At 40.2% G+C, this 139,827-nt stretch overlaps 8 protein-coding genes and 1 long non-coding RNA gene across 22 annotated transcripts; 6 read left to right on the top strand and 3 right to left on the bottom strand.

Annotated features, from left to right (window-relative positions):
• The first annotated feature begins 8,730 nt into the window (after positions 1-8,730).
• Positions 8,731-13,794, top strand: LOC146557688 (uncharacterized). The gene is made up of 4 exons (XR_014888703.1): positions 8,731-8,922; positions 10,307-10,359; positions 10,920-11,000; positions 13,333-13,794. It is a non-coding gene; the product is annotated as an uncharacterized LOC146557688 (long non-coding RNA).
• Positions 13,795-16,951: 3,157 nt separating this feature from the next.
• Positions 16,952-21,298, bottom strand: mtfr2 (mitochondrial fission regulator 2). Its single transcript, XM_085246272.1, has 8 exons — positions 21,132-21,298; positions 20,272-20,454; positions 20,020-20,124; positions 18,796-18,920; positions 18,350-18,558; positions 17,960-18,239; positions 17,595-17,775; positions 16,952-17,482 (listed from the first exon to the last, which is right to left on the bottom strand). The coding sequence occupies exons 2-8, from the start codon at positions 20,341-20,343 to the stop codon at positions 17,429-17,431; spliced, it is 1,026 nt and encodes a 341-aa protein (XP_085102398.1). The 5' UTR covers positions 20,344-20,454; positions 21,132-21,298; the 3' UTR covers positions 16,952-17,428.
• Positions 21,299-21,545: 247 nt separating this feature from the next.
• armc1l (armadillo repeat containing 1, like) lies at positions 21,546-24,753 on the top strand. Its single transcript, XM_085246273.1, is given in 8 exon segments — positions 21,546-21,563; positions 21,864-22,035; positions 23,134-23,225; positions 23,446-23,614; positions 23,703-23,816; positions 24,019-24,093; positions 24,201-24,348; positions 24,351-24,753. Coding segments are annotated over 8 exon segments (825 nt in total). The 5' UTR covers positions 21,546-21,552; the 3' UTR covers positions 24,395-24,753.
• A 65-nt stretch (positions 24,754-24,818) lies between these two features.
• map7b (microtubule-associated protein 7b) lies at positions 24,819-48,717 on the bottom strand. Of its 10 annotated transcripts, none has more exons than XM_085246267.1 (20): positions 48,599-48,717; positions 37,702-37,872; positions 37,427-37,504; positions 36,687-36,850; positions 35,576-35,693; positions 35,078-35,179; positions 34,501-34,611; positions 33,299-33,394; positions 32,061-32,180; positions 30,816-30,988; positions 29,873-30,015; positions 29,505-29,728; positions 29,276-29,426; positions 29,010-29,181; positions 28,263-28,367; positions 28,127-28,177; positions 28,005-28,029; positions 27,758-27,884; positions 27,493-27,671; positions 24,819-26,475 (listed from the first exon to the last, which is right to left on the bottom strand). In XM_085246267.1, the coding sequence occupies exons 1-20, from the start codon at positions 48,642-48,644 to the stop codon at positions 26,465-26,467; spliced, it is 2,367 nt and encodes a 788-aa protein (XP_085102393.1). In that variant the 5' UTR covers positions 48,645-48,717; the 3' UTR covers positions 24,819-26,464. The 10 variants fall into 10 exon arrangements, with proteins under 10 accessions (XP_085102393.1, XP_085102388.1, XP_085102389.1 ...); XM_085246262.1 differs by lacking the exon at positions 48,599-48,717 and adding an exon at positions 44,453-45,200 and having other exon boundaries at positions 28,005-28,026; XM_085246263.1 differs by lacking the exon at positions 48,599-48,717 and adding an exon at positions 44,453-45,195 and having other exon boundaries at positions 30,816-30,964.
• A 10,803-nt stretch (positions 48,718-59,520) lies between these two features.
• ppp1r14c (protein phosphatase 1, regulatory (inhibitor) subunit 14C) lies at positions 59,521-84,608 on the bottom strand. The gene is made up of 4 exons (XM_085247275.1): positions 84,266-84,608; positions 64,663-64,746; positions 63,700-63,732; positions 59,521-61,990 (listed from the first exon to the last, which is right to left on the bottom strand). Exons 1-4 carry the CDS (start codon positions 84,497-84,499, stop codon positions 61,916-61,918), a joined length of 426 nt encoding a protein of 141 aa, XP_085103401.1. The 5' UTR covers positions 84,500-84,608; the 3' UTR covers positions 59,521-61,915.
• A 5,842-nt stretch (positions 84,609-90,450) lies between these two features.
• On the top strand, positions 90,451-95,076 carry iyd (iodotyrosine deiodinase). The gene is made up of 5 exons (XM_085247833.1): positions 90,451-90,721; positions 92,167-92,373; positions 92,484-92,643; positions 92,759-92,915; positions 93,026-95,076. The coding sequence occupies exons 1-5, from the start codon at positions 90,523-90,525 to the stop codon at positions 93,206-93,208; spliced, it is 906 nt and encodes a 301-aa protein (XP_085103959.1). The 5' UTR covers positions 90,451-90,522; the 3' UTR covers positions 93,209-95,076.
• A 1,165-nt stretch (positions 95,077-96,241) lies between these two features.
• On the top strand, positions 96,242-110,882 carry sec63 (SEC63 homolog, protein translocation regulator). The gene is made up of 20 exons (XM_085247148.1): positions 96,242-96,515; positions 97,199-97,298; positions 98,756-98,870; positions 99,069-99,181; positions 99,292-99,353; positions 100,317-100,375; positions 100,568-100,618; positions 100,714-100,822; positions 100,965-101,059; positions 101,303-101,435; positions 101,729-101,818; positions 101,950-102,095; positions 102,219-102,366; positions 104,534-104,616; positions 104,797-104,865; positions 104,999-105,154; positions 105,284-105,472; positions 105,627-105,827; positions 107,104-107,208; positions 108,714-110,882. Exons 1-20 carry the CDS (start codon positions 96,392-96,394, stop codon positions 108,849-108,851), a joined length of 2,286 nt encoding a protein of 761 aa, XP_085103274.1. The 5' UTR covers positions 96,242-96,391; the 3' UTR covers positions 108,852-110,882.
• An 841-nt stretch (positions 110,883-111,723) lies between these two features.
• scml4 (Scm polycomb group protein like 4) lies at positions 111,724-130,588 on the top strand. Of its 5 annotated transcripts, XM_085247634.1 has the most exons (7): positions 111,724-112,150; positions 117,180-117,375; positions 121,281-121,483; positions 124,743-124,872; positions 127,040-127,252; positions 128,326-128,471; positions 128,840-130,588. In XM_085247634.1, the coding sequence occupies exons 2-7, from the start codon at positions 117,219-117,221 to the stop codon at positions 128,963-128,965; spliced, it is 975 nt and encodes a 324-aa protein (XP_085103760.1). In that variant the 5' UTR covers positions 111,724-112,150; positions 117,180-117,218; the 3' UTR covers positions 128,966-130,588. The 5 variants fall into 5 exon arrangements, with proteins under 5 accessions (XP_085103760.1, XP_085103763.1, XP_085103764.1 ...); XM_085247637.1 differs by lacking the exons at positions 111,724-112,150; positions 117,180-117,375 and adding an exon at positions 120,271-120,406; XM_085247638.1 differs by lacking the exons at positions 111,724-112,150; positions 117,180-117,375 and adding an exon at positions 120,291-120,359.
• Positions 130,589-133,165: 2,577 nt separating this feature from the next.
• On the top strand, positions 133,166-133,909 carry lnc.lemp (lncRNA encoded micropeptide). Its single transcript, XM_085247259.1, has 2 exons — positions 133,166-133,419; positions 133,613-133,909. Exon 1 carries the CDS (start codon positions 133,246-133,248, stop codon positions 133,414-133,416), a length of 171 nt encoding a protein of 56 aa, XP_085103385.1. The 5' UTR covers positions 133,166-133,245; the 3' UTR covers positions 133,417-133,419; positions 133,613-133,909.
• The last annotated feature ends 5,918 nt before the right edge of the window (positions 133,910-139,827 follow it).

Below are 139,827 nucleotides of genomic sequence, written 5' to 3'. Positions count from 1 at the left end.
GTTATTAGAGGAGGAAAAACAAAAGGAAAAGATTCAGCTTTTAGAAGAAAGGCAAAGAAAGGAGCTCGAATCTCAAAGGCGTGAGCTAGAGAAACTGAAGGCTGAAAAGGAGTTAAAGGCTGCACGAGCTAGACTAAGGACCTATGACACTGAGATAAAGAGTGAAATCAGTGCCTCTGATGTTGACTATAGTAACACTGCTCAGAAAGCCCCCACAGTTTCTAATCTCAGTAAAGTCCCTGACAACAATGTAGTGTCTACCTCACTTCCACAAACAGATGTCCTCTACTTAGCACAAGCAGTACTGGATAGTGTTGCATTGAACAGACTGCCAGTGCCAGAGCCCTCCACGTTCACAGGTGACCCAATACAATTCATAGAGTGGAAAGCTTCCTTTACTGCTCTCATTGATAAAAGGAACATCTCACCTGCTGACAAACTGCACTACTTAAAGAAATACATAGGAGGTCCAGTTCGACAAACGCTTGATGGCATCTTCTATAGAAACGACAGCGAAGCATACAGAGATGCATGGGAGCGTCTCAACCACAGGTATGGACATCCATTTGTGGTACAGAGGGCTTTCAGAGAAAGACTGGCAAAATGGCCAAAGATCCAAACAAATGACTCCACAGGATTCAGGGCATTTGCTGATTTCATTCAAACATGTCACGAGGCCATGCCCCACATTGAAGGCTTAAGCATTCTCAACGATTGTGAGGAGAACCAAAAACTCGTTCAAAAGTTACCAAACTGGGCGGCTGCAAGTTGGAATCGTCAGGCCACTCAGTTTATGAAAGAAAGTGGGAAGTTTCCAGGTTTAAAGGACTTTGCCAAGTTCATGTCTTCTGAAGCAGAGATCATGTGCAACCCGATTACATCATTTCAGGCTCTCCACTCTGTAAACTTCACCACAGACACTGGTAAGGGCTGCCAAAAGGACAAAAGGCCCACCTCTAGTGTTCTCCATACCCAGGCGATAACTGAGACTGAAAATAAAGGTCCAAATGTTAAGGCCCCATGCATGTTCTGTCAAAACAACGGACATAAACTTCACAGTTGTCCACAGTTCAATGGAATATTGCTTGAGGAACGAAGGAAATATATAAAGGAGAAAAAACTCTGTTATGGTTGTCTTAAACCCGGACACAGCGCAAAGAACTGTAATTACAGACTTGTATGTGAAGTGTGTAAGAAAAAACATCCTACCTGTCTGCACGACTTCAACTATAACAATGATAAATCAGCCTCAAACCAGCCACAAACTCAGATCAGCACAGAACAGGCTGCAACCACCCTGTCTCTGAATGCAGAAGCCAGTGAACAGTGCGTGAGCACCTCCATGATTCTACCAGTATGGGTTTCTTCAGAGCAACATCCAGGTACAGAAAGGCTTGTTTATGCCCTCCTAGACACGCAAAGTGACACCGTGTTCATTGACCAAGATGTGTCTAATAACCTCCAAGCTAAGGCTACCCCAATAAGGTTGAAGCTCACTACACTGCTTGGTAAGGATGTTGTTGTGCCAAGCGAACGCATCTCAGGTCTCAAGGTAAGAGGCTATAACTCCTCAGAAATGATTGAACTCCCTCCTGCTTACACTAAAGAATGTATACCAGTTAACCGCTCTTACATTCCTACCTGTGAAACGGCAAGGCGGTGGAATCATCTCAAGGAAATAAGGAACGAGATTCCTCCACAGCTAGAATGTGAAGTCGGCCTTTTAATTGGCTACAGTTGCTCTAAGGCACTAGCTCCAAAGCAGGTAATCTTAGGAGGCGAGAACGAACCCTATGCAGTTCGCACAGCATTGGGCTGGAGTATTGTAGGCCCGACATCATCTTATGGTGACTCTTCTAGCATGTCTACTGTGTGTCACAGAGTTGCAGTTAAAGAGCTTCCCCTAGTGACTCCAGCTGATGTAATCAAGGTCCTTGACTCTGACTTTAAGGATAACGACAAGGATAACAAGTCAGTGTCTCAAGATGACATTCTCTTTCTGAACATGTTAAAGGAAGGAATTTACAAAAACACTGAAGGCCATTATGAAATGCCACTTCCATTTAAGGAAATACCTCCACCTGCTGACATCGACATGAACATACCACTTGGAGACCCAGAGGTTAAGAAGGTGCAGGCACTGAACACGCTCAAAACAGAGAAAAAAGGTTTATCAGACAAGTTAACAAAGTTTTCCTCATGGTACAAAGCCACCCAAGCCATAGCTCGACTCATTCGCTGTGCCAAGGGAGACAAAACAACAGGCCACAGTACAGTACAAGAAAGACAAAATGCACAATGTGTTATTCTAAGAGACACACAAGCAAGTGAATATGCAGAGGAGATAAGGTTGCTAAAGAACGGGAAACCACTTCCACACAAAAGTAAACTGTTTCAAATGGACACTTTTCTTGATACTGATGGACTCCTTAAGGTGGGAGGAAGACTTAAAGATGCTTCATTCTCCTCAATACTGAAACACCCAGTGATAGTTCCAAAAGGTCACCATGTCACTCAACTAATAATAGATCATTTCCACAGTAAGGTGCAGCACCAAGGGAAAGGTTTTACAATCAATGAGATCAGAGTGAATGGATTTTGGATTCCAGGCATCAACAAGGCCGTAGCAAATTTTATACACCACTGTGTGAAGTGTCGCAAACTCAGAAGAGGCACAGAGGAACAAAAGATGTCTGATCTCCCAACGCAGCGCTTAGATCCATCTCCACCCTTTACATTCTGTGGAATGGACTGTTTTGGTCCTTTTCTAACCAAACAAGCTCGCAAAGAGCACAAGCGTTATGGACTTCTTTTTACATGCCTTTGCTGCAGAGCAGTGCACATAGAAATGTTGGACAACATGACTACAGACGCCTTTATCAATGCGCTCCGCTGTTTTATAGCCATAAGAGGAGCAGTCAGTGAGATTAGATGCGATCAAGGAAGCAACTTTGTCGGAGCCAAAAATGAGCTACAAGAAGCTTTAAAACAAGTGGACTCCAATCGCATTACCACATTTCTTGCAGAGAAGCAGTGTGACTTCAAAATGCACACTCCTCATTCAAGCCATACAGGAGGTGTATGGGAAAGACAAATCAGGACAGTTCGAAACATTCTGCGCTGCACAATTTCACTTTCATCTGGCAGAATGGATGACGCATCGTTAAGGACATTCTTTTATGAGGCAATGGCGATTGTCAACAGCAGGCCTCTAACGGTGGACAACCTAAGTGACCCAAGCAGCCCAGAGCCCTTGACGCCAAATCACCTGCTTACTATGAAATCAAAGATATCCCTGCCCCCTCCAGGCACATTCATCAAAGAGGATATTTACGCACGTAAAAGGTGGCGGCAGGTGCAGTACTTATCAGAACAGTTTTGGTCACGTTGGAAAAGGGAGTATCTATCCAACATCGCAACAAGACAGAAATGGCACACTCCAAGGAGAAACTTGAAAGTTGGAGATGTTGTCATGGAGAAGATGGATGATCTACCCCGCAATGAATGGAGATTAGCACGTGTAATGGACACAGTAACTGACAAAGACGGACTTGTAAGAAAAGTAAGGATTTGCTTCGGAGAAAGGAAGACTGAGAAGGGACAATGTTCAAGTAAACGTTCTATAGTGGAACGCCCAGTGCAGAAACTGGTTTTGCTATTAGAGACTGTTTAACTGTATTCTAAAGTTTAAGGTTCAATGGAACTATGTGTTATCATACAGTTTAATGGTTACGGGTCATTTCTTCATTAGGAAATCATTATCGCTTCAGTTAATTCCCAGTTAAGCTCTTAATGATTTGGTGGGAGTGTAAATGACCTCATTAATATTTGGTAAAGTGTTTTGTAAACTTATGAGTGGCTATTATATTGTTGGAGTGAATGCTTTTATTTTGAAAGTCACAGAGCGACAAGGTGCCGTAAATCAAGTGGCGTAAACCATATGGCAGAAGCGCGAGTTTTAATGCACAGAGAGAAGGTGTGCTCTATGGTTAATGGACGGGAATGGGAAAAAGAACGGCTATTAAGGTGCAACACTGAGTCGAAAGCAGTTTCTTAGCACCTGGTTGATGAGGGAACAAGGTTTGTAACAAAGTTTGTCCTGTAGATATGTATTTTGTTGTTTTACGGAGCATATAGCTGCTGACCGCTACTAAGCATAAAGGCTAAGTTTTCACCCACTAGAGGGCGCTAACGTACCTCGTCATGTTTAGGCAGCGATGCAACGATTTCCCTGTTATATGCAATAATTTACAAGTTTTAGTGTTATTTGTTATGTAAGGTAAGGAGAATTAATTTGTGATTAATGAATAAGTCAAAAGGTTAAAGGTAACACACTGTTTGATTTACTAATAGTCTTTTATTCTGTATGTTGTAGCTCTTACGGTGTGTTCACATACACGGCTGTTTAATAAAAGGATTGTGAACCATCAGTTTGAGAGACCATCTTTTCAACCGGGGATGCTACAAACAGAGATTCAATAATTACTACACTACAACTACCACATTATTTCACTTTTATAAGTAAATGGATGTCATTTCTGTGTTAACTCTATAAAACAATCGTCCCCGAGTAGTTCGCACATGTTGGTGATCTTAGAGAACAAACAATCTGGTTGTTGCCATTCAGGCCGCGTTTAAACACATTAGTCAAAGTATATTTCAGCATGCTGAATGCTGACATCTAGTGGAATAGAAATATACAGAAACGAAATAAACTGCACTAAAAGTTTGTTGAAATACTTATTTGCAATAAATCTCATACGACTGTAAAACTTGTTTATTTCCCCTTAAGTGGTGCAAAAATTGTAGGAAAAATACATTTGTGGGTTGAGCGGCAGATTTGAGTATGTGAGTTGCACCCATTAAAAATTTGCCAAAATTTTCTCTGCCATTGCCCAACAGCTTATTCTGCTATTGAGTCTTGTTTTAAGTTTCTTTTTGAGCTTCAGCTGCCTGACTGGCAACACCTGTGAGCATGGACCCTGTTATAGCGTCACTTGTTGTCTGCTCCAAGTATGCCATATTTGACTGATCTGGATAGGTCTTGTGCCATAGGACAACTTCAAGCTGGTGTTCTGTGAACACAAGTTGCAGCATTACTTGGAGTGAGCCCAAGTATCATCTCGAAATTGAAGACCGAGTTTCAGATAATGGGAGATGTCACAGGCAGGCCGCAAAGTGGGTGTTCTAAAAAGATGACACCACAGGATGACTGGTTCCTCACCCTGTCGGCACTTAGGAGCAGTAGGCAGTCTTTTACAGATTTTTCAGAATGAGATACTGAGACAATCTGGAACAGACTGCACACAGCCAATGTCCCAACTCACAGGGCTGCAAGGAGGCCTACTATGACTACTCTTCACCATCAGGCCTGTTTGCGCTGCTGTCAGAAACAGAGATGGGCAGTAATGCATTACTGTAATCTGATTACTTTTTTCAATTAACAAGTAATGTAAGGGATTACTATTGCAAAAAAGTAATGAGATTACTGTTATTTTCCTATAAGCACGCTGCGTTACTGCATAAACTGTCATGATTTTGTTTGTGAGAGTGTCTCATGACAATGATGTAAGCACGTGCAATGCCTGTGGCAGCAACAGACGTGAGAACGACCATGCAGCGTTTAAAGCATGGAAGTACTTACTTCCATGTAGTTATGGAACTACTTGATTTGATTTATATTTTGCTGTGTTTTACTTGCATCTATTTAAAAGAGTGAGTGTAAACACAAAACATTATTTTATTTTATATGCTGGAATATGCAGAAAATAGGTTTAAATGTTAAACAATTTCTTCAAGTCAAAAACAGCTGCATATAATTAAATTTTTTGCTTAATGCAATGTGCATAAAATTAAAAGATTAAAACAAATAAAACAATTGTTAGAAAGAGGCTTTCCATTTGATTCAATGTTATATGATGGATTATGCAGAGAAAATAGAATTGGGCTGAAAGGTCTATTGCTTTATTGTGTATTATGGTTATGTATCATGTTTTTGAAAAGTAACGAAGTAACGAAGTAACTAATTACTTTTGAAAATAAGTAATCAGTAAAGTAATGGGATTCCTTTTTTGGAGAAGTAATCAGTAATTAGTAACTAATTACTTTTTTCAAGTAGCTTGACCTACACTGAGTCAGGAAACATGTGGAGGAACATTGAATCTGGATTCTGCCTACAGCAGCTAGATCGTACGTTCAGACTGTCATAGCTTTTGGTGGAGACAGTGTGATCATGTTTGGCAGCATCTCCCTCACTGAAGAAACAAGACTTGTCATAATTGGAGGCAATCTCAGTGCAGTTACATATCAAGATGAGAGTTTGCAACCAGCGATAATCCCATGTCTCTAAGTTCTGGGACCAAAACCTATCCTCCAAGATGACAAAGCTCAGTTTATCAGAGACTACCTCCAGAATTTAGAGTGGAGAGGATGGAATAGCCTGCCTGCCGTCCTGACCTCAAACCCATTGAACATTTGTGGGATGCTGTGCTGTTTGTGCCAGAGTGACAAACAGAAACAATTGGCTGACTTGTGACAAATTCTAGTTGAAGAACCAGAAGCCATCCCACAGCAGTGTGGAACCAAGCTGGTGACTAGCATGAGAAAGAAGTGTCAAGTTGTTGTGGCTTTGTATGGTTCTTCCATATGCTATTGAAACGCCTGTTTGTTAAATGAATAAGTTCTTGAATTGTCTTGTTTCTGCAGACTTCAATCATCCAATCCAGTAAACAGGACCAAACCAGAGTCAATAGCAGATTAAGCTGTTTGGCATTGGCAGGGAAGATTTGGCAAGTTTTTCTATGGGCACAATCCGCATACTCAGTTCTGCTGCTCAACCTACACACTCATTTTCCTTAAAATGTGGCACCATTTAAGGGGAAATAAACATGCTTTCCAAATATATAAGATTTACTGCTAAGAGGCATTGTTATAACAACATAATAATCAACCAAACATAAATTTCCTTTTTGTGCCAAGTTAATTTGCATAACAGTGGATTTAAAAAAAAAAAAAGTAACAAACATTTCATTATAGCTTCTGAAAGTTTATTGGCACTTTCAAACATTAAATCTGTAAAATCATAATTTAGATGGTAGTATGGAGGAAGCAAAACTGAATACACTGACATAAGACACGGACCTTCAAAGTAAAACAGGAAACACACTGACTGAACTTAAGATAAGTAAACTTAGAACAGAGACAGGGGAGACAGAACATTAGGACCTGAGACATGGGACAGGAAGGCACAGAGTACACAACACAGAACACAGGGAAGCCAAATAACATAACCTAAGAACTAGAACTCAGGATATACAATTGAACTAGGGAGCTAGAAATACTAGCACAGAAACAAAACTGAAACCTAACAACCAGGAACTATAAAATTGGACAAGGTGGGATTACACACTATGGCACAGCACACAAGAGAAACGGGAGATAATAGTTAATAATAGTTACTAATAATAGTTAATAGTTATGAGTGCCTCAAAGAGTTACCCATTTTGTGAGCTGTGTTGTGGGATTTCTCTTTAGCGTATTGTCCTTTAATGTATTGTCTTGATGAAATGCTTTCACGTTATTTAGTTTAGTATGTCTGGTTCACACCTCATTCACGCTGGGAAACAGACGGTGAGAAACTGGTGAATGTCTCCCAGGAGACGGAAGCTCACACAGGAAGACTTGACCCCAGAGTGGGGGAGATTCACACAGGTGATAGAGAGTTTTCTGTTTAGAGCCAAGGTGTGAACTGCAACTGTAAAAGCCTTTTGTTCCGTGACAGTGTTTAAAAGGGACCTGAACTGTTCATTGTCAGAGACGACTTTCAGTGCCCCGTGACTGACGTCTCTCCTCATGCATGGGAAATAAAGTGTTGGGTTTTAACTGCTCATTGTGTCTGCAGGCTTTGTTAATAAATTTCCACAACAGCTGTCAGCTGTCTGTTGTTTACAGCAGCAACAGAAGTTACTAAAGAATGCAAAAAGGGGTAATGTGTGACAAAGGACCCATTGTTTAAACCAACAGCACAATCATTGATAACATTAACAACAATATTCATGTGTTGTTGAAATATAACAGCTGAGTTGAATAAACCAAAAGGTATGATTTAACACTTAGAGCCCCCGAGATCAGCCAGTTGGCCAGAAGGAGCGATAAAGGCTGACAGACCAATAACTTTGTCTATCAGGCAGACAGGCCACCTACTCCCTTTTCCTTGTCACTCTTCCTTGAACTTAGTAGAAAACGTCATGAGTTTAAGGAAGACTGTGTAGGAGAATTAACTATCGTTTATAGTTAACTTGTTGTTGAAAATTCAACATGTATCAGCAGGATATGGAAATATACTTCTAAAGAACATTTCATGATCTGCAATACTTTGGCATATTTATTGATTGTCTTCGCGAACAGTGTGAGGGTGCATGGCTATGAATTGTGGAACAGAATTATCTTCTTTCCTGTCATAAAGAATGGTTTCATGTGTCCTCTGGTAAATAAGTTATTAAAGAAAGCATTTAAGCACTTTTCCTAAAAATTTAGGGAATTTTACCCAGCTCTTTTTATGGACTACCATGCAGATAATACTGGGTCACTTTACTTAGAAATAGAAACTTTCATGATATCCTTTTGTGTCGAGCTGACATTTTCTCCTGCGCCTCCCATAACCATCTGTAACACTCCTAGTTTGCTTCAAAGGCAGGGTTCTTCCTGTTTACCTGCATTCCTGTCTGACACACCTAGAAGCTGGTGGTAATCAGCTCACCTCTGTGCAACTGATTCCTTTACAGCTGACGAAATCCCTCACTTCTGGGAAAAGGAGTATAACCTGGAACATTAAGGGAGACATGGAGCAAACATGAGGAGCAAACATGAGGAGACAGGCTGAGGAGACAAGGATGAAACACAAGGAGAGGAACAAAGGAACAGGTAAGTGAGACAGAGACAGAGAGAGGGAGTGAGACACATAGGGAGATCACAAACAGGAAAAAAAATCAGACAGAGAGAGAATAAATAAAGACATGACTGGGGAAACATAAACTCAGAGAACACGACAAACTCTCACAGGAAACACAGGGATGAGACAAAGACACAAAAGGAACCTGACTGTAATAGAAATACAAATAAGCTCAAAGACATAGACTCAAAGAACCAAACTCAAGATTAAACTATATAAAGCTTGAACTTAAATCATCTTCATAATGTAAAGGAAAGAATCATGAATTCAAAACTAAAAACCCAGCACCCTGACACTTCCTAAAAAATTTGACTATTCATCCACAACCTACTTGTGAGACCAAAAAACCCCCCCCAAAAAACATGCTAGAGATGCAAAAATACATGCAAATACATACTGAAGTCAGCTGGCCTCTTCCTGAACTTTGAAGTTGCTATTGATAATTACAAAATGACTCTCTGAAGCATCTAATATATGCATCTAATCCTGCCAGTGAGGAAGGCTATCTTCTTTTTCTCTTATTTGAGATACTGGGGAAGTGTGGACCGTAAACCACATTCATCGTACTGTACACTGTTTAGACAAAAAGAAGAAGTGCGTTTTGAGCTAAACCAAAGTGAGAGTGAGAGACTGTGTACACTTCATTTGAGAGCACATGTTAAATAGTGCATCTTCAGCATAGAGGGAATACCTAGTTAAAAATCTTGTTAAAAGTTAATAATTTTCATAAAAAGAAAATTAGTGCTTTTATATTTTTCATTATTTAAACATAAATTGTGTTTACTTTGTAAAATACAAATATATGCTTTCAACAGAAACAGAAAACTAAAACATAAATTAAAAAATATTAGGAATTAAATGGTTTTAAAAATACTAAAATACAATAACTAATAGTTTTGCATGACGAGCATTTATGTACATATATATCTGTGAATAGCATTCATTTGTGTCATGAATAGTTAGACATGATAGCACGCCAAGTTTGTACGTGTTGACGTACTTCCGGAAAAACGTGTATCTTGCCATTCCACATCGCTCCTATGTAAGGTTGAATTTTAGCTTTAAAAAGTATTTGGTATTATAATATAACCATTATATAATATATTTAACTCCATAAAGCTTTTTTGTTTAATTGCAGGTTGAGTTTAACCTTGTGATCAAGGGCAAACCATCACCCATTACGCCAAATACGTTTACTAGCGCTGCCCACGAAGTAAGGTTTTCATAGGGTTTAGCAACAAACAGACCATATCCAGGACAACATGCTTTTCATAGCAGTATAATAGCACTACAATGCGACACAATGTGATATGAATCATGTGTTTTTTGTTTGTTTTTCTTTTTTTTGCATTCCAGGAACCAGAACCGATGGACTGGACTGCTTACGGTGAACAACCAGTTCCTGGCCGGTAACTTACACACTTTTCTACTTACATTGTCAGTTTGTGTTTATTACATTAAACACACAGTTTGTATTTATTACATTAAACACAAACTGACAAACTTCATTATATTATTGTTGATCTATATTCAGTACCTGTTTGTATACATGCTAGATGTATAACCCTCTCAAGGCAGGCATTGCAGATTTGAAACAACCTGATTACCCCACATACATATTTTATGAGGTTTTTTTTTACTCAGAAGTACCACTGCAGGTATTCTTTTGTGCATTAGCAACAAAAACTTAATTTGAGCCTGAGAGGGATAACCTTTTTGTTGAACTAGTATAAACTAGTAGAAAAGTAGAAAACTAGTAAGCTTAAAATACTCTGCAGAATTAAGCAGATTTAACAGCTTACAATAAGCTTTGAATTCTGCTTTGTAGAATAGACTAGACATTTAATTTTTAATTTTAAGCAAGTTCCATTATGTACTGTTTAAAAATTAATTTACAACATACTGTTATTGCCACTGCTTAAATAAACAGGTGTTGTGGTTTATGCATTTGCCTTTATTTTCCATTCAGTGCCGCTGGACCATTTGTCTCCTCCATGGATGACGACGTCACCCCAATGGAGATAGACTAAAAGGTTCAGCATACCAAAAGGTAAAACATTTTTTTTAGATCAAGCAAAACTTCAGTTGTTTTTCTTGCAATGCCCTTTTTAAAATTCAGACTCAAAACAAATTCACCCGTAAACATACTTAAAGAACTTCATTATGACAGTTGTGGAATGTCGGATCCATGTTTTTGCATAAATATAACGGACAGTAACACCTTTTGCTTAGTTTCAACTTTGTAAACTAATGGATATGAAGTTAAGTCATAAAGATGTGACTTGGATTTGGATTTGGAAGCTGTTAATGAGAATTCTTGACCAGAGTAGAAACTTTCAGGAGTGTCTAAATCAAAAATGTAATAACAAAGAAAAATCCTTTATCAACATTCACAACATGTGGAATATTTTTGTTGAGTCTATAATCACTAGACAACTTAGTGAATGTGATGCTGTATGAGGGTTTACCCCAAGATATTTTTCCTAACCTCATGAACAAAAGGACCAGATTAGACTTTGCTGAAAAACATTTCAAGAAAGACTGCCCAGTTTTGAAATAACACTGTTTAGACAGATGAAACCAACATTTGTAAAAGCTTGTAAAAGAAAGATTAGATTGCAAAATTATAAATCCAGCTAGGTAAAGTACGTATTTGTACAATGACACAATCTCCACCAAAAAGTAATTGGTAATACATATCAGTCTAAATAAATTATTTTAGAATTATTTCAAGAAATCCTATAGCTACTTTTGGCCACTCCCTGATTCAACAGAGGGTACTCCATTTTTTATTTCACAGATTTTTATGCTGGATAGCCTTCCTGATGCAACCCCAAAGGAATTTCTGTCACGGGTTGCCGGGGCAAGCCGTGTGAATTTATCAAAGGACCCAAGATACGGATATGCAGTGAAATGAGAGGGCTTTATTGACACAAAACTCGAGTGATACCAAACAAAAGGAGAGTGTGGCGAGAAACCGAACTTAGACAAACTACACTGAGAAAACTAAAACCTAAACACCAAACCTGAACACGAGAGAAAGCAACTTGTAGGGAGAATTCACAGGATGACGGCAGGAGATTCACAGACACGAAAACGCCAAATAACACAGACGAACCAGCAACAAGGACGAGGTAACACACACTATAAATACACGCGCCAGGAATCAGGGGATGGGAAACAGGAGGGGAACACACCTGAAAGATATAACAGCTGACGAGGCAGGGGAAACGTAAATAGAACACACTGACATAAGACAGAGACCTTCTCAATAAAACAGGAACTTACACATGCAAGGACACGGACTAAGAAACATGGACTTAACACAGGAATACATGGGCAGAACCGAATAAACACTAAACAGAGGAAGAACAGAACCAAAATCACAATAACAGAAAACACAAAACGCTGGGTCAAAAGGACCCAGGATCATGACAATTTGTGTCTCATATTATCTAGCCATCTTTAGTTGCTGCTTGTTTGTGGGTCTCTCTACCTTCAGTTTTGTATTCAGTAACTGAAAAGCTACTCTGTTAGGTTGAGATCAGGTTCGCTTGACCATTAAAGAATTTCTCATTTCTTTGCCTTTAGAAAATCTTTGGCAGCTGTTGCATTTGCTTTGGATCACTATCCAATGGCACCATTAAGCACTGCTCCATCAGTTTTGCTGCATTTGGCTTAATAAATCAATATAAATTAGTGGCTGGGTTCCACTGAGAACCATGCATACCATAACACTGCTTCAACCATGTTTCATAGGCAAACATCCTTTGGATGCTTCTTAGTAATTCCGGTACAGATCATTATTGGTTTCATCTGCCCGAACACATGTTTTTTTTTCCTTTTCTTTTTTTCAGAACTGTGGAGGCCCATATAAATGTTTTCTGGCAAAGTCTAATCTGGTCTACCTGTTCTTTATTGTAATAAGAGATTCCTTCCTTGTTATAAACTGTCTCTATTTTACTTCGTGAAGGTGTCGCATGATTGTAGATTTTGACAGTTATACATGTAACTCCTAAAGAGTGTTCTTCACTTAGTTCAATGTTGTGACATTGTTTTTCTTAACCACAGAAAATTCTGTGATCACCCACTTGTATTCTGTGGTCTTCCAGGCCTTTGGGTGTTACTGACTGGGTCAGTGCACATCTTTTTTTAAGAATGAACCAGACTGATTTGGAAACTCCTTTGGGTTGTGTATAAATGGCTTTAATTTCTACAAAAGTTAATGCAATATTTTTGCTGTGAATTAAAGCTATGGATGAATGGATGTATGGAATAAGGGATACTCCTGATTGTATTTGGTGGCTTTTCAATTATTTATGTATCTGACTATATATAAACAATGTATGATGTTTCTTTTTTCTGTTTTGTATTTCTCACAGTGAAAGAAGAGGATGACAATCATAACATTTCTGCTTGGGCAATTACAGTTGATCCTGCAACAATTTGGTTTTTGTTTTTTGTTTTTTAGATAATTTTGTAAATTTCATTTCTCAAACCCTAAGCTGCTGTAATCAAGTGTTACTATAAAAGCAAGTAGAAGTCAATTTTTTTTAATGCAGCAGCTAATTTCTTCCTGTTGGCTTTCACTGCATGTCTGCCTGTCTACTCTTCAAACATTTCTCTAATTTGCATATAAATGTTATGTTCCAAAGTTTGAGTATAGAGTAAATAACATTTGGTGATAATTTTAGCTATATATATCAAATAGTTTGCAAGATAGTTTATTAAAAAGGCAGTCAACCCACTTTAATGCCATTTTTCCTGCAGATAATGAAATGTGAGGCAATGTTTGAACATGACTATCTCAAAAACTATTACAGATAAATGCCTGATGAACAACTTTTTACTGTTTCATTGTCTTTTTTTTTTTTTTTTCTTTTTTTTTTTGCCTGTCCCATTTGGCTCTTTTGCCATCAGAATTGTTGTCTAAAGGCAAAGAAAGATGCCCAACGGATTTACTTTACCAAACTGACCATCCCAGCCTTGCCGTAATGGTCCATTTGATTCACCTTTTATTGTTTATTTTATTTTCACTTACTGAATACGGGACAGACTTGACTGGGGGAAAGAAGGGGAGAAAGAAAGAGGGAAAGAGAAACAGCTGAGAAGAGGGACAGGGGAGAAGGGCAAAAGACAAAAACCAACAGAACGGGCAGAGAAAAAAAAATGCATATATCAATCACCTGGATCACCTGCTGAGAAAGAAAAAAGAAAGCAAGCAGAAGAGAACAAGAGTAATAGAATAAACAACATCACAATGATATATGGGAATATGACAGTAAATACTAAATGTTAAACATTATTGTGCAGCACATAAGATCAACAGAACACAGTGTGCTTTGAGGTAGGAGCCAAAAAGGGTGTAGTTTGTGGGTGTGATCATCAGTGTGTACACCTGTGAGCATGGACGCGCTTGTTTTTTGTTTTTTTAAAAGGTTCCTTCATGTAATGATCTGCTAGAGGGTGTGGGGGGGCCACAGCCCCGTCCTCCAGGGCGTGAAGCAGGTGTGGAGGAGATCAAAACTCCAGACATCCAGATGCCCCCAGAACACAAGAGACCAAGGAAGACCAACAGAGGGGCAGCTGCGCCACTGTCCCAGAAAGAGCTGAGGAGAGTCCCAGATGAGGGCTCACTCAGCAGCCGCGGAGCAGAAGCCAGGGGGAGTTGCAGTGACGCGCCCGTGAGCTCCGCCGGCAGCCAGCTGCGCCTGAGTGACCGAGCCCCAGGCCGAGAGGCCGGGGGCACCCCACCTCCGAAGTGGCCCGAGCGAGCCCCAGGCTCCAGGCCCCGATAAGCGGCCGCCAAGGAGTGAGCTGGTGTGTACCTGGACGCCCATCCCCGGACACAAAGAACCACCAACGCACCGATGTCTGAGGGGGTCTTTTTTTGTGACAAGTATTCTATATGGTTTATTTTTTGGTATTGTAAAATTCAACTACATATCATTCAGAAATTAAATTGCTGTGAACAAACATTGGACTTTTTTTTCATATTTTAACTAGCCAAAACTTGATGGTAAAAAACAACAAGAGAAAATACAGACTTTTATCTTTAATGGAGTTTGAAATATTTATGTTCAAATACTGAACATTGATGTGTTCTTAAAGAAGACCTGAAAGTGGGTCAGTGGAAAGTTTTTCCAAAAAAATAAAACTGATATGATATTATTGATGCGAACCTAAAATTTCACAGTACTGATTATGTTCAAACACGACAAAATCTTTATGCAAATTAGAAAAGGTCAAGCAGGAAATTTTCTTAACATTGGCTGATTTGAGATTGAATGACCACCTTAAAAAATATGTATTGGTCTATAGGCAAGATGACTTCTGTCAATGATAAAGGGATTTTGTAAATCCTTGTACTTTAAACAAAAATATCTAAAATATTGAAACATTTTAAAAGCGGTACAATAACAAAACCATACTTCTTTAAATCAATTTTTTTAAGCATTGCACAATTACAAACGTGCACTTCCACTTAACACAGAAAGTTTGTGACACACTTGTTTGAACTGTAATTTAAGGCAAAACTCAAAAACATAATTCTGTAATTCTAGTGTAACACCACAAGCATGTTAAGTTGTAACAGAAAAATTACTAAAATGTTCCATAGCAAAGTAGTAAAGCTCAATGACCAGACAGCAGTCCTTCAAAAGTATTCTTCAACTCAGGAGAGTATCCAGAGGAGCACAGTTAGCAGTTGTTCCAGTGTTTACTGACTTGTGTAAGACCAAAGAATAGTCCTGATGCCCTCTACTCATTGGCATCTATGTTTTGTGTGTTCACCATTCTCAATATGGTCTCCCTAGTGGACTTGGGTTAGTGTAATGAACCTGTGTTTCACAATGTTCTCCTTTGCATCAACTGAAAACTGAGGAACATATAAGATTGTGGGCCAAAATGTCATTTAGCTGGCTGAGCTGAATGTCTCAGATTCTAGGGAAGTCACAATACCACTACAAATATCAGATTATATGAAAAGTATCAAAATTATGCATTTTTACCACAGAGAGAAATATCATTCAGCACATTTCTTTCTTATCTCCAAAAATAAACAGACATCCAACCTGCTGGTGAAATATGAAATATGTTTGTGTAATCCAGTTTTTTGTTTTTTTGAACAGGTGTAATTTATTTCAGGTGTCCATAATATCTAAGGCGTCAAAATGTCAAGAATTAGATTGACATAAATTCAGTGAGAAGAATGAAGTCTTTTGGGATCCTACGTAATCAGTCAGAGCAAATACTTCATAATACTGACAAGTATGAAATGTTGATTAAGAAAGTGAGAAAAGAGAAGAAGATAACAAGGCATCCTAAATAAATGACAGTAAAATTGACTATAAGCTGACAATTACTAGCAGGATTTCTATTGTAATGAACATTTTTTTGTGTTACACTGTCATTATTGGTCAATCAGTGTCACTGTGTGTAACCTGTGGAAGATGCAGTGCCAGGAAAAAGTAAGCAGCTTCCTCTTATGAGTGTGTGAGAGGTTTCCCTTTCCAAAATATTGCTACTGCCCCTGTCAAATGCATGCCAGTAGAAACCTAAAGAGGCCGAAATTGTAGTGTACAGTTGTCCCTCGCTATAACGTGGTTCACCTTTCGCGGCCTCGCTGTTTTGCGGATTTTAATTTTGTGCAATATTACATTTTTTTTTTTTTTTTTTACTGTGCATTGTGTTCTGCGTCCTAATTGGCTGTTGACCATTTCAATCAATGTCAAGTTACATAAATCTTCGATCGCTAGCAGTGTGACTCTGAAGTGCTGTACTGTATGTTTGTAAGTTTTCTCCGCAACAAACAGACAATGTCGACTAAATGTTGTCACCTGCGGGTGCCTTCGATTTCATTCTATAATACTGCACTGATTTTTCAACAAGGTTTGAACTTTGAGATGGCTTAAACAAGAGAGAAAAGTGCGAAAATGTTCATGCCTGTCTGAGAAAACTGTATAAAGTCTGTTATAAATTGAAAAATTAAGATAACAACACTTTCATCAGTGCACTTTAACTCTTTAATAAAATAGAAATATCCTGCTAACAGTTGCATAGAATAGAGCTCTATGAATCTCAGAATCCACTCTTACAGATTTCACTTGGTTGAGGTAAGAAGGTAGGGCTCACAAAGTGAAACATTAATGCAGGCAAGCTGCACCGCTTACCTGAAATTCATTATATTATTTGCTTTAAAAGGTGGTTTGCACAAACATATTGCTAAGAACAGTTAAAACAGTTAAGAATCCAATGACAAAAAAAACCTTTGTGTACAAACCCCTTTGTTTACAGCAGCTTAGAAACATACACATTTTAACATAGTTAGCACATTTAAAATCCCAACAGACACAGAGACAAGCACATTGTAGTCCATAATAAGACAAAGTAAGGACAAGCAAAAACACAAGTCAGTAGCTGCAGTAGTAATCCGCTGTGAGGCACATCTGTAGGAGCTGTTGATGCTGATGTCACTCTTTAATGATGTAACAGGTGGCGGTGTCCCCGACTTCGCCGAGGGGGGTGAGGAACCTGCAACAGAAGAGGTGTCAGGTTAGGAACTCTCCTTCAAGCACATCATCATAGGGGATGGATAACATTTTTTAACTTCTCAAAGATCTCAGCGCATCTATGGAAAACAAACCTTAGGTGACTCAGGACTGCCGAAAGGTGAGAGCTCAAGGGAGTTCTCTTTGTCAGAGGAAGTGTTGTGGCGGAGATGGGTGAACTTTTTCTTCAGTGCTTCAGCAATCAGAGCTGCCGGGTCATTAAGCAATGCCGTACCTCCTTTACTGCGCCTCCTAACTGGTTTGCCCCCTGGAGATCTGCAAAACAGAATGAATATGCTTTGTTAGGTGGGGGGGGGAAAGATCTACTTCAAATTACAGGAAAACAAGCAGGAAACGCCAGGATGCTGAACTACTGGTGCAATGAAGAAAGCATTCTGCAGCTTCAGATATAAAGAGTTACATTTTTAATGATTAGTTTTCTTTAAATCTGCATATTTACCTCTTCACTGAGCGCAGTTTAACATGATTTAAGTCCTTTAGAACATCCAGCATGGAGGGCATCCCTTTATTTTCAGACCCCTTGGTCCTCTGGTGACCCTTATCGAGATCTTTCTCATCCTTCCTTTCCTTTGACCCAGTGAAAATGCTAGGGCAGGGAGGAGGAGGGGGTGGTGGTGGAGGAGGAGGAGCCACATGGCGAGGTGTGGAGGTGAGCGCTGGAAGTGGATGGGAAAGGGAAATCCCAGGTGAGGCAGGCTCATTTGGGGATTCAACCAGACCTAAAACACGATGAAAAATAAAACAAGAAAAAAGAAAGAAACACTCGGTTGGTGTTCTGAGAAGATGAAAGCATCTTGAAAAATGGGACAAAGACAAACACATTGTGTACCTGAGGCTGGAGCAGCAGTAACTATCAAAGCAATCTGAGCTCGCAGTTTCAGCAGCTCACTCTCCAGCGCTGTGATCTTCTTCAGAGCTTCTGAATCAGGCGTCTGTCTTACAGGTGGCCCTCCTCTCTGAGCTCGTATGAATGCTGGTTCTGGACATCTCATCACATCTTGATTTACAGTACTTCGCCTTACTGGAGGTAGGTGGTTCCTACGGAGACCCCACATCATTCGTATATTAATTTAATGTCTTACAGTTGTCTGGACAGAATGATCAATGCTGTCCTTTCATCTCACAAACATAAAAAGGTAAGATTCTGTGTAAATGCAGTGACATTAATCACATCCAACAAGACTGCCTAATGAGTGAATTTGTATGTTTACTTTTATGGAATTCAGGGTTGCAGGGAGGGTGATTTTATCTGTGCTGTGTCATTTTTGTTTTTACCTCGTTTTAGCACAGCTGTCACCCTCATCCTCAAACACCCACATGACATCAGCAAAGGAAGGGATGGCTGGTGTGTCCACAATGGGCTCGATATATTCATGGTGCCTATGGCCGAGCAAAGCGACCTGAGGAGACAAGGATAAGGAGGGATTACACGCTGTAAACGAGTACACAAGAGAAATAAGAGTCAAGAGATTCTAAAAACAGTTATGATAACATTAACTTCTTTTCATAGTGAAGCTTTGATTATATTCTATTGCAGACAAGGACAATTAGAGACAGTATGGGTGGTCATTCCTCTTATATTTCCTTAAAGCCCACCAAGTCCACCAGCAAAGCAAGAGGAAAGCTCCAGGGCTGGAAAATGAAGTCAATGCACAAGTGCCAAAAGCTGCAGCTCCTCTTTAAGATAGAAAAGAAGTCTGTAGTGTGGGGACACAGACTGCTATTATTGTTATTATCAACAACAACATGGACAACAGTAGAATGAATGAATTAAATAGTTTTTAATTAAAAAGCTGTCAACATGCCAAATGTTACATTGATCAACTGTAGGGTGACCAACTGTCCTCTTTTCCCCGGACATGTCCACTTTTCACGTTCTGTCCGGGGGGATTTTCGAGATTGATAAAAATGTCCAGGCTTTCCTATATTCCGACAGAGGACCCATGTGTGCTGCTGCTTTGTGAGTTGTTCTACGCTTACACACGGGACAGACAGCGCACAGCAACGCGTGTAATAATGTTTAAAAGATCCCAAAGCACAAATGGATCTTTTCAAATGAATTGCAAAAGAAATTTCCCTCGTATCGACCAAGTACTGGTAATTTTTCTTATGCAGATGAGGCATTATTTCTGTACCATTATTTAATTCAAGTTTTTTTTGCACTTGTTGACTTGTAAAAGCCTATATGACATAGTTTACAATTCATTAACCGCACAGAGAAGGCATCGTTTAAATATGTTAAATATGTTTCTTTAAGCAAGTTCTTCATGACTGAGCCAAGTGTCCTCTTTTTTGGAAATCAAAATGTGGTCACCCTTATCAACTGCAGCTCTTGATTGTTTTATGCATGTACAAGAGAAATGTATTGTTTTCATTGCAAATAGCCATTTGTGTTGTATATTATATGCAACCGTGCATGCAAGTGTATGGACTCATTTAGCCAGCAGTGCTGACTGGGTAAAGTCAAACATGTTTTGTAAAACACAGATTGTACAATACCTGAAACTGGACACGTGGTGTCGGTGTCAGTGGGAGATTTGATCCAATCATCCGCACAATGCTGCGATACTGACCGCACAGCGGACTATTCCACACTGGAACCAGCTAAAATGCACGATGACACAGACAAGACAGAAACATAATGTCGCAACGTCAGATTTAACAGTTCACTGATTCAAGCAACCCACGGATGCCTCAGGAGTTTGAGTATTGCAAAACAAAAGAATGACACAAGTGCGTCTGTGCACATACCACGTCTGGAGGAACACCAAAGTACTCCAGGACGATGCGCAGCACATAAAGAACATCCTCTGCTAGGGACATTGGAAGGATGTTTTCTTGCACCAGCTGATGACTGCAAAGCTCTGCTTTCTGCTGAGTGTCTTGGTGGGAGGCCAACACAGAAAGGATGGGTCTAAGTCACATGCTTGAAACCTGAAACAAAACAACAAGAACAAAAAACCCAAAAATAACACATACGTAAAGTAAGATAATGCCTCACAGTAAAAATCACATATGAAACCAACAAACAAATAATGGTTCAAATATTGATACTAGGAAAATAATAACAATAATGATGATAATGACTATAGTAATCTGATAATCTGTGACCACCGATTCCTTCATCTGCCACTTCTCTGCAGAGGAAACACCACGACTCTCAAACCTATAGACTTACAGAGTTTAAAATATAACGAATGCATAGGTTTGTATTGATAACAAAGTAGCTTCAGACAGTTAGAGTTAAACATTGGAATTGTCAAGGTCAGAAAAACGTTAAACCCATACGAGAATGACCAGGACACAACCTACAACAGCAAAATGAAAGTAAGTGCAGCCAACGGTCGGTTGCTGCCATCACTGATGCTCAGAGACAAATGTCGGTCTCTACTACTGGATGTTGATTCGGCAGCAATCTCTCAGTGTACCAGCACACTGGAGAGAGCATGGCTGACTTTAGGTGTAAGTTACACAGTGTCCTGCCGTTCTGAGCAGTGGGGGCAGAGAGGCACCGCAGTGGAAAAGCTGCGTGGATCATCAAAATTAACGTGCATGACACCTCCGGGATTTTACACGATAAAAAGAAAAAAAAAACATATAGTCGCACTTACCGTCAAAACGTGAATTAGCAGCTACATTTCTCCCAAGCCATGTTCCCAGACGATACTGTAAACTAAATGATATTCACCGAGAATCTGCAGCTTCCCTTTTTTCGCTCACGCGTTCAGATTAAAAGGAGTCTGTAAAGTCAAATAACGCTGCAGCAGCGAGGCGTCTTCTGGTTGGCTGTGGATACAGAAGTAGTAAGAGCAGCCAATAGGGGTGGGCGACTTTGCGGCGTAAGCGGAGGCTAGTCGACCAATCGGGTGATTGCACCAAATTTGTATTTGTGCACGAGCTGCTTCTGCCCTGGGTAAGAAACATTTAGCTACAAAACTACAGTTTAATTATAACTGTGATATATTTTAATAGAATAGCAGTTAAAGTGATTCCCCAATATCTGGTTATGAAGATGGAGCGAAAAAAGAGGAAATGTATTTTTTGTTAAGTTTATTTAGCCTTTTCTCCTAAAGTAGTTAGCTAGCTTCTTTGGCTAGCCACATTCTCAACGGCAGCGTAGCTGCTTGACTTGTTAACATTAATCCGGCCTGTATGTTTGACAATGTTGGTAGTTTTGAAACATTCATTAGGAATTGTAGTATGACCTCACACCGGACAGTTTTGGGATAGGAAAAGCTATTCAACAGCCGCACGTCTTTTACCTAACACTCTTAAGTAGATATTTTGTCCACCACATGCCAAACGTTGAGAATGACTAACTCCTTTGTAAATGTTTTTCACAGTCCGATAAAGTTGTTAAAGATGATGGATGCACTGTCGGTGGTGAGTCAGCTCCGGGACTTGGCTTCTGAGCCCCAGAACCGCGACGTGATAGTCCAGGATCAGGGCTGTCTCCCTGGGTTGGTTCTCTTCCTGGACCACCAGAACCCAGATGTCCTTTTTGCAACTCTACAGGTATGTTATTGGACGGGATTCAGATTATTTCTGAATTTCAATTAGTTACATAGTTTTAATAACATTAGGTTGCTTTCTGTTTTTAAGAGAGAGACCAGTGAAGGTGAAAGCTTTCATCATTGGGTCAAGGCTGGGCTGGAGCCTATCCAGCTGTCATAAGACTAAAGGCAGGGTACACCGTGGACATATCTATTGTGTGGCAGGACTAAACATAGTGACAAATGTTCATGCTCACATTCACAGCCAATTTAGAATTGCCTATTAATTAGATGTAGGATTTGTAAGACAGAATATTTGGAGATTTAGAAGTCTGATATTTCAATATAGCAAGCACTTTTCTTTCTTTCAAACACACACAATGTTATGGGCAGCTGTTTGTTAACTTCTTTACGCTCTACTTCAGCTCTGCTCAGATCCGACTGGCTCCTGTTTGTGATATTCCAAAGATTATATTCCCTGTTAACATATTGCTAAAAGGCAACTTTCCTTTTAGCAGAGTGCCATCTAATGGACAAACTGCTGTTTTACATTTTCATTTTTAAATGGCAGTGCATCAGCAAATAGCTAATGCAAACTCTACACAGAACGTGACAGATGGATTTGAACCTAGGACCTTCTAGCTGTGAGATGTGGCGCTAATCACTACACCACTGTGCATCATTTAAAAGACATATTTTCCATGTTTTCCAGTCTTATTACCAATTAAAGAAGGTTTTTAAAGCTCATAATGTGATTTTTACAGTGGTTGATCTTCCTAATTCAGCCCTCTCAGGGATTTGTCTCCTCATGGTCCTAAAGAAGGAATCTTTGATGTGTTATGTGAAGGTTTAAACCCCCACACTGTGAGCCTTTCTGAAAGCAAAACATAAATGTGATTACTTAGAGGTGACCCATCCATGCCTATTAAGTATACTTGCTTAATTCCTTGGGGGAGAAAAGTCTCCTGTAATCTATATTATGTGCAGGTTATATGAAGCATGTGAAATGGGTGATATGATACTTAATCTAAAGTTGATGTGCACTGATAATACCACTGTTGTGTCGCTGAACTGTAAGCATGGCTGTATATAAATCCCTTCTGTGCTATTTTGTCCTCAGACCCTACGTTACTTGGCTGAGTTATCTACCAACATCCCCACCATGAAGAATGAACTGGGTATGATGGTGAGCTTGGAGAATCTTTTGGCAAGGTGACACACCCATGGTTACTTTTACCTGTGAATAAACAAATTATTTCATTTGCATTTTAATGTGGCTATGTAAAATTTACAGTGATACTTGGCTGCTTTTTCAATGCATAAATTCTGTGCCGTTTTTTTTTTGGCATAATAACATAGTTATAAGTTTGTAATGAAGGTGAGTGTTCACACCTCCAAAGCACATGATTAAATATAACCTTTCTCCATACAGAGATGGTCTCTCTGTTGATATCACCTCTTTGGCCAAGGAAGTTTACGATATTCTCAATGCACCTGCTAATCCTCCGCCTGAGAGAAGAAAGAAACCCCAGTTCTTTCTCAATTCTTCCAACAAGAAGGCCAAGTCCATCACTCTGCACATACAGGGCTTGGACAGCTCTGTAAGTCGACTGCTTTTTACATACAGTTCATTTATGTAGCTATTATAATCACCAGTAAGTTTAATTATGTAATCTCTCTGTCATTAAGCATCGAGGTTTGTGCGAGGAAGCTCTTCTGAAGGTCAAAGGAGTGATAAGCTTCACTTTCCAAATGGCATCCAAGAGATGTACTGTTCGCATCCGTTCAGACCTGCCCACTGAGGTAACAAGCAAAGACAAACATTTACAACCCAACATTTTACCAACAAAGTTGGGATGCTGTGTAAAATGAAAATAAAGTCAAGTAAAACCACATTTTATTCACAATAGAACATATCAAATGTTTAAAATTAGAAATTGTACCATTTTTAAGAAAAGGTAATTTTTCATTAACCTCACACTCTTCCCTGATGTCCCATTTGCAGAGTCTGGCAACAGCCATCGCTGGCACTAAGGTGTTGTCGGCCCAACAAGTGATAAAGAATGAGGCAGGAGAAGAGGTGCTTGGATACTTGAATATACTTTCAGTAAAGAATATTAGGATATGGAAGTGTAAGTTAAAGTTTAACTATGAATTTGTTTGTTTTTTAAATAACATTGTCTTCAGGTTTATATTCCTTTGAAATCATCTGGAGTGGATGTGCCTCAAAACTCAGCCCTGCCGGATTACCTCCCAGAAGAAGAGGAGAGCCCTGTGAGGGAGGTCGATCGAGCAATTTCCCGCACCACAGCCAAGGAAGATTCCAGCGGTAGCTGGTCAACGCTGCTGCCAGTTTCCTCACAAAAACATTTTACTGGTGAATCAGTCACAGGGAGGTGCTTTTAAGACTCATTCCGGTGTATTTAACTTGGATGGACATTACTTGTTGTGAGAAACCACAGCTGAGTCCTGGCTTCTACTGTAAAGTCAGCATTTCAGTTCTTGTGAGATGATCAGATTTTGGGCTAGATCTCTTTTATTGTTTGAGTTGACTGGAAACTAAAATGCTTGAATCATCTGTCCTCATTCGGTGTAAATATTTCTTTCAAATCTGTTTTTAAAATTTCATTTCCTCCTAAAATGTACAGAAACTGTTTACAATCCTGACTGCTTCTTTCTGTCCTGTTTTTAATTGTTGCTGGTTTATGCTACAGAATACAAATGTTGTGTTGTCACTGTACTCTGTTCTGTTTTCTTTCTTGGCTAAAGAGTTTGAAAAACAAAATAAGGTAAAATTACTGAATAGGTAACCAGTTCAAAAAGTTTTATTCATTTGAAGCAGTACAGCTGCAGCAGTTGTAGAGATTTTACTTTTACAATGATTCAGAGAGCTCACCTCATGCTTCCTCTGAAGTAAAGGGCTATATTCAAATCTTTGTGGTAGTAATAAAATATACATTTTTACATTTATAGCATCAAATATATAACAGCATGCCATGTGTACTGCTGGTAATGTCCTGCAGTACATAATCAAGACAAGTTTATTCTTTAGTGGTACTGTTAGACAGTGCTCAAGTCTGAGGACCCTAATGCAGATCATTTGTAGGAGCTGAGTGAAAATGAAGTGTAATGGCCTGCTTCTAGAAATTTAGTAATTTCCACCTTTTGTCTTGCTATAGTGAGAAGTGGTATGAATTATGAGTTGCATTATTTATAACTGCGTGACACAAATATTTGATTCATACTGAATTCAAAAAAAGCCACTGGGGAGTTTGGGCAAAGGGCCAAAACGATTGAGCTCATGAAGCAAAGTCACATCATTCCTTCTACACTATGTTAAGGCCAAGGAATGTCATAATTAGCAGCATCTGTCAAATCCTTGGAAACAAATCTGATTATTTTAACAATAACATCAGTAAATTCATTCAATCCAGTTTGGATTTACTTGGCCAAAAAAGTGGCTTACAGGCAGTGACAGGATGTAGAATAGGTGCAACTGTGACAGGGTTAAAATGTGAATGAATGAAAGGGCATAACTTAATAATGAAGCACGTTTTTGTAAATTTGAACATAAAGACAATGACGACAAATCATTTTATCTGTACAGCAATTTGAAGAAAAATCTGACGTTTATACCCTACATTTTCAGTTTTCAGATGACAGTATGTTCATTTTTGTCATTATTAAACCTAAAGTCATAATACTCCAGCACCTGTTCCACCCCAGTAATAACCTAGTTTAAACACTGTAGAAACAGTAAAGTATATTACATGACATACCTTTTTTTGCATTAGTCTTAATACAACTTCATGCACTGATATTATTCCTGTAGCACACTTTATTTCTCACATTTCTGCAGAAATATTACCTTGTGAGAACCATAAGGTTCCAGTTAGAGACAAAAATTCATAAACGAAGCTAGATTGGGGCCTGAGCTAAAGTCCCATCGCTGATCACAATCTGTCTACAGAAAAATAGTTCAAAAATGTTCAAGTATCACAGCTGCTGACTGACAGCTGATCTTAGTTTTTACATCTTTGTCAGTTTCTCATTCGCGCTCTCAATCACGCACATCACAAGACTATACACACTCAATGCCTCAATGCCCTGCTGTGATTTCAGGACATTCATTTAAGAATCAGGGAAACCTGTGGCTATACACAGAACATACATGATGACCAAGTGTAATCATGTTCAGATACAGAAAAACAAGCTTTGCCCCACAGAGTGCAGGATGAGGGAAGAGTAATCTCTCTCAGTGATGCCCTTGCAAGATGTTTGGAGACACCATCTTTGGGAACAGTGCTCTTCTGTCACAGGAGAGGAAGAAAGGAAGAATCTAGTGCTGAGAGTTGTCCTACTGATTCAGTCCAACAGCTCTGTACTTCACCTCTCTGTTTGACCTCTCCTTCATGTCTGTGGGTGTGGAATCGTCATGTTGCATCAGGGCATCAGGCAACATCTGCAAATCAAAGGTACAAAGAATTTAAAGCACAGGACATATAATATATTTTCTTTATTCACTTCCTTGTAAATAAAATATGATCTTTCAACTTGCAATGCTTGAGCTACTATATTGAAAGTGCAATACTAAGTCTTCATAATCTGAATGAGCTTCTTGGTATGAAACAAAAATGAATAAAACAAAAACAAACAAAAACAGAGCAGCCTGTAGCAGCGATGAAGCCATGTGAGAAACTTGTGGAGGACTGCACCAATAAGCTGTACTCAGGTCTGCTCAATCAATTCTGTGCCAATAGCTTATTGGTGTCCTGGTTTCTCTTAAGCCTAATGGGAAAATTAATTGGTCAGTGATGCTCGAAACAGTTCTTCTTCTTGTTAACTTTTTTTTAAAATTTAAAAAAAAAAAGACATCTTCAGAAGCTTATTGGTGCTCTCCACAAATGTCCCAGTTTCTCATTTGACCCCATGGGAAAATTACACCTCTACTTCAACATAACTGCTTAGATACTTTGAAAGTCCACAGTGATGTCTCTGTACATGCTTTCATTTACAAGAATTGATTGAAGAGTTATTCTGTAAGACTAGAGTTACACATAAAGAAGAAATATTTGAGAAGATGCATCCCACCCAGGATGTCCCGTCCCAGTCTGTAAGACACCCTCATCTTTCAAAGTCCAGCAAAAATTAAATAACTCGATTTTTTGATAAAATGTGATGCCTCAATCTGAGATACCCCCGATGACATCATTTTGACACTGCTGAGGTTTCTTTCATAGAGCTTGCAAAGAGCCCACCAGAGCCTCAGAAGACTGTCACAAAATTTATAGAGGACATTATTCATCAAGTCAGGTTTGTAAAGACAAGATGCGCACACACACCAAGAAGTGACCAGAATGAATGACAGTCTCTGTAATTTTATCAAAAGGAAACTAAGGGAGGAAGAAGAAGGGGGTGGGGAGTAATGGGATATAAATGTAGGAACTAGTGGCTAATCAGAGAGTGGATGCCTTCTCACCTGCTCCCTGCTGGGCTGATATATCGTCTACTCTGCTTAGAGGTTTCAGTAGACCATTCTCTGAGAAGGCTAGGACAGGAACTCTGTTGTCCTCCTGCTGTTGCTCCTCCTCTCCTTCAGGAGGAGACAACCTGGAATGTGAAGGCAGTACAAGCACCTCTTCAAACTCCCCATTCTCCCTAAAAACCAAAAAAAAAATAACAGTGTCAGACCTGATGACATCACAAGCAGTATGGCTGTTGTATATCATGGCTGTTGACTGTACCTCTGGTCAGGATGGCTCAGTGCTGTGGTGTTGGGGTTTGGGGTGGGATCTGGTTGGCTTAAGTTGCCGTTACTATTGTGTCTTGGTGTCTCAGTTGCTGCTGACGCAGCAGGAGAGGTCGGGTTCACTGATGGTGAAAGAAAATCAATCTGGTGTCAGGAACAACAACTGCAGAGGATATGTTTTGACGACAATCTGAAAGATATATTACTGCAAAAGTAATTATAAAAACGGTATATTAAATTACCTGCATTGTCTCCATTTCTGACCTTCTGGTGATGAAATGAAAAAAAGGAATTAATACTCAAAGATTGTTCAGTTGGATAGTTGTTACACTTTTGTTTACTCCATTTTCCCTCTGGTCTTTACCTTTTCAGTTGTCTCTGAACGCCGTGTTCTCTTCATGATCTCCTCAAGACGCTGGAGGGTTAGAAAAAAAGAAAAATGCTTTAATGTACACTGTACCTTGCAATTTATGCGTGTTTATAATGTGAGGTCACGTTACCTTCTTTCTCTCCAGTCGTTCAGCCTCCTCTTTCTGGAAGTGCCTCTCTCTCTCCTGCCTCAGTCGCTCTGCCTCCTCTCTCTGTCGAGCCTCTTCCTCCTCTTTCTAATGTACACAAAAGCATTTCATCTTATTAATAGGTCCATAGTGCTCCAACGTGTTCTCGCCCTCGAGTGTGTAGCAGGCATATCACAGATATACACAGGATGTACTCTCCCATTAAAGCCTGGATGCACCTGGAGCTGCAATGATGGGCTCTCAGATATAAGAGGTCTGTTTTAAAGAGCTTCAAAGTGTGATTTAGGAGGCTGGAATTGGGGCGAATACATAAGCAGTACATTTTTCTTTTGCCTGGAAAGTACAGTTTATGTTCCCTTTGAGAGTTTAGGGCAGCAGAATATATTTGGTTAGGTTTAAAAACAGACTTTTCCCTTTTGACAACATTAACCCTGCACATTGAAAAATTGTGATTCCTGCCAATCAGTGCCCTTACATTGCCAAGAAGCCTTTTACAAGCATCCATATGAAGTTTGGGAGTGAGACGTGTCTCGTAATTTGCCATAACCTGGCGCATCACTGTAGTTATGCTAAAGAGAACATCTGTGTGTGTCTCTGCATCACCATCAGGTCTGTATTTGACACCCCGGGAATGAGAACAGGCTGAAAGTTCCAGCAGCAGACCTGCTGCCATTTGTGGCAACCACATAAAAACAAAACAAGTCAACATAAACATCTGTAATCTCAGACCTGTTTCTGTAGTCTCTCTGCCTCTTCTCGCTCTTTCCGAAGTCTTTCTTCCTCTGCCTTTCTCTCCTCTTCCTCCTCCTTCTTCCTCCTCTCCTCGGCCTGGCGTTGAGCCTCCTCTTCTCTCCTTGCTCTCTCCTCTGCCTTTCGGCGAGCCAACTCCTCCTTTGCTAATCTGGTGAGACACAACCAAGTCAAAAATGATGCAGCCTTTCAGCACTACACACTCCCTCTCATGCACATGCTCACACACAGCCCAGCCTGCACACCTTGCCTGCTCCTCTTGTCGCCTGCGCTCTTCTTCCTCCCTCTCTCTCTGCTCGCGGGCCAGCCGTCGTTTCTCGGCCAGGATACGACTCGCCTCCTCCGGGTCTGTGGTGCCCGCTGAAGGCTTGTGAGCTGGTGGACTGCTTACACTCTCTAGAAGGCATCATAAAAGTTATGCTGACCAGTGTAATAAACTGTAGCTGTGAAACAGGTGAGAGATTCATAACTCACCGCTGGTTGCCGTTTGCTCATTTGAGCTCTTGTTCTGACCCAGTGGCTGAGGTCGAGGCTGAGGAGGGCTGAGGACCTGCTCATCATCCTCCTCTCCTCTGGGTGTTGAAGGGTGGGAACTCTCAGGTGTGATCCTGACAGGACGAAGATTTCCAGGATCTTCTGCCCCTGGAGACTTTAGTAACTTGGGGGTTGGAGGTCGCCCCACTGGTTTCTGTGGAGGTCTGTGAGCAAAGGAAGTATATATTTTTTTAAAAATAGTCATCATTCGAGCATATCAGCAAAATAACTTCCACGTTACATTTCAAATAAAACTGTAAAACTCAATTTCAGCTCAAAATATTCCCCATTTATCAAATGTAACTGACCTGCCAGGAGAGGGTGCTGTCACTTTACCGCTCTTTTTGATTGGGGAAGAGGAGCGCTTGCTTGGGGGCAATGAGAGAACAGGAGCAAGTGGAAGTGTCAGGTTGCTCCATGACTTCCTGACACTGTCACGGTCTTTTTGCCGCTGTTGGTTCAGGAGATACGGTAAAAACAAAAGACAACATGCACGAGTCAAAACAGGCAGTTTTTTTTTTAAAACACCACCAAGTAAGGACCCAGGGAAGCAAACAACACATTATCATCAAAACTGCTCTTCCAGAAAAATGTCCTTTAATGCAACACAAAGGTAACTGGATGGTTTAGAAGGTGCCCTATAGATAGTAGCCACACAATATGATGACGAGTAACAGGGTTAGGCTTAGATTACCTCTGGCACCAAACTCAGAAACAAAATAAGAAAAAACAAAACACATTTAACAGGTCACAAAATGAAAAACAGTCTTTTTAATTTGGAGAAAAAAAAAAAAAAAAAAATCACACTGCATCCATTATCTGTACATTCTCACTGACCTTGTATGAATGACACACCAGCGGTATTCTGGAGTGGGTGAGAGTTATCAGTTCACATGCACAGTGATATGTTAGTGTGTGGGATGCACGGCATACAAGGGGCCTTCTTTCTGAGATCTTAACGGCATAATAAGCTGTCACGAAGCAGATGAACAGTGGATGCAAGTGTGTGTGATGACAGATACTCTAATCTATTGTTTATATTGTTTGATCAGAAACATAATCAATTTGAAAATGACAAAGTTGAAGAAGTAGAAGAATTAAATGTTACTCGGTGCTTGAAAAAAAATGATTTAAAAAAAAAGATTTACGTCAACACGTTCTGTAATATCAGTAGCAGGAAATAATGATGAGTTGCTTTTTGTTCACAAATATTATTTCCCAGATATTTTGTCATGAGCTGATGAAATCTACCTGTGTTGTTCCGGTTGTCCTCCTGCGCGGGGTGTTTAAAGACGAGGAAGCTGCGTCCCTGCTGAGGTTCCTCTCCTGGCTGCGACAGTGAGGCAGTGGCTGTGCCTGCAGGGCCTTGAAGGACATTGAGCCCATGGGGTGGCAGGAAACTGAGCGAGGACACACAGGCATGGCTAGGGTGATGTATAAGGTGGGAGTATACAGTGTTTTTGAAGGTATTGATTGGGGTAGTGTGAGAATTGGTAGGACACCAATAAGTGTTGGATAAAATGGATCACAGAGGAAAAAGGATCAGGAAACAAAGACAGGAATGAGAAGGAATCAAGATGAATAATAAATAAATAAATAAAAAAGGAAAGCCATGGGTTGAAGAAGCCAGCGCAGGATTGAGAGGAATGAGGAGAATATTTATGGTAGGAACAGAGAAGAAAGAAAGAAAGAATTAGTGCTACTAAAAAGTGCAAACAGCTGCGAATGTACTGCAACCATCACCTGGCACTGTCTGACAAAGACTGTCTATGTGATACAAAATAAGGATTTGGTTGGTTGATTAGGGTTAGTAAAAAAAAAACGTAACACAATACGCTTAAAGATATTTAGATCAGGAATGGTTTGCCAAACCATTACTTGCTATAAAGAGTCCCAGTGTTGGAAGCATTTCTACTTTGTCACCCAGTTAGAACAAACTATAGCTATCCACACAATAGACCCAAAACCATACAAAGCAAGCAAGCACACAGAAACAAAAACATCTAAATACATGTAAGAAATGCTCTTCACCAGCTGAAGATGATGCTGAATGTATCAAAGAGGGCAGAATAGAAAAGAGTGAGTGAATTCAAGTAGTTCACCCAGAAGTTATTTCTTTCCCTTAATGTAAACAATGATGGAACACACACAAATGATCTAAAACTCCCTGCTGCTGTGACAAGGCATGGCATCAGTAGAGGAAGATTTCCTGAACAGATCACTTTATTTGTTTTGGGGGACGTATGTGCATGTGTGTCTGTGTGCGTGAGCTTTGGGTGCCTGACACACGCTGTTAAAGGAAGTTTCAGACAGTGTAATGCTTTAAGTCCAGGCAAATCAGATTAGCATCCGAAACTGCTTGGGTCAAGAGACCAAGCATAAAAGAGTATATATACTCTTTTTAATAAAACCTCTGCCTTAGATCAAGAGAATCTTGATCTAAAGAGCCAAAGGGCTTTAAATGTTTTGTTTTATAAAATCAGTGTTGCGTGTTACCTGATTGGTCTCCTGACAGACTCACTGCACTGCGGCTGCGGGCCAGATAGGAGTGTGTTGGCTGCTGCAGGCGGTTCACCATGTTGCTCTCCCATGGCGTCAGTGGAAGGCGGCGCAGTCCTGAACACACGCATGTGACATGTGAGCTTTGATAAGAGCTACAAATACAAACTACCCACTTATTTGCCTAAGCAAACAATCAAAGCAGATTATAAATTATACATATTTACTGCATTTTCCCCCTTTCCCAACACTGTCAAGCATTGCAGGTTAGAAATAAAGTGAATTTGTAAGCATGCACAGACTGCCGTGCCACACCTACACCTTCATGCATCTGTTTAATTATGAGAGGCAGCAAACACCGTGGTATGAAGAGCAAACAAAAGGGCAAAGACAAACAGTGCAAGATAAAAGGACACATGTCATTTTTAAGAAAATGATCTTCAAGAAATTTCAATTTATCTGGGAAATCATTCAAGCAAAAAGCTTTCAGTTTACCTCAGGTAGTTCGGAGAAAAAGGCTATTTTAATTAATTAATCTCCACGGCAACCTGATAAGTAAGCCAATTAAAGGAGATCCGGCACAGTATGAGACAAAACGTGCAGTGCTTTGCAGGTGTCAGCATGCAGGTCAAAGATACATCTGGGCTGAAAACTGTAGCAATAAATGGGTTTTTATATTTCTATTACTTTATATATAAAAACATTCATGTTTGAGAGTTTTTTAGAATTCACTGAGTGATGCTTCACAGTGCCTCAGTGTGCGGTGTCTTCTGATAATATAATAATGGGAACAAGAGCATAATTATAATTTTATGACTAATGTGGGTGCCAATTTTACAGCCAGGATAAAAACAGCATACAGTGTTCCCACAAAAACAAAAAGATTATCCTACTGAGGATTAGAGAAAGGGGTCACGTTAGAGGGGGGTAGAAAAAAATCTTGATCCCTCAGATGAAATGCACAAATGCCAACACGTGTGTGCTGGACTGTGGGCATTTGTTTCAATAATCATAATGTATATTTATACATAAAAGGATATTAGATCAGCTTGTCATGTCATGGTAGGCTCTCCAAATCAAAGTTTCTCTTTTCAGAATATTACATTTAAAATTTTACACTGACAAATTTCTACAAAAGTAACAGATTATTTTACAGTTTCCAGCCCAAGATCTTTTTTGTTGCTTGCAACATAGTCGGAACAGTATAAGAGACCAAAAAAATTTCCACAAGAAACCTGTGTTTTTCTGTTGGCTGGTCTTTCCCTGATGCAGGTGGGGTTTGGACTGAGCTTTGTTTATGACAGGGGAGGAGACTGTTCTCATCTGTAAGCCTGTCAGCAGCATACAAACATCAAATGATGCATGACCCGATGGTTAGACTTCAACAATGACTTCAGTAAAAGCTCAAACTCAGAAATTTGCTTATTTGCTTTCTTGCTGATTACTTCATGCAAGGATTCATTTAGGTCTAACATCTGAAAAACAGACCAAGTCAGCAGTTTGTTAGCTTAGCTTAGCATAAGGCAAATTTTTTATTTACCGGTAGTGTTTTTCAGTTTTATTGTTCTTTTTGTCTTCATTTTAATCAAATAACTTCCTATTTTACTTTGTTCATATTTCACACCGTCTTGGGCCTGTTTAATGGTTTCTGTTTTGAAGTGTAGCTTTATTGTAAATTTGGGAAAAATTCACCTAAAAAGTATGTGTGTCCAATTAAAGGTACAGTTATTGACGTTTTTAGGCTATTTCATAAGAAAGAAATGATAAAGTACTCATAAATATACATTATATAATAAATATACAAATATACATTCATTATTATTCATTATCTTCCAAAAAATTGATGCATTCTCATAAACTTAGAATTAATCCATTTAAAATATACCCCACCATATTTGAATACAGTGACCGAGAAGGACACCTTCCTTCTGACTAATCACGCTTTACCTATCTGGCTGGAGACCGACCACATATGTAGTATGGCAAAGGCAGAAGAGAAGTTGCAGACTTTCATGCCATGGAAGGACATTGAAGGAATATGAAAACAGAATTCTTCTGACATCTAGCAGTGAAAATTTTTCTGCATTGTAATAATATTTCATCTTCTCCTGTTAAGAGTGTTATCTGATTTAAGTTTGGATTCTGGTGTTTCTCTTCCATTCTTTAACTAAGCTATGTTAACTCTCTGCTGGATTTAGCGTCATATTAACTAAATGGGAATGACACGCTACACAATACATAGTTATAACATAAAAAGTGTGTTTCAGTCACATAAACATCCCAAATCTAATTAACTAATCACAATAAAACAATGAGTGCTTTACAGCCTGTCACAAGAGACTACTTCATAACAATGGCAAATTATACAAGATGGAGTCAAAAGCTGACCATTGCCAGTGGATGTAATGAACTGTATTTGTGTGTGTATATTTATTACCTCGATCTGGTGAGTGCAGGAGTGTGGCAGAGGAGCAAGAGAGGCGCTTGGTAATGACAGGGTCTGTATGCTTGGATAAATTCATTGTGGACACTGAGCGCCTATCAGCATCTAGAATACAAAAAAAAACAACAACAAAAAAAACATGACAAATGCATATCAGTTTTATATTGAATTGGTGAAATTTAAGGAGAGAAAAAGGGGAAGAAAGAGAGCTGAAGTCAGTCATCTCTCTGGGTTTCTCTATTTTGGTTAATTCAGGTTAGGTATGAAAAACTACCAACTTGTTGCTAAGACAGGAAAGATATTTAAAAACAGATTAGTGCTAAATGGGTCTTATGTCCTCTAAAATAAAACTAAAATGGCTTGAGTAAATGATCCTGTGCCTGGGGATATAACTTTACGTCACACGTGAACTGCTACATGCGAGTGAAATAGCAAAACTACATGTCGTGCCATTCACACTGGCCTACATGAAAACTAAAGAGAATGAGCTAACACAGTGCTGAACAGTTACAGTGCTAAAGCCAGCGTTCTAACGCCAGCCAGCTAACCCACACAGTGCTTTTATATTCACATTGGGATGTCATTCCGTATCTGTAGTAGAGACTGAAAGCACTCTGCATGTGCTCCAGTCCAGCAAGGTCGAGTGGATAGAGGAAAGCTGACTCGACAAAACCTGGGCCAGGAGGGGAAAGGACAATGGCAGAGAAAACAAAGAGTGTAGAGCAGGTAGAGAGCGAGCCGAGAGTGGGAGGGAGAGAGAGAGAGTTTGAATTTGAGAGCAAGGGGGGGGGGAGAGAAAGAGAGAGAGGCAGAGAAGGGTGTGAATATGCAGTAACAACAGAGGGCAGCGGATCTGAAAAGTTCAAATATAAACATGGCAGAACAATACTGACACGCAGAGGCAGGCAGACATATTTATACAAGAGAGGCACTGACAGAGACACGCATCAGGTGTATGAGCACCAATGCAGAGGGGGAAAAAAATGGCTGTACAACTGACTATGTCTATGGTGTGTTGTGCTGTGTGTTAACAGGTATTGTGTTATATATGTGATATATGTAAGAGTACCAGCTGTTGTGCAGGGAGTGTTTGTCTGCAGAATCCCTCCCCAAGACCAACGGTTGGCCTTCTGTCTGGTTTTCTGGCTCTTCTCCATAGTCCTGCGAATCACTGCCTCATGACGAGCCTACAGTCAAAACAACGAGAACATCAATGGCAAAAAAACAAACAGCCATCCGACATACCAAGTGCTAAGCAAATTCTCTCTCTTCATTTCTTCTGAATGAATGGAGTGCTTTGACTGCATCCAAAGTAGCAATACATGGCAGATAGAATGAAAGAAATGCCAACCTATGTGCTGGTGCTAAAGCTAAAGCTGAGGAACCATAGACACTTTCTAGGCTGTAGAAATTGGAGTCCACTGAAAGTTGAGGTACGGTGGGCATCTGGTGGCCCAGTAGCAGTAGTAGTAGTTTCCCTGTTCTCCTACAGTCCTTGTTTCTAAATTTATAACGTTCCTATAAAATGAAGACTTAGATCCAAACCTAATTTCCTACTAAGATGTAACTCTTTACTCGTTGAAAGCCTACTGAGAGTAACCATTGAAGCGGTTTGAACTGAGTGCTTTCTGTCATATTTCAGGCCTGCTTATAAAATAAAATGACTGAGTGCATCAAAAGTTAGCTACCCTTTGACATCTCAGCTATATACTGAGATGTCAAACCTCATACAGGTGAGGTTGTCAAATATCATCTTTATGGAGTAAAAAGTTAAAAACCTACTGTATCAATAGAAAAAAAACTATCCAGATTTATTATTACTATTTATGCAAAGTCATCAACATGTGCTGCTACAGTGTCATGTTACAGATCTTTGACACATCAATGTTCTAGTTCACTAAATCAACAACTTAATTAGAACGTCAAATCGCTGTAAAGTTAATTACTGCTGGACAGGAAATCTATGACTACTTCACAGATCTGCAATTTTTCTTTACATTTTTTTATACGAGAAAACGAGTGGTTAAACACACAAATACAGTATCCATGTCCCCCCATCCTCCCTGGATGGGTGTTTCAGAAAAAACTTGGAAGCAGGTGGCAGGTAAGAGGTTAGCCTTTGTGTGTTCACGAGTGTAACACTCAGGATGCACAGTTGTGAACGAGGGGAGCGTCAGTACCCTGTCTTCCTCTATTTTTTGCCGACGTTTCTCCTCCACGGCAGCCCGTCTCTTTTCCTCCTTTACCCGCTGCTCCTCCAGCTTTTTCTTTCTCTCCTCAACGTGTTTCTCATAGTGCTGCCTGGCTCGTTCCTCACGGGCCTGCCACTGGGCCTCCTTGGCAGCTGGCGCATGTAAACATGATAAACAATTTGTTTGAAAAAAGAAAACAAAAACAGGCAACTTGCACACAGCACGAAAAGGCTTATAGCAGTAATGTGATGTGTCAGCTGTGGATCATATGAAAAAGCTTTAGCTCTCAACACAACGCAAACGCCTCAGCCCCTTACTTGGGACCAGAGGTGCGACCAGTGTACAACAGTGTGAAAAAAAACCCACACTTAAAACATGAATAAATAGGCAATGACTTCCAAAAAGCCATCTGTTGTATTATATTGGTTATACTGACACACACACACACACACACACACACACACACACACACACACCCTCTAATATCCAAAACACCAGCCTTTCTGAAAGCTGTCCCATGGACTGTCCCATTATGTAACACGGAATCCATGGCAACAGGCCGCCTGGCTTGAACCTAGCCTTTATGTAACAGCCAGAGAAACTGGCACTTCACCACAGCTACCAACCAAGTTCAGTCACAATATGTTGTGGGAAAGACAAAAAAAAAAAAACACCCAAAAAAAGATAACTTTTATTCTTTTCTCTGTCAAACTCACAAGAACGCTCACCATTCTGTTTTTCACGCTCCTCCCGGCGCTCACGGGCCAACCTAAGTCTCTCGTCAATCTTGTTGAAGAGCAGCGAGTCTGCAGCACAAACAACAGTGAAGAATGTTAAAGGCCTGACATAAAACAGTCAATGCTGAGACACGGTACAAACTAATCTCATTGAAATATATGGTAAATGGTAAATGTCCTTAAGGACCCCAAAGCGCTTCACACTACATTCAGTCATTCACCCATTCACACACACATTCACACACTGTAATGTATGTGGGACTCACCTGTTTTGGTGCCAGCATTGTTACTGGGGCTGTTGCTGTTGGTGGTGCGACTAGGTGTAGGAGTGGGTGTAGGGGTCAGGCTGGGAGTGTAGGTCTGCCCAGAGCCTGCAGAGCTGGGACGGGTGGTTGAAGACACGGTGCCATCCTCTGACTTAAAGTGAGAGTACGATGCTGCAAAGAAGGACAAACAAGTGTCACATAATAAAACAACAAAAGAAGAGACAAAGTGGGAGAAAAGAGATACAGAAAAATACAAGATAATAATTGCACATTAGGAAGCACCATCAGAAAGACTTTCCACAGCTCCTCACCCAGAGCTGTAATAAATGTTTTCCCACTAAATAAAACCCATTCAACAACACTTCAACTGAACATTGTGTGTAGAACAAACTGCTGCTTAAAATAAAAATGAACATATTCAACCAAATGCTTAAGAAATAGCAGTTTACCATCAAAAAATTTCAAATGCATCAAAAATCTCTGCAGGTGGTCTCCCCGGCATTTTCAGGCTTTGCTGAGTTGCTTAACAGAAAAACAAAATGCAATAAAACAATATGCACTTCACTGTCTTCCTGCTATTCATAGATGTGGCCATGAAGTTGCAGTGTTTCCACCAAGCTCACAGCTAGGCTATTGATTAATTGCACCATAGGGTGACTCAGCGCTTTCAGGTTAGCTTCCTGGACACAGAGCGTTATACTGGCTCTGATGCAGATGAACCAGACGCATAAATTTACACGGGTAGGATTAGAAAAATTGTATACTATTAATAAATACTGTAGGTGTACTAAGCAAGCATTCAACACAGTCCTTTCCTGTGTGTGGTGATAAGAGAGAGACTCCTCAGTCTCCACAGAGACCAACCTGTCCCACAAACCCAAAGACCAAAATAAATCATCCCCCCTGACTAATCTGATAAACTGAAAAAGATGGACTCCACTTTAATTATCACAGCCATCATGCCCTATTCTACACAAGTCTCTCTATCACCTATTTCTTTTCTTTACAGAAAGAGGACAGGATGGAGTACAAGTTTCATATCTAGAGTTACAGATGGAAATCTGTGTCTCAATGAATTTTATAGTTACCAGTACATAACATTAAGAGTAAACACTGAATCATTTCTCAACATCCTGGCTTTTTTGATTGATTTCATGCTACTATTTCCTTCCAGGCTTGTTTACAGTACTGCGAAAGTGTCTCATTTCTTTATATTTAGTTTCCAAGCAGCCAAACTTGTCTGTGGTCTTGAAGTGGTCTTCTCCAGACTTTCTGAAGGTCTTTTTAAGTTGTTTTTTGCTTTTTTGTTTTGGGTTTTTCCACTCGTTCCCTCCAGTTCTATTACCTGGTCATTTTAGAGGTTTGTGTGTCTGCCTGTTAAGGCACTTAACACTGACCTATGAATCGTTCAGTTTTAAAATCAATTTAAAGTTGTATCTTTGGGGACTTTGTTACTACCAGCTGGTAACAAAAACACTCTGTTCCTCTTTATTTTAATCTATAAAAAATAAAAGCTCATAACAGTCTGACAGGCATAATTGAATATTTTTGCACTAATAAGGTGATTCAAAAACTGCTATTAGTCAAAAAGCTTCGCAGCTTTTTGTGCAGTGAGGACAAAAGAAGTGGCAGGCCTTAAAACAACAACAATAACAACAATGAAAAAACCTACACTAGATTAACAACAGCTGAAAATTACAAAAAAAGCTTGCACAAACCTAATACTGTATTTCCATTTATGTCTGCATGTGTTCTCTTGACTCACTGCAACAATTCCCCATTTTCCTAGCAAAATGTAAGGGCATGAGGTGTGGCTTAAGAGTTGATAAAGATTTGATCAAGGACTGAGAAAAAAATTGAACCTTCTTCCTCCTAAAAGGTAAAAGAGAACATCAGTCTGAACACAACAAGTTCCACTAACTACTACTTTCAAATGCCGTTTTTCATTTGCAAGCTGATCAGTTTTAGTATATTAGAAACAGTTTCCTCCTTTCACTTTATTCTCACTGTACTTGGTAATTTATGATATTTTGTTTTGCAGAAAGTCTTATGAATCTAAACTGTCACTAACGTCTCCATCCAAACACCTCGAGAGGTTTTTAGGGTGAATCACAAAGACCAAGGATGTGAGGGCATAGCTGCAGACGGATTGTATGTCACAGTCTATGGAACATCTACAGAGGTGTGTACACAAGCATTCATAGGTCTGCCCTGCCTCGGGTAGACTGGCATTGGAAGTGGTTTAATATAGGCTATTGTTATGAGAGGAAAGGCTGGACTGGGCCACGTAAAAACAAGTCTGGTCTGTTTATTCTCTTCCCCTGAAATCCCTTTCCTCAAACAAAAGATTCAGTTTATTGAATGATGAGGATAATACACTGAAGTCAGATACTTAACGAGACATACGTGAATGGGCTTTTGGGTAAACAAAAAAGATGGCTTAAATGAGATGAAGTCAAGTCTGAATGAAAGGCCAGGAGCTCCTGCAAATGCATTAAAAGGAAAAGTAATGAGCCTTTTCATTTATACAAGTTGACTTCAAGTTTCATGTTGTGATGGAGTGGGCGTTTTAATGATCCGAGTGGACTACCGCACAATGAGCCAGTAGGCGACTGTCAAAGACCACAACCAGTTTCTTTAATTTGACAGCTTAAATTTATGCACTTCACTTTAATCAGCTGGGAATACTTAAAACTACATAATAAGAAATAACACTTCTTAAAAAAGTCAAGACAAGAGAGAGACACTTTCATCCCATGTGAAATTAAATAACATTAGCAACTCCTCCAGGGTGTACCGCGCCTCTCGCACCCAAACTGTAAGTAGAACAGTCATCTGTAGGAATAAGTATGAAAAGATTAACAATTGGTCGGTTTAATCAATTAACCACACTCTCACAGAAATATTCAGAATACAAAGAAGAAGAGAAAAGAGGATTGCCTCTTAAACTATTAAAAAATTACTGGAATAAAGGAACTGAAATTTTGACATTAACAATGTGGCCCATATTTACACAACTTGATTTACCTCATAAATATTTACTGTAACTCCGAGCTAGATGTCCTTCAGAGCATTTGCAGATAAAAGTAAATGGAGAACGAATGCATTCCTTCAATTCCTATACTTTGAAAAAGGTGCATGCATGTTGTACAATATAGTTACGAAAAGCAGTTAAAGCCTTTTACTTATAACAATCAGTGGAATTTGATAACCAGACAAAATTTATCTCCACATCTCTGGTTCATACATCTTCTCATTGTTTCCTTTGTTCAAAACATTTTTCCAGATGACGCAGTGTCATGATAACATCGCAAATCTGCACTGTCTGTGTTTTTTCAGCTGAAAATATTACAGAAAAAATACTAATATGTTGGACTTGTGCAGCTTATATCCTCTTACTGCGTCTCACAGACTCACCCATCTGTTGTAGAGGTCATAAACCGACAAACCTCAAATAACAGCGAGCATATTTGCTTGTGAGCAATAGACAGCAGCTTAACAGCCTTCGCAAACACACCAAAGTCAGTTTCATGTGTGACATAATTCCACTTCCCAGTAATAAATGTCTGGCTACACTCATGTCCACCACCTTTTGCTACACTTTTATATAAGATTCTTTCATATTTTCAACCAACTGTTAACCAGGAACATAAGAATCTACACATACTAAACCTGAAGTCATACAAAAGTCTAGATTCAAAAGATTAGGACAGATGTACAAAATATTTTGGTTTCACTCCAGCTGACGTGATTTTAAGCAATGTCTTTATGAGTATGAGTTCTTAGTGTTTAAATTCATATTAGGCTAACACATATCCTTTTGAATCTTTGGTAAATGACCTGTATTTGTATAGCGCTTTAATTAGTCCCTAAGGACCCCAGCCCATTTGAAGCCCATTTAGAAAAAAAAAGAACATGGATCATCTGAACTGACAGCAAACACCTCGTATTAAAACTGACACTATGGCAATGGTTTGATCTCAAATGAAATATTCGAGGACAAAGCCAAATCCAAAGCATACTGATGCTGGTGCTTTTGTAGTCCTGTTCATTCCCAATTAAGTACCTTGTACTAGATGAGTGTGGATTTGGCAGCAAAAGTTTAGGACACAGGTGACCCAATAGCTCAGAGGCTATGGTGCTAACCAAAAGGGCTAAAAAAAACCCCAAACTTGCAGCTAAGTCCCATATTTCAACTCCTAGCAAACAGGACCATTGCTGCAAGTCAGTCTTGTCACTTCCTTTCTTTTGTGCGCTGTTTCAATAGTTTAAATAAAGGCAAAACAAAATTCTGGGTTTAAGGCTTTACCTGGATTGTGGTTCATAATTCCAAGATTGCACCTGCTGAGCTCTTGGCAAGCATCCCACTCTGACTAGTCGAATCGGAGGACCAGAAACCACATTCCTACTTCTTGAAAGCATCTTTCACTGAAAAGAGTGACCCAATGAAATCCATGTTGCAGTGAGGTGGAGGGGGGGGGCAAAGAGGGCAGTCAAAAGAAATCCATCCAAAACTCAACTGTTTCCAGAGTAAGAAAAAATGGGAAGTGAAAACGAGAGGGTGAGAGAAAGAGTGAGAGGTCAGCTGTGGTCGGTGTCACTGCTGCTGAGAGCCAGTGTGTGAGACAGGTTGTGGCAGCTCTCCAAACCCCATCCTTTTGTCCATGTGTATGCATGTATATTTGTGTAACAAGAGTATGTGTGTAACAGAGAGTGATACGTGAGAGTGTCACCGTTTAATCTGCCCGCCCCTCCCTCCGTTCTGTTGCTTGCATGTATGTGTGTATGTGCATGCACGCTCCCCACCCCCAATCTATCTGCATTCATTGCCAGTCAGATTAAATGGTCAGAGTTAGCGATTAATGCTCCGCTGTCCAGGCCAGCGGATAGCACGCTGTACGGCTCCTTTCCTTCCCTTCAGCCTGAGAGGATAAGCTGCTGCTAATGCTAAGCTAAACTGTAAGCCCCAACCACCAGAGGGAAAAAAAAAAAAAAAGGGGGGGGGGGGGGGGGGCAGGGATGGGAGTGTTCCTTTATAGCTCTAGGAGAGGCACTCAGGCCTGGGTAACAGGTGCAAGAACGCTGGCTTCTGCTGCAGGGCCAAGCTGCAAATCAGATCATGAGAGGAAAACTCTGTCATTTAAAACTGGAAAATTTTGAATGTTCCCATCTTCAAAAGTTTTTGTTAGTACAAATTTTTGCTCGACAAATTTTCACTGACAATAGAGCAGGGGTGTCAAACTCAAATACACAATGGGCCAAAATTCAAAACTGGAACAAAGTCGCAGGCTAACGTTAATATTTATTGAAATATATTTATTCCTCCAGATATAAGAATGAATCTTTTCTTATGGACTCAAACACGTTTTGCTGAAAAACTGAATATGGAACAAGCAAAACTTAATACTAAACAATATATATATTAGCTGTATAATACCAGTAGGCCAGCTCTAATAGCAATTTGGTATGGCTTCGCGGGCCAAATGTAATTAGTCCGCGGGCCTAGAGTATGCATACAAACCAATGCCCTCAAATAAAGTCATCTTGTTTACTATTAACAATCAATGGCAAATGAAAATCCACACACTTCTTATAGCTCCATCAACCATTTGACTTGTACATGAGTAATGAAGTCCATACCATTACTGAGAAATTACAGGCTAAGGTCAAAGTAGAAAGAACTATTTGAGACAAAACAAATCAGTTTAGTCTAACAGTCGTGTGTTGAATCAGTCCAATCAACAGCACCCACCATGTCTTCATAATAAAGATAACTGTGAAAAAAAGCAGCTCCTTCACAATTTCAGACTTCACAGTAAACCCAGCAGTTTTCTCTCCTTCCACCTGTTTCAATCATATCTTACATGTATGTTTGCTCCATGATGCAACTACACATCCCTCAGCATGAGATGGTTGGATTCAAACAGGAAATGCAATTATCTAGAAATGAAACTAGCCACTTTGTCTTGTTCCTTATATATAATGTGGCATATGCATGATTTGTAGAGTCAGTCTGTAATACTACACTACTTGAAGAAAACCATCTAGCTTTGTTCTTTCTACTAAAAAACACTGGTCACAGCATCATCTCAACATTAGATAAGGCATGAAATTAAATCTAACACTATATCTTTCTGAATTGTGTGAAAAGGGAAAGCTAACGTGTGGCACATTTATGCCTGCTCCAACTGTAATAGCATCCCGACTGCTCTGCTTACTAATGCATTTAGATCACATGTACAGTGAGCCGCACCTCCATTCTCATCTGCAGTCCTTGAGTCAATCTTGCCCTGTCAGCTGATTTTCACTCACACAAACAGTAAAACTGTGCTTCCTCATCACACCTGTCAGGCGCCTGTCTCTGGATGGCTGCGCTTCACAGTTTTAGAGGAGTTTTCCTTTGTAAAAGCAAACTGTGCACAAATCAAACAATTACTACATATTGCTAGGGGTATCAACTCCTACCTCTTTATTCAACATCATTAGCCTTGCATGTAGACACATTTGTCTTTAATGGACCACATTTTCAGATCTTTCTTTAAACTGCTGCGACTCTCTGGAGTCTGGTTAAACATCTCTGTGCCCCAAGAGCTTCTCTGCCCCAGATAATGCTCGCTCTCGCTCTCACACACACACACACACACACACACACACTCTCTCTAACATTTTTGTCAGCGCAAACATCACAGTATTTAAGGGAGAAAATGTAGTTTACACTGCTCTCATTTTCTTTTCTCATTTTCATCCATACCTTTTGTCTTTCTCTTGCAAGCATCTCTTCGTCTCTGTACCTCCTCCTCCTCAGTGATGGTGAAAAGTGCTGGGATAGCTGAACGGTTACCTCGCTTCCTCAGCCTCCACTTCCCTTGCAAACACCCACCTCCACCTCCTCTTTCCCCACGTCCTTTACTATCTGGCATTGCCTACCCTGTTGCTAACCCTTGAGCCCCAGCCTAACTCACCCAACCCCGTCCCATCCCACCCTGTGATGCTGGGTGAGGATGGGAGGTGGGGGAAGAGGTCTGTCCTGAATGCCAGAGGATGATGATGGACGAGGTCACCCCTAAAAGCCACCTTCTCTAAGACGTAGGTAGCTAATAGCTAGTGCTAACAGCAATTTTCTTCAGGTTGCTGCTCTGACTTTAAGACAGCAGGAAGAAGCGACAGAGAGAAGAAACAACATGAGTAAGGAGATAGGGGAAAAAAGGCGGTGGAGATGGAGGAAAGTAAATGTGGTGGATGAAGGAGAGCGTGGAAGAGACAAACAGAGCAGCTCATTGAGCCAAGTCCATACTCCCTGCAATGGCATAGAGAGAGTAAAACAGAGTGAGTGAGTCTCTTGTAGGATGAGCTCTTGCAGTCTGGCTTAGAAAAGAAGACTTAATCCACAAGACTGGCTTGGTTGAGAGCTGTAAGGATTGTGCTTCTTTTGACTCCCGAGATGCCGCCTCTGCTGTCACTACTTTTACTGCATTCCTTTTTCTCCTGCTTCAGCTCTCCCTTGCTAGGTCTATTGTGTGAATGCAAACTTGTCAGAAGAATCATATCACCCAGGCAGTGACTGCACAGAGCACACACACACACACAAACACAGAGTAACTGAGGAGAGCGGGGTTTGTTAAAATATTCAGTGCGAATCCAGTGGTGGAAGTTGAGCCGGTGCTGGCAAAGGGTTTCCCTGACAACAGCAGCACATGGACCAGTGACGCATGGGAAGTGAGAGAGCAGAGGACGGACACGCTTTAATGTGCTGTACACAGTCACACACACAACTAGGGATGCACACACCAAATCAAATATTGCAGTACAGGAGCTGCTTCTGTGGAAGGGGTGTGTACAGAGAGCACATGGTATATAGCCCCACCCCACCATCCACTTAAAGAGCCATCAGCCATTTAGGATGCCACGGCGATGTACGATGAGCGAGAACATTCATATGTTGCTGCAGCTTCACAAGAATGCAGAAGGAACAACACGCAGCACATCAATATTTAACCAAGGAGCATTATTGTAGTTGCACTGCATCTACAATAATGTTGCAGTGCAACTTTATTGTTGCTTGGCTCTGTAGCCAAATTCAGAACCTTTAAAAGGTGACACAATATGGCAGATGCAATGAAAGGGAGGGTGAAATAAAAGGGGGAGTATTTCAAACTTTGAAGGCCTGGATAGTAACAGTACAAACACCAGGCTCAACTTGTATTACTGTTAATGCATCCTTGAGCTAAACTAATATGGAGATTAGAGAAACAAGTGCGATAGCTTGCATGCTGTGAAAAGCAACATAGCCACTAAAGTTACAACTCCACTGTTTCTTTTACTTTATATGTACATAAGAAAAAGCATTAAGTATTTCCTAAAATAATTCCAAACCACTACCTTTTCCACTATTCCTTTACTATATAAAGGAATTCAGGACAAGTCCTGCTGTCTCATCTCCTCAGAGAGCTCACACTTCACAAACGCACACATTCATGAAAGAGCAATCTGATCTTTGTCCCTGCAGGAGAGAGCAATGCTGTAATTCTACACTCAGACTTTAACCTGATAGGATGGGTAACACACCCTTCTCACACCTACTGAATGTGTGTGTTAGACACAGACATTTGAAGAGAATGGACATTTGAATACAGTAAAATGAAACCAAGAAAAAAAAAGATTTCGTTTATTGTTAAGTTTAATTGCTAACCCTGGGTCTGACATGTTGGGGGTCCTGAATGACATAATGTTTGACATAGTGTACAATTAAAGTATAACAGCTGAGTTGTATGCAAATTTAACCCAGAAGTATTGAGTTAAATTTCTAGAAAATCCCATAATGTGTGATGGATGGCCAAACTGACAGCGAATCTGGGAAAACACCGCAATCACCCACAGAAGTAACTTTTTGTGCAGGCAGAATGCAGGGCAACTCATGAACAAAGCAGCAAAAAGGATGATTTGGGAAGCAGGTAGTAATGACAGGAGATAAACCACATCTTAGGAACTTACTTTCTGATTGGATCAAAGCTGCAGTACCTCTTTATAAATACAGAGTTAACAACATGTATTAATTAATCTGTGCAGTGTTACAATGCATGGATTAGAGGCAATTGGCAGTAATTTTTTTGTGAGCTGCAAAATAAATTTAAAATATGAATTCTTTCTTTTAGTGTCTCATCCTCTGTATCTGTATGTATGACTCTTGGTGGCTTTAGTTGCTGTCTAACTGCAGGTCAAGCTAGGTCAAAGCAGGGGACATTTGTGGAACAGCTGAGCTTAATGCTATGTAATCCTAAAGTAAGTAATCTCAACTCATTCAAATCAATAAAAGGTCATGCCCACCGTGCACCCATTCTGCCTACGATATAGTTGTCAGGGCTGCTTGTGTCGCAGTACGTGAACATAATCACTCTTACTGTAATTCATGCAGCAATAATTCTTTGCATACTTAACTGGGTTCCAGGTCTTTATAAAAGCACTGGAATACTGTTTATGCAACTTTCTGTGTGCTATAAGGGACTCTCACACCTATCCAAACCCTTCATCTAAACTAATCTACTTTTTATACATTTTCAAGAAAAACTGAGTGAAGGTGGTGACCTTTGCCTGGATGCACTGTGGATTAACATGAACAGATACTTTTAACTTCTGAAGGCAGCTTTATATAAGGGACACACATTTAAATGAACACTAAATCACTGGGATTTTTGCTTTCCACAATAATTAATTAATAATACACCACACATCTTTAAGCTTTTCATGTATTTTGAAATTTTCTTTTTTTGAGACCTGGAAAGTAAATGTACCCATGTCTAAAGCACTTTGGTCAGCATTTGTTTTTTCAGCGCACTATTGCCTTTAAATAAAATAGATGCAATAGTCAACAGAATAAAGTTAAAACATTTTTCATAGTGCATAATAAAAAATTTTTTCATTTCCAAAAAATTCTTAATTCACTGGACAGAAAAACGTATCGATCTTTTCATGCTAGTATCGATCTGATACCAACACTTAGGGTTGGTCCAGATACTATCGATGTTTGGGTCGATCCGCCCACCTCTAGTTATTACAGCTCTGCCATTAGGAGTGAATGGGAATCACCTGCTATATCGTTACTATTTGAGGAGTGGCTAAAAGTGAAGCAAAGGGGTGTAAGATACGGGAGATCTCTGCCCTTTGGCAGCCAAAAAACCCAACATACTTTACATACTTTTACAAGATCACTGATAGGTGACATTTCCGGAACTGACAGGCGTACAGTTTGTATGTGTTGTATTATTTCTCCAAAGACATTATACACACATTGACCTACAAGCTAAAAATGCACTTATAAGGCGACGTGGCCATTTTAAGTTGTAAAAATGAATAACGAGAGTATAAATGAACATGTTTGGGGTATTAATAAGCCAACTCAAAGTTCAAAAGAATATATAAATCCACCTGTGAGAGCCAGAGAACAAAGCTGTAGCCTAAAGACACATTCTATCTATGCCATCCCGAAAACAACCTGCGGCTCATTTTCATTAATTCACCTGTCACGTCAGCTGAAGGTGGATTTCGACGAAGTGACAAATTGTAAGCAACAGGTGTCTGCCGAAGCTCAAAATGTCTACCAGCTACAACACAGACTCACAAAAAAGGGGTAAAACATAAATAAATAAATAAATAAGTATTACAGCAGCTTACGTAACAAGTCGTGTTTGGTAAACGTAAAGTAACCGGTTGGGTGAGTTGGTTGATAGTTAATCCCACTCCCGTGACCGACCGGCTCCGAGTCTCTCTTTAGCTCAGAGTCAGTGTTCAAAAACAGACCCACTCAAGCACCCTTCAGTACTTCACACAACTGTTATTCCCCCTTAAGAAGAAGAAGAAAAAAGTTTTGTCAAAGTAAAGTTTCCTGTTGGTGACAACTCACCTTGGGACTCCGGAGGAGATGTGTCGCTGCCATCCTGGTCCGCCATTTCTCCTGACGTCAGCTGAGAGGGATCAGCGGCAGGAACCCGAGGGAATGATCCTGAGACACACCGGGACCGGGGCCCCTCCCACGGACAGGTGGAGGGGACAACGAAGACCAGTATCAGATCAGCAAAACAAACTAGAAACTAGTAAAAGTTACATGAATGTGTAATGAGTAAACTTTAAACTACGCGACTTAATTTAATTCGGACTGCATAAACCTCACATAGATCCTGGGCAACATATAAATAAACCTTTAATTGAAAAAAGTTTTTTTTTTTTTTTTTAAGTAAATCCACCTGAACTTACCCTGAGTTTAAAAGGAGAGGTTTAGAAGGCAGAAAGAGGCGCAAGCGAAACAGGGTGCTTAAGATGAAGTGTTGTACTGACATCTGGTGGCGGTAAGGCAAAGTGTTGCTCGATAAATGTTGAAGATAAAGCACACGCTGTTATTCCAGACCTGTCATAGCTAGTCAACGTAGAATTTATGTTTTCAGTCAAACTTACACCATAATACTTTTCACATGTCTAATCAGTCATCCGACTAATCAGAAGACACCATATTAAGAGTTGGTATGGAGAAAAAAATAATGAAATCTGAGGCTTTTTGGTCCGCTTTTCTACGTTGTAGAACATAAAGAAATGAAAGATATGACAAAAATGACTTTAATAGCTGAAGATTCTGGCTTCCTGCATTTTGAATGTGGGTTTATTTACCTTATTTTTGTTACAGCCTAATTTAGTCTTTGAGGTTAATAAAATAAATAAAAGTCGCATTATTTTCATTACAAACAGTTTTATGTATCACACATCTGGAAACAGCTATGCCTTTTAAACTGGCAAAACACAAATCCAGTGTTTTCTTCTTGTGTGCACAACAAATATACGGCACTGCCAGCAGAGGGAGGCCTCGTCTTACATTACAAATATTTGATTCATTAAAATTATGTGTTTTTGTATGCGTTTAGAGCTCTCTCGTTAGGTTTTACTGATATATCAATAAATAATTATAAATCACACGGTCAAACTAACTGCAATTTTATGTCTGGATAATTATACCTGAACATTAGTAGATATTTTTCAATTAAGCCGCATTTTTTGAGTCATTAAAAAAAATTAAACAAAAAAAAATGCAAAGGCAGACTCATTTCATAATCACAACATGAATAAAACACTTCTAACCAGCCCCGCTCTATTTGAGGCTTTTCTGTTCATGGCTGAATCCATGCCAGTCTCTGCTCATATCGCTGCTATTTAACAGACTGTGCCGGCTTAGCCCCCTCTCTGGACCCTCAGTAAAGTGCCTGCTGATTGGTGCGCAGAAAACAGCAACCATGGCAACCAGCTGTTTGGCAGTTTCTCTGTTGGAGGAGATGTGGAGGGGGCGCGGCTGGGGGGGCACATTAGCCTATAGGTATAATCACATACTGACAGACAGACATATAAACACACACTGCAGCATCATTCTTTCCAGCTATCTGGTAGCTATATTTATCCAAAAGGTTTGACCCAAGACGCTCAACAGCCGGTTTTTGTTTTCAGTCTACCACACAAAGGCACCACATGCATCTCTTAAATTACTGTTTAAGTCATGATGTCTGATTTATTTAGCTTGTGTCCTGCTTTTCTCAGAGACCTGAAAAGCCAGTATGGGTGGTGTTCAGGGTCATGTGTGTTTGACTGTGTTCACATGTGTATGACAAAAGCACCTCAAATTGTTTAACCTTCAGATTCTCACTACATAGAAAAAGGACTCTGGTTGCTCATTCACATGCATGCCGCTTCCCTAAAGATTACCAAAAAGCACCACTGAACGACACAGGAAATCATTCCTGCCTGTGGCCATCTCCCTGTACAACGCATCCACTTAACACACTGTTTGCTGCTACAGCTACACATGTTTCTTTTCCAACTATTTATTTATAAGTGACTTATGTATGTATGTATGTATATATATGTATATATTGTACTATTCTTAGTTAGCGTATTGTCTGTCTTGTCTTAATGTTGGTTTAAAATGGAGCACTGTAACAAAAAATAATTTCCCCCAGGGATCAATAAAGTATTCTGATTCTGATTCTGATTCTGATTAAAGAGCGAGGGACATAAAGGATTGGGTACGTATGTCTGCGTGACCTAAATGTGGACAAGATTTGAAGCGACTGGTTCATTCTAGACGTTCACACTTAGAGATGCTGATCCTCTGTTGATTAATTCTCATGGCTCTTCATCCACGGCTGTAATCAGCTAAGGGTGGCTGCTGGGAAATAAGTAGATCGAGGAACCGATTAATGCAGAGGACAAGCTTTTGCCTGCCATTTTGATTCATTTGTAGTCCTGTGCGTTTGTGTGTGGATATAGAGCCAGTAACATCAGGGTGGGAGTCAGATCACTTTCTTGATTAATAAATTTGATTTAAGCGGAAGAATCAACAATCCAGAACAAACAGAAGACCCATAAAGACCCATGGTTTTTGATATTTTTTTATTTTCTGCCACATAAGCGACAGTCAACATAAAATCTGAAAAACACGTCATCTACTGCTTTTGTTTACGTTTCAAAATTGACTTTGCCTAATTAAAATTGTGTAACCCAGTGAAACTAGCACACACAAGTCCTTACACGGACCTTGAATGTTCAACATTTGACAGAACGGTTTGACTTATAGTGACGATATATGTTTTTGATGGTCCTTTGACAAGGACAACTTCACTTAACCCAAGCTCCTTTGAATTAGTCATCATGCCACAACACTGTGCTACTTTTCCATTTGTATTTACAACCGAATGAGTCACTAAATAATGAGATACTGGTAACTGCAGTTCTGAGTACAGGTGAAGTCAGTGTTGCACTTCTACGAAGTGCTGAGAATCTGGGATGTTATGAGGTAAACAATGCAAAAGCTGCATAAGTTTATTTCAAACCAGTTGGCAGAGAAATGCTCCTGTGTTGAGGATAGTAACACATCACAACCTACAAAAAACTTAACAGATTAGCAATGGACACTCATAGCTTAGCTGTGAATTTTCACACAGCTCCCATAATTATTTTCTTGTTTGTAGCACTGCTGTGATTTTTTTTTTCAAAGGTTATTGTTTGAAACCTGTTGGTTGTAAAGTGTCAGACAGGAAATCCATTATCACAGAGAGGGGCTATGATGTCATATAGCTCCTTGGTTGTGCTTGAAACAACTACTTTATGTGGCATGTATTTACCTGTTTAACACAGATAATACATAATGTATAAACATTTCTTTACTTAAGTGAGAATCGACTTATATAATGTTTATAGAAAGCAGTCTTTGTCCCAGGAAAGGCTCTTACAAACCTTAACGAACTTTTTAAAAATGTAAATAAAAACAGAATGCAGTAAACTGAATATCTCACAAATCCATATTTTATTTACAACAGAACATAGACAACACATTAACTATTTAAACTGAGAAAATGCACTATTTTCATTTTATGATTGCAGGCAAGTAATTTTAGCAGCCAGACTCTTCTACTGTTCTTATATGCAAAGCCTTCCCTGAAAAAGACATCGTCTGGACCTGCGTATACTTTGCAGCTTTCATAGCGCCCTTTCAGATGTGCAAGTTGCCAATTCCATAGGCACTGATGCACTTCCATGGGGAATAAGCACTTTAACATTAATGACAGGAAGTAACCAAAAAAAAAAAAAAAACCCTGAAAACTGAGACAGGGCAATACAGTTGGCATGAGGAAATGAAGAACTTCGTATCAGAGTCCAGCCTGAGGGTCATGACAAATAATAAAAGAGACACCACTTGGACCAAAGCATACAAAATTATTAACCAAATAAAGTAGAAAACTGTAGTACTCCATGAGGTTTGCTAATCAGTGTTCTTGGTGTATCAGTATCTGGATGGGTTACTGAATGCTAAGAATGCCTAATGTTGTATAGAATAAAATCTAAAACAATCAGGCCAAAGCTAACCGAACAAATAACACAATGAATTGTCTCCCTGAATGGAGAAGAGCTGAAACAGTCAGCTCTTAAATGCTTCAAGGAGACTGGTCAGGTGCTTTCAGTTGCACTGATTAACCCCGCCTACCAGGAACTTGCAAGACAACTCACAGGGACACATGGGGAAAAACACAGCGGGAACTGGCCAAGGGAGAGGGCTGTTACACTCAAAACACAAACGGGATCAACAAAGCCAACCGATATTAGGACCACGACATGCATACAGGTTTTGCATCTTTAAATGTATAAACTTCTCAAACCTTAGCAAATGACACTATTTAATAATGTTTTATTGGTTTCTACTATAATATTTTCAAAACGTGTTACCCAGATGGTAACAATGTAAGATATTTACCATGGCAGAACCATGGCATGTATGCCATGGGAAGCCTTTACAGGTGCACAAATTAGTGTGTGTGTCTATGTCTGTGTATGTGTGCGTGTGTGTGTCTCTGTGTGCGTGTGTGTGCACTCCTTGCACTCCTAGATTTTTAACTCATGCCTTTTGCAGATCTTTGTAGAGGATAGTGAAGTTAATGTGCTTTGCAACAAAGCACATTACTGTAGCAGTGTAATTGATGTTTTCTTGGAATATACTTTGACATTGCTGGAGTTTTATAACTGACATGAAAGCACATGATTAACCATTAATTACTTCTACTCAGATATCAGTGTTACCTTTGACTTGTTTTTTTTTTTTCACTTTTGGCTCTTGTGACTTTTAAGTCACCATCTGCTTCTTTGTGTCTGGCGCTGCTTTTTCTTCAGTCACTTTATTCTCATTACTTTTGTAGAAGTGGGCAGAGAGACAGGACCATCTCTATATAGTAATAAACTATTTATGACACTTGCCAAACAAGTTTAAGCAGGTTTAAGTAGCTCTGCTGCTTTAACTTGCCGTGGGACAACTATACTGTTGTTTGTTGGCCACTGTCTGAATTATGAGGAAATGTGGGTCAATCTTATTTTTTTCCCTTTGATTAAATATTTTACTTTGATTCTTTCAGATTAAATGCTATTGCTGTTATTTGTGCACTTGTAATGATGCACTAAGCATGTATTCTACCTGGTTTGCTTAATGAAAATAACCTCTTTATGTGTCTCTATCTCTACATAATTCACTAGAAACAGATGGTATCATGAAGAATGATCTGTCCTCCCTCCTGTGGATAGACAGATCACCCACCAGGATTCCCCCCATGTTGTCTAAATAGACTTGGCCTGCCTGAGTGTGCGCGCACACACACACGTTCACGGGGTGGGTGGGGGGTGGGAGGGGTTGTGTTCTCATATGTTTATGAGAACTTTTACAGCTGACCAATCCCAGCCCTCTGAATGAAAGGGCCAATCACAACAAAGAAAACAAGCCTAAAAAAACAAGTAGTTCATGCACAAACAGGCCAGCAGACATATGGCTTCTAAATAGTGCTATTAAATCTAAATCCTTGAGTTAATCCCCTGGGTAGTCGCAGAAGTATTGTCTATACTGTGTTTATAACAGCAGTGTTTATCATTAAATATTCATAATACTCCTCCACGATGATAATATCTAGCGGTATATGTTCTTATGAATTGCAGAAGATGCACAAATGAGCATAAATGATCTCCATAATTATGTCAGACATCATGAGAGTCTGTCTGCTAAGTTATTATTAATGCACAATAACATTTTCACTCTCATCATTCTACAGAGGAGTATACACTTACAATGTCATTGTAAGTAACAAGTTTGACTTCCTTTTAGCTCCAGAACTGCCTTAATTCTTCATAGCACAGATTCAACATGGTGGTGGACACATTCCTCACAGATTTTGGTTCATATTGACCTGATAGCATCACACAGTTGTTGCAGATTTGTTAGCTGCACATTCATGATGTGAATCGATATCTGTGACAGTGGAGGTCATTTGAGTATGCATGCTGCAGCAGAAACTGAGAATCATCATTCATTTTCAAAACAGGCTCATTTTTTTTTTAGGTTTAATGAATTCAAGAGGCGTTATTTCACATAACAGACATCAAACTAATTTGAACCTGAATGGAGGGAACGATAACTCATAAGACAGCTCAAACAGAGTGTTTTTTAAAATTGTTTTATTCCCTGTTTCGCTGCTTGTGTTCGACGTCAAGTCACGTACATTCATTCAGAGTTACAGTTAATTATATTAAGTATACTCTTAATATTATTTTATTGACAGTGATGTTCAGTTAGCTAAGTTACATCATAGAAACATAGTCCAAATAGCTACTTTTTACGTTGATACTATGAGTACATTTCAAATCCTGTACTTTTTTTTACTCAAGTAAAGGTGTTGACTCAGTATTTTAAGTTTTATCAGAGTATTTTTAACGCAACTATTTCTGCTTGTAATGAAGTGTTAGAGATGTTCTTCTGAATGCTTTGGTTGTGATGAGTGCTTATTTGAGCTGCTGTTGCCTTCCTATCAGCTCCAAGCAGTTTGGTCAGTTACTCTGACCTCTGGCAAAACTTCCGCTTCTTCAGAACGTCTGCTCACTGGATGTTTTCTCTTTTTTGGACCTTTCTCTGAGACGGATGTGTGGGAAAATCCCAAAAGATTAACAGTTTCTGAAATACCCAGACCAGCCTCTCTGGCATCACCAACCATGCCGTATTGAAAGTCTCTTATATCACCTTTCTTCCTCATTCTGACAGCTTGATTTGAACTTCAGCAGGTCATATTGATCATGTCAACATATCTAAATGCATTTGGTTGCTGCCATGTGATGGGCTGATCAGATATTTGGGTTAATGAGCAGTCGAAAAGATGAATATAATAAAGTGGCTGGTGATTATTTTTAAATGTCTTTCCTGCAAAAGCATTCGTTGCAGTTAACACCACTTTTTCTATGTTAGATATATTTAGATATTGCATCTTTAACACAGCTGTAAACCTTAAATGTAAAATATACTCAGATATACAAATTGGCCACTTTGGAAACTGTGTTTATTTTTTTTAAATATACTTGGGCAAAATACTGAATCACAACAAAACTGCTCTTGCGTGTAATCTGAAAAAATGTGATCGAGAAGACAAACCAACAAAACGCTGTATGAATTTCTCATTTGACCTGTAGGCCAAAGTGGGAAGTGTAAAGCAAGAAATAAGGCATGGGAAGGTTGCAAGAACTTCAACTTCATCCATTAAGTACGTCTGACTGATAATGCTTCTGTATGTATATTGAATTTTAACTACTTTTCAGTACTTTTTTAAGTATTTCAGACTGTTGCATTGGTATTTCTTCTAAAAAATATTGTGTAAGCATTACAGTGGTGTAGTTATTAGCACTGTTGCATTGATGCATGGTTTTGAGTTTGAACCTCTTGCTGGCTACACTTGGGGGGTTTTCCTTTCGGTACTCCAGCTTCCTCCAACCAAAGATGCATCTTCATTTAGCAGTTAGAAAATGGATGATGACTCTCCTGCCATTCCCTAACATACAGTGGATACTATTTTTTTCTTTATACTAATCTCATCTATACCAGCTAATGTATTTTGAACCTATTCTTAGTAAAACTGGTGCACATGTACAACAGCAGGTCATACTCATTCAGCCAAATCAGCTCTCTGTATTTGCCTTGAGCCATAGTAGTAGTAATAGTAGTCACAATGCACAAAATTAATATTTCAAACAAAGTCTGTGTGCGTTTGTGCACACTCACATTTTTTATGCTTAAACAACAAGAGTTGTAACATTTTATTGGAGTGGAAAGTCGAATGGACGTGGTGTAGCGAAATTAAAGAGTTTTCCCATAACATGCATTGCAGGATTTACCACGCACACATGTGCAGACTGTGTAAGTAGAACACATGCATGTGTGTCATATAGTATTTATAAAGTGCAGAAAGGAGGTTGTTCTCAGAGATTTGGTTGTACTTACTGTTGAAGAAGAATAAAATATTCAGTAAGCATCCAAAAGTTACTCAGATTGAGACATCACTATCTAAGCCTCTTCATGCATTTCTTCTTTTTAACAGGGTTACTGTGCATCAGTTAATCACGGTGATGACAACAAGAGAAACCTGCATGCTGTGCCCTCTTTGCACAGAATGCTGGTCTAGTGTGCAAAGGATGACAGAGAGTCATGAGGGCAACAGAAGAAAAAATCAACCCCCATTTTCGTACTCCCATTCGGTGGAATAAATGATGCTGTATGACTGAATTGCCTGTCATGTGAATGAATGAACAGGCTGCAGCGGCGTTACTCCCTGCACCAGCATTTCTCTGATGGTGCTGTTAGGTTCCACAGCAGTGGGTACACGATGGGATCTATCTTCAAGCTGTGGAGAATTGTGTCACTCCATCTCCCATCTCTTGCTCCACTGCACCCAGGGATATCTATCTTTTTATATTCGTAATATTTTCCCCTTCTTTTCTTTGTGAAATGTTTGCATGAAAGACTACCGAATCCACAGAGAAGAAAGGGGAGGGGGAACGTAGTGAAGAAGAAAGAAAGGTAGAGGAAATTATATGATCAACAGAGAGAATGGCAAATGGGAAGAGGGGGATGGGAAGACTACAGGAGGGTCTTTACAGCAGGAGATATACTGCACTGTATTCTGTTGTACGACTTGAAATGCACTCCTCAGAAAACACAATCTGGCAACAGCTCGCCGAAATGACACATCCTCCTGCTGGTGTCGTTTAATTTCATACATCCATACAATTTCCCTGTTTGTGTCAAACAGCTGTCTTCCTTTCACATCAGCGTTAATATCGTAAAACGCCGTGACCAACAGCAACTTGTGAGCACCGTGCTGCTGTGAGATTTGCTGGTGTGCAGCCAGTTGACTGAACCGGGCAGGCTGACTGGCAGGGAGGGAGCTCCTGTCTTTAACTATTCTCCTCACATTCACCTTGCAGTCCCAATTATTCAAGGCAGCGTGCACTAGCACTCTCTGCCAGCCAGCCCCAGCTGTGAAAAGTGGGTCATGGAATTAAAGGCACACACACACACGTGCAGCAGCACCAGCAATGCATGTGCAATTCTTGTTCTTGCAGTGAAATCCAGAGTGGCTGCTTAGAAATATGTTTTAATGATTCAAAAGACCTTCATTGTCACGCTCTTTGCCACAAAAAAAAAGCTGTTTTAACATTCATTAAATGTGTCTCTCTGGCCTCTATTCTTCCACCTGACTTTCCTTCAGAAACAAAATATACAAGCCGAGTGAAGGCATGCTGACATGTTCCCCCCAAGATACAAGATCATTGCAATGATCAATGTGTAGACTCTTGCAGATCCCTTTTAAACAGCAGCTTTAAATCTGTCTCTTATATCAATGAACAATTTCTACCTAGCAACAGTGTACAGTAGGCCAGTGGGCCAGTCCATATGGGGCTAGAGAAAGGCTACTCGTGCGCACATTGAGCAATAATGTCATACCCTGATGAGCCCTTTACAGAGTCAGACAGCGTGCAGGCGTGTCCTACTAAACTACTGCCACACTATAAGGCATTGAAGGGGAGCACATTGGGCACCATGATGCTCTCATATGCCCCCACGGTTCCGTGACAGAACTCTCAGATCTCAGCACATAATGCATAATGACATGGACACGCACAGATGCACATGTACAAATATAAATGGGCATCATAAATATGGAAGGACCCTCCTGCCTGGTTTAGGGAGATAACATCTTGTAGACAATACCACTACCAATAGGGAAAGACTTCTCAGACTTTAATATTTCTAAAAATAAAATGAAATAGTTTATATTTGATGCTGGAGTTTTATTTAATATTGGGCAGGCTATCAGTCCTTATGCTAACTACGTTCTTTATTTAGACTTTTGTGTTAATTTTTCTCTCAGCTTAACTGAGACACACTTACGACAGTGATGGAGAGATCTGACACCAAGCAAGATATGATGCATGACGTCAAAGCTTTCTTTACACGGTCATTCTCTTTTTATAGTTACTTTGAAACTGGAGCAGCCACATCCTTTATGCAGTTTACTAAACTCCTTTTACTAAAATGTAGCTTATTGTGCCTCTGTGTGGTAATCTCTGTGCAGTAGTGTGCTGTTTAAACCTGATGGCAAACCAACCAGTTAGGGTTGGCGAATGGTTGCTTTCAAGTTTGCGTTCCATTTCTTTCCAGTTTCACTTCTGCTAGGCAAAAATTTAGTGAGTGTTTGCAGACAAGTCAGCATCTTTCACACAGACTGTAGATGACCATGAAACCTGCTAGCAAACAATAGGGTCATAAGGATGTTTTGCGAGTAGCAACATATATGTCATAGCCAGTGACTGCCAGTAATCTCCAGCATCTACCACAATTCACGCTTTTCCCTCAAGACTGGTCGTTGCTTGGGGTTCACTGATCTGTTTTTAGGCCTGGTGACTGTGACTTTAGGAGTTGATTTCACAGTTTCTGTCAGTAACCGCTCGCTAACTGGTACACGTTTCCCTCACGACGACCAGTCTCCAGGCCTGTGTGACTGGGGCCATAAGTAATCAGTGACGTTGCAGTTGCTGTATCATCTGCATAAATGTTAACACCTTCTTGTGCTTTGGAGACACTTGGGAATGGATCTTGCTGCTGTCTGGTTCTGTAAAAAACTCTGAAAACACAGGTCTTTCAGTCAACTGCCTATTGCATAAAAATTTACTTGAAAAGGAAGTTGTGATTCAAGCTGTCATTGGAAAAAATATAAGTGTAAATAAGTCTAGGTTATAGAAGACTTTTACCATGCTAAGAGAAGCTAACAGTTAATATAGTATCTATCTAATAAAGAGCAGTGTTTCAAGAGAAAAGACTATGCAAATGGTGAAATGTGGCTGTAATGAAACATACAAATGCATTTTGCATGTCAAGTAAAATGAAAACTAGAAGTAGAAGGGAAGTAGAAAAGAAATAGACAAGTAGAAACATTTTCTTAAACAGTACAGAGTCATTCTGCATTTTTATTATCGGCAAAAACAAACCACACCACATTACATTTTAAAAAGAAGAAAGCTTATTGTTGATGTACAGAACAAAACTGCAACTGAATAACATTTTTGTATCATAATAATAATAATAATAATAATAATAATAAAGGTATAAAAAAGGAAAGTGTTTTACTTTGTGAAATAAAAACCTTTAGGCCAAGAAAATGTTCCCCTCAACATGCTACTTTAAAAACACATGCAAACATAGAGCTTTCTATATATGGACACTTTCAAAATACTCTCCACATGAAATCCCATAAATAATAAAATATCTGCCACTTGCCCCTGAAGTATTTCTTGACAGAAAATCCTATAGAGTACCTTGATATGAATCTCAGTAGCCCGTAATGTCTCCATCTTCATGGTTTTCCTCCAAATTCACCGAGCCAGAAAAACTCACCATTGCTAGCTTAGAGTGATGACACGTATCCAACCCAGTTCAGACAGAGAAATAGAAGATGCAACTCTGGAGCATCCACTCCATCAGTCAAGAGAGACAGACTTCTTGCAGACACATTTCTCAGTCACCAGTCAACAGTGAAAACGCCTTTTATAACTTAACCAAAGTCTGGGAAGAACATCAAAAACAGCACCATTTTTTAAAATTTCCTGGATTATCTCCAACGTGACGTCACGTTGTCTCAACACAAAAGGTTTTACAAAGTCATACATGGTAGCTATGTCAAAAAAGTTTTGTTTTTTTTTAATTTTTGCTTGATTATAGGTCTATAATATACTCTTCATCAATACCTTGTCTCTGTTGTTAGCATGCAAGAGGGTGCTTTGCAAGTGTTATGTTAAACTAAAACATTGCCCTGCTTTTGTCTTTGGCAGCTGTGGGTTTATACTTTATATCAAACTGCAGGTTTTAGTCTGCACCTTCCTTTTTTATACGATTAATTATTCCAAAATGAAACTGGGCACAACCCTGTAAGGGATTCGTGATTGTACCAGAGATTTTTCAGTGTGTTGCTGAAGGGAAATTTACTAGCAACAAAACAAATCCACCTCTTAAACCTGCTTATATTCAGTTGTAACACAGTTTTCCTGCAACATGAAAAGAATTACTAAAACTTCTGAGCCCACCCAAAGATATCTCTGTAGTAGGAGCTGCGGCAGACTAATGCCTCCATGATGTTTGACATTTTAGGATCCCAGTTTTGGCACACCTTCTGTCGGCAAGTTAAAGTGTCAAGTCCTCCGGGGTTCTTATGCCACTGTTCTTACGCTTTCAAGTCGTCAGTAGTTTAAGTTCAGTGCTGAGTAAAAAGTGGACTGATCCTGAATGTCCTTAAAGGCAACATCAACCGCTATTACAGAGACAAGTTAGCAGAATTAAGTGAACCGGGTGTAAAAACGACTACAGTGTTTGGGTGCTGAGCTTGAATCTAAACTACCAACTGATATGTATTCCAATAAGGGAGATCATGAACATGTACAATGACGAGCAAAAGGCTGCCAATCATACAGGTTTTTGTAGTCTCATACAGAGAGCTGCAACACCCATCATGCCTTGCTGTGGTGAAAAGTATACTAGGAGACTGGGTAACAAAAAAAGGAAAAAAGAAAATCTTGATATGATTTTAGCACTGCTTGATAAAACGTTCCCACTCTTTCCAGAATTTACACATCACAAAAGACGACGGGATTAATGTATTAATGTGTTGTGCTTTTAAATGAACTTGACACAAGACCACAGAGCTCCCTTACATTTGCAAGCAATAATGGAGTAGGGATAAAGAGGGTGACAAGAACTCAAACTCTCGAAGACCACATTTCAATCACGTGAACAAGAAATGGCAACATACAGTACTTTAGAAAAAAAAAAAGAAAGACGCAACAGCAAAAAACCTCCGTAAAAATAGGACAAGAAAAAAAAAAGATCAAGAAGCACTGTGTTTAAATAGTGCTACAGCTAATTTCACACCTACTGCAACTATTTTTACCACCTCTTTTAAAGTTTTTGTTGGCGTTTTATTCTGTATGGCTGTTTGGTTTGTAGGAGTGGTTTAAAAAGCTTACATGGCTCTGACACATGAAGTTAGGTGGTGTTTGTATTAAAGCACAGTTGCAGTTCTGGCACATTCCAGATATTGTGACTATTTAAACATTTTGGCTCTGCTTTACTTATGTACCTTTCAACAGTCAAATATTATAATACACCTTGTTATTGTGATCGTGAAAAGAATGACTAGTGCTATATTCATGGATTATACAGCAGATGTTTGCAGAACAGTTACTGATGTTTTGATAAATTATTCTGTTTAATGACAGTCCATGTATGGCGGGCTAAGTAGGAGATGACGGAGTTTATGGCTGATTGATGGTTGAGCCATTATAGGCCCTTCTTGGTTGGAGCGCTAAGTTTTCTCATTCCCCTTATCCTTGCGAGGAGCTCACGGACAAAGTTCTGTAGGGAGAAGAGGAAAAAATGATTTAAACAGACACACACACACACACACACACACACACACACACACACACACACACACACACACACACACACACACACACACACACAAATCGAGCTTAAGCAATTATCAAATGAGATTTGCATCAGAAGGCCATAATTCAAATCTATAACATTTCTTTAGTTTCTGTTTGATTTTGCAGGCTGAATCCTGAATCCTTTGTCTAATGGCTTAATAAATATACAACTGACAGAAAACAGGTTATACACACAACCATATTTACTCTGCCGAATGACCTAATAACACAGTTCCTAAAGATACAATTAAAAATTGTAACAGGTAATTGCAAAGTTATTTGTTATGTGTAAACACAACAGTGATTCATTCCTTGAATTGGTGCTTTTTTTATGCTTAGATGATTCATAGGTCTGTGTTCAGCAAAAGCAAACCAAAAACATTCCTTTGAAAATAGTCAGGTATAATGACTGGACTAAAAATAAGTGAAAAAGCAACAGGAAAACTTTGAAAGACCTTCAGAAAGCCTGAAGTACTGTTGTTCAAGACCACTTTAATTACAAGGAAATCTGGTTTATTGGCACCGAAACATAAAAAATGAGTGGTGGCTAGAGTCTTAAGCGTAGTACTGTAGGAAAGGAAAAAAAGAATTTGTACCAAACAGAAAACAAACACTGGCCAACCCCAGTCATATGGGTATTGCTTTTTAAGTCACAAAAAAGAAATGCCAGTTTATGAGGCAATAAGTCAGAAAAGGATGGAAGAAAAAGATTCCTCATCTTGATCTAATGGCTCTATAAAAGTCTGCGATGGTGCTGAAATATAAACCTCACAATTGTAACAGAGGTGACACTTATCGTGCCCTAATTACTGATACCTCCCTCCTCTTGTCACTCTCTTCTTTTCCTCCTCCTTGATCTAGAGGTCTCATCTATCCTTCACCATTTGTAACAGCTTCTTTCATCCCCTGTCATTCTCTCACCAACAGTGCTCTCTTTCTTTTACTTTCATCCTTTCTTCATCATTTGCTTCCAATTGTCACAATTCACCTTCTCTCTCCATTGCCTCTGCTTTTCACTGTCCTTAGTCCATGTCATCTATGTGGGATTGTGTTCAAAATGGCATCTGGGCTACTCCAGACTCGAGGGATTACAATCTGTGTGTGTGTGTGCGCGCGTGTGCGAGTACGGATGTGTAGGAGTGACACGTATCAGCAGCTGTCAACCTGGCTGAACGTTGCTGTTATCTCAGATGCCAGTGACCTTGACATTTTTTCAACAGGCTGACCTAATGCCACGCACAAACACATGCAAACAGTCACAGATGACAGATGGGCAGTCCATGTTGGGCAACATGGCCGTATGTAGAGGTAATGTGATTGTTCTGCACCACCTTTAATCACCAAAATAGCTTAACCCTAACTCCCCCAACCCAGATACTTGAAAGCTTACCCGCACACACCCATTCGCACACTCAAAAACAAGCGCCAGTGTGAACAAAGTTAAATTGTGTGTGCTTGTATGTGTTCTGTGTAGCTTATGGGCCCATCTAACACTTGTTTCATTCAGGTCAGGGTGACAGTAGCATGAAAATGTGACTTTACAAATTCAATACTGCATGTGCGGATCAATAATTTCAGGTCACTGATCTCAAGCAGTGGACATGGAAAAGAGAGCTTCACCGGAAGACTTACCTCTGTTGGTTTGTAGCAGTCTATTAATGATTCCTGTGTAGAAATTGGTAAAGGAAAAACAGAGAGTTGTTTAGGGACATTTCCCAGCACTGTCTGTGTTGGATTGGTTGGTTAGCTTTTGTTGATATGGAAAACCGCGGTAATGTATTCAGACAACATAAAGACTGATGATTATGTATGTTTGACATCAGTCTGTCTTTGAGGACAGGTCCACCATACAGTAGAGCCAACAGAAACAGGATACCATACAAAGCAGTCACATGGAAAATTTGACTTTAAGGTGAGTGTTTCCATTATGGAACAACTAGGGTGAACTCAGGTAACCTGGGACAATTTCTGGTTAATCACTTCGGACACTAAGAAAAAAAAAAAAACCCTGTGTATGACATTTAACTGTGTTGGATTGGTATAATAGAATTTTACTGTTTTGAAATTTGGGCTGTCCCATAGTTTTGACATTGTTCAGGTAAAATGGGCCGACTGACTGCCAAAAAATGGGCCAGTCATACATATATATATATATATATATATATATATGTATATAGCCTCCCTCGAAAACATCCTTTCTATCACATTTCTGTTACTTTCTGATCCTCTTTGCTTCTCTTTGTTCATTTCTCTTGTCTACATTGAAACATTGTCTACAATGACTAGTCTGACATTCTTCAGTGTCAGACTAGTGATAACTAGTTTGACGCCAATATCTATTACTTCAATATCAACACACCTCTTTTACCCTCTAACGTATACATGTACAACTGTGTTCATGTGTACATGTTAGTGTATATTTGTATGTATTTATAGCTAAGATATATACAATATATACCATAGATGAGATGCATGAACCATAAATGTCCCATTTTACCTGATAACCCCACTTACCTTATTTCGCCTTATTTCATCTCCTATATGAGATTACAATGTATTTTCTGAGGACTTACAAATGCAGCCCAAAGAACATACCTGCAGTTTGCTGGCTCTCTCGTCATCACTGTTGACCTCCAGCAGGTCATCGATATCTATCTCTACCTCGGGCATCTCCTCCTCCTGGAACACAAAGACACTCTGGTTTACTGAGCAGCTCAAGCAGAGGAACTTGTGGAAGACGAGCACATAAATATGTGAAGGAGTAAATAAGAAATTAAAACGGAAAACAAGAATATTATACACTTATTATACACAGTTTATACAAACAGTGTGTCTGAGCCTCTGAACTTCAAGCTGCAAACAAGCTGAGCATATTTAGCATTTAGCTTTTTGGAACAGGCATCATATGGAAATGTCATTTTACTGTGGGTTGGTCCATTTAGTGGTTAAAGGCTGTTTTCAGCTCAGTGCCACTTCAAAGGTCCGCTGTTTCACTGGTTCATTTTATTTACCCACGGACGGCGCAGGGAGGATCAAACTGTTCCTCCCAGCTACCGCATGATGTATCATCCAAATTCTTCCTTTTGGGTTTTGAAGCCAAAGTGTCCATGTATATACAAGCAGTGGCCTTTATCAACAGCCATATTAATTGCAACAATCTGTGACTATACCACTCCACCATCCCTAGAATATATACAATTTCCATTTCAGATTATTCCCTATAATTTACATCTAATGCCAACGCTCATGTAGGTCACTGCACTCTTTTGCACAGGAAAGACTTTGTGTCTTAAACCGGTAATTAGTGTTTTCTCTTCCATTTACCAAATCTATGCTCTTTCTCTAGCATCAACAAAGACACTGTTGATACTGGATTAATATTTTGGGCATTTGCACATTAATTAAAAATAAATAAATAAATACATAAATAAAAGACTAAGAATCTTTATCTACTACATGTTCATTAAAATATACCCCCAATCACCTTCTATCAACTGCCAAGTGTTAACTTTTTGTCACTTATATGGAAACTCAACACCCAAATCTCCATGGCTTTCAGATTTCAAGATTTTGCCAACCCTTACCTACTGAACTATTTGTATGTTAATAATTTATTTCTTTGTAAATTAAGTCTTTACCGGCCATAAAATTTAAGAGACAGCTATATGATGAACTTATAGGATATCAGTGCTCTTTTTTTTTTTTTTACCACTTTATTGAACAGTCTTGGTGAAGGTTCACTGAAAACATCTTTATTTTCTTTTGTACTATATTACTGTACTACACATCACACTGGAAGGCTATAATGCTATGATACATTCACATGAGCCTGGCTCAGGCTCTATTATCAAACCCATGGTTTTAAGTGAATGTGACTTGCAGCCTTAATGCCTTTCTCATCTAATGCATACTAAACAACATTCCTTAGTAGTCCTCCATAAAAATTGTAGGATGATATCTATCATTATTTTTGCAGTAAACTAAAATTAATAAAAGCGACTAGTTCTTTAGTTGCACGCGTGTTTGTGTAAGCCTCCCAGAGGACTCTTGTGTAAGGTGAAGCCTCGAGCATGCACTGGTATTTAGACACAGGGACAGGAAGATGGAAGGATGGCTTGATTTTAGCTCTCAGCATTAAAGCTCAGTCACTGCTCAGTTTTGCGTGGGTGTTTCGATATGCACAGAATGAAATTAGATTACAGTTATACCTTTGAAAGTAGCCTGCAAGACAAAATGTACATTCCAAGAGACAAATGTGCTGCAATATGCACACATTTGACTACTGATGAACTAGTGCAAATGTATTGCGTGTTCTTGTTTTAGTTAGGCAACATATACACAAACATCCCATCATAGCACCCATTTACACAGTCAAAAAAAATTCTACCACATCTTAAACAGGCTTGATCATATTTCATCTATATTTCATCTCAAACACACTTGACATTCACACACACACGTAGACACACACACAAAAACAAGGCTACCCCACCTCGATCCTTACTCCTGACAGGCATTTACACAACCTGCATTTTAAGCACCTCTTTCTCTGAAACGTCTTAGCGTGAGGGTCTCGCTCTGAAATCCTCACTCGTTGAGGAAACTGAGAAGAAAGGTAGCAAAGCCGGGAAAGGGTCAGAATATGTCAAAGCCTGCCACCTATTAGCATATGAGTGTGTATGTGGTGGAACCACAGAACAGAGGTTGTGTAAAAAATGCTAATCATCAGAGGAGATGAGCTTTTTCAGACTGCGGAGTGGAAGGATAAATTGATTTAGATGAAGAGGGAAAAAAAAGTGAGAAAATTGAGTTAATGTGAGGTGGTGAAATGATGGTAATGTTATTGTGTGTGTTGTCCTGCTAAGCACAAGCACTGATGTTTGCTTGAAACCTCAAGATCAGAATACTTATTTGTGTAAAATGATTATTTCCTAAATCTGCAATGCAGCATTCTTAGCTAGAGTGGAAGTAACTGACTGGTGAAATTCACACGATTTGGTTTGGTAATCAAATATTTCTTTAAAACTGATTATTGAATGTTCTCTTAGGAAACTTTAAAAACATTGTTGAAGTTTGAACTCACCTCTCCTGATGAGGGCACTCCTAAAAAGCAAAAACTGCTCATTGGAAAAACAAAAAAGTAATGGTTGTCTAGTGATAATTTTTCTGCAGTAGACTAAATGGTCACATCACTCTCATTCGCTCATTGTCTAATTCTTCATAACTGCACTTAATTGTTATTGCACGAGTCTCCTGGTGCACGAGTCAGCCTGTCTTCAAACAATGGCAGCTTGCGTCAGACTCACTGCAATCACTCCCAGACAGATTTGCAAATAACCAGTCTTATTTAGAAATGCAGAGAGATTTGAGGAATCAGTTGGAGTCAGGCTGCAACCGGCTGCAAAGTAACGCATATGTTGTGTTAATTGTGTGGAATTTCCCCAGCTGTGGTGTACATGTGCATGTCCAAACTAAATTATTTTTATCCCCAGTAGGGATAAAGCTGCAAGGAAACTGACATCCTGATCCAGAATAAATACCTTTGAGCAACAGATTTGTGATTTTTGCTGAGTTACCACAGTTAGTTGGCGTATTGTCACAAACAAATTCTCATGTAATTGCCCTTTTGACCCCAAATGATACCAGACTGATTCCATCTTATTGCTGTTTTATCACCATCTTGGTGAACCAAAGTTGCCTTGAAGACAGAAACTCTCTGCATGTGGTGGCAGGGTTGGCCCCCACCTTTCAAACAACCACTTCAAAAGGCAACAAGATTTCAAAATCACTGCACAAAGTTGCAATAATTTTACTAGTACCAAAATCTCCAACCACTGTTTTCCTTAACTGCACCATTATTGAGGCCCAAACCGGCAAACCCGGCAGCATCAGGGTGCCAGAATTCCAGGAATCGCACCCATGTTCCCACAGATTTAGCAGCTGTATTAAGGGGAACCACATGATATTAGCCAGCTGATTTCAAAGATGAGATTACAGCGATGTTATATTACAGTGATTTATTTATAAATCTTAAAAAGAGAAATTAAGTATTTACAATATAAGCATATAAGAGAGGTCAAACCGTTCAGTGCCAGGCTTCCTCTACATTTTGCATTTTTTTTAAAGCTGAAAATAGGTGACAAAAAACTCTGCTCAGCTGGTCCTTAAGGAAATCTTAGACTGTTCAATATAAAAATATTCTTGCTGTTGTCTCTAAAAATTTTAGACAAAGGCTGGGTTTCATAGCCTTAGTGGAGACAAAACCTAAAAGTTCAAATCATCAAACATGCCTCCTTCCTTGGAAGGTCATGTTGTTTACACCTCACAGCAGCTACCTGCAAATTCAGACGTGTGAGTGGAGTGCAGAGATCATGGCCTCGGTCAGTGTCGATGAGTTTGTGTACTGTGATTTGCTGGTTTAACCTAATAATAAACATGAAAGCATGAATTCGAATGAGTAACAATGTGAAAGTGAAAACGTGTCAGGATCATAAATTTAGCAGACTGACCTACTTCTTAAGATGTTTGAGGGCAAAGGACAAGTCTGTCTGCCTGCCTGTGTGCCAAGCTATCAATCACTCGCTTCACCCTGAATGCTCCGTGTGGGTTTGTGTGTGTGTCCCTGAATATTCCACTTGTCAGCAGGCACTCCGTCACCCCCTGTCACTGTGATTGGTGATGACTAAAAACACGGCCTGCTCGCCAGGCGTGACTGCAGGCTATCGCCAACAAAATCCCGGCTCCTACAAACGCGCACATGCACCCACGCCGGTTTTTGCTACCATCAATCTTCTACAGGGAATCACTCACCACTGGGCTTCGCATTACAGTCCCTAAGTGTATTAAACACACTGTGTAGATGGTGAGAATGGAAAAAACACGCTCTCACACCTAACACACACATTGAAGATGTTGTCCTGCTAGATGATCGCGAGCCTAAAATGGCTAAGGTCACACCTGCTGCTACCGGGAATATAATTTTCCATTTAACCAGCATACAAAATGACAAAAGGCACAATGGCAGAGAGTGACAGGCAGCCACAAAACAAACAGAAATGTGAAAAAATGGTAAGTGCTGTGAAACTGTGAACGCCTGTTTATGCACAAGAGGCCTAGATTCAGCATTTTTCACAGATGACGGCTGGTTTTTGTTTGCATATGCAGAAGGGAGATATAAAGATGACTAGAAAAAGAGAGCGAGAGTTTGTGCGAAGAGGATGGTGTGCGCAAAAACAGATAACAAGGAGCAGTGTTTGTTGTAATGAAGGCAACTCTGTGAAGACGACGTGTGAGAGCCAGCAGGCAAAACAGAGGCCGAGAGAGAAGCGGAGAGCAACACTGCCAGCCTGTGTGTGTTTGCTGCGTGCAGAGATGCAGACGAAGTGAGGCATGCATGTCTGCCAGACTCATATTCACCGACAGCTAAACAGCCAGCAGCGTTTTCAGTCTGCTTCATCCGCAATGAGGTGAATCAAAGCTAATGTAAGCGGCCCAACCCCGTGACTCAACGCAAACTCTATTCAGACTACTCAAACGTTTTCTGCGAACAAAGAGTTAAACTCTGTTACGGGCGATCGCTTCACTCAGCCAAGTGATTCATAATTATTCCTATTCATGGCCCACTTTTATGAACTAGATCTACCAGTTACATTGGACAGAAGCAAATCCTACTTGAAGACATAATTAACGAGTCACATGAAACCGCGATCGAATGTTGTTTCACTTTAGAAATATTCTGTTTGAGGAGTAGCACATGACCTTTCGTGAGTTTTTCAGCTGAGCCAGGTAATGTCTCAGTAAGGTTGCTTTCAGTTCATCCAAGAAACAACACATGATCTGCCACGACTCTGCAATAAAGCAAAAGGAAGACATGTTAATGTATCCTGGTGTGATTCAGCAGACCACTCTTGCAGGATATGCATATCCTCCTGGTCAGTTTGATTTGACTTTCTGTTCGGTCCTGTTATCACAGATTGACAGTGTGGTTCAGCTGCCTCATTAAACACTTCAGTCAAGTCTTTATGTGTAGTGGCAACTGATAATGGATAACAGCTGAGAGTATTTTCAAGCATAGGCTTCTCTGAAATGGAAATATTCTAAGGTAAAACAGAGTCAAACTCACAGACGATGAGCACTCAAAGATATTTACACAGCCAGCAGCAAACACGCTCACAGAGGAACTTAGCAGCTGGAGTGCAAGATCTGCTACCCCTTGGGCCACATGAAACCTCACGTTGCAGGTCTGGATCTTTATGCTTATTTTTATGGCTTCCTGCTTGCTAGCTTAAATTCAAGCGTGGCGTTATGATAAAATGGTGCCACTGATTATTATAGTGCTGTTGCATCATCGCAAAAAGACACTTTACCTGGAGGATCATAATCCTCAGTGTGCATGTGTGTGTAAAAGAAAGAGAGAGAGACATAGATCTGCTGCAGTACAAAGAGCTCAACAACGTTCAGTCTCCACCCTCAGTGGGTAACACGTGCAAAAAAGGTGGCTGACATTGACTGATCCCTCTCATGTGTTAGCCGATATTAACCACACAAACACGGGCTCAACTGGATTGAAAGAGGAGTTATGTAGTAAATAAGATAATACCACCGCCTCTTCTTTAATCACTGCTCTGTATGCATGTGATGCAGTGCTTATAACAGAGACTGACAGGAAGAGCTGGTGGGAAAGGAAGAACGTAGGAAGAGTTTTAATCGTGCAGAGATGCTAAAACCTTCACCCTGTATTGTAAACAAGGAGACATGTCTAAAGAGAAGAACAGAGAAGAAGAATAAGCAAACGTTAGACCAGTGAAATAACAAATGCACTTGTTTGTTTCATTGGTATGAGTATCATTTCTTTCTTGATGATGTCATTACATTGTTTTATTGTTGTCTGACCCAGAGAATGTGGATGGAAATTAGCTTGCCTCTAAATCTGGTACAGTACATCTCTTCTCTTAGGAGACTAATGGCTTTGTAAATTTTCCCTGACAAATAAAAAGAAAATACAAATACAAACACAAGGAATGTAGGCCTGTGTTAAATTAGCAACCACGCAGAGATGAAAGAAAGGGGGGAAAAGGCAGGAAAAATGTGAAAAGAAACAAAAGAGACCATGTACGAGACTGCTAATTACAATATATAAGAGCCGATAATAAGATACAGGGAGATGGGGAGCGCACAGATAAGTGGGTCACTTGTGATGATGATGATGCAGAATGCAAGGAAGAGGAGGATTGCGCAACACTAAAACCTCACAGCTCAGCTTTCTTCCTCTCTTTGCTGCCGAGCGCTGTCACATCAAAGCGAGCAAGAGCTCAAGGTGGGATGAATTCATCTTCAGAGACCGCGTTAAACCGAGTAAGAGACACTACAGTGTGACAAAGAATGCAAAGAATCACAGGGCAGGGATAGGACAGGAAACATAAGGAAAACAGGGACGGGAGAGAAGTAAAACAACTAAATACAAGGATTTTCTTTCAATGCATGGGGAAAGCAAAAAGTTACTTGGAACAGTAACCAATAAAGGCCGGCTTCTCCTCCGTTCCTGCATCCCTCGCTTCCTAACTCACCCCCACCTCCCAGCACCTTCTTCTTGCCCTCCAGCGATGCAATTTGCTGAAACCATACAGCATAGATTATGTGACTTCGCTGGGTGAAGTTAGCTACTGCAGCAAAAGCTCTTTCCCACGCTGATTCAGCTGTACTCCGGAGGACACAGTATATCAGAGAGGAGAACTGTCAGAGAAATAAGCTTGTGGGGAGGAATTATACTCAAAGGAACTTTTCAGTTAAAAATAACAGATGATCGTGCATACTAAATTTAAGAATCTCGTTGTGATGTAAATGTCCTAATCATTCTCCCCCTGATGTTTCTCCACTTTGGTGTTGTAGTAGCTTTTATCTCCATGGCCAAAACTTGATGTTGAAGCCATGTCCTTGCCCTGTTATGCTGAGTCTCCTCTGATTTCTTTTTTTCTGTGTCATAAATGGTCTCTCCCTTTGAGTTTCCACATATCACTCTCTATCAATTAATACATCAATACCTTTGCAGTTTGGAAGAACTAGTCCCCCACCCATAGTCTTTAAGGTAATTGCTCTAATTTTGTATTCTGTGTAGCTGCATCATGCCATATGATTCTATGATTTACACTGGAGTTATATACACTTTTATATATATATATATACTACTGGCTTTAGCCAGGTGGGCATTGCTTTTTCTCAAACAATCTCAAAATTCTGTCGTGGATGCAAATTTTGGTGACCTTTACGTTAGGCACGGGCAATGAACAAATACAAATGGACAACGTAACATTGCATTGCATGTCATGAAGATGAACATAATACATAGGAAAACCAGGAGAATTTGTATTTCTAATAAATCTTTTTTTAATATATATACATATAGATGTTAATAATCACTATAAGTGTGACTACGTTTGTAGAAAGTTTCATTCAGATTGGCTCAACTGTTGAGGAGGAGATGAAGTACATGCAGACATATATACATGCATACATGAATAGGTTGGTACCATGACTGGTAACACCACTGTTTGTGACATTGCTACATTTTGCTCTAACTTTGCAAACAAAGCCTGATGGATAACTTTGCCATGGACCATTCTCCACATTTCTCAAACTCTCACCTATATTTTTTATCAGTTGAGAAATTAGCCTTACAAATCGGCAGTTTTGTTGGTTTGTTTGGGCTTTTTCTAAATGTTTGCAAGTCATGTGACTGATATACTGAGGTAGCTTCATCAATGAGGATCTTTTGCTAAATTATTATTTTTTTAATGACACCAAAGAGACAAATCTGGAAACTCGTTACGCTGCCAGTGTTAGGTCAAATACATCATATTTGAAGTTATCCCCCCTCTTGGACTGTAATCATTACCTATGTGTTTGAGGTCATGGAATATGGTTGGCGTATGAGTACATTAGGCTGATAAAGCACAATTAAAAATAAATAAATAAATAAAACCATGTTAGGATTTAGTATTCTCAAATGCTTGTTGCTCTTTTAATGCCAAATGGGCCATTTGAATCACTTATAAGTGAAAGCCAGAGACATTAAAATACCCGGTGACAGGGAGAAAGAGGCGACATTTAACCTCAGCTTTCCATACCAACCTGTGCTTATATAAGAGTTTAAGATCCTTTCCAGAGGCTATGCACTTAAGGTTAATAACTACCTATGCCTTGAATCCTCCTTTAGAGATGTAGGTGCTTATCCATCTACATGGCTGATACATAGATAATCTCCATTATAGCTCAAAAGATAACATCATCTGCAAAAGACAGGGATACCAGCATGATGTCATCACTAAAGTCTAGGTGTTCCCAAACATCAGAGGTAGTTACACAGAAAAAAATATATACTTTTAATGTTTTGTCAAGAGCCTTTAGGTCTTCTACCTTGCACAGTCTCTTCTTCAATAGCCCAAAATACTTACAGCATCAGCTGACACACAAGCCTTTTTACCCTATTGCTATACAAAATCAAAATACTTAACATCACCCTTCCTCCCCTTTGCTTTAAATCCTGATTTTAAAAAAGAGAGTAAAAATTACAGTAGACTGTCAAGCATGAAAATGCCAGTGCCGGTTTTGTGACTTTATTTCACAGTTTTGTGATCCTGCACAGGATTTATTTTACTGTATTTATCAGGCAGACAGTTTCTTCCTGAGGCTAATGGGTCAACAGCTGGGACCCATTTGGACCTTTGCCCTGAGTGTAAATGAGCACTTTCAGTCATTCTGGATGTAAAACATCATGAGCACCAGGGGCAGAAGCAGCCATGTTGCATATTGGCCAGCTATTTGGGGAGTATAATAACATAGGGTTAAGAACTGATAAAAATAATACACCCTCTTTGTTCTAATTTTCTTTCATCTCTAGTGCTTGTTTTTCAGTTGCATTAACTGCTTTCAAATGTGCAATGTCATGCAGCACATGCAAAGGTAGACAAGCCACACGCCCATATATGAGCACACGCCCATGACTTTGAGAGTCAAAACAACAGTCTTCCTTTTCTGCATATTTCCTTTTCTCAGACACGTGCGAATGACGACGGTATTTTGCATCTTCTCACTGTGCCAACCAGATAAACTGAGTCAGTGTTTACATATAGCCAGATTATGAATTGATTTGGCCTGCTTACAAAGAAACCACTGATTAACTGGATCATCTTGGGATGGGAGGAGATGTCATAGGAAGACAAGAACATCAGTGTGCGCGTGTGACAAGTCAACGCCTTTTCTTTTCATGGTCTCAGCAGCTTTCCGTTTCCCCATTGCTGGTTGCACATTTTGCAGCTGGTTCTCCTTAGTCTCTTCTTTTAATGATCATCTTTGATCAGTGTTTGGGTTCAAAGCTCAAGCTTAGTAAAATGGAAATTACACCACTACTAAACTAGGACTGAGATGCCTTGTATTTGTCATTTTTCTTCTTGTACCACTACATGTTGGGATTCAATGGCTACATTTGTAAGCAGTCTAATTCAAGTTAATAACCTGAAGACATTTAGCCTCTTTTCCACTAGTATCTACTTGGCTCTACTCGACTGGGGTTTTCCATTAGGTGGTAGTACCTGGTACCAGGTACTTTTTTAGTACCTACTCAGTTGGGGGTTCCAAACGAGCTGAAAATGTGATGTCAATAGACTGCATGCCAATCATCGTCAGGGAGTGACATCACTGGATGAGTCATGAAAGCAACTCAACTCTGAAACCCAGCAACTAGGAAATAGCTACATATACACCAACACTGAGGTCCAGTGATACGGTGCAGATGTTTACCATCAGTTTAGCAGCAGATACACCATCGCCTGATGTCCTCCATTGTTGTTTTGTGTTTGTGTCGCATACAAACGACATCACAAGACAGGAAGCGCTGCTGTATCAAACCCACCCACAATAAGGTGGTAGTCAATCGTTGTGGAAAACAACTGAAATGAGTATGGAGTAGAGTCGTGTCGAGCCCAGAAGGTGCAAGTGGAAAAGAGGCATTTGTCATTTCCAGATCTCTTTATTTTCACCTTGTCCACATTTATTCTTCATATGTGTATGTGTACACATATTTAATATCTGAAGTTATGATGTTGGTGGTTTCACTACTAAGGTCTTGAACAGATGTTTTGCTAGGAAAGGCAACCTCTAGGTACCGTGAGGACAGAGTTGAGGAAAGATGTGGAAAACATGCAAGCAGACCAAAAAAAAAAATGGGATAAACCTGATTATAGGTCCTGAAGCAACAAAGCAGCCCTAGACCATCACACTACCACCACCATGTTTCACTGTTGGTATGATGTTGTTTTCATGAATTGCTGTGTTAGTTTTACAGCAGATGTAACAGGACTCCAACCTTCCAAACAGCTTAACTTTTGTCTCATCAGTCCACAGAATATTTTCCCAAAACTCTTTGGGATCATCAAGATGTTTTTGTTTTTGGCAAATGTGAGACTAGCCTTTGGGTTCTTTTTGGTCATTAGTGATTTTTGTCTTGGAACTCTCCCAGTCTCTTTCTTATTGTTAAATCATGAACTTTAACCTCAACGGAGGCGAGTGAAGCCTGCAGTTCTTTAAATGTCCTTCTGGGTTCTTTTGTGACCTCTTGGATGAGTCATCACTGTGCTCTTAGAGTAATTTGATAGGCCAGCCACTCCCATGAAGGTTAATCAAATTCAAAGTTTTCTCCATTTGTGCTCACTGTGATTCCTTGGAGTTCTAAAGCCTTAGAAATGGCTTTGTAATCCTGTCCAGACTGACAGATATCAATGATTTTGTTTCTCAGAGATCTCTTAGCCTCCTTCACTTTGTCAGACAGGTTCTATTTAAGTGATTACTTGATTCAACAGGTCTGCCAGTAATCAGTCCTGGGTATGGCTACTCAAACTGAACTTAACTTTCAAAAAAATGTGGTTAATCACAGTAAATTCATGCTTTGGTAAGCTTGGATAACTTGTTGTCCCTTAACAAATGATATCAGACAGATTAGTGTTAAGGTGTTCGTACTATACAAATACTATACAAATATAGATAAAATGCATGATAAACTTTCTTGGCTTCCTCCATCCATCCATTCGCTTCTGCTTATCCTTTTCAGGGTCACGGGGGGTGCTGGAGCCTATCCCAGCTGTCATAGGGCAAAAGGCGGGGTACACCCTGGACAGGTCGCCAGTCTGTCGCAGGGCTAACACATAGGGACAGACAACCATTCACACTCACATTCACTCGCACATTCACACCTAGTGGCAATTTGGATTATCCAATTAACCTATCCCCACAAGCTTGGCTTCCTGTGCAAGCTAAATTATACTATGGCTTGCTTGTATTTATAAAGAAAGCAATACTGTTTAACACACCACATTTTCTTTCTGCTCAATTGCAGTATCCAGATGAAAAACATAATCATAATACACGATTTTCAACAAACCGCAATTTAGTAATTCCTCGAGTTAAAAGCAACTTAAAAACTCTGTTATATTTAGAGCATCTTTCAAGTGGAATAATTCTATTTATAATTTCAAAAATAGCTTAAAAGCCTATTCAAACAGCTTTGAATTATTGCAAATATTGTAAGAGGGCAATGTCATTTGTAATGGAAATTTGTGTATTTTGTCTCAGTGTTATTGATATTTATATGTTCATATTTTCACAACTGTGAAACCTCACTGTGGATGTAATAGCCAAATTATGCAGATATTTTGCATTCACTTTATTGTGTAGCATTTTATTTGATTGTATTTGATGGTTTGGGATTAGCAACCGCTGTTGTGGAAGCTAATGGGGTTCCTTATAAATAAACAAATAAACAAATATCATCAATTAAAAATGAAACTTTGTTTTTACTCTGGTTATCTTTGTCTAATCCCAAACTTTGTGTGATGATCTGAAACATGTAAGTGTGAATAATAAGAAAGCAATCAGGAAGAGGGCAAATATATTTTCACAGCCCTGGGCAGGGTGAAGCCAGTGCTGGTTGTTCGACCTGGTAACAACAGGTGAAGACTGCTTGCTTTTTCTCCTCTTTTCCTGTTAGCTTTTTCTGTTTGCTTGTCAATCACATCTTCCCTGGGTTAGGTCACAATATACTTCAGCTGTATTACGTACTGGCACGTATAAACTTTTACCATAGTACAGATGTATCAGTCCCACCTTTCAACTTGTAGACATGTGTGATTAGGATCAATAGGAGACTTAAGAGACAGATGGTAGAATAAGTCCTGGTGAGAAAAATAACAGAAATGAGGAGGCGGAGGAAAACAAAAAAGCAGATGGGGTCAGACTGCACCAGAAGTTGACATGAGAGTGAGAAATTACACCAGGATGGAAACTATAGAGGGAGAGAAAAAAAAAAAAAAAAGCAATAAAACCTTCATGCTGAGTTTTGCTTTTGAAAAAGACATTTGATACCTTTCTGCAGCCACTGTGTTTATAACTGTTTCAACAGCTGGTGTTTAGCTGCTTGCTAAAAGGCCTTCTTGTCAACACCTCTGATTTGTTTAGCAGCGCATGCATGTGTCTGCAGGTGGTATGCGAAATGCGCCAGCACGTGGTTGGACACAGACCCCATCGGTTTCTATTTTTGCCCGTGTAATTTGAATGGAAGATAAGTAAACACAACAGCGACCTTCCTCGCCAGATCCATAAACACATCAGGGTCACTCAGTAAAACAATTATCCAATTTACCGGTGAAATCTCCTACCAAGTGGGTCTGCCAGTCTTGGCAGTAATGATTTACTAAATGGGGGTCATTCTGGATTCAGGTTTGTCCCCTTTTTCCTCCTTCTTAGACCCACCTTCTTGTATAATCTCGACCTTTCACAGATTTTAAAAAGCACATTTGATCGGTGTGAAACAGACCCAGAGGTTGTAGCAAAGATCACCAGTTTTCAGAATAATGAGGCAGTGCAGCCCAGCCAGCATCCTGCCATCAATCAGAGTGAGACCTGTTCGATTGATCACTGAGGGGAATCACATCCATCAACTGCTGTGGGTGGTGAATTCACATTTTCACAGGCTTGCAAAACAGAAAATAAAAGACCCACAATGTTAAACTAGTGCCGGTAACTGTTTGTGTATACATGCAGTATATCCAGTAACTTCAGTGGTAACATAATGCTCCTGTCTTTGTATATGCCGATATGCGTGTTCACCCTCTGCATGGTATTGCTAAACCTATTGAACGCCACTAATGACTTGGCTTGAATTGCACTCCTTACTTCTCCTCAGCAGCTACCACACGAGGCTTGCACGATATAGTATATGACTGTTCCTGCTTCCCAATGTGGGGGGAAACACACACAGATACACACATGCACAAAAGGCAAACGAGAAATGTTATAGAGAAGGTCACAGAAGAAGCAGAGGGAGGAGGGGATAATGATGCAGACGGAGAGAGATAATGATGTTCTTTTTTTCTGCCAGGAAGTTGATGCTAGGGGGACAGAATCCAGATTCCACTGTCCACTACCAAAGCACACAAAGGCCGCCTGGGGACCCTCCTACACAAAACAGTGTAGAAATTAAACAACCGCTGTTATTGTGGTGATGAGAAAAGGAGCAGGAGATAGAAACATTAGTATTATCCAGAACAAAAATGCTTCTTCCTCAAGTGTCCGTGCTCCATTTCGTCTGTACACTGACCTGTGAGTGTATGTGTGTGTGTCCTGATGCTTATCAATGCATGGAAAGTACCCCCGACTGCTCAGCCATGGATATTATGGCCCCGAAAAGCCCACACGGCCTTATTCACACCCATGGACGCAGACATAAACACACACAAGGCCTCAGGGCCAAGTGTTGTATGCTGGCAGTGTCTGTGCCTGTGCACATGAATGAGCTTCATTGAGTGGGGCTCTATTAAAGCTGAGCCACGGAAAAGTAGGGCATTACAGTGTCTTTCTCCCCTTATTCTACAGCATACGCCCCCCGAAGAACACACACATTGAGCTTGGTACGCAAGCCAACAACATATTTACTGCTCTAGCAATCTGTTTGTCTCGGTTATTCTCTTCTTCTCTTACACACCAAATAAAGGCCTAAAGCTTCTCCTCATTCATCGATTGCTCTCAGGTGCTCTCAGACAGACGGTCTCGTCACTGTGCTGACAAACTCTGCCTTTTAATCACCTCGGCGTTAATCTGCAGTCCAACGGCGTCTACTCAAGTCTCTGACTGTGGGAGAGGCTACGGCATCACACAGTTAATCGAATCTCAATCATGATTTTGGCGTCCTGCAAATAAACCCGCACAAGCCAATCACAGCTGTTCCCTGCACCACGGAGCTTGACGTTTCTTTGACAAGTCTGGTCGAGTACTATGTTAGAGGACAGAAATACAACAGAATTGGAATATTTGGCACAGCAGAGGCTGAATCCCTCAAAGCAGCTTATCATCTGCTGTTGGAAATACTTTAGATTTTGGGCAAGTGATGTAAACCAAGGAGCAATAAAAGAGTGCTGTAGAGTTGCTGCTCCTAAATCCCAACTGCACTTTGCTCAACATGGATGAGGCTGTGTGACGGTCAAATGCTGCTTGGTTGACAAGTGGGCCGGAACAGGGAAGGAAGCAACAGCAGAACCACCAGAAATGCATGAAACAGCATGAAAATAACACACAGTGACTACAGTGGAGACTGTTCACTGTTTTTAACACTCGGTTTCAGCTGTTTGAATGTTACATATAATGTTATATTTGCCCTTCTGGCTGATGGACCAATAACAGCACCAGCAAGAGCGGCCAACACACCAGCCACACCACATGCCCCCTTCAGGAAGATTGTGGTTCAACTGCTGTTGAACCATAATCTTCCCTTAAGTTATTCGACTGGGTGAAAAGACGCCACCATCTGCAGTGTAATTAATGCATGAAGGCCAAGAGAAACAATGCAAAGTGAATCTAATAAGCACTGTGAGAAACGAGGGTTTCAGGAAAGTGGTCAAGTTACTGGACAAAACACATGTTATTTCCTATGCAAAACATTGCCAGGGAGCTATAGAGGGGTCTCAAAGCTGTCTTTGTTTTGAGTTTTATTAACATCTATTATGTAGAGGCACCGAATAGAATGAAAGACTTTATATTTTGCTTAATACAAATGCACTTACCAGAGGTGAATAAACACTGTATTTGTCTGCAAAGATGCTTTAGTTAACAGGAAGCAGTGCCATGTTGACTGGATTTTGTTTTAGGTTATTTGTGTTTTGCTTATTTTTTGACTTCTAAGAGATGCACTCACTTTAGGTGGGTGAGGAGGGCTAATTTGGATGCATTTGTGCATTTGCAGGAATGTCACACAAAATGGATATGAAAGCAGGGTTATGTTTTCACAACTTTGTAATAAAAAAACTTTTGTCGCTAGCATAAATGAATAATTTTGACTAAAAACTGAATATTGATTAAAAAACAAACAAACCTATGATTATCATTTACGTAATAATGGTGCAGCCCTAGGAGAGGTTGTGGGTTAAGTGTTTCATAGTGTGAACTTACATGTTAGCAGTTCCATTAACACTTCAAGCTTTAATACTTTTACACATATAAAGTAATATAACAGTGAGTGATTTCTTTGGGCACTACAATGAGCCTATAATATAGTCAAGGCTTTCACTATATTAAGAGCTGCAGTGGGAGCACTTAGGACCTCAGCTTTCTAGCGCCTCTCCCTCTTTGGGTCATCCCCTCCTGCTTTTTTTCTCTCTGCTTTTTCTCCTCCCTGTCCTTTGAACACCAAAATGAACAGAGGCAACGTGTCCCGGGAGAGCAGAGGGGAATCCATCTCTGACAGAACTCACCTTCTGTTATCCTCTCACCCAAAGAGGAGGCACAGAGGGAGAGAGGGAGGGGTGGAAAAAGACAGAGGCTTAGGGAATAAATATATATATGAGATGAAGCCAAAAAGGCAAATTTGATATTTTGATATCTTGTTCATTTTAAGATTAAAGGTTGGTTTCAACATAAGAGAAAATATTCGCCTGTCTCCTTAGAAGTCCGGTAATACTCTCCTGTCAGCCACTACCGGAGTAACTTATACAGAGAGACTGGAAAAGAGTGAAAACTAGGGGCAGCTGTGACTCGGGAGGTAGAGGATCGTCTTCCAATCGGAAGGTCGGTGGTTCACCTGCCGGCTAGGCTGTGTGCGTGATTGGCTGAATGAAGATTTTATAAAAGGTGCTTTGAGTGCTCAGTTAGAGTAGAAAAGTACTGCTCAGTTTACCATTTAGCTATCAACAAGCCAGCTCCTCTCCATATCAGAATTTGGCATCCTGCATGGCTAAATGTATATCTGGTTTATTTAATCAATATAAAATCAAAGTTGCAATATTATTACAGCACAAGTTTCCCATGAATGCTTACATTTTCATTTTATTGCTTAAACAAAGGATGTCTTTATATGTTCACTCCTGGAGGTGCTGGTAGCTGGATCTTAGACATGCTGGAGGATCATCAGTACTTAGTTCAATTCTGATGAGACGGCAAGGTTTTCCATGACACACATTTTCTCCCTTTACTGTTTTCTAAACAATTTGTCTTCCAGCTACTAAGCAAGCACTGTGGCAACAGTTACAGGGAACAAGTGAAATTCTCACCAAAAACATAATCTTATTTGTTCTGAGTTCACCTTTCTTCCAGTCCATTACAATTCAGTATCACCACATTACCACACCGCCTACACAAACTTGCACACGCATACCCACACCTCTGTGATGATTGCTAGTATCAGGTTTTCTCATGAAACCGATATAGTGGCTGACCTTTCAGCTTGACCAGCACGCTCAAATCAGTAGCCTCCACTTCGATTTATCATCCGTGCACACACAAACACAAAATACACACCTTGGTCTATCTTGGGCCCTGCTCTTGAGGTGTTAACAGGCATGAAGGGGGTGTGTGTGACTTCATGCTTACAGTCATTTGAGCAAACATCAGCAGCAAAGCCATAAGAGCCTGAATGAAATGAACATGAATGCGCATAAACACAAAAAACTATTTAAGCCCAGATTTTCCTCAATGATTAATTATTTGAATATATAAACCTTGGATTTCATCTATTTCAGTTCCACCTTATGCAAAATAACTGCTTCATCTTTATGAGGGAAAAGAATATTTTTTTCAGTGTTGTGTGAAAGAAAGCATTGAACAATGCAGCAGAGTGATACTGTGTCAAAATAATGGAGAATATTGATGTGTTGGTTTCATTTCATTATCAGGCCCGTGTCTTTCTAACACTAGTCAACAACACCGATCTCATTCCAGCATCCAGTGTGACATCAGACTGGCAACAACACCAGTGAGCCAGGGGATTACCATGTGATATTATCCCATTTGCCATGTGAAAGACATGACATGAGGAGGTGTAAGGCTGCTGGGAATATCTTTGCTGAAATCTACACTGCAGGGACTCTGTCATTAAACTGAAGTCGACCAAAAGCAGTGTTTTCTTAGAAAAGTGTTGAATTCTTTCTGTCTGGAAATCACGAGAGCTTGCGTACGTGCTTGATCTACTGTGTTTTCCTGTTTATCTAAATATCCATTTGCATGAAGCAAATCACAGTCCAAAATACAGATCGGTGCTGGGCCAGTGCACTCCAGCCGTCGTCAAACATCAAATACTCCAGTCACCTCTGTGTAGATCAAGCACACCTGCTGATGACAGTCCGACACACAGCCAAAGAGCTCGGATGGCTTTGAAATTGAAACTAGTCTGCTCTCAGGCAGACTCTGAGAAAGCCAGGGATGAACCAAAGCAGAACCATAAAAAACAGAAAGCTTGCAAACAAAATGACAGCTATATAAATCATACTAAGGAACTTCTATGTGCAGAAGGCATGCATGAGGTCTATATGCATTAAATGTGGGAAAGAAATAGCAGAAGAACAAACTACTGAAAAAGACATTATGACATTCAGCATCCTGCTGTAATTTTAACAAAAGTTTCCTTTCTGCATATTCACACACATACTGCTCTCAGATTTACTGTTAGAGTCAACATTCTGCATTCATTAACAACCACATGCGCATCTACAACTGCAGACATGAGACATACTCATGTCCCCACACCTGTACCTTATGTTTAAATAAAATTCAGCTCCTCTGTGTTGCCTGATTCATGCACATGTGCATACATGCTCGCAGACCCCTATTTAGTCTCTGATTGGCTGAGTCTGTGGCGACAGGCATACTGTAAGGCTGTATGTGTGTGCATAGTTGTGGAGACCTTCAGCTTGAAGGTGTGGGGGAATCAGAGTCAGAGGAGCTGATTGGCTGTTAACGAAAGTCACGGTATCAGCTCGTCCTTAACCCACTGCCCTTCTTATTTCCCCCATCCCCCAGGCCTGGCTCTGTTCACTTGGACATGACTTATAGATCGGCTCTCTTTCTGCACCCCTTTCGTCCCCCACAACGAGTATTGTGGCAGAAATTTGCCACAATACTGGTTTCCAGCGCGTGCTGTCTGCGCACGCAGCTCGCGGAGAAAACTACCATCACATCATGAGCCTGTGAGGTTTCGCTCTCGAGGATGGAGAGGTAAATGCACGTGAGGTGGATGGATGCCTGTTACATGGGCTGATCTCACAGCGGCGTGTGAGGATGAGGTTACTCGTTCGACACACACTGAATAATGAGACAAAGCGCGTCTCGGTCGTTCATGGCCAACGCGGCTGGTGCGTAAAAAGCGCAAACGTGCGGTTTCTCTCTCGCCGGTCTCTCAGCCTCGTGGAGTCAGCCATCCCTCTTTCTCTTTAACAAGGGAGAAAATTACACGGGACATGACACATGAGTACCACACAGCTTTGTATCTCCAAGCCAGCTGGTATGAGTGCGGCAGAGCACAGAGAGACACCGGCTAAAATATTTGGGGTCAGATGAAACATGGACGTACTTTATTCAGGTGCCATTCTTGTAAACGCAGTGAACCATCTAAAGTGATAGAGTAGTCCGGCTGCTGCAGTTCTGCCTAATCAACACTGAAACTGAACATAAAAAGCAAAGTCGACCAAACAGGAGAAATGTATAAAGCGGTTTCGATTAATCGCCTTTGAAGGCGACAAAAAGATAAGATTTAAAAACACAACCTCTCAAAGAACAACAAAGCAGCTATGCAGGGCCACTTTTTTTCATCCAGGGCTGTTCATTGTCCAGCCGTCTCGGTGACAAGAGCGCACAACCGTGTGCGGCTTTGGAGTTTCTTTCGACTTACCTCACAGTCATACAACACGCTGAGCTGCTCGATGATCCACTCCTCCAGGACAAGTCTTTTCCGCAGCTCTTTCCTGTCGTACTTCACGGTCACTTTGCCCTGCTTCTTCTGGACCGTGTCTTCCCCATTGATGGGTCCGGACCCCACGCAGCCCACTCCGGGCGCACCTTGGAAGAAAACGCGGCTGCCGGCGGTGGGCAAAGGGGCACTGGTTTCGGTGCTGGCGGCCGACATAGCGAGATGTGCAGGAGTGTTATTAAAGAAATGTGTGGATGGAAGGGGAGGACTGCGGTGCCGAGTGGGGACTGCGTGCTGCACGGCAGACGGGAGAATGGTGAGGAGCTTTTAAACAGCTGCTATTTAAAGCGCAGCGCCGGAGACAGGCGAGAAGGCGGAGCGAACACTGCAAGAAGTGAGAGGCTCTCAAACCAAAATATAAAGGTTGGTGACTGTAATCTAACTGGTCATCCTGCTGTTGGTAAAATTGCAGACAAATGCGTAAAAATGTACCATTAGTTGGTTAAAAATGAATAAATAAATAGGCTTAAAAGATTCAAATTAGATGAATGAATGTATTCATTTTTGCAGCGTACAAAGCGAAGCCCCTCAGTGGTGCTTCATCTTCGCAGATGCAGATACTGAGGGTCTTTCCTCAGCGTTGCTGATATTTCTCAAATATATTTTTCCAATTTCTAAAGTAGGGTTTGTAAAATTTTGTGGAATATAGAAGTAGGGAAGTCGTCTGAATATTTTCCAACTCAGTACAATTCTGAACTCTTTTGCGTCACCTGTCGGACATAATAATAACCTAACTTGTATTTTAATACATTTATTTAAAATAAATTTCTCCCTTCTTGTGTCGAAAGTGATTGTTTCTATGTGTGTGTGTGTTTTATATATATTTTTCTTATATTGGCAAATAGAGTGTAATGGACAGGATTTATGAGGGCGTTATAAATAAACTAAAGAAATGGCCTATCTTGCAAGCGTGTGCCTTATTGTGCCCACGTTATAACCAGTCTTGTCATTTAAAATATATTTGCAGAACTGTTATGTTGTATTTGTTACCATTTCTGCTTCCCCCTTTGCCCGATCTCTAATTAAAAACGCATTTTTATTGTAAATGAGACGTTTTAGCTGGATTAATAAAGGATATAGTTCCTTTCTGGCTCCGAAATGACTCGATATCATTCACGAGAGATGTTTTTGACCTACATTTTTAGATTATAGGCCAACAAGTCAATTATAACTCTATTAATTTTCACTTTTCGGTACAACTAGCTAGCTTTAAAGTGCCCAAGTGTATTTTTTGCTCCTTTACATGTTTGCTGAACTGCTTCATAGGGTAAAAACCTTTTTATTAATTAGATGCTGACTCTATTGTTCAAATCAAATCTATACTTTATGTTTTCCATTTGGTTTCCCTGGATTGATAAGTTTGAAAATAAAAGCATTCAACATTGTGAGTGTCAAAATGCATCATGTAAGTGTAGAAATATTTCTGTTGTGGGAAAACAGGATAAAATGACTGTGTTTGGGGCTTGATGATGAATCTGATCTAAAATGAACTCGTGAATGTCAGAAGAAGATACAAGCTTGAGTGTAATACTCTGGTAAAACTTCATAATGGGGGTAATTACTGTATACATCTTGGATGTTATCTACACTCAGAATATCTTTTAGTATATTCTTTGGGAACTTGGTTTGGTCTTGGAATAAGCAGTCTATTACAGATATCAATGACATGTGTTGGTGAAACACTCTCTGTACCTGCAGTTTGGTTTTTCCAAAAATGTAACAAACAAAACAAGGACACACATATTGATCGCTGATGTCAACTCCACTGTGTAAGGTTCTTCCACATGTTCCACAAAAACAAATAAATAAATTAGGCGAGGGAAAAGATCTACTTACTTTTTCTGTTCTCCAGCCTCAGTAACTTTCACACAGTAACATCTACTGTAATATTTAAACCTCTGATGAAATCTCATAAGTGTTTGCTTTATTTTGTTACCACGATTGTTTACACAGAGTTTGTAATTGCAGAGAAATACTTTATTTATTTTGGGCATGTCATTTTCGAGCAGGAAGCTCAGAAACCCCTTTGGGGCTTAACAGGTTAATTAGGCCTCTGATATTTATTTGTGCTAATTTATAGTTAAGTTAATGGAAGAAAAATGAAAGCTTAGTCTACTGTTAGCATATTTAAATCTAAAGAAGGTCATCAAAAAAGCCAAACACCATTACAAAAAGAAGGTAGAAGAACACTTCTCCAACTCCAACCCCCGACGCATGTGGCAAGGACTCCAGACCATCACAGACTACAGGACCACCAAACCCTCCCCCGCATCCTCTGATGTCTCCTTCCTCAACGAGCTCAACAACTTTTATGCTCGCTTTGAGCGAGGGAACCCCACAACCACAACCAAAGCAGACGTGACGCCAGACGACCACCAACCTCTGACTCTCTCCCCCACCGATGTAGGAGCGGTGCTGAGCAGGATCAATGTCCACAAGGCTGCAGGTCCTGATGGCATCCCCGGGCGTGTTCTCAGAGCGTGTTCTGGGGAGCTTGCAGGAGTGCTGACAGACATATTCAACCTGTCCTTGGCCCACGCTGTGGTACCGGCCTGCTTCAAATCCACCTCCATTGTCCCAATACCCAAAAACTCCAACCCATCTTGCCTCAATGACTACCGCCCAGTAGCACTCACCCCCATCATCACTAAGTGCTTAGAGCGACTGGTCCTAGCACACTTCAAATCCTGTCTCCCCCCCACCCTGGACCCCCACCAATTCGCATACCGCCAGAACAGGAGCACAGAGGATGCAGTCTCCATCGCACTGCACTCTGTCCTCTCACACCTGGACAACAACAACATCTACGCCAGAATGCTGTTTATAGACTTCAGTTCAGCATTCAATACAATCCACCCCTCACAACTCATCAGGAAACTGACAGACCTGGGCATCAGTTCCCTCATCTGCAAATGGTTACTGGACTTCCTGACCAACCGCCCCAACATGTCCGGCTGGATAACCGCTGCTCATCTACAATCACGATGAACGGTGTACCACAAGGCTGTGTGATGAGCCCTTTCCTCTACTCCCTCTTCACCCACGACTGCAGACCTGCTGATGGTTCCAACACCATCATTAAGTTTGCAGATGACACCACGGTGATTGGCCTCATCAGTGACAACGATGAGGCCGCCTACAGGGAGGAGGTGGATCGTCTGGCTGAGTGATGCGACACAAACAACCTGCTGCTTAACACCGAGAAGACCAAGGAGCTCATCGTGGACTACAGGAGGAATGCTGACCCACATCCACCCATCCACATTAAGGGGACGGCTGTGGAGCGTGTGAGCAGCTTCAAGTTCCTGGGAGTCCACATCTCCGAGGATCTCACCTGGACGACCAACTGCTCCAAGCTGGTCAAGAAGGCTCACCAGCGCCTCTTCTTCTTGAGGACTCTGAGGAAGAACCACCTGTCCTCAGACATCCTGGTGAACTTCTATCGTTGCACCATCGAGAGCATCCTGACCAACTGTATAACAGTCTGGTACGGGAACTGCTCTGCCTCGGACCGGAAGGCGTTGCAGAGGGTCGTGAAAACTGCGCAGCGTATCGCCGGAGCACCACTTCCTGCCATAAAAGACATCTACAGGAAGCGGTGTCTGAAAAGGGCTGGGAAAATCATCAAAGACCCCAGTCACCCATCACATGGACTCTTCACCCTCCTGCCCTCTGGGAGGCGCTACAGGAGCCTCCGGACTAAGACCACCAGGTACCGGAACAGCTTCTTCCCCACAGCTATCAGACTCCTGAACTCTGCCTCCTGACATCTGACCCACGTTAACTCATGGACTGAACATACACACACCCACAATGGACAACTCTACCCTCAAACACAATAATAACATGGACTGAACCACCACTCACAACCACTAGCACTTTATATAGCCTCTGTAGAATTATCCACATATCTCACTTATCTTAACTGCACTACTGTATAGCTCTGTAATAATCATTCTGTACATACGATAATTTTTAATCCTACAACCGTTTACAACTTGCATAGTTCCCATTTCTGTATAGCTGTATATCTCAGATTCTGTAAAGTTATTTATTTCATATTCTGTATAGTTTTTCATATTTATATCCTGTTCATAGCCTGTACATAGCTTGTACTCACTACAGCCTGTACATACTTATAGTTATAGAATATTCACAACATACTTCATACCGTGTACATTATAACATACCATAATAGACCCATTTCTGTAATATATTTACATATCTATATTATTGCTAATATTTATTGTAATATATCTATATCACTAAAGCACTTCTGGATGGATGCAAACTGCATTTCGTTGCCCTGTACCTGTGCATGTGCAATGACAATAAAGTTGAATTCTATTCTATTCTATTCTATTTATTTGAAAGGGCATTGTGTTACTTTGTCTACATAGTAGGATATAGATCACAGTTATTCATCAGTGCAGCATTTTCTGTAAACTCAGTAAAGGTCTGTTACTGAACTGAATTGCAGTAACCACCAGAGGGAGCAGCATGTGTAGATTTGAAATGTCAAATTTCCAAATGTTGCTCTCTGGGAGACACTGATATTGTGAATGATTTAAAGACATGGTATAAACAGAATAAATTCCAGTGATGGCAGGATCATGGAGATGACAAAATGAAGCAATATTTTAATTAGTTAAAATATCATACTTCTGTTTCTAGGAATACAGTACTGTTGCAGATCATAAAGCATAGACAGACAAAATGAGAGCATTTTGATTTTTTTTTTTAAGGGGGATGGAGGTCAATGTTACAAACTATTCCCCACAAATCAAAGTCCAGTATTTTCTTTATTTATTTCTAATCTGGAAGCAAAAAACAGGAGTAGAAATAATAATCTATTACTCCTAAAACAGCAACAGTCATAATATTCATCTAGCAGTGCATATGGTATTTTTACAACTGCAAGCACTGCTGGAAATGTTGCCTCACACACTCAGGTACGCTCATGTCCACATCACTATCCAGCAACATTTGTCACCAAAAAATGGACATTTCCCCCCTTTTTTCCTGGAATTCTATGATTTCTTCCAATATCATGCTCACATTCCCACTGCTAACCCATTTAGTAATTATATGCTTTGTTCTATTGTCATCATCGTTTTGTGATCCGTTTTAAAAAATGTCCTTGAAAAAGGTTTGAAATCTCTTTAGCAAACTGTTTAAAAACACGGAGCAAATGTGGACTAATCGCTGCTGAGTGCTGTGATGAACAATGCGAACTGTTTACTTATATTTATGGGATTGCAGAGATCAAAGTCAAGATTTTTTATTGGTTGTTCTGTGTTCTGACTCTTGTGTCACCGGTGACTTTGAAACTTTTACAGGTGAAGCATTTTCCATTAAAGTTTGAATGAATTATAGTGACAGAAAGAGGCCACAAGATGGTGCCAGTTTTGACGTAGTAGATACCACCCGTTGGCTGTTTGGTTTACGTTCGCACCACTCCACGAGTATTGTGCATAAAGTTTAAAGTATTCCTCAGGCTCATGATTTCTTTTTCCTTTGTGGCTGAATTAAAATAAATTAATTTAAGGAAACTAGGGCGAGTCTTTCATCAGTAATTGATTATTTAAAATACTTTACTGCCTAAAGTCATAGGTGTGAGTGCGAATGTTTCTCTGTCGCTCTGTGTTAACAGGCTGGCGACCTGACCGGGGTGTACCCCACCTCTCGCCTCATGGCATTGGGATTGGATTCAGCCCCCACAAATTAGATAAGTGGTAGAAAATGGATGGATGATATAATACATACCTGCCTGATCAACTGAAGTATAATATTGACCAAACTAGCAAACAGTTACCAGAGGATTGTACAGTACATCTAATTTAAAGTAAATCAGTGAACTGTCTGTGAACCTTAGACTTAGATATGAACAGACTGAAATATCCACTGGAAGTGGAATATTAACCTAGTGGGACTTTACACGGATTTAAATGTCCTTTATGTTGGTCCCAGTGGATGACTTGGTGGTGGATCTGTGCGTTATTTCATTTTATAGCTGACCCTGAAGCTAGTGGGCCATTTCTCAGTACGGCTGCTCTGACTCAGCCTACAGCCCCCGCCCCGATAACTGTAGTAGTGTTTCACAATCAAGTCTGCGTTCCGCTGAGGTAAGCAACACAAAGGGCAGGTACCCGTGGCCTTTTCTCTGCACTCCAGTGAGCATGGCTTTCCTGTCCGTGTTCACGCCTGTTCTGGCGGTGGTTTTATGCCTGGTGATAGGCTTCGTGCTGGTGAAATCATGGGACACAGAGACCACTTCCACATCTCCAGGCAAAAGTAAAGGGGCGACAAAAGGGGAGAAAAGACCATGGGTGGACCAGGACTTACAGGACGATACAGAAATCACAGCAAAAGAAGACGGTGAGAGCTGAGCCTTGTAGTTCGCTGTGGGGCTGAACTTTTTTTTTTTTTTTTTGGTGTGGTTGGTTGGGTGCATGCTTTAGAGCCAGTTGCATAATGTTCAAATGTAGGTCACAACTTTTAAAATGCAATGTAAACTGAACATTGAACACAATAAAGAATGTGGTTACCGGTTTAAAATGTTTCGGCAAAGGTTCTGCGTGGATTCAAAAAGAGTTTTTTTTTATTGGTTGCCTATTACATAACGTTCCTCTGTTGTTTTTCACATGAAACTCCACAACTTGGCAAGGCGAGTAACTGTATCCTCACATGCTCTTTAAACTGAGAAAATGTATCATTTAAAGAACATAAAAATAACTCATTATGAATTTGATGCCAGCAACACATCTCAAAAAAAGAAAAAATACTTTGAGAGTGGAGAAACAAAAGACTGAAAAAGTAAGTGGTAATAAAAAGAAACAGCTGGAAGGACATTTTCCCATTGGCAATGGACCAGTAACACCATTGGGTTTAAAAAAGAGCATCTTAAAGCAGCAGTGTTTCCCAAAAGTAAAAATGGGTGAACCAAAAAAACAAAAATAAGTGTCTGTAAATTGTTGAAAATTTTCACAAAATTGTTCCTCGAGTAAAATTGTGACAAATTTGTATATCTTAATATAACTAAATTGAAATCTCTGCATGCAAGGGACATGGCTGAATATAAGTAATGCCAGTGCATTAAAAGCAGGCATGATTGTGTCACGGAAGTCACTGAGAAGAATTGCAGAAATCGCTGTCTGTTCTCCGTACTTTCCACAAATGCAGGTTGAAGCTCTGTCATGCAAAGAAGAAGCCAAATGTGAAAGTGATCCAGAAACACTGTCTTCTGGTGTAAAGAGGAAAGTGACCACCAGGGTTGTTATCGGCACTCAGTTCAAAAGCCTGCATCTCAGATGGTGTGGAAACACATCAGTGCCTGTGAAATTGGCAGCTTTCACATCTGGAAAGGCGACATTCTTGCTGAAAGGTATATTCAGGTTTTAGAGATGTTCCAATTCAGATGGCGTCTTGCATATTTCAGCAAGAAAATGTTAAACTGCATCCATTACAGCAGCACAGGTGTAGAAGACTCCCTGTGCTCATCTGGCCCACAGTTCCCACATGGTGGAATACTGTTGTTAAAAGCAGACGGGATGCTACGCAGTGGAAAACAGGAACCTGTCACAACTGTATTTGAGACATGCTGCTGTCATCAAAATTAAAATAACCCAGTATTTATCATGAAATAGTAAGATATGTCAGCTTAAACATTTCGTATGCTTTGCGCTCTTGTGAATAAAATGTGGACTTATGAGATTTCCAGATCATTGCAATTGATTGTGATGACTTTTTACAGTGTGTCCAAACTTTTTGGGATTGGAGTTGTATTTTATTGGTATGTCTTTCTGTCTTTCATCTTTTATAAGATGGTGATGCTGATGATGATTGGGGGGACAGCACTGAAGAGGAGAACCTCACACAACTGCCTTATTCACCGCAGCGATACCCTGAGGAGACAATGCTGCAAAGGTCCAAGGAGTTTTACACTTTGATGAACCAACGGAGGTCTGTCCGATTCATCAGCCCGGAGCCTGTCCCACGGGAAGTCATCGATAATGTCATCCACACTGCAGGCACGAAATGTCATTAAAACATAATTCACTGGGATTCACCCTAGTATATTAGTCTGAGCTTCATTTTGAAGGGTTTTTTTTTCTTCTCTTCCTGTTCTTCACGTGAGCAGGTACAGCACCTAGCGGAGCACACACAGAACCCTGGACGTTCATTGTGGTGTCAGATCCAGATATAAAGCATCAAATTAGACTGATAGTTGAAGAGGAGGAGGAGATGAACTACCGCCAGAGGATGGGGGAAAAATGGGTTCAGGATTTGGCCAAATTGAGGTAAACATGCATGCAAGAACGAACATGGATAACATTAAATTCACAACTAATTTTCAGTTAATATCTTCCAAAGTAAAAAAAACACATTTTCTTTCTCTTTTCCCTCCTCTTGTAGGACAAATTGGATTAAGGAGTACTTGGATGTTGCTCCATATCTGATCCTCATCTTTAAACAGACCTACGGGATTCTCCCAAATGGCAAGAAGAAAACGCACTACTACAACGAAATCAGCGTGTCCATATCCTGTGGGATCCTCCTGGCTGCATTACAGGTCATAATTCAAATCATTTGAAACACTTGGGAAAGCAGCTCTTCTCTCTCTCATAAAATCCAAAAATGTAGTGCACAAATCTCACTGTTTCTCTCCGTCTGCTTCATCAGAATGCGGGTCTTGTTACCGTCACATCTACGCCCCTCAACTGCGGCCCCAAACTCAGACTTTTACTTAAACGCCCGGCGAACGAGAAGCTGCTGATGCTACTTCCTGTTGGTTATCCTGCCTCTGATGCTACTGTGCCTGACTTGAAACGCAAGCATCTGGATGATATTTTGGTGCATGTGTGAGAAAATGAGATGTCTTCATCAAATTCTTTGCCTGTAGCTGAGAAATCAACCAAGCAGATGCCTGATGAGAATTAGAAGTGCTTTCACAGTAGAGAGAAGCAGAGAGTGAGGCTTCTTTAGATCAGTCTTTAAATGTTTAAGATAGACAATCAAGAGAGGATGGCATGAATCTTTCATAGCTTACTAATTGCTAACCTAGCTTTTGAAGGCAAAGTAGTGAACATTTGGTTGGCTTATTTGGGTTTAGCATATTTCTATCATGCAAATTTCAAATAAATAACCAGCAAAAATTCTTTGATTCCGTTCTATAAATGTTCCTCTGGTCTCTGATTTTCCAAACCACACACAAACAACTGAGGAAAGTTCATTTACAACAAGATTTGGATGAATGAAGAACAGGTGGTTGCTCAGTTGAATGCTAACTGCAATAGCAGTGTTCAGTAAGCACCTGCATAGGGGGAGAAAAGAGAATGAACTGTAAAATTGAATTAGTTCCCAGAACCTGATGCAAACTTGTTGCCTTAAAAAAACTAAGTACAGCTTACTTAAGAAAACTAAGTTAGGGCACCTTATTCATTGTGAGTATAGTCCAGCCATGAGCCTTAGAGTATTTTTGTGGGAGATCTTATCTAGAATTAACTTTTCCCAAATACTGCATACAATTAGAACACTGTCATTTATTTTGAGTGTTTGTAGTGTTCCTTAAAAGGTGATTTCACAAGCCCTGATGAACAGGAGAAAGGTCATGCAGTCTCAAATTTCCATTCTTTTGACAGCTGGGAGGAGTTTGTCATGAAGTCCAATTACTCAATGGAACTTTGGATAAGATGCCTATAAGAGCTTCCTGTTGCATCTTATCTGTGTTGCGAGAATTCTTCTCTGGAGTTCTGCTGTGAGTTTTTGTAACACAGAAAGATTAACAAAACAAGAGAGCACAGCAGGCTGATTTTTGATCGCAGCGTTTGGCCCTAAATGTTACTGTTAAACCTTTTGTCTGTGCTTTCCATGCCAAGATCTCATATTTTGAACTTGGTCTTTTTGACACCGATCTCCATATCAAAAGCTGAGATTGTTTTATCAAGATGTTGCGCCAAGATAGCAAGTTGTTTTCCTTTTCCTGCAATCTGGAACACACAGGTTGGTGATTTTTCTTCCTCCAGCCTCCACAGATCTCTCCAGGTATGTGTTGAAGAGTGCTGATGAGAGCAGGCATTAACTTCAACTGCAGAACAGAACTGGCGAAAGAGAAAAAAAGGTTACAAAATCTCTGAGTGGGTAATATTTGGAGAAAATATAACACCCACACACTACCTTTGTGAATGTTACCTACAAGCATACTTTAACAGGTAAAATGCAGTGGCAAACCGTCCTGGCTTTATGAGCTACAAGCATACTCTGATGGGCAAAGTTAAGTGGCAAAACGTTATACCTACTTAGATTTGTGCTGGAATTACTCTGTGACAGCAGAAATGTGCATAAACTACTTACTGTAGGACGTTTTGCCAAAGTAGGATGGTTTGTCAGAACACCGTCTTACCACTAATGTATTAGTTAACTCACAATTTTTTTTTCTCCAACTGTCTCCCTATCGCTCTCTCTTTCTCTCTCTAACTTTCTCCCAGTGTAATCCAATTTTTTTATTATTATTTTTTGGGAGGTAGTATGTTCCAATATCACTGACACTTCTTGGAAGTCCTTTAAAAAAGAAAAAAAAAGATACAAAAAAAGATACATTATTCATCATTTGTGATATTTTGCATTTATTCTTGATGATTGGAATATATCCAGAGTATGTTTGTATATGCATATGTGTATATGTATATGTATGGACATTGTACCTGATAAATGTCAGTCGGAGTGACTTAATAAATGCATTAGCACTAAGTGAGACTGTATGCTGAAGTTCTATTTAAATATTTATATAATTCTTTAAAAATACATTCCAAAACATAATAGGCTAGAACAAAAAACAAAAACCTGAACAAAGTGCCCAAAAATGTAAGCAATAAATTGCACAAATTGCTGGATGTAGCAAAACGCAATGAATTAAAATGAATTAAAACTGCAAATATGTAAATTGATCTATAATCACTTTTATGTTACACATAAACTACTGACAATTAACTAATGGTTCAGACTTTACAGATCCTTCATATGAAGTCATGTCATACACGGGATGTTTACATAGCTAAAAAAACAAATAAAGACACCCCCCCCCCCCCCCCCCCCCCTCATTTATTCAAGCTCAAAAAGGAAGAACATGGACATGAGTAAGAAGAAGAGGCCTCACCAGTCGCTGTTTATCCGGGAGAGTGAAGTGGAGAGGGTGAGCAGCTTTAGGTACCTGGGCGTTCACATCAGTGAGCACCTTACCTGGACACTGAACACCACACAGCTGGTCAAGAAGGCTCAGCAGCAGCTGCACTTCCTGAGGAGACTGAGGAAATTTGGGATGTCTGCCAAGATCCTCTGCAGAGCATTTACCATCGCAGAGTCCAGAGGAGAGCTGCCTCCATCCTTAGAGACCCAACACGGACTGTTCACACTTCTGCCCTCGGGACGAAGGTTTAAAAGTGTGAAATCCAGAACATCTAGACTCAACAACTCCTTCTTCCCCACTGCTATCAGACTCCTGAACAGCTGACCTACCTCAACTGCAATTTTCACATCAGGACAATTTGCACACTAAGTTCTTTTGCACATTAAGCTCCTTTGTACATCCTTTTACATTGACAACTGCATACCTCACTTTTCTTCATTTACATATTTTGTACTTATTTATTTATCTTTCTCTATTTTTTTATCCTTATTTTTACCTTATTTATCTTGTTCCTTCAACCCTACCTAACTTGGCATTTGCGTATGGACAGCAAAGGAAGAATTTAATTGCACAGAGAAATGCTATTTCTTCTGTACACATGACAATAAACACTTTGAATCTTGAAACCATTCACACGCTGATCTCCAATGCCACCGCTAGGGGTCGCTAACGCGGGGAAGGTTTTAAAGCATTAAAAGAAGAAGGCAAACCACATTGCGCAGGCGTACACCACGTACACCGATGCATCCATAGCATCGAGCTCTCTTGGCTGGATTGCTAACGGTCTGTCAGGTATCACACATTGGGCTTGAAGGGGGAAGAGCAGCGGTGGAGAAGAAGGGCGACCTAAGCGCCGCTACGAAATGGCCGGGCAACAGTTCCAGTACGATGACAGCGGCAATACCTTTTTCTATTTCCTAACGTCCTTCGTCGGACTTATTGTGATCCCGGCCACATATTACCTCTGGCCCCGGGATCAAAATGCTGGTAAGGCCTGACTGTGTGGCTCAGTGCTAACTGAGCTAACTTAACTGTCTAACTTAACATGAAGTTTTCTGGCGGTATTTTGGCTCGTATACGGCTACCAGCTGGCCACGATTTAGCCTCCATTTGGGTCTATCTCCAGGAGCTTTGCAGTGAAACCCAGCGACACAGGCGCCTGGAAACATGAGCTAACAGCACAGCTAAAACACCAAAAGCCAGCGTCACTCTGGCACGCGCTTAAGCTTTCCTTTGCGCTTTTATTGACCTCCTCTTGATAGCTCCCTACCTTAGCGAGACTCTATGCTAGTCCACAGAATGCAGCCAGAATAAGCTGTTATATAAGTTATGGTAGCAAACTTTATGCAGCTGGTCTACTGGGAGTAGCTGACTGGGAGAATCTGACTGGCAGGTAAACCGGTTATCGTAGTGACCTCAGATAATTTATGGAAGTTAATAAACACAGCCACTAAACTCATAAAATCATTATTTGTCCATCTTCTGCAATAGGATTGAAGATGGAGAAATACAAAATTCGAGCTGATTGAAGTAAACAACATTAATAAACCCTCCCCCTGGCACAGTAGTGGCTCTGTGCAGCCAGGCAATCTCACTGAATTGTTGCATTGTTGTTATGCATACTGATTGTGGCTGTTTTCATACTGCTAATGTGCTTCCTCTTGTCTCAGAACAACTGCGCCTAAAGAGCCTACGGAGGGTGCACGGCAGGTGTCTGTGGTATCGGCTCAGGCTGATGAAGTCGCAGCAGAGCATCGTGCCAACACTAAAGTGAGTCTGCTGAATTGAACTTTGGGTTTGTACTTATAGTAGCTCGTCCCACACGTGCTTTTCTTGTTGTTTGGTGGATTTCCTCAGCTTCCCTTTCTAAAGAATTTTTCTGGAGGTAACATCTATGAAAGCGAATGTCTTATTTATAACTGGTTCGAGACTTCAGTTATGAATGGGACTCTATCGTGCGTTACACCGAAGCCATAAGAAGTTTTAGTTTGAAGTCCTTCATAACACTATCTTTGTATTCTTTACAGGGAAGATTCACGGATGTAGTGAAGGTGGAATTCAGAGGGTTGGTGTGGAAGCTAGGGCTAGGGTGACAAGGAGGCATATGATTTGCTTTGGTGACCGCTAAAGGGACCAGCTGAAAGAGGATCACGACTTGCATATAAATATGTTGACTTATATTTGGACAACACTTCCTGGACAGTATAATAACAAGCTTGCATGCTTGGTTGTTTGCCTACTTGTTGAACGTCACATCGCTGCTGTTATTTAGGATTGACTAACCCAAGCTGTTAACACTGTGATCACTCAGACATCGTCTCGATACTGTACCTGTTTCTGACAGCATATAGATTCACTCCGATGGTTTATGCAGCTTGACACAGAATGTGTTGCGGTATATGTTATGGTCAGACTGAATATTCTCTTTCTGCGTGCGTATAAGAACTTGCTTTTGGCATGAGTGCAGTTTCTGTTGTTTGCATGTGACTTGTGCTGTGGCTGTAAACATTTAGCTGCACTGCTTAACATTTATCTTAACATCACCCTGTCTTCTAAGAGCTGTTTATTCGCTCTGCGTGGTTTAACAGCTTCTTACTCCCACTTACTCCTCTCTCGCGCCTTCACTAGACCCACATCCTGTATTTACGCCCAGTATTTAACAACTGGCATTTATAAAGCCTTCCCTTGCTTGGCTGCTCTTCGTACAGAAGACGGTGGAAGCACACAGCTTGTTTACCGAGGTGGAAAAAATCAAAGCGATCATCTCAGCCTCACTCTCAAAATCTCAGTATCTGTTTCCCTCTCACAAGTGTATCATCGGGATCGTGTTTATTATAAGAATCCATCATGTATTTCTCTGGTCGAGCAACTCAGACAACTCTGGCTAGTGAGCTGTCGTCATGGCAACAGATGCTGCAGAGCAGGCCACAGGTTTTTGTCATTGTCATGGTAACAAGTTCAACTTCAACGCATAAATATTAAACAAACAACAATGTCAGAACGTGGCATGTCCTTGTGTTTGGATGTGTTGGGTTGAAATTTGCTTTTAGTGTTTCAAATTATGATAGAATGTTTGTAGCTTTAAATGGTAAAGATCATTTCAGTTGCAGTGTTATATTAATGTGATCTAGTCATTGGAAGTGTTTCTGAAAATGACAGATGTCTCATGTGGGCTCTATAGCCCAGATGTTTATTCATGTTTCCTGTTTGTGTGCTGACATTTTCAGGAAAGCAGCCTTGTTATTTGGGTGGCTCGTGTTTTTGCTGCTGGCCTACAAGGTGTCTAAGCTGGACAGAGAGTACCAGGAGTATAATCCATATGAAGTCCTCAGCTTGGACCCGGTAAACACACACAAAACAAATGGTTTATTGCAAAGCCACTGAAGTCCTTAATGTTACATTTTTATTTTTTGTATTACTTCCACATCTCACTCAAGCTCAAAACGTGTCTTTCTGGATTTCTGGGACTTCTCAGTCTTCTTTAAATTAGGGCTGATTGTCTTTGTTACCTACATTACATGTGGTGTATTTGTGTTTCAGGGTGCATCGCTGTCAGAAATCAAGAAGCAGTACCGTGTACTGTCACTCAAGTATCACCCCGACAAAGGTGGCGATGAGGCCACATTCATGAGAATTGCTAAGGCTTATGCTGCGTAAGTATCATTGTGGTTTTGACTTTGTTCATGCCAGCCAGATTACATCTTCTAGCCCAGAGTTCTAGGTTGATCAAATAATCAGTTTTTTGTTTTTTCCCCCCCTGCAGTCTAACCAATGAACAGTCAAGGCAGAACTGGGAAATGTATGGAAACCCTGACGGCCCAGGAGGTAAGTGAAGCTTCTCTAATGCACACCAGTTTAATGCATTGGTGAACCTTCTCCACTGATGCTGGTGAAACAGTTACCTGTTAACTTGTAGTAAATCATTTGAAACAGCACAGTCCAGTAAGAGCAGGGATGATACGAAAAAGAGTTTGCTCCACTTTCACACACACTCTTTGTCTGTGCGGCTCCACTAATGGAATGAAAGCACACTTTTGGATTTCGTAAGTGGAGTTTTCTAGTTTTAGTTTTTTGAGGAGGCTTGGCTGCATGCAGACAAACAGGGAGGAGAGCAAAAAAGAGACTTTGTGCTATCTTTAAACAGTCACATCATCTGAAAACAACTTGACTTTTTATTAGCTTTTTAAAACTGTATCCGGATTTGTACACAATTATGATGCACAGAACAGGAAGTCTTGATCCATTATCTATTCTCTAGACATTCCGGCCACACCTGAAGCCCCAGAAAATTAAACCGTTGCCTCGAGTGTCTGAGTCATCAGACTAGCTGATTACTTCGATACTGCCTTCACTGAAGATCAATTTTCAACATGGTAGAACAAGATTGTGATTAGATTACAGGTTGTCCCAACAGATTCCCTGCCAACTTTGCATTCAGTTACTGAGCATCCAAATCATTTCCACACTGCGGAGTCATCTTCACCTGCCATTCTGTCTTCTGTTTGCTATTCAAGTTGCACATCAGGGATCAGTAGTGCACCCAGTGAGCATCACTCTCATTGTGTCACTACCAGCCATGGTAGACGTGGTGTAGAAAAGTTTAAATGAGCTGATTATACTGTTTCATATGCCAATTTTAGATCATCAACAACACAGTATCATTAGATTGCTCACCCTTACAAGTAATGTGCGACACAGAGGAGTGCTTTTGCAGAAAGATTGCTTTCAGCATGTATAAAGGGAATTTTCCTGTTTAATTCCATTGCCTCTTATGTCTCCCTTTTCTAGCAACCAGCTTTGGCATTGCCCTGCCTGCCTGGATTGTTGACCAGAAGAACTCAATGCTGGTATTTGTCCATTATTTCATTGTAGAGTTAACTGATAAATCTCATTTGTGATTTTTATTTTTTCTTAATAGCAGAGAGCCCCTATATTCCAAAAAACCATACTTTATTTAAAAAAAAACAACACTATGCGGGCTATTGTAGATCAAATTGAAAGACTTGGTTGGATCGAACTGCTTTATTTTCATTTTATAGGTGCTGTTGGTGTATGGACTTGCCTTTATGGTTATCCTTCCTGTTGTTGTGGTAAGTGTTCATCATGATTTCATATGGAAATAAAAGCCTTGTATTGTTATAATCTGTGTTTCTCATACTGGTTGTTCTTTTTCTTTGTACTTTAGGGGACATGGTGGTACCGCTCAATCCGATACAGTGGAGACCAGATCCTCATCAACACTACCCAGCTCTTTATGCATTTCATGTGCAAGACACCGAATATGAACATGAAACGTGAGTTTCTGGTTCACATATTCGGAAGTTCTGTAGCATTGCACATGCTTTACTTTATTCAGCAAAGGTTATGTTGATATAAATTCGGTCTTCTTCCTAATTGCATTAACAAATTGTAATTTTGGCTGACTCTGGCCTCCAGGGTTAATCATGGTGTTGACGGCAGCACTCGAATTCGATCCTCGCAACAATAAAGAAGCAACCATAAGACCCACAGACAACGTTGAAGTGCCGCAGGTAAAAACAGAAGTTTGCTTGTGTGAAAGAAGCTTCATAAGAGAAGAAACTTGGTTTGAGGGGGGTGTTATGTCCAGATGTTGTTTTGGAGATGAAGAAGGAAAAGAGCGTTCTCATTGCGATTTTATTTCTTGTGTGATTGAAGTTCATTGCCAGTAACCCAGAATTCAGCACGCAACGTGGAAGATGATATTTTTGTACAATACAGTATGTTATAATGACTGCCTCCCAACTCTCCCGTAGTTGATCCGTGAATTAGGAAATATCAATGTGAAGAAGAAGGAGCCTCCGTTCTACTATCCCTACAGTCTGAAGGCCAGGGTGTTGGTGTTAGCTCACTTGGCCCGCATGGACGTGTCTGAGGAATTAGAGGAAGGTAGGACACATGCTGAATGATACTCACTGGAATTTTACATTTTTACTAATTAAGCTTGTTTAATTATTTTATTAAAAAAAGAAATCGTCAAGTAGATCTGGCCTAGTTGTTCAAAAGATTAATGAAGCCTCATTTATCAGGAGCTAATAAATGAGGCTTCATCTTAGAATAGAATATAACACAAATAATAATATATCCTTTTCTACATCAGATAAACAATGCAGCGCTTCATTCAGTGCTTTTGATAAATTTCACTGGCTCTTTAAATAAAATGTTGTATGTTTCTGTTCCAGATCAGAGGTTTGTGGTGAAAAAGACTCCAGCGCTTCTCCAGGAGATGATCAATGTGGGCTGTCAGCTTATTTTTATGGCCAACAGCAGAGGTTTGCATATATACTACACATTATTACAGCTCTTTGACTACTGTTATACATTTTTTTTTTAGTTCTATTGGTGCTACCAACATCATGAAATCTTTGTATACTTTTCCATAAATGCTAATGTCTCTCCTCAGGTTTCAGTGCTCCTCGCTTGGTGACCATAGAGAACTGTATGAAATTGACCCAGATGATAGTGCAGGGCCTGAAGGAGTCAAAGTCACCGCTGCTGCAGCTGCCTCACTTTGAAGAGGAGCACCTCCGATACTGCATTTCTAAAAAGGTATCTAACGAAAGTTTGCATGTGCCCGCATACTGTGTGTAATATAATGGGAGATAAAGATGTTTTATGGTCGACAGGTCACGTATTCTCTCACTGCCATCCTCTTCCTCCTCCCTACTTTAGTATAAGGTGCGAACCCTCCAGGACTTGGTGAGTCTGAAGGACTCCGACAGACGAAACATGCTGCGTTTCCTTGGAGAGGAGAAGTACGACGAGGTCATGGCTGTGCTGGCCAGCTTCCCTCACATCACCATGGATATCAAACTGCAGGGTCAGTCCTTAAAAACACACTTTGTTTGTTCATAGCAGACCTTTGATAGTCTGATCTGCTGTTTTTTTTTAACAGACTGTTCTCTGGCCATTAGTGCTGTATATCCATTAACCTCCTAAGAAACGAACTCTTTCATGGCATGCATTTTTAATTTCTCTTTGCTATTTGGGCTGATTGGGATCTGATGAATGTAAAAACAAAGAATTGCATGATTTTTTTTTTTTCTTTTTTTTTTTTTGTACCTTATTTTCGTTTCTGAGAAAAATGAGATCCACATATGAGGATATTCGCTTTAAATTTTGATAGAACAGTGACAGCATAATGTCCTGGTAAGTGGATATCAGGCCCTTGTAGAGTAACATTTAGTATTTTGGTCTAGACAACCCAAAATGCGATGTCCACATATGTGGACGCCAGGTCCTAGGAGGTTAATGTTGCTTTGGTGTGAGTTGCTCATTTTTTAAATTTATTTATTTATTGGATGTGTTGGATGTAAATATGGAACTGTGCACACCCCAAGTGTGAGGAAATGCCATTGACATCATGACATTGTTACTGAACAAATCTTGTTGTGCGGAGTTTCATGTAGGAACCTTTTCTTTCTACCAAACTACAACTGCCAACAGTATCACTGTGCAGAGTCAAGCATCTGTCTACCTGTGACAAGAGGCTCATGCTTGTGGCAGTGTGACAGGCTGTAGATGTTGTCATGTCTTGTGGGGGCCTCAGGGGAATGGGAAGCTGTAACCGGAAAGTGGGGGGGGGGGGAGTGTAACATAAACTCACTGACCACTTTAATAGAGACATCTTGTGAGCATTGGTTTGGACTCCTTCGTCCTTTAGAACTGACTTAACGCTTCATGTCATTGACTCAATGCTGGGCTGCACATTCATGATGCTCCTTTTCACAATCTCAATGGTGTTCTGTTGGTTTTAGGTCTGCTCAGTCAACTCATTGTTATACTTAGTAAAGAAATCTGAGATTATTTAACCTTTGTGACATGGTGTGTTGTCCTGCTGGAAGTAGACGTCAGGAGATGGGTACACTATGATCATACAGGGTGGACATGGTGAGCAACAATAGGAGGCTGTGGTGTCTAAACAATGTTCAGCTTGTGCTAAGGGCCCTAAAGTGTGGCAAGAAAATATCCCCCTGCACCATTACACCACCAGCAGCAGCATGCGTCCATACTTTTGTGTTATTTACAGCAAATCCCAATCCTAACATCTGCATTGCGCAGCAGAAGCAGAGGCGAATCAGGCCATGCAACATTTTTCCAATCTTCTATTAGCCCATTTTGCTGAGCCTGTGCAGGCTGTGTAGCTGCAGTTGTCTGTTTTTGGCTGACAAGAGTGGCACCCTCAGTCTTTTTTTTTTTTTTTTTTTTTTGCTATCGCTCATCAGCTTCAAGGTTCAGCGTGTGTGGTGTGTTGAGAGAAGCTCTTCTGCATACCTTGCTTGTAACGGGTGCTTTATTTGAGTTATTGTTGCCATCCTATCAGCTCAAAGCAGTCTGGTCATTGTCCTCTGACCTCGGGCATCAACAAGGCAATTTCTCCAGGAGAACTGCCACTCACTGGATATTTCCTGTTTTTCAAACCATTCTCTGTAAATCCTAGAGAGTGCTGTGCATCTGATCTGAAATACTCAGACTTGCCTGTCTGGCACTAACAAAGTCACTTAAATCACCTTTATTCACTAATTCTGATGCTCAGTTTGACCATACATGCCCAAATCTACTGAGTTGCTGCAATGTAATCAGCTGATAGAATATTTGCATTCATGAGCAGTTAAACAGGTGTACCTAACAAAGTGGATATCGAATATTTGTATATTTTCTCATTTTGGTAAATGTTTCTAAAGCTGATGCTTACAAAACCGACATAAAAAACAAGGAAGATGCATAATTACACTACAGGGTAGGGGAAAAATATGTTACTTTGATATCGACTTCAGTTTCATGTTACTGTAGATGTGGAAGATGGATTAATGAAGAAAAATTATGGTTGTTTCTGTATGGCTGTAAGAAGAAGCATTGTAAGCTTTAGTGCGGTTTGGCTGAACTGCTGATCATTTAGAGTTTTATCTTTTGGCACAAGTGTGCACATTATGTTTTTCTGTGTTCAACTTTTAGACATTAATGTTTTTGGGTGGTTTTTTTTGCAGTCCTTGATGATGAAGACAGTAGTAACATCACGGCAGGCTCAATCGTCACAGTAACCGTCACCTTAAACAGGAAACGGATGGCGGTAAGAAATGTTTCCGTGTGACTCAACACCTACGCAATAACTTGACGTAACAATAAGTTACTAGAAAGCAGGTTCTGCTGCCTTGCACATGCACTACTGTGGATCACCATTAGAGTGCACTGTTGACTGAAAACATGGCTGGATAGCATCAGTTAACTCTGCTTGTTGATGTGTGTGTAGGACATGTTTGAACAAGAGCAAGAGCCAGTGCCGTGTCAAGGAGATGAGACTGCCACTACAGAGGAAGCGGTAAGATCACACATGCAGAAACCATTTCGGCTCAGTTTATGTTCAGTTTGCTTGGGCAACTTAAAAGCTGTAAAAGTTTAATGGTTCAAAGAATCATGTTCACGTTTTCTTTTTTTGTGTGTCTGATATGAAGCAAGGAGACACAAGTAAAGCCAAACCCAAAGTGTGGCAGAACAAGAATAAAGGGGCTAAAAAGACAGCCAAGTCCAAGAAGAAAAAGTTAACCAAGAAGAAAGCCACTCCTGCTCCTGCCAAAAACAAGCAGGCCAATGGCACCGTGGCAGGAAATGTAAGCAGCCACTCACTCAGTTAGTTACACCTGAATTAAACTAACACCAGCATCCACCTACTGTCAGATGATTATTTAAAACAACAGTGCTTTCAGCATAACTTTTCATTATTGATACTGGTGTCGCAGGAAGCCGCAACAACAACAACAACAGCAGCAGCAACTGTGGCGACAAAGGAGGAAGATGATGATGGGTCAGACAAAGGCAGCGAGTCAGACGAGGGCGAAGCCAACAAGGATTCTCCGAGCGAAAGAGACGAAGACAGCGACAAACAGAGCGACACAGAAGTCGACGAGATGGCTGGCGACGACGAGGAGGTCAGAGAGCGTTAATCGGATGCATATGTCATTCGTAGGTTTAGCAGCAGGAGCTTTATCACTTAAAAGCCTATAGTGTTAAGGTCCAGCTGATAAATGGAAGGGAAAGGCTCTATCCAATCTAACCGTCACTCTTTTCTCCCCTCCCTGTCAGGAGTGGGAAGCGTTGCAACAAAGCATCCAGCGGCGAGAGCGGGCCCTGCTAGAAACCAAGTCAAAGGTGACACACCCGGTCTACAGTCTCTACTTTCCAGAGGAGAAGCAGGAGTGGTGGTGGCTCTACATTGCTGACCGCCGAGAGCATACCCTCGTCTCCATGCCCAGTCACGTGTGCACGCTAAAAGACACAGAAGAGGTGAGATTGCCGCACTAGAATTTTAACTGACACACAGGAAGTGAGCGTGTGCCTGTGCCAGATGACTCTTTGGAGAATTTGGGATCTTTTCATAGAAATAATTTGACGCGGTGACATCATGGTCGATAATTTACACTTAATTAATCAGCACAATTGTTATTTTAAATTGTATGATTTTATATTTTATATTGTTATTGTTTTTGATTAAAAAAGTAGAAATGTACACGATCATCAGATCCAGCACTGTACAGTCAGTTCATTGTGTTTGTATCAAAATACTTTGAGTATCGTTTGGATTACACAGTAATGCATGTGAGGTAAAAAGGTCTTAATAAGTTAGTGTGTGCTTATGTTTCTTGTAACCCCTTGCACATGCTGTTGCTAAGCAACCCTTTGCACTTGTGTCACTTGTCATTATTTCCTCAGAGTAGTGTGTGTCTGTGTTTGTTTTGCACAATTTGCACCACTGATCCTGGTGCTCAGCAGCACCAGCACAGACTGATGTGAAGGTAAAAGCTTAACAAGGCCGTTTTTAAGCGTGCATGACTGGCCACCCCCGCTCTCAAGGATGGTAATAAGAGGCGTTGCAGGTCACTGTCAAGAAATCCATTAGCCTGTCACTTCAGCAGTTCCTTCTGTTGTTTCTCGCTGCATGACTGTTAATACGCCGTGCTTTCATCTCTGGCCAGGACAGTTAATAGTGGCTATGATCACAGCTCATTCTCTGCTCGCACGCTGAATAATAATTAGGTTCATTGTGCTCGTAATGAGCTGTTTTCCATATGTAATTGCGCAACATAGTAATCATAGCCTGAGGCAATGTTGGTCTAATATTTACAGTTGGACCCCATCATCGTGCGGCAGTTCATTTGTAATTACCTACCACGCTGTGGCCCTCTGCTGCTAGATGATTGTACATCATTGGTGACAGCAGATTGCAGAAGTTTATAATATTCACAGCGTTTGTCCTTTGCCTCCTTTTGGTGCTTGCATTAGTGGTTTCTATGGGGATGGAAACAGGTCGGCTTTGTTTACATGGAGACTATTGTATTTTCGCATCAATCGCAGGATTTTGGCCACAATCCAGCATTGCAGCTATAATTAATACAAAAAACAATAGTGCTCTGAGTCATACAGTTATATACTGCACATTGAATGCTTCTGTGATTAGATTTGGTTAAAGGGAGTTTTAATCTCTCTTTTACACCATCAAATCAAGAAACATGAAATTAACATGTTTATATGTGTGTGTGTGTCTCCATGGTTTTTTTTCCAGGTGGAGCTCAAGTTTTCAGCCCCCTCCAAAACGGGCAACTACCAATATTCTGTTATCCTTCGTTCTGATTCCTACTTAGGACTGGACCAGATCAAACCACTCAAGGTGTGTATGTGTGTGCCTTTTTATTAGTGTGTGTAAATGGGGGGGCCTTCCGTCAGCCAATCAGTTCAAATTGTCCGGGATATGATGGGTTTTCGCTACCAAAGTGGCTGGAATAATAAACCCACCAGCTGCAGCCAAATGTAGCTGAGGCTCACTGAACAATGGTATTGATTGCTGCCAAGATGTTAGGAATGAGGGTATTGACTGCTAGCCAGAAGCAATATGATTTGTATTGTTGTAGGCAGTTCACTTTAAGTGCACTTAAGGTTTGGTGTTTCTTCTACCGGTCAAGAATTTATTTATTTCATAGCTGCTCACCTTTATCTTAAAATGCAGGATCTTCAAATCAATGTTATTCAAATTAGACTTTAACCTAATATGAGATTGGTTTCATTCTGAAAGCATGTGGTGCTTGCAGTGGAAAAAATGTCAATGCCAATGTCGGATAGACATACTATAAAATGACTTGTTTAGTACCTAATTTTCATCCAGTATTTGGATGTGTATTTAGATGTTCTACACAAAAAAATGTGTAGAACATCTTTGAATGGGGATTCTGGTTGGCACTACATCTTTTATATATATTTTTCAATGACCTTGTGTTATATGAAAGTTGTCAGCCATTGTCAGTGGCCGATAGCGCTTCTGCAGGCAGAGAGGAGGTTATCCATAATAACCATAAAGCACAACATGTGGGCCAAGCACTAAATGCATAAATTAAATGATGCACTGGCGAGAAAGAGTTAAAACACTTGCAGGCTCTTTACTAGAGCCTAACAGAGAGAATTTTTAAGACTAATATATTTAAAAAATCAGATATATTGGAGAATATATACTCTATATTGCCAAAAGTATTAGCATGCGGACTTCTAACAACATTTTTTAAAAAACAACAAAAAAAGGGGGTCACTCTCACGAGCTCACGGTGTTTTGATACAGTGATGGCACAAGTCCATTCGTGAAATTTAATCACTACTAAATATTCCAGTCAGCTGTTAGTGGTTTTATAACAAAGTGGAAACCACTGGGAAAGACAGCCACTTAAAATCAGAGCGAGGTCAGATAATTAGTTGGCTTGGTGTTAATTTACTTAACAGCAGATATAATACTGACTCTGATAGATCAGCAAATATTGGCTGATATACTTCATACATTACACCAATATTTTTAGCTGCTTCCTTGTCACAAGGGGTCGCCACAGCAGGTAACTGGAATTAAACCAGCAACCTTTTGCTTAATTGACATTTTAAATGCCGTAAACCAGGAACCGCTGCTGTACATTTCCTAGATTCCCATGTGATCCTTAACATTTCATGTAGGTGCACAGGTCATTTTTCCCAGTATTGTGTTACAATATTTCCTTATCGGTTTTCCAAGAGCATCTTAAGTCATATTGAGGCACATGCTAGCATTTGTAATAATCTACAAATCACCTTAAATAATATGCACAGACTCGAAAGTGTTAATTGCAATGATGATAACACAAGTGCTTTGTGTTTGTGCAGTTGGAGGTCCACGAGGCCAAGGCCATTCTGGACAACCACCCGCAGTGGGACATCCCCGACACAGAGGAGGAGGACGAGGAGCAAGAGGACAGCGACGGCATCGAGGAGAGTGAAGATGACGATGAGGACAACGACTGAGCGCGTGCGTACGCGCTCAGCCCTCCCCTCCCTCCTCCCTTTACCCTCTCATGGACTTGGCCACACATTCACTGCTGACCCCGCTCAAGCCAGAAAGCAGTCAGTGAGGAGCAGCGAAGCCACAAACACTCACAGAGTCACCGGGGACAGTTTCTACACACAGAGCCCTCCTCCATTTAACCTTTGCAAAGTCATGGACTGTGACCTGAATCCCGACACCCCGAAATTCTCTTTTCTACAGAGACTTGTTTATTCACTTTCCGCTGCTGGCGGAAGAGAATTCTGTGAATACTAACAGGCCTGTTGTGTGTGTGTGTGTGTGTGTGTGTGTGTGTGTGTGTGTGTGTGTGTGTGTGTGTGTGTGTGTGTGTGTGTGTGTGTGTGTGTGTGAGAGAGAGTGAGCGGGTGTGCGTGCGAGTGCGTCAATGGTATGTAACCTTGTGTCTTTGTACAGGTATGGCAAATGGACACACTGTGGACTGGAGGATCTATTGTTAGAATTCTAATTATTATTATTATATTGGCTCTTTTCTTCTTTTCTTGACAGGGAGTGGGGATGTATAACCGCCAATTCCATCTGCAAAATTAAAAATGCTGATCTCCGTATGGAAATCATTCTCAACACACTTTGCTCCTGTTTTTAATAATGCTCAGCACCATAGCAGTGATGCTTTCTATTGTACATTTATACTGCAGAAGCACGAAGTTCAGTCCTGCTTTTGGACGTCGCAACCAAGTCAGCCATTTGGGATATTTACTTTTTTGGGGATAAGATACTGATGTCAAAATATATATAAATGTATTAGAGAGAGAGCGTTACATATTTACTTACCTTATCTCAATCTTTTTTCCTTTTTTTTTTTTTTTTTTTTTTTTTTTGCTGCACATTCCAGTGTGTACTCCTTGTCTGAAAAAGGCCTTACGAATACAACTAAAATACTGCAACATACAAGTCCTTGGGTGCTATGCACCACTGGTTCCTGAGAGAGAAGTAAAAAAATTTTTCTTGTGTAAGAATCTTTAGTGTTGGTTTTCTTTTTATTTGATAACCTGTAGCTCATAAGTATTGGGATACATATCACTGATTTTGTCATCACAATACCTCCCATAAGTACAGTTATTTTGCAGTTGTATGTGCATTGTGAGTGTAAAAGTGAGTATGATATCCCCGTTAGAGAGACACACACAGCGCTCATCTGGGGAAAAAAACTGTTAAACTTGCTTTTTGTTTTTTTTCTTAAGCAGAACAGGCTTAGGTTTGCAGTTACTGCCATGTCAGATTGAGTAGTTTGGTTTTTTTTTAACCAAACCTGGGAGTTTTCCATTTTTCTGAGGCACACAGAGCAGCTCAGGCTCCCACTTTCATTGATAATTTTTCCGTTAATCATGTAATACATAAATGTGTGTCCGGTTTTGTTGTAATCTAACCTTGATTTTTACATGTGTTAGACTTTGGGAAGGAAAAAAAAAAAGAACAGAGCTACTTTGAGTAATTCTGTGGGCTCTTGCTGTATCCTGGCAACTTGGCAGTTTCAGTAATGTGTAATCTATCACCACAAATATCCATACAGTTGTGTGTTTTTTGTTTTGTTTTTTTGTTTATTTTTTTATTTTTTTTACAGTGCTTACTAGTGTATCATGTCAGTGTGGGAGAGATGAAAGTTGAAGCATGCTCTCCTCGCACCACATACGCATTCACACAATCTCACATGTGCAAACTATACCCATCTGTAGTTGTGTTCAGAGCAGGTGTGCGCTAACAAGTAATATTGTAATCTGAGTATTTATCACTCTGCAATAGAATGTAGCATCAGTGATTTATGCTGTGGGGGGAGAATGCAGTGAGGTAAAATACGCCATCCCACCCATGACAGACCTTATCCAGGCAACTGGCCGGCAAGTTGCCTCAGTTTGGACAAATGACTACCCAATGATTATCTGCCACTTTTGTTTACAAAGGAACTGTCATTGTAAATGAAAAACTATATTATTTGTATTTAAAAATCATTTCAAATAAAATCTTTTAAATGAGCTGGTTTATTATTGTATGCATTGAACAGGATTTAATTTTGTATATATTTATATTTGTAGTATTTGGTCTTAAAAGGAATATTGCGTAACTTATTGCAGATTGACGGTGTTAGCTTTAGCTCAGGTTACTAAATGAACCTGGTAGCTAGAAAGTAAACATGTGACCACTTTATATAACATCCTCATTTGCATAATGAAGTGAATATGTAAAAGAATTATGTGAGAATAAAAAGGTGGGCTGATAGTTTTGTATTTCTTAAGTAAATACAGAAATAAATATATTAATATTAAAACGAAAGTAAACCCAAATGAATTTGAAAGCCAGTTAAACCTAAAATGTCTATAATCAAATAAGGGCTTCATTTATTGTCAAGCTGTGCATTTATTATGATAATTTTCGTACATTTGTCGGCATAAATACACTCCATTTTCAGTGAGTGCCACTTGTTTCTGGAAATGTAACTAGTTACTTTCATATCACTAAAGCACCGAATAGCTAAAATCCTGTGGCCTAAATGACACTTGATCACCAACTGCCACACATACTGGTTTCCTGGAACAGGTGGGAATTCCCTGTCAGTATAATTTGCAAATTTGGAGTCAGTTATATGATAGCATCGTGATTTGGATAATATCAATATGTAGCCATGTGTAACGGCACTGTGGGGGTAAATTATGGTTACATCAACATGAGCCTGACAGAAGCCTTATGAATATTTAAAGCTACTCAGGCACGTAAAATGTTAATCAAATGACTCATTAGACCCGTGTCGGTTGTTTTTGTCTGGACTGGGCTCACACTCCCGCACTCCATGCCCACCGAGGGGTGTTTTTGTGTTGTCAAAGGGGGCTGAACCTCTTCAGTTTGAGTGCTACTACTTTATTTACCATGCCATCTCTCCCGCTCTCCTGAACCCGGTGGAGATAAAACGCAATAGGCAACAGCTTTAAGGCCAGATAGGAAAATTATGCACACCAACAATTCAGTCGCACTTTCCCCCTCAGCTTCCGCCCTGCAGGATCTTTCAACTCCTGTCTCTGAAAAGCATCGGACGGCGCGTTAGGAAGGTGAAGTCTGCCGCTCTGCTTCCCGCCGGCAGCCCACTGAGCTCGCTCGCCTCCCTGCCGCATCTGCAGGGGTGGAACCCGGACTCGTGCCCCCCCTCCTTTCCCGGTGTTTGTGCTGCATCTGATGCTGCACTGTGTGCTCAGCCAGCCTGCTGTGGAGAAATTGATTCCCCGCTGATGAATCAACCGCTTCGACATAGGTAAATAAATCCTACTACAGACTCGACCCTCTCACATCCTGACGTTACTGGACTTAGAGCGCACAAACGCACGGGTGCTAATTTCATTAGTCTAACCTGCAAGGTCAAAATACACTCACACTGGGCCAACAGAGATCCGATAATTATATTAAAGCATTGTTTATTACAGGATCATGCTCCTTTGATTGTCCTTGTATTGGCAAGATAATGATAAACTATATATATATATAGCCTGTGTGATATATTAATGGCAAAGTAATTATTTTCCCATCATGCATCACAAAGGTTGATTGCAGTGGGGTGTGGGCCCCCATGTGGGCCCCCATGTGCCTACCTTGCAGGCAAACAGCTTTTTTTTTAGTGTAAGTGGTAACGCATAGCTCTTCATTTGAATATGCTTTCAGTTATCTGTTAATCCCTTCATCAACTAAAGGAAAGAAGTAAGGATGACTGGAAGGAAAGCATCCAGTAATGAAGGCTTCACCTCTGCTGTCATGACTGCCTGAACATCTTGGAGTTTTTCTTTAGGGTTGAAGCCAGGCCAGCTTATCTGACTGAAAATAAAAGTTTAATACGTGGCTGCTTCACTTAGAGAAGCAAAGTCTACAGAGTTTCTCGTGCTGTTCCCTTTTATAAACATGCTGACCCTGAGCTAAAAAAAAACAACCTGTACAGCGGTGGGTGGAGAAGCCAGGGAAGCCAGGGCCTGCGATCAATGACAGAAAGTGTAATTAAAGTCGTCATTGTAGCAAATCTCCACTGTGGACTGCTCGAGCTCAGTCTGATGATTTAATGCCTAATTGTTAAAGATCACTTAGTGTTTTAATAGAGTACAGAAGGACATTAAACTCTCAGCTTTTTTAAAAAAATAATGAAAAGATGGTCACCTGTGAAATGCGTTGGGAAATGTAGACATTGTGGTTCTTTAACATTAAATACACTATTTTTTTCCATGTATATATATATATATATATATATATATATATATATATATATATATATATATATACACACACATAGTCCAAAATTCCACATTGGCTACCAAAAAAAGCTGGCAACGCTTGGCAGAGCTGAAAATTATTTTAAAAAGTTATCTTTTGATTTGGTTTTTAAGCTTTTACATTTTCCAAGACAGCAAACCATTATTTAATACACAAACACAATAATCCACTTCTGTTTCTTCTGTCTTATTTTCTGGTGAGATTCACTGGCAAATCAAATAAAATACAGATACCTTCTTTGAAATTCCACGCTCTTAATTTACATATTCAGTGTTCTTCTTTTGAATATCAAGGCTTTTTGTTCTACCATAACTCATAAGCAATAACGTATTTTGGTATCACAGGGATTCTTTACAAAAAAATATAATCTCAGGCTCCTTGTGTGAAAAAAGTAGCAATTATAATCTTTTTAACTTTTACCTATTAAGCAGCTTGTGGGGATAGGTTAATTGGATAATCCAAATTGCCACTAGGTGTGAATGAGAGTGCGAATGGTTGTCTGTCCCTGTGTGTTAGCCCTGCGACAGACTGGCGACCTGTCCAGGGTGTACCCCGCCTTTCGCCCTATGACAGCTGGGATAGGCTCCAGCACCCCCCGCGACCCTGCAAAGGATAAGCGGAAGCGAATGGATGGATGGATGGATGGATGGATGCATGGATGGTATTAAGCAGCCTATTTATGGATGTCTTACTCTGTTAAAATGGATGGGGTGGATTTGCAGTGCAAAGGGATGGAGTGTGACACTCGTAAAGCACGAGCAGCACGTTTGATGATTATGTGCGTGAGCAAAGCCGCAGCCTTTAATCAAAAAAGACCTTTTTTTAAAAAAAATCAGAGCCTTTCTGGTGCTTTTTCCATCGCTACATTTGTCTCGCTCATGGCTTACCTGAATAAGAACAGCTGTGTGTGTGTGTGTGTGTGTGTGTGTGTGTGTGTGTGTGTGTGGTTCTGTCTGTGAGTGTATAATTTAAAAAAACAAAAAAATAAACCCGGCAGCTACACTCCTGGCGAAGCTCCAAAACACAATGTTTTGATAGAGTGACAAGGTAAAGCAGCCTGCTGCTCTTATGGGACCCAGATCCTGTAGACAGAAACAGAAGCATTCCCCTGTGTGTGTGTGTGTGTGTGTGTGTGTGTGTGTGTGTGTGTGTGTGTGTGTGTCGGTTGCACTGCATTTCATCAAATCTGAAGGTTTTTTTTCCATTCGAGTTGTTTCATGGTGCATGATTTGTGTGTGTGTGTTTGTGTGTTTTTACAATAACTATTTGATGTTTCACATTTTTTTTTGTAAATGGGAATTTTGAGGTTCATGGCAGATTTTTTCATCTGCAGCCTGATTGAATCCGACAGTCCGACACTGAAGAGTGTTTTATCGTCTCCCACTCCTTTTTTTTGTTACTCTCTTCCTCCCCCCCTCCCTTGTTGTTTTTCTACATTTTTCCTTTGTTTTTTATTCATTAATTTAAAAACTAAACAAAAAAACATTAAATAGCTGGAATTTGTTTGTGCTTTTTCAATGCTCCTATAACATTCATAGCACTTTTTAACCCTTTACCCCTTACTTGGAGTAACCCCTGAAGCTCTTTTCTGAGCCAAGCAATTTCTATCACATTTCAGACCTGCTGCCTTTGGAAAAACCCAGAAACTATTCTAATGGTTTTCAAACTACCTCTTTATTAAATATATAGTGAGGTGTCAAAACCCACCATTAAGGGTACAGGTTAGGCTGTCAGACGCCATCTTTATGGAGGAAAGAGTTAAAGAGTTCAATCATTTGAATGTGCCTCTCTCTCCACGTTGTCCTCCTCCCTCTCTCATTTCCTTGTCCAGTTTTTATCTGGTCTCCTCCTTTAACTGCCACCTCTCACTTCTCTTTTTATTTTCTGTCATTTCCACTCAGTCCAAACTGCGCTCTTAAACCCTAAATTAGATGAACCCCATTACTGACTTTAGTGATCTGGTCAAATCTTCATCCAGCGCTACGTGACCTTTTTCATGTCATCTCATTTTTTTTACCCCTTTTGCTTATGTTTTCATGAGAAATGTTTGACAGATGCTGAGGATGTATTAGTGTGAGCACTTATACAAACACACACGGTGTACCCTAATGCTTCCCTTTATATTTATGGTTTTAAGTCAAACATCTTGACAGCTACTGGACTGAAAATCTTTTTGTCCAAAGTGCCATCATTGGGTCATTTTTCAGTTGATGCTCTATTTTTGGTAAAAGCGTCAGCTGTACTTTGTGTTCAGTGCTCATTAGCAAATATAAGCATGCTGTAATGTACACGTCAGCATGTCAAGATGATTGTCGGGAGGAGTCCTGTATAACCTCGTAGCATGGCTGGAATGACTGTTTCAGTTGCTCCTGTTTTTTCCCCCTTTCCCTGCACTTTAAACTTTTTTCTTACTTTCTGATTGTTTAAATAGCTTTAACTCAAACATGTTTGTCGAGAGAGTTTTTGTCCTTCTTGTTGCCATGGAATTTTTTTCACATAATTTCCTCTGGGAATAATTCATTACAGATCCTATAAAGCATGGATATTAAACATAAAGTCCGGGGACCGGAACATGCCCAGGAAAGACTTGAATCCCCACACCTATGGCTTTAGAAAATGTGAAGGAAGGCATAAATTTCAGACTTTCAGCAGTGTTTTCATATGTAGTTTTTCCTTCTGATTAAGACTTTTCTATTAATACTGCCCCCCCCCCCCCCCGCCCACACACACACACCGTGACATCCCTATTATAGAGGGTTCAATTCAATACAGTTTTATTTATATAACTTTATATTTCAAGGACAGACCTACAACAATAGAGAGAAACCCCCACCAATCAGACAATACCCCTTTTGAGCACTTGGCGACAGTGGGAAGGCAAAACTCTCTTTTGACAGGAAGAAACCTGCTGCCATCTGCTGTGCCCGTTGGGAGTTAGTGGAGGGAGAGAGACAGGATATGAGTGAAATGCGAAGAAAAGAATTTTACAAGGACTGTACACAAAAATCTTTTTTGCTGATGTTCCTTATCTCGTTTTGTTTGCGTCTGAAGGAAATGACTTTCCTCTCTGTCTTCTCCTTCCCGTCGAATCGCTTGAGGACGACAGGGAAGATTAATTACAATATGTTTATTTAGCAAACACAGTCACCTTGTAATATCTGATTGCAATTTAAATAAGTTAATTTTGTCACCAGGCTTAGGATATTTATGACACTGTGACGCTCTCTTCTTCCTCATCAAATTGTATTTGCTGATAATCCATAGAGCTTTGCAGTGCCAGTCTTTGTATAAGCATAAGCTGCATATAATTAATATATTTTTGTGATTAGACTGATTGGTTTAGAATCCCTGCTAAACTTCCATTGGTGGAAGTCCATATGGAGCCTTCAGGAAAGCAAAAGCAGCTAAAAATTGCAAGGATTATTTAATCTAAGCCTGAGAGCGATAAATATAACCAGGTCCTCTGAAATAGCAATTAACAAACAACACACAGAAAACAAGATCTGCTCTCAGCGTGGGGTGATAATATGAACATTTCCATTAAGTCTACAAGTTCTCGGCTCCGCTCTTCCCTCTCATTCGCTTTTGTTCCATTCAGTACAAAGAAGACTAAAGCCACGTTAGTTCACATTAATCAGTAATCCAGCACCCCGGAGGCTGAATTGCATTCGCTTTACAGCATAAAAGACAAATTGTTCCACATACTTTTATCATTAGCTAAGCCATATTCTCCCATTAACTTCCAGTTTATTCCTTTGACCTCTGAGCGTGCACTAGTATAATTACCCAATCGGCATCCCAATTAATTTTTGTGCTTCTTCTGCTCACTCTGTCCATTTCTGTCTTACTCCATCTGTCCTTAAGTTGCTTGCTCTTTTCCATTTCCACACTCATTTTTGGATTCAAAGGTCTAAAATTAATTTTCAGAAGACTTGATTAATGCTGACAAATGGAATAATGGAAAAACTAAGCGTATCAGCCACATGTACACATGATTATTTCTGTGCGTTTTCTTTCTGCCGTTCCAGTGTGGTGCATTTTGCCCTCACGCGGTTGACTTTGAGGGCATGAGACTGCCTGGCACCCTCAGCAAAGGTGTGCGTCTGCACCTGCGTCAAGATCGACGTGACCACAGGGGGCGCAGTTGCTGGCATCTGGTTAACTTGGATCCAGAGTCAGAGTCAGCCGTGCAGAGTATGAAGATCCAGGACTCCGACACACAAAGTACGAGTTTAACAGTAATGTTATGATTAGCTAGAGTGGAAATCAGTACAAGATCTCAGTAGATCAGCAGTTTCTGAAATACACAGACCAACTTGTCTGGTACCAACAATCATGCCACATTTACAGCACTGAGTCAGTACCATGTGATTTCTTATTTACATAAAATGTTATGTTAACAAGCAGGTGAAAAGGTATACCTAACAAAGTGGCAGATGATTGTATATCAAAGACAAATATGGATGCTAAATACGTAGAGATTCAACTCCAGCCATTGCAACAAAAATAAAATGAAAAAATTTGATATTATTCATAAAATCTAGAATTTTATATAATAGAAATGCATTTTATAATATAATATATATTATTAAGGTCACACAAAGTAGACAGACATGACTGGGAGTATGTTTTACATTCTCCTATTACCTTGTGAAGCAGAAATGCATAAAAAAGCAAATTTGTAACAATAAGAAGGATATTGGAAAGATGTCCTGTCAGTTTGTGTCACATGTTATAAATAATTCAACATCTACAAATATTTTTGAGACCACAGACCACATCTAAGCCTAGTTTTACATACAGATGTGTGTGTACAGGTGTGTGGCTTAGTCTATGTCAGAGAGCTCCCCCCTCCAAGACCACCGCCATGACCCATAGTTGGTGCAAAGAGCAACACTCCCCACCTCCACTTTTCTCTCTGAAGTGTGCTGTGTAGTTAGAAGGGCTCAGCAGAGATAAGGAGGGGCAGGCGGAGTGTGAGAGCTCGCCTATTTAATACACGCATTGTTGTTTATCCTTTTATTTATTCCCACCTTATCACACGACGCTGGTGCAGAATCCGATTTCACTGTCTGTTACCATGGTGACGCCCTGCCTGAGCTGTAAATAAATTCGGGGGGGGGGGGGGGTTATATTGTTACACTGATTAGAAAACACATACACACATATACATAGACAAAAACACACTTATACTAATCTATTCTGCTGCCAAGCAAGGGTATGTTGTCTTACTGCACTTATTATATGCATGCATTTAGGTTTGTGTGTGTCTGTAAGGCGGTGATTAGACTGTTTGTTTATGTGTGTGTCTAGGTGTGCAGTTTAGTGAGGCATAACTATAACTCACTTTATTGCTGTGTCCCCTCTGCGTAAGTGAAAGCGGATACAAATCTCCATGCCCCGAAGCCAGTGATTATGTTATGCTAATCACTGCTGATCGTCGCTGCATGACTGAGTCTGTAACACCAGGCTCCCTCCAACATTTGACTTCCGATGTCCCTCAGCAGGAAAATAAAATCGCATGCAGGGGTTCACTGATTGCTTAATTGTTTTATTAGCCATAAACAAATTAGGCTGCGATCCCAACCGTATTGTGTTTGGGGGTCTCGGTGGGAGTGGTGGGTCCCGTGCAATGCTGAAAATCTTTCTGCTTGCCTGCAAAAAACCCCCCAAAAACTGGCGCTGTCTCATATTGACTCGGTGAGTGTTAATGGGCTCCCACCCCTCATATCCAATTCTTTTTTAAGTAAAAGATGATTATCTGTTCTGTCTCAGTCTGTCTATGTCTCTAATGTGATGTGCCGTAATGAGACAGGACTGATTGAAGAGGGACATCAGGATTAATCTCACCGCGTAATTACTTTTATGATTTATGGCTCTCACTTCTGCGCACTCAGGCCATTACAGTGCGTGTATGTGTACAGTTTTACAGAGTATTTGTCCTGACCTTGCTGTTTACTGTCGTTGTTGTTTTTTATTATCACGTAGACTTCACCTGGCACCTAATATTCACTGTTAAAACATCCCGTGAGCGAAGCTTTGCAGCCGACTCTTGACAAATCTCTTTACACGCTCGCAGAGGCCGCGAATGCAGGCGCCCTGCGTGCGTCAGGGATTGAGGCTCCTTCTTGAAAGGTTAACCTGCTTCTGATTGAGTGTTAAAACCCCACAAATACAGCTTGGAACGGGAACCGGCATTGCAACCAGGGCGTAACTAATCGATATGCAGTGAGGGGAAAAGCCCGAGTTGGTACACTTGTAACCTTTAAGAGCAAATAAGCCCTCTCGAGCCTGCTTTCTTCTTCTTTTCTTTTTTACTTTAGAGACACAGACAAGCCGTTGGCTGGCCCCTTTTCTTTGTCTTTCCATGTTTGTTTTCTTTTTCATTACAGATAAAACAAGAAATGCGTTACATTAGCTGACATAGAAGCCAAAGAAGACTATAAATGAAAGGAAGAGTGTTGAGTTTCTGACAGCAGTGTGATCTTTTATCGCAACCAAAAGGGGCTGTGGGGCTTCTGCTGGAACCGTTTGATGTTTACAGGGAAAATTGATCTCTTTACCTTAAAGCCAGTCTGCATAAGCTTCATGGATTCAAAAGTAATCAGGCAAAGGAAAAACAAATAGCGAGATATTCCAATTTTGGTCTGGACTCTTTAAGAAAATAATCTTCCTGTGCAGAAATTTCTTCTCCAAAAATGAAAAAACAGACATTTTACTGTGTGTAACTCATACGCTTGTAGCACAAAACAGTGCACAGCTTGAATCCTTTGTCACCCGCTCTAAGCCTTCTTTTTTGTTGTTTTTTTCTGAAGACAGGCAAGAAGAACCCCGAGATGCAGCAACTGTAATTACATTACTGTCCCACACTGCCACACACACACACACACACACACACACACACACACACACACACACACACACACACACACAGTGCTTTGGGCTCAGCACGTCTGCCGGCTGCCACGGGATGTTAGAGGCGTGTTGCTATGGCGACTGAAAGGGGACACACAGGAAGGGGGTTAGGGTAGAAGAGAAAGAGGAGGGGGTTGTGTCGGAGATTGAGGAAGAGAGAGAGAGAGGCACGCGGAGTTGCCGGTGTCTTGACAGTCAGTGTGTGGCAGCGGAGGACAGCAGCGGCAGACTGCTGGAGCAAGCGAGATCTGTCAGAGGAGAAGGGGGGGGACATCCATAAATCTGCTGCTGAGGTGAGGCATCACAGAGACGGCAATTAGCACAGACAGCTGTGTGCATGGTAAGTAACGCTCAGCAGGTCACTTTGAAGCTTTTTCTATTTGAGGAAAAGAGAGAGAGAGAGAGGATGAAAGGCATCGTACGTATTCACGTGGTCTGTCTGCCTCTGTTCCTGTTTCTCTCTCTCTCTCTCTCTCTCTCTCTCTCTCTCTCTCTCTCTCTCTCTCTCTCTCTCCCCCTCTGCAGTGGCAAATACTTTGCAGACTGCTGTCTGTCTGCACTGGAGTCAAGTTGCATCAAGGCGTTGTTTAGCCATTTACAGAAATGAAAGAGTAATGTGCCGCTGACCGGGTAAATTGGCAGGAGAGCTCTGAGAAGTAAAGCACAGAGCTTCGTGTTCAAAGGCAAAGTCAGCTGATTCTTTTATATAATAAAAAAAAAACCCAAACAAAATAATATGGATTGATTGATTGAGATAGATTGAGAGAGGCAGTGTGGATTAATGGCACTCAATCAAACACTTGAAAGTACTGCCTGTGCGTGTGTAAATGTGTGTGTGTCTGTGTGACAGCGCACTTCATTGATTGTTTGATAGTGTGTGTGGGTGTTGTGGGTTTCATTTCCTATGTTTGTGTGTCTGCCTGCTTGCGGGGCTTTGTCTCTCTCTCTTTCCCTCTCTCTCGTAGTGCAGTAATGATATTTATTGCAATCTTTGCAGCTGGAGGGTTGGGGGGGAGGGGTGGAGTAAAGTACAAAGCTTTATGTGGCTTTGTTTCTACTACTTCCTATATTTTTGGTGTGTTTCGAAGGAGGGGGGCGGTGAGTGTGTGTGAGTGAGCCTCTGAGTTTCCACTGTGATTTGCAGCTGAGCAGTGTTGCACGCTTTTTTAAAAGCTGCCACTTTGAGTTTGATAATCTCTCCCGCTGTCTCTCAGGTCTGATGAGTTCCTTGTCCGCCGGCTCGGAGATGCAGGCTTCCGCTCTCGACCCCCAGTTCATACCGGGGCCCCAAGGTAAGGTGCCTGGCAGGAAGCGAGGACGCCCTCCTATCCGAAAGCTGGAGTTCCAGAGCCACTATGTTGAAACTCTGTCACCTCTTAAGGTCCCGAAGAAAAGAGGCAGGAAGCCTGGCTTTAAGGTCAGTTTAATTTTTTAGTTTAATCATGTAGATGGGCATTCCTTTAATAGAAGAGGGAAACCGTGTCTACACAGCAGTGCAGGAGTCTTTGTTGGTACAGCATACGATCAGTACTGAGTATAGGTCATCTGTGTTTTGAGGCTGCTAATCTATACGTATTTCCCTGAACCCTTGGTGGTTATACATACAAACCACTTCCCTCACATATGTGATCAACAACTGAAAATGCTTTTAATGCATTTTTCTTTTTACACAGAGTGCACTCCGTTGAGTCTTCCTGTGAGCAAACACAGTTGAATTTTCACACAGTTTTCATGTTGTCATGTTGTGTTTTCATTCCTTTGAATGACTAAGGCATTTTCTTCCTTGTGAAACATATACTTAACCTAGCTTTCATTCTTTATTTTGCTCGAATGTCTGTATTCATGATGGCCCACTATTTTCATCACCTACAGCGCTGGGTAGTCTTAAGGCAGCCCTCATTCCTTGCTATCAGCTGAAAACTTGGCATATGTCATCGTGGTGTGCAGTTAATCCTTAAAAAACTGTGAAAACTGGACAAGTGGATGACATAAGAAGCAGTGGTAGGCCTAAAAAACTATCTGCAGCTGATGAACAGCATCTGAAAGTGATGTCTTTAAGAAATACGAAAAATTCCAGCCAATGACACTGGACCTGAGAGATGCATCTGGCACTTCAGCTGCACCATCTGTTGTGGAAGGATTGCTGTCATGAAGTTATCCTTAAGGAAAGGAAACAGGTAGAAAAGGCTGAGGTATGCTGACTGGCAGCCAGTGGTAACAGGTCTTATGTAGACATTGATCCAGATGTCTTGAAAGACAATGATCTCAAACGTTCTGCAAATGTAGTAAAAGCATACCTGGATAGATAAACAATCAACAGAACACCATGAGTCATGGATTGGCCTCCCCAGAGCCTGGACCTCAAAATCTTTGAAGCAGAGTGGGATCATCTTGGCTGGGAACGCATCAAAAAGCAGCCAACATCCAAAGAAGAGCTTTGAATGTCTTTCAGGAAGCCGGGAGAACTATTCCTGAAGACTTCTTAAAGAAATGAAAAGAAAGCTTGCATATGAGAGTTGAAGGCTGTGTTGAAGAATAAAGGTGGGATTATAAGCTTATCAGAATAGTAGAGAATCAATATTTTCCTTTATATACTATTTCCATTTGTATTTCCAAAGTTTTAAATAAATCGTTGCACCTATAGTTTCCATGTTCCTAGCAAACTATTAAGAAATTATGGGTGGCTCAGTACTATATAGTACGTGAATGAATGGAATACCGTATCCCATGCTCATAAATGAGGTGTCTAAGGAACATCTTAAGGGAACTTCTTAAACTTTGGCATAAACATTCAACACGCATAACCATCAGTAATAAATTTGCCAAATTGACTGTGAGCTCACAAAACACGTTTTTGGGCATAAATTGAGAGTTTTCATAGAATTTCAAAAAGGATAAAATGATGAAGTGATGACATCCATCCATCCATCCATCTATCCATTTTCTTCCTCTTATCTGGGGCCGGGTTGCGGGGGCAGCAGCCCAAGCAGAGAAGCCCAGACCTCCCTCTCCCCAGCCACCTCCTCCAGCTTATCCGGGGAAAAAACAAGGTGTTCCCAGGCCAGCCGAGAGATATAATCTCTCCAGTGTGTCCTGGGTCTGCCCTGGGGCCTCCTCCCGGTGGGACATGCCTGGAAAACCGCGCCCAGGGGGCATCCTTATCAGATGCCCGAACTACCTCAACTGGCTTCTTTCGATGTGGAGGAGCAGCGGCTCTACTCTGAGCCCCTCCCGGATGGCCGAACTTCTCACCCTATCTCTAAGAGAGAGCCCAGCCACCCTTCGGAGGAAGGGTATTCGTAGTCTCATTCTTTCGGTCACTACCCACAGCTCGTGACCATAGGTGAGGGTAGGGGCGTAGATTGACCGGTAAATTGAGAGCTTCGCTTTTACACTCTGCTCTCGCTTCACCACGACAGGCCGGTACAGCGTCCGCATCACTGCGGCCGCTGCACCAATCCGTCTGTCGATCTCCCGCTCCCTTCTCCCATCACTTGTGAACAAGACCCCGAGATACTTAAGCTCCTCTACTTGGGGCAGAAGTGATGACATTTTGTATGAAAAAAGTTAAAGCTGGTAAATGTATCTCGGTATTGTAAGTTGTGATTTTTCTACACTCACCAGCCATTTTAGCAGGTATAATTCAGTTGTTTGTTAAGGAAATATTCAATCAACCAATCGCTCAACACTAGCTCCGTGCTTTTAGCCATGTAGAAATGGTTACGCCAGTGTGAATGTTTGCACCAAAATTTGGTGTAAACAACATAAAAGCATGGATCCATGCTATCTTGTATCAGCATTTCAGCTTGTTTTTGGTGATGGAATGGTATAGTGCAGGGGTGGGCAATTCCAGGCCTCGAGGGCTGGTGTCCTGCAGGTTTTAGATCTCACATTGGGTCAACACACCTGAATCACATGATTAGTTTGTTACCAGGCCTCTGGAGAACTTCAGGACACGTTGAGGAGCTAATTTAGCCATTTAACTCAGCTGTATTGGTTCAAGGACACATCTAAAAGCTGCAGGGACACCGGCTCTCGAGGCCTGGAGTTGCCCACCCCTGGTATAGTGGATATTTTCTTTGCAAACCTTTGGCCCCTTAATATCAACACAGCCTACCTGATTGTTGTTGGTGACCATCCCTATCCCTTTATGACCTGCTGGCTGCTCTGGGCACCATGTCACAAAGCTCAGATAATCTCTAACTGGTTTCGTGAACATGACAGAGAGTTCACTGTACTGTAATGTGGTGGAGCAAGAGATCCACGTCATAGATGTGCAGCTGACAAGTCTGCAGCAACTGTCTGATGCTCTCATGTCAGTATGGACACAAGTCTCAGAGGAATGTTTCCAACATTGCTGAATCCATGCAACAAGGAATTAAGGCAGCTCTGAAGGCAAAAAAGGGCTTAACCGAGACTGTATTTAATAAAGTGTTTGGTGAGTTTATCTGTTGTGGTTGCCTGCCTGCTTTTAAACAAAGCTCACAACAAGATGCTTTTGTCCTCAGCTGTAAATCTACAGTAATGGGCTTTAGCCTAGCCCATTAACCAGACTTTATAGTATGTGCTGCATTATAGGAACTCTACAGCTATAGCTAAGGACTTTCTTTCACCCATGTCAGTTTTCAACATGCAGAACCTCTAATTAGCGACTGCATGTGTATGTTCCCCTGTAGCTGAAGCCCCGGATGGTGATGTCCCCTCTAGCCAATTCTCCTCCCAGCAGCACACCAGAGCCAGAGATGGGCTCCATCCCACAGGACGCTGCCATCGTCCCCCATTCTGCCACACCACAGGTCCTGACAGGTAAAAAGACACAAAGACACGCACAGTTATAATGATCAGTTTTTCCATAAAGAAGCTTGGCCATTAATAATAACAATAGTGGAGAAATAAGCCATTCATTAAAGATAAACATACATATTCCAACATACACATAATCAACCATACGGTCTCACATTCATTCACACATATGCATGCAAACAGATGTGAACTATGGCCCAGAATAATAATAAGAACGATTGAGGGAAAGCTAACCAATGGTGGTTTTTCAAAATGTGATTCTCATTGTGCATTCACTGGTTGAAGTGATGGTGTGACTTTGTGGCCTCCACCTTCTTTTTTGTTTTGTCTACTTCTTGTATTATCTCCCACCCCCACAACCCCCCATCCTTTACTACTCTGCCTTTGACTTTAATTGAGGGGCAAGATAAAATGCTTCTGTCTATTTTTTTTCCAATGTGATGTTTCATTTTTGTTCTCTAAATACACTAGTGACTGGTTTTCCCTAATTTATTTATCTAATTTAAACCACAAGCATATGTGGATTTATTTAGGATAAAGGGCTCACACCTTCACACATAACCCAGTTACATATTTTGTTTTCCCTTCCAATCTTCCCAGCCTCTTTTCCTTAGTTGCTTAGAAAATAAGATTTTTAGAAGTACGAATCTTAAATATTCTTTTAAATAGGAAACAAAAGTCATACAACCATGCTTTCTTTCATTTTAAAAACATCTTTCCCACCCTAAAGATTAGCCTTGCTTTGAATAAGCAAATATTTAAAGGCTGCCTTTAGTGTATTTAAGGTTAGAGGGGGGAAGTCTCATGCGTCAAGGACCAGCCGTTTGCTCTTTGTTCATGCAAATCATGAAAAGTGTTTGATGTCAGACTGTAGACACAGAGATGAAGTGCACATGCGCATATGCATGCAGACAAAAAATCAGCACGATCCCCGTGGTGCCACCCAGACAGATATTGATATTTTTTTTCCTCCAGTGGAAAAAAAGCATTTCAGGAGCATCTATGTATATTGGAAGTATACATTTCCTTTTGAGTGACTAATCTTCTAAATCTTATTTTTAACACGCACATATATATAGTATGTGCCGCAGTAATACGTTATGATGTAAAGATCAAAGACGACTTTTTAGCTGTTGCAATGAACTCGTAGATATGCAGCAAAATACTGCTTATATATCTAACTGCTTATATTTGAAAAGTATCAAAATACATTCTGTAGGGCACATGTGCCTTATTGTGTGCATGTGGGGGTGTATAATCCTTCAAATTTGCATGCCCAGATCTTAATCATAATTGATTTTTCAGAACACAATAGCAGTACATTTAACCTTTGCATGAGCATAATGCAGAAGTAATGCAAAATCATCTTAGTAGCATATTTCAATGTTATAAATCTGTCATTAGGAAAATCTGTATCTGCCTGGTTCTGACTTAACTAGCAAGCATTTACATTATTGACAAGCTGAAAAGCTGGCACAAAGGGAGCAGACTCTGAGGAATTACTGACTATCTTTCATCCATTTCAGATCCATACAGTTACAGACCGCGGGGGCTTTAATGCAGCTTACCTAAAGATTAGCTTTGTATTTATTATACAGTTCTTTCTATATTATTCTAGTCTGGTGAAAGGAAGCTGTCTAATATACTATATACACCCAAAGGCTTTATACTGGTCTGAAAATATAGTAAGATATTAAGAATCTTTTTTTCTTGACTCATTATAAATTTCATATGGTCATCACAGTCCTTCTACTTTTTGTATCTATCACCCAGTTTGAACAATACAGCCACACTTGCAGTGTTTTGAGGCTATACATTGAGCTTTATGCAATGATTTTTAAGCTATAATAGCTTGTACTATGTTCAGCATCTTTTTGCTTGTTAATATCAACTAGCGCCTAACACAGTCTAAAGCTAAGGCCAACAGGAAATGTCATTAGCTTTTTAATTTAACCTTGTTTTTTTGCCATTGCCTCAGTGCAACTCAGGCATATCAAGCTTTCATGATAATCCATGAAAGTCGTTTCATTCAGGGTTGTTAGGGTACATCCTCTGATAACCATGATGGGATATCTCACAGTATAATTGCAATGGTCATGTTAAAAAAAGAAACTTTTTTTTTTGTTGGGTTTGGCTTTAACAATGCCACTTCCTGTACTTCCCTCCCCAGCGGAGACGCCATTGGCTGATGATTTTTTATGTGACCCACCGGTGGACTCGAGGCGCTATGCTATAGATCCCAGTGATTCTGCATTCAGCGTCACGACGTCACAGTATCAGATGAAGCAGTCCTACGGTTACCGTGGCAGCAGTTGCTCTGCTACAGCAGGCATGTGCAGACAAGCGTCAAGCCCAGGAAGTCACCAGGAAGGAAACAGAAATGGTGAGGCTATAAATTATTGCCAGGTGCACTTCCATGCACATCACCTGTGCCATTAGTGTTGGTTTATACTTGCATTGTAATTATGTTATCCATATCTTTAGAGATGAAATTATTTAGACCAATGAAGGCCCAGATCACTCTTCATTCAAGAGATGTTTGCATTTATTTTCATATGCATTTCTTTAACATCTGCCTACATCTATAGTTGTGCTAGTTTACAGCATAATAATGTCATTTGTGGTGTAAGTGGTTTGGGATGGGTTTCCATCATAGATCTGCTCAAGTAAAGTCACACAGTCAGGTGTGCTGTAGCTTTAGTGTGAGAAACCCTGGAGTTTTTTAGCTTCAATATAACTGAATTTTGTGCAATGCAAAAAGATTAACCTGAGACCTCTACCGAAATATGCTGAGATCAGCAATCTCTGGAAGACCCATGAGAAGAAGCTTGACATAAGTAGTACACATGCTAATACTGCCTAAATTCAGTGTGACTCAAAGGTAACACTTTGTAAAATTGTAATATACAATTTTTAATTGTCGTTTTCCCTAATTGGTTAGCCTAGGAGGTGACAGTGTCTCTGTAATATTTCCTTCAGACAGAGCTAGGCCAGCTACTTCTAGCATTTTCACAAGCATTGTTTTGCCGACTTATTTTGAAACGATGAGTTGAGAATTTTGGCCGACGCCATCTACGTTATTCGAAACAGGAAGTAAGGAAAGAAAGGGGTTGATTGGCTGAGAAACCAAGTATTCTGCTCAGTAACTTTTTACTCACAAGCTAAATTACACCCTCCTTCATCATCTATGTAAATCTAACTGGGTGAAATTTCAAAATAAAAGACTGCTGCGCTATTAATAAAACTCAAAACTAGCGATTGAGACGTTATCTCTTAAGTGTTTACAGAAGCCAAAAAAAACCAAAAACCCAGATGAGCAGTAAAGGCTCTTTCGCATCACTTCAGAGTCTATAGACTGTGTTCTAAGTTCTTTTCAGGCAACATTATGAGATCATCAATTTTGTTTTTGTTTTTTAGAATAAAAATTCACCCTGCCTGTCCTCTTTTGCTATCTAGCCTACAGCCCGATGTCAGAAGCTGGAGAGTGCAAGCGTCCTGTTGGTAAGGACCCTTCCAGCTGGGGTGTGGAGGATGTGGTTTGGTTCATTAAAGATGCTGATCCCCAAGCTCTGGGACCCCATGCGGAAGCATTCAGGAAGCATGTAAGTCCGACCCGCTTAATGCCGTGTAACTTAAATACTAAATGTACTGGAACTGAGCTCATTTCCCAACATGCACTGGGGCACAGCTTACAAGAAGCAGGGTATGCTTTCTATTTAAAAATCTCTTATATGACAGCTGTAGCTCAAATTATCTGTCACCCAGTGCCCTGTGGTCCTGAATGTAAATGAGCTGAAATGGAAACTGCATGAATATTATTAAAGAATTTTTAAAGTGCACGAAGGTTTGTCCCCGAGCCTTTTAAATAAGTCACTGTGCTGCCTCCATTTCTCACACAGCACTTGAGTGGAATATTTAAAGTAACCCTTTTTTTCCCATTGCTTTACAACTATATCTTGCTATATTCCAGGAAATAGATGGGGACGCCCTACTTCTTCTGAAAAGCGAGATGATGATGAAGTACCTGGGATTGAAGCTGGGACCAGCGCTCAAACTCTGCTACCACATCGACAGGCTCAAGCAGAGCCGGTTGTGAGCCGAGTCCTCGATCGCCTCGTTAATTTTTAAGAGCAACGAGTCGGTGCCGATTCCCGAAACCTTTCTAAGTCATCAGCAATACATCACGAACGTCTGATCCAAATATATGCTGGCTTTTACTACATTTACACCACACTTTGTCCACAGATTGGACACTGTGACTGTACATGTTAGGACATTTAAGAGCTCAAACAGTTATTTTACTTTTGTCTCTCTTTACTTTGTACCTGAACTGCTATAGATTGTAAATAGTTTGTCGCCAAACAGATGGCAGCTACGGTATATTGAAGTACGACCTGTAATAATAATTTTTGAGCTTGGGCATTGTTAATTTGTGCAGATCATAATCACTGGATACTGTATTATATCATTATAAACTTCTAGGGTGCTTTACCTCAGTAACACATTTAAACTTTACAAAGTCTTGCTGCTGGACTTTTAAGATAGTCCATTTTATCCTCACTTGGTCACGTTTATCCAGGTTAAAGTTGGTGACATGACTTGTAATTAATAACTCAAACTGTTCATTAAGTCGATTTGGAAGTCTGTTGCAAGATAATCTAGAACAAAACAGCGCTGTTACTGAGCCATTTTGAGAGCACAGTTCTCAAACATCTCTGAACTTTAAGTGCACACTTGTTGGCCAAGCAAATGGTTTATGTGCCAAAGACTTGACAATACAAAGTGTACATTTATAATACTGGAATGTGTAAAACTTCATGAGAAAGGAGTGATAGAGCTCATATTTGGAAAAAGTTTTAAAAAATAAAGAAATAAAGAAAGAAGTGATTTGTTAACGTGAAGATTCTGACCACAAACCACACCGGAGTTCGAGTGAAGCGACCAAGATTTTTTACCAGTCGTAGATGTCTGTAATCACACAGTGCTCATAATGACAGGAAGGAAATATGACTTCTTTTTTCCACTGAGGTTGCAATGTAGCATGAGACAAAGCGAATTTAATAAACCTCGTACAACTGGGTGCTCACCGAAACAGATACTACCACTACAATCACTACATTTTACAACATATCTACTCGCAAACTTCACCTCTGTGACTTCCTTCAGGTTACATTCTTCTCATACGTTACCTCTTCAGTCATTTAGAATGGAGCAGGATTTCATCCCTTAACTGTTAAAAAGGGAAACTGCTGTATGTAAAATGTCTCGAGCATTAACATTTGGGGGTTGTTTTTGGTTTCTTTTAAACATTGCCATGTCAGAATCAGGGCTATGCAGCCACCAAATTCAGTTTTCTTGTGTGACATTGTACAAAAGGTAGTCATACACAGTATTTGTCAAACTTGGTTAAACAATGCCTTTTTTAATGTGTATAGTACTTGTTACTTACTTTAATTTTTTTTTTTTTCAATGCTTAAATGCTTTGTTTGTACAACACAGACTGATTAGTACCTTTTATGATAAAAAAAAAAACAGTTTCACTTTATCAAACTTGATTTTAAAGACATGCAAGAAATGAACACAAACATTTAGCACATGAGCTATTTCAACAAATTTAAGAATCTCTGGATGTTGTCAATTTTTGAGTTAGTGACCTATGTTAATTGAATTTTGATGTTCTTTACTGTTTGATACTTAAATAAACCTGGCTTTATTTTAATCCTGTCTCTTATTTAACTGGATTTTGTGCTGTTAGTTAACATAAAGGATGAAAGATAAAACTGTGTTTATTTATCTGAAATAGGAGCTGTATGGTAAAACAGACAAAGCAGGATGTATCATAGCCAAGGAACTGAGAATATGATATTTCTGGGATATCAGCATGTATAGAAAATTACCAATGACAGAAATAATACTATCAATTGAATTTATTTAATTGAATTTCTTCTCTTTTTTGAAAACCAATTGTAAATATAAATGTACAAAGGTTTACAAAAAGTACATTTACGGGATGAACTACTGTGAAGTGAGGCACCTATAATACATCCACTGAAGCTACTCAGCCATGGAAACCCATGTCATGAGGTTCTTGGTGCACAGTTTTGTGTTGATAGTAATGCCACAGTTGGTTTGAAACTGCTTTTATTGAATCAGCAGAGCGTGGATGACTTTTACACACCTCAGCACCCGGTGACCCAGCTCTGTAACTTTATGTGGTCTGCCACGTGGTCTGGCTGACTTGCTGTGGTTCCTAAACACTTCCACTTTGCAATAATACATATTGCAAAGTAGACAGAACTGCACTTTGCAAATCAAATGATCATGTTCACATATGGTGCAAAGGCTAGAATGCACTGGTGCTGCAGGTTTTATCCCACAGTATCATAGAGCAGTTAGAATATCAGATTGATTATCAGCCGTGTTGGTCAAGTTACTTGAAAAAAGTAATCGGTAGCTAATTACTTCCCCCAAAGAGTAATCCCGTTACTTTACTGATTATTTATTTTCAAAAGTAATTAATTGCTTAGTTACTTTTTAAAAACACGATTTACAACCTGAATAGGTGATAAAGCAATAGATTTTTCAGCCCAATTCTACTTTTTCTGCATAATCCATCATACAAAATGTAATCAAATGGAAAAGTCTCTTTTTAAAACTTGTTTTATTAGTTTTAATCGTTTAACTTTATGCATCAAGCAAAACTTTAATTATATGCAACATTCTCTGACTGGAAGAAATAAGCTTAATATTTAAACCTATTTTCTGCACATTCCAGCACATCAAATAAAATAAAATAATTTTTTGTGTTTACACTCACTTTTTCAAATAGATGCAAGTAAAACACAGCAGAAAATAAATAAAGTCAAAGACTAGTGGTCCTGTTGCTCTATTTTCACCTGTAAAGCAGGAGTAGGGTAGGCAGAGGTTTGCCCTGGTGCAGGTGAGCCGCAGCGGTCAGTTGAAGAATCCGCGAGTTTATGTTTTTGTCACTTTTTATGGAATCAAACTCAAAATAAGGTCAGTACTTCCACGCTTTAAACGCTGCACGCTCATACTCTGTCCCACACTGGATATATTATCCATTGTTGATCTGCACACAGCTGTTGTCACCAACGTCGCAAAAGTAATTGGATTACAGAGATGGGCAGTAACGCGTTACTGCTTATCAGTATTTAGTAAAACCTTTCGCTGTGAAAACAAGCTACAACAAGCAACCACAAATTGCTTTCCAATTTTCAGATTTTTTTCTTTGCACTTTCAATAACTAATATTACTATTATTACTATATTACTAATAAGTGTTCATTTAAGCTGTGATTTGATTGTTGATATAGAAACACATGATAAAAACTGAAAACCAAACAGGTCATTTACAGATTCAATTATAAAAAGAAAAGATTAATCAATTATAGCAGAGGCTAAAAGCATCACAAAGGGAAAAATTCACAAACCTCAGCGACACAGGAATTGACTGCTACATTCACATGTCACTTTATTAGGTAAATCTTGCTATTGCTTTTAGCTTCGGAACAGCCTTAACAGTTCATTGCACAGATTCAATAAGGCGCTGAAAATTTGCCTCAAGATTTTGCTCCATGTTGACATGATAGCATGACAAGATTTGTTGGCTCTAGATCCATGATGCAAATGTCATACTCCACCACATTCCAAAAGTTGCATACCTTGGTTGTGACGATGAGTGGTTATTAGAGTTACAGTTACAGCTTGAAGCAGTCTGGCCATTATTCTCTGACCTCTGGCATCAACTAGGCATTTTCACCCAAAGAACAGCCACTCACTGGATATTGTTTTCTTTCCAAACAGAGTAGCGGTGTCTAAAATACTCAGACCAACAACAATAGCACATTCAAAGTCACTTAAATCCCATTTCTTCCCCATTCTGATGCTCAGTTTGTACTTTACAATGTTGTTTTGACCATGCATACATACCTAAATCCATTCAGCTGCTATCCTGTTATTGGGTAATTAGAAATTTATATTAATGAGTAGCTAAACAGGTGTGCCTAATAAAGTAACCACGAGTCTATGATATTTTGAAAAACGTATCTAGAAATTAAAAGAAACACTGTAGTAAACACTTAGTCAGTATTCAACACTTATAAGAAGAATGGTCGTAATAAAGAATTTATTTATTTAGTTAATTAAGTATTTAGGTACTTAGTTGCTATTTTCTCAACTTTAGCTTGTCTGCTAACCTTCTGCTACACACTTCAGCCAGTAGGTGGCACGCTTGAGCAGTTAGCTAATTGCTAGTAAACCCAGCACAAGAAGAAGAAAAAGACTCGCAGGAGTTCACTTCCTGTATTAAGATTTTCATGCTTCCACAAATGTGTGCATCTGTCAGACAGAGGTGAACATGGCAGACGTCTCGGAGAGGACACTACAGGTCGCCGTTGTGGTTTCTTTCGCTGCCGGCTTCTTGGCGGGGTGGCAGGCAAACAGAATGAGGAGAAGGTTTCTGGACTGGAGGAAAAAACGACTCCAGGAAAAGCTATCAGAAACACAGAAGAAACTGGATTTGGCTTGAATGGTAATGCCATTTATGACGACACGCTGTTGAGTTACAGAGCTTAGGATATGTCGGTTAGTAAAGCTTCGAGTGGACCAAAGTGATGCGTATTATTTGCTGTTATTTGCACAGTATCGCTGTGATGAATTTATATACGTAATACAAGTCACTGTTGTCACAGTTTGTTTGTCTAAAAATGTGTCTTTCCTGTAAGGTCTGCGGTATGAGGCTCTTGGATTCTGGATGTGGATCCTACACCATGTTTGTGACCGAGGGAAGGAAATCTGAAGATGACCTACCTGTATGCTGCACTACCTGTATTTGTCTGCCACGCCTTTCAATTTAAGACTCTAATTCACTCTAAACCAGTTCCATGAAAATGGAAGCAACAGCATTTTGTTGTTGTTGTTCTGCTAACAAAAAGGGAGTGGTGGCCCTGTCCCCAGTGCTGTTCTCTGCCAACATGTCTCCATCTCTGTATTTGTCAAATAAATTATTTTTTTTTCCTATGTTGAAAGTCGTTATTCCACAATGATGTTCAGGACTTCAGATAATGTGGTGATATATTATTGAAGCTGGCACTACACTCTTACAACTTAAAAGTTACCTAAACTCTATTACAAATAAGTGGGATTATAATTTTCTCCTTATAGCATAGGAACTCACAATGAAAGGAAAACACGCAGCACTCTTTCCTTCAGCCTAGTAAACTTTTACTGACGTTTCTATCGATAAAAATTTATTATGTGAATAACTGCGCCATCTGCTGGATGAACGCCAAAGTCACCTTAAACAGCTCCATTGGGAGCCATGATTACACTAATTGATTTTTTTTGTGTGTGTGTCATTTTGTCCAAGACTCGGGAAAGGATCAAAAGGCAGAGGTTCATTTAAAATACAGTATTATGCAAAATTTTTCAGGTACCTGTCAGTTCTTGATATTTTGCTAGTAAAATGGGAAAAGAGTGCAGCAGTTTATTAGCTAAAGCAGAATGTTTACAATTTTAATAACGTGGAAAATCAGTATTTGGTATTTGGTCTTTGTTCTTGTTCTTCCTAAAGAGCATTCAAGGCTTTTCTTTGGGCATTGGCTGCCTTTTGTTCTGTTCTCTGTCAAAATGAACCCCCACTGGTTCAATAATGTTAAGGTCCGGGCTCTGAGGAGGCTAATCCATGACCGATAGTGTTCCACTGTGTGTTTTTCTATCCAGGTATGCTTTCATTCTTTTGGCAGTGTGTCATTCATAATTCCATTAATTTTTGACAACCTCTCCACAACACCACTGACTGAAATGCAGCCCCTCCACTATGTTTTACAGATAGCTGTTGCAACTCTATGTTGTACCTTTCTCATGACCTCCTACATAAATACTGACAACAACTTCAACCAATAATTTTAGATTTGAAGGCATCTTTCTATAAGATACCACTGATGGCATAACTCAGCCTTTTCTCCCTGTTTCCCTTCCCTAAGAATGGCTTCTTGACAGCCACCCTTCCACTGAGACATTTCTGATGAGGCTTCAGTGAACAGTAGAGATGCCAGATGGATCTTTCAGGTGCTGTGTCACGACTTTGCTAGGTTTTGTCTTATTACTTTGGGACATAAAATTGCATGAGTGTGTATGTGAGATTATTTACGACATAATAGCGATGAACACTGGTTAAAACAGCCCCTGAAAAAAATTCTGGGGAATCACTTCTCATATATCTCCACATAACAAGCACTACTTGATTTTACTGACTCGTTGTGTAATAACACAGATTTTTTTCTTCTTTCTCGTTTTTGCATTTTTCCCCCTGTTATTTGATACCAATCATGTATCAATGGATTACTCACAGAAAAGATGCAAGAATCCAGGATTTTTCCTGGATTGGGGAATCGAAATGGATTTGCATTTATATAGCAGTTCCTAGTCTAACTAGGAACTGTAGTCTAACTCAAAGCACGTTAGACTACAAGCTGTTATTCTATTTGATAGAAATCTAAAGGCAAACTCATAACTGGGAAAAATACTAGAGTCGCTGTCTAGGCTGTAGACGTTGATGGCGATTCAGTAACACAATTGCTAAAACCAATTAAGTTATCCAAAAGTATGACTATTACTGGGATAATATGGTTTACACACCTCAATACGGCACAATTAGCCATTTTTACAATTGTCATGGTACCGTACTGAGCCCCGGTGTCCCTGGGAGACATAAAACCTGGAGTAAGTACAAGCTAGTAAAACTAGCTCCTGTCTGGTGAACAGCATCTTCAAAGGTGCAAACTACCACAACCAGCCACAAAAAATTATATCTCACATCTGTACCTGTGTTTTGTATCTAAATACACATTTACACCCTTCATGTTGATTTGCCATGACTTCCATTGGCCTGAAGTTGTGCACCCTCACAGCTTATCTATAGGTGGTGCTAGTGATCTTTGTTAGTTCATGCTTACAAATCAACTTTTTGCCTACAGCATTCCAGTCACTGGCTCTGAAATGAGATCTTGTGAGCAGATCTCTCTTTTTCATCATCACCAGTCTAGTGGGCCTATTACTATGTCTCAACAAGCTTTTGGCAAGACTTTAAAAAGTCCTTTTTTTCCTGAAGCACTTCATCAGTGGCTTGATGAGAAAGAAGGTGGAGAGGATACTGAAGGGGGATCAGGAGAGGTTAAGCTGACAGATAAATGTTTAAAAAAGTGTTCTCTGGGTTTCAACTATTTGGATGTCTTGGTTTATTTATTTGTCTTATACAGCACTCAGAAAAAATATACTAAACATCAAAATCCTTCTGAATCTGCCTGGGCTCAGCATCAATTTGTTCTGTGTGGAGATTTTAAGAGATTCATGTTAAAAGGGATACAATTAACGCTAATTTCTAAGGTTGGCTTTTAATTACCTTGATTACTTTAATTAACATGCTAACTCTAAAGTTAGGGTTTGGGTCATATACTATTAAGTTAATGTGAAGCTTTTAAATTAAGCTGTGTAAAACTATCAACACTCCCTGTATAAATTATTTTTTAATGATTGCAGTGATTTGCAAATCTCACAAACCCATATTTTATTCACAATAGAACATAGGAAAGACATCAATCAATCAGCTGGCTGTTTAAACTGAGACATTTCACTATAGAAAAAAAACCCATTAGCTTATTACTTTGGTCACCTTTGTATCTGGACATCATACTTTTTGTTAATGTTGATTTATTAATCATTGTTGCCACTCCTGCCCATCAAGGATTAGGTCCACTACTTTATTGTGTCTTATCAGGGGATGAAATGTGTTAGTTTTTTCTTTCTTCTTCAGAAAAGAAGAATATTGTGCTATTTTTCTCTGACATAAGATGCTACCTCCTCCTTTCATTTCATGAGGCGCCAAATGTTTTCAGTTGATGCAGGCAGGCCAGATCAGCACCTGCACTCTTCTACTGCAAAGCCATACTCTTGTAATAGATGCAGTTTAGCTCTGTTTTGCTAAAATCTGCAAGGTCTTCCCTGAAAAGACGTTTTCTGGATGGGAGCTTATATTGCTCTAAAACCTGTAGATATCTTTCAGCATTGATTGTGGCTTTCCACCAATACTCCTACACAGAGGTGTGGACTCGAGTCACATGACTTGGACTCGAGTCAGACTCGAGTCATTAATTTTATGACTTTAGACTTGACTTGAAAAAATGTTCTAAGACTTGTGACTTGACTTGGACTTTTACACCAATGACTTGGGACTTGAATTGGACTTGAACCGGTTTACTTGAAAAGACTTGATATTTTACCCCAAATACAAAATTTAACATGCATATTATATAGAGATTGAAAATGTGACGTCATTCACGGGTAGAACCGCAAAGGATTCTGGGAACTCGTGGCAAGCGGTACTAGCGCACGCAGGCTTTCAATTAAAATCAGTTATACAGCGATAAAAAGAAACACAAGAAGCCGTTGTATTATTAACTGCAATAGCCGGTCGCATGACAGCCACGGGAAGCCGACGGGTAAAGAGATCGGTTGTTATCGGATTACGTCGTTGAAGAGAAATTGTTCGAGCCATGTTTCCGAAGTAACAAAGAGGCGACGGGTGGCCTGGATTGCAGCCATTCAAAGGTCAAATATGTCCCAGAACCCTCCAGCTCACAGGTTAGTCTGCTCCAAGCATTTACACAAAGGTCAGTGTTTTTTAGTAGTTAATACGTCACTTTCATAACATAACTGGTGATATAGGTTACAAGCAAGTCTGGCGCTGAACAGAAATTGTCGCGCTATGCTCCTTTATTTATTGTGCATAAATAGTGAATTGTCCTGACACAATATTGCGTTTCGCCTCTGTTATTATGGTACATTGACAAAAACATATACTTTTATTCACAGGATAAAACAGGTTTTTTGTATCACTAATTATCCTAATATTTACAGATGAAGACTGATGAAACTCTGCCTCTCTAAGATGTTCTTTTTTCATATGTACTCAAGTGGATTAGTTGAAAATGGTTCCTCCAGCTGTTTCTTTGTTGTACCGCTTGATTTTCCAGCCTTATGTTTCCCCTGTAACAGTTTTTATTATAATGCACTGTGTGGCAGGCCAGGCAGGACCCAATAGCAGGACTCAGAGGGAAAAGGATTAACTGAAAGATGCAGATGAATTTAGAAACTTAATTACACACAAACTCAGACAAAGAAGAAAACTATGAGCTAAGAACTAAGGAAACTGGGACCCTACAAGAAAATACAGAACTTACAGAAGACACAGGGACACACATACACAGACTCAGGCAACATAAACACAGACTGATGAGAGAGGGGATGCAAAACTGAACATAATACATGAGATGGGAGACTATCAAAATAAAATAGGAAGTAACGCACACAGAGACTCAGACTAAGACACATAAACTTGACACTGGGACTGGACCACAAATGAATCAACATGAAAGGAAAGGGAAACCAGGTAGAACACAGAAAGACCAGACAGACACAGGAATATGACCGGGAACGCTACAGATGACAACAAGAGATGCTGATGACAAGACAGAGACGAGACCAGGAACAGACTAGACACGAAGGAAATCGTGTCTAGTCTGAATAATCACAAGACCGTAATAAACGCAAGAAAGGGGTTGACAACAGTTTCTCAGTTTAAACACGTGATATGTTTTCTATTCTACTGTGAATAAAATGTGAGTTTATGAGAACTGAAAATCATGGCATTCTGTTTCATTTACATGTGATATAGCTTTCCAACGATTTGGAAATTGGGTTGAAAATACACAACTTACTGTGGCTACATTAAGTAATCTGGTTAAATAACACATTCATTGCCTTTAAAAATAAAAGCATATTTTTTTCCTTTAGTTTCACTGACTTTCAGTTTATATTCACTGAATGGTATAGCCTTGTTTTTAAGGGGACAAAAGATGGATGACAGCTTAGCCAGAATTAAAAAGTGTGAGAGACGGTAATGACAAATGGAGAGGAAAATGAGTGTCATGGAGGAGAAAGTGTGTGGCTGTGGGTTTTTTTCTTTTTTTGTTTAGTTCCTTTTTTGGGGGGGATGGTATTCTATTGAGGATGTTATTGGCTCTCTTTGTCTAATGGTGTGGCTAAATTGTGATGAATAGCTTTCTGGAGTGTAGTAGTCTCTCTCTGTGTGTGTGTGTCTGCATGCCTGTGTAGACGGGGACTGTGTTTCCTTGTTTATTCTGTAGTGAGCTGTGCATGAATGTGTGCAACAGCAGTACTGGCATTTATGGTAGAGAATATTTTCAGTGAAGGCCAGAGGGTTTTGTGAGCACAGGAAATGAAGAAGCACAAAGTGAGAAGAAGGGATGGAAAAAGTGGGAAAGAGTTTACATTGACTGCTATGATTGATTTTATTCTCCTAATTGGCAGGTAGACCTTACAGCCTATATCCTTCATCCATATAGAGTGCGCTCAGCGAGTGTCATGTTTAATAAGCTTCCTGATTGACTTTCTGGTTGTGTGATTGTGCCCTCTGGCTACTGGGAGACTGGAAAACAGGGAGAGGAAAAAAAGAAGACTAGGTAAAGTCCGAAAGATGCAGATGGGATTTGTGGTGTATTTTGAAAAAAGCAAAGAGTCTGCAGCTGTACTACAGCAGCTGTTCTTATGTCACATTTGTGTCATATGGGAAGAAGGGTAAAGACTTCTTTCTGGTTCCTGCCAGTTTTCTTGTACTTCTGCTTCTCACACATCGCTGGAGATATATTCAATAAACATTGACAGAACAAGGCAAAAAGACATAAAACGTTAGCCACATTTTTTCAAAAGGCAATGCCGAGATTGCAATATGAAAAAATGCAATAATCTTTAAAATTGCCATTTTTCAATCTAGCATATGTATTTATTGGATGTGAGCACTGAACTGCCTTCAGCATCACATCTGGTGTCAAGTGTTTAGGTAAAAGTAGATAAATCCCAT

This window comes from Mchenga conophoros, linkage group LG15, assembly GCF_057382185.1.
Source record: "Mchenga conophoros isolate Kocher_MC1m ecotype Shallow Benthic linkage group LG15, M_conophoros_male_GT1.1, whole genome shotgun sequence".
Taxonomy (NCBI): domain Eukaryota; kingdom Metazoa; phylum Chordata; class Actinopteri; order Cichliformes; family Cichlidae; genus Mchenga; species Mchenga conophoros.
The sequence above is the reverse complement of the archived record's forward strand: the minus strand, read 5'-3'. Positions and strand labels throughout refer to the sequence as shown.

What these genes read in the sequence shown, in the direction of transcription:
- map7b (XM_085246261.1), bottom strand. Translation starts at nt 44,621, where the DNA reads ATGCCAGATAGTAAAGGACGTGGGGAAAGAGGAGGTGGAGGTGGGTGT. An exon ending in GGACAACCGGAACAACACAG is followed by an intron (nt 30,016 to 30,815) that starts GTAGATTTCATC and finishes CTGAACCAACAG; the next exon opens with CGGCAAAAAGACCGTGACAG. An exon ending in CAGAGAGACTACAGAAACAG is followed by an intron (nt 28,368 to 29,009) that starts GTCTGAGATTAC and finishes TGTGTACATTAG; the next exon opens with AAAGAGGAGGAAGAGGCTCG.
- lnc.lemp (XM_085247259.1), top strand. Translation starts at nt 133,246, where the DNA reads ATGGCAGACGTCTCGGAGAGGACACTACAGGTCGCCGTTGTGGTTTCT.
- mtfr2 (XM_085246272.1), bottom strand. Translation starts at nt 20,343, where the DNA reads ATGTCCCTAGCAGAGGATGTTCTTTATGTGCTGCGCATCGTCCTGGAG. An exon ending in TTGGTGTTCCTCCAGACGTG is followed by an intron (nt 20,125 to 20,271) that starts GTATGTGCACAG and finishes CGTGCATTTTAG; the next exon opens with CTGGTTCCAGTGTGGAATAG. An exon ending in TACTGCTGCTCCAGCCTCAG is followed by an intron (nt 18,240 to 18,349) that starts GTACACAATGTG and finishes ATCGTGTTTTAG; the next exon opens with GTCTGGTTGAATCCCCAAAT.
- sec63 (XM_085247148.1), top strand. Translation starts at nt 96,392, where the DNA reads ATGGCCGGGCAACAGTTCCAGTACGATGACAGCGGCAATACCTTTTTC. An exon ending in TTATCCTTCCTGTTGTTGTG is followed by an intron (nt 100,619 to 100,713) that starts GTAAGTGTTCAT and finishes TTTGTACTTTAG; the next exon opens with GGGACATGGTGGTACCGCTC. An exon ending in ACCGAATATGAACATGAAAC is followed by an intron (nt 100,823 to 100,964) that starts GTGAGTTTCTGG and finishes TCTGGCCTCCAG; the next exon opens with GGTTAATCATGGTGTTGACG.
- ppp1r14c (XM_085247275.1), bottom strand. Translation starts at nt 84,499, where the DNA reads ATGTCGGCCGCCAGCACCGAAACCAGTGCCCCTTTGCCCACCGCCGGC. An exon ending in AGAGAGCCAGCAAACTGCAG is followed by an intron (nt 63,733 to 64,662) that starts GTATGTTCTTTG and finishes ATTTCTACACAG; the next exon opens with GAATCATTAATAGACTGCTA. An exon ending in ACTGCTACAAACCAACAGAG is followed by an intron (nt 61,991 to 63,699) that starts GTAAGTCTTCCG and finishes TTCTCCCTACAG; the next exon opens with AACTTTGTCCGTGAGCTCCT.
- iyd (XM_085247833.1), top strand. Translation starts at nt 90,523, where the DNA reads ATGGCTTTCCTGTCCGTGTTCACGCCTGTTCTGGCGGTGGTTTTATGC. An exon ending in AATCACAGCAAAAGAAGACG is followed by an intron (nt 90,722 to 92,166) that starts GTGAGAGCTGAG and finishes ATCTTTTATAAG; the next exon opens with ATGGTGATGCTGATGATGAT. An exon ending in TAATGTCATCCACACTGCAG is followed by an intron (nt 92,374 to 92,483) that starts GCACGAAATGTC and finishes TCACGTGAGCAG; the next exon opens with GTACAGCACCTAGCGGAGCA.
- scml4 (XM_085247634.1), top strand. Translation starts at nt 117,219, where the DNA reads ATGAGACTGCCTGGCACCCTCAGCAAAGGTGTGCGTCTGCACCTGCGT. An exon ending in GCAGGAAGCCTGGCTTTAAG is followed by an intron (nt 121,484 to 124,742) that starts GTCAGTTTAATT and finishes GTTCCCCTGTAG; the next exon opens with CTGAAGCCCCGGATGGTGAT. An exon ending in CCAGGAAGGAAACAGAAATG is followed by an intron (nt 127,253 to 128,325) that starts GTGAGGCTATAA and finishes TTTGCTATCTAG; the next exon opens with CCTACAGCCCGATGTCAGAA.